Source organism: Salmo trutta, unplaced genomic scaffold, assembly GCF_901001165.1.
Source record: "Salmo trutta unplaced genomic scaffold, fSalTru1.1, whole genome shotgun sequence".
NCBI classification, from domain to species: Eukaryota; Metazoa; Chordata; class Actinopteri; order Salmoniformes; family Salmonidae; genus Salmo; species Salmo trutta.
In genome coordinates, this window is record NW_021822852.1 from 1 (window position 1) to 106,664 (window position 106,664).

General features: G+C 41.9%; 2 protein-coding genes and 1 long non-coding RNA gene across 3 annotated transcripts; all 3 read right to left on the reverse strand.

Annotated features, from left to right (window-relative positions):
* Positions 1-6,961: 6,961 nt before the first annotated feature.
* On the reverse strand, positions 6,962-7,435 carry LOC115185797 (uncharacterized). The gene is made up of 2 exons (XR_003875401.1): positions 7,187-7,435; positions 6,962-7,068 (listed from the first exon to the last, which is right to left on the reverse strand). It is a non-coding gene; the product is annotated as an uncharacterized LOC115185797 (long non-coding RNA).
* Positions 7,436-21,765: 14,330 nt separating this feature from the next.
* On the reverse strand, positions 21,766-25,852 carry LOC115185799 (uncharacterized). Its single transcript, XM_029745808.1, has 7 exons — positions 25,687-25,852; positions 25,264-25,530; positions 24,388-25,021; positions 24,131-24,221; positions 23,955-24,009; positions 23,625-23,860; positions 21,766-21,878 (listed from the first exon to the last, which is right to left on the reverse strand). Exons 3-7 carry the CDS (start codon positions 24,563-24,565, stop codon positions 21,797-21,799), a joined length of 642 nt encoding a protein of 213 aa, XP_029601668.1. The 5' UTR covers positions 24,566-25,021; positions 25,264-25,530; positions 25,687-25,852; the 3' UTR covers positions 21,766-21,796.
* Positions 25,256-88,052, reverse strand: LOC115185798 (titin-like). The gene is made up of 11 exons (XM_029745807.1): positions 88,026-88,052; positions 70,304-70,381; positions 29,568-29,912; positions 27,755-27,973; positions 27,600-27,617; positions 27,271-27,552; positions 26,931-27,161; positions 26,581-26,696; positions 26,335-26,343; positions 25,691-25,801; positions 25,256-25,429 (listed from the first exon to the last, which is right to left on the reverse strand). Exons 2-11 carry the CDS (start codon positions 70,356-70,358, stop codon positions 25,256-25,258), a joined length of 1,560 nt encoding a protein of 519 aa, XP_029601667.1. The 5' UTR covers positions 70,359-70,381; positions 88,026-88,052.
* Positions 88,053-106,664: the final 18,612 nt, after the last annotated feature.

Here is a 106,664-nt window from a genome sequence, read left to right on the forward strand (position 1 = left end):
GCCCTAACAGGTTAAATAATAGATCATCACTCTACACACACACACAGCCCTGTCTTCATAGTTGTTCATAGTTTATTATCATAGTTTGATCATAGTTTTGTCATAGTTGTCACAACGTCCACAGAAGGTGGCGCCTCTCCTCGGTCGGGAGGTGCTCGGCGGTCGTCGTCGCCGGCCTACTACTGCCACCGATCTGTGTTTCAGTGTCTATTAGTTATGTCTGTTTTTTATTGCACCTGTTTCGTGTTTGTCATTAGTGGGGTGTATTTAGTCTGTCTGTTTAGTTAGGATTCGTGCGGGATTGTTCTTTGTTACGTGTGGTGAAAGTGGTGTTATATTGTTTGGTTTACTACTTATTGTATAGGCAGTAGGGTTGCCGCGCGACCCGTCTGCCTTTTGAGCGGAGCTTCTTTTAGTCTTTTTGACTGTTGTGCTCCCAGCCGTATATGGATTTTGCCCTTGGATTTATTAAATCAAGTTTGTTCCAACGGACCTCAGTCTCCTGCGCTTGACTCACCCTAAAACAGTTCTATCCGCTCGTGACAATAGTTTCTAATTATCGTTTCTAATCACAGTTTGAACATAGTTGGCCATGGTTTCTAATCATACTATCTAGTCTGAGAGGTTTGATATAATAAGCAGGTCAAATAGACCCTAAGAGGGCAGAAGCTATTGTTCACAAACAATATGAATAAAAACTATGGTTCAACGGATAAATAGCCTTAATTTTTTTTAAACATACATGTAAATGACAAGACTTAATACCTATCATTCTTAAATAATATATATCTATATACAAACATCATATTGACTATTTAAATCACCTTCAAAAAGTTCCATGAGTAAGGAAGGATTCACCGATTCTTTTAGCTGTTCTGTCTTCACGCTGTTCTGGGCCGATGGCTGGTGTTTGGAGTTAGGGTAAGACCGTTCGTACAGAACGGTAGAATACTGTCTGTTTCATCATCGGTCCATAATGCAGCATGTATCCTTCTTGGGGGGAGTCTGTCCGCTGTAAACACAAAATTAGCTTTTAAAATAGGGTACACACTTTTTGTTTTTAATGTATAAATATTATTATGGATTTTATTTTTGGACTTAAATCGAAAATAGCGTGATGGTGACGGGCTATGTAAAGGACCGGGCGCTGTTTGCTTCTGAGATCCCCATCTAATGATGGCTGATCCAAATCAATTATTCCTGGTAGCAGCCGAGTATCCTATAGATGTTAAATAATATTAACATATATTTATACGAAATATAAATATATACATTTTAACTTATAAAAAGTGCAATTGATATAAATACATACCTGAAAAATCATAAAAACATATATAACACCGGTTTAATATTAGAGATAGTTCCCAACAGGGCATTAATTACGCTATAACCAAACAATTCCCATAAAATACCTAACGCACCCCAAAATCTAATATATTATTTTCACTAACTCACCTTCAAAAAGCTCCATGAGGAAGGAAGGATTCACAGATGATCTTTTAGCTGTTCTGTCTTCACACTGTTCTGGGCTGTTGGCTGGAGTTTGGAGTTACGGTAAAGCCGTTCGTACAGAAGGGTAGAATAGTGTCTGTTTCATTAACCTCGTTCAGAGGTCGAGTCCATAATGCGTCATGTCTTTTTGTTGTGGGGGCTGTCCGCTGTAAATTTACAGACCGGGGTGGGGGAACCGATAGTAACGTATTGTTTAGAGAAGAAAACATGCTTTAAAACACCAGGGGTCGGTTTAGACATATTCTGGCTGGCTGGATTGCCTTTTGCTTCCAAAATTCTCAGGGGAAACAGCTTGGGGGGTGTTTTTAGTGACACCCTGTATGCATACCTAACCGTTATTACCGGTGTTGATTAAAAATAACCTGTTTTTAAATCCAGGGGGCAGTCTAGACATATTATATTCTGGCTGTGGGTTTTGTCTTTTGAGCCCCCACATCCTCTGGGGGGGAAATACATTTGGATTTGAAAGGCTTGTGTGCTAATAACACGAAAGTGACTAGCTTGTTTCAAACAACCTTGAAAAATCCATTGTTTTGGAAACACACACACACTCGCCCTCACGCACACACACATGCACACGCACACACCCGTCTTTCCTGAATGTTTTTTATTCTCAGACACCCATGGAGAGAGGGAGCGTGAAATTACAGGCTTATACGGTGAGATACAATTTTAAACCATTTATTTAATTCCAAATATTTAGTACAGACCATTTAAAACATGCTATAATTAATACAAAACAATTTTACTATTCCTTTCTTACAGATAATGGGGCCGGCTATAGGGTTAGCCCAGACACCCATCCGTTTCCAATTCACCATTATCAAGACAGGCTCTCTTGCTCACTAGATATCCCACCCATTCCACGTTCCATACATTTTCATTCCTTGGATGGATCAAACGTTTTGCATGTAGACCCTGGGTATGTCTTAAGGATAGAAGCGCCCAGCAGCGTAATTGTTCGCGATATTGGAAAAAATTGTCCAGCTTTTTCATCATGGTCAGGAATATATGGTAATCACATCATGTAAAGCTAAAAACAGTCATAAAATAGTTCACTTCCTTCAAGGCTTTGGAAAATACATATGAACTAACAGATTTTGTAGCATTTGTACTATCATATTGTTCACATGCTAAAATTGTCACTTTGGAGTCGGGGCTATACGCCATTGAAGAGATTCTTATGACTTTCAAATCATCGCGCCCGCATACCTCCTCTTCCAACGCGTAGCCGGGCAGGAAGGTACCACTTAGGGCTTGTTCAATCTGACATAGTGCTAGCCGTATCTTAAGCCATTCTCTCATACGCAGCGCAGGAGAAAAACTCCAGAGTTTTGCTTGATAAAGGGGGCTGGGACCGCTGTCTGTGAAAATCTTCACAATTGAATCCTCCGGTTGGAACATGTAAGCCATATGTCCATCACTCATATCCAAAACTCCTTTAAAATTCAGGGGCCGCACACAAAATGTCCTCGATGATTTTGTCATTGGGTTCTTGACACGAGGCACATAGTACACCCAGAATTGGCCTAGGAGACATAATTTTCTGTTTAATGTTCTGGATTTATTTTGAATTTCTTGATTAGTGTTCCGGGGCACTTGTGCTATTCTGGGGCTTATTTGTAATGCAGCAAACTGAAGCATATCAACATATCAACTTTTTCCACAGTAAGGTTTATGAAATGCTGTGCCATTATGCAGAATTTAAAGTGTACAGCCTTTTAACTTACAGGGATGAGCATGTCTCTGGGATGTCTCAAGTATACACAGCAAAAAGTCCAGTGTTGAATTAACTCCCACAGAGTTGATTTCAACACTTTTTGAGGGTTTATATAGGTCCACACTCTCCAGAGTTAAATTAACACTTTCAAAATAGTTAAACATTTAACACTCTGCCAGAGTTCCTTCTTTAACTCGCAAAACAGAGTTAAAGTAACACTAAGAGATTAGACAACTAACACTGCTCCGAGTTAATTTTTATTAACTATTTGGGTAGTGTTAATTTTTATTAACTATTTGGGTAGTGTTAATTTTTATAACTATTTGGATAGTGTTAATTTCACTCCCTAAAGTGTCAATTATCTACACTGAAAAAATGTTAAAATGAATTGTAATTATTTTCAATTTTAATTAAATATATACTTATAATAATAATGAATCACAATAAACAATCATTGTCAAAAACATTTATTTGTGCCTTCTCCTTGCAGTCAGTTGAATTAAAACATTGTGAGTGAAGGTATAATGTAAACTTTCATCTGAAACATTGTATGAGCTTTGAATATCAAACGGTTTATGAAATTTAAGCTCAGACATTTTTAGTAGACATCTTTCCACACTTCTTAATAATCTGAATGCATGATGATGGTCATCAAAATTCTCTGTAAATAGCTTGTTTGTCAAAAAAAAAAAAGTGATCTTCAACCAAAAGTAAATCACTTATTGACAAAAGACTGGCATGTCTTCTTCCATTGCACTGCAAATAACTAGTCCAGCTTTATATTCTACACCATCAACTTTAACCCAACTAGTTGAGAAAACGTCTTTTGACAAGATCGTTTCAAGCATTTCATTGTTGACGACATTCTCATCTCTGAAGAGAAAATATTTAATTGGCCCATACTCATTTTGTTTGAGGGTAAAGGTTTCCCAGTGATAAGCAATGGCCATCTGATGCTTTTTAGCAAGCGATTTGGTTATGTTTTTGACATTTTTAAAACAATCTTTAAACAGCTTGTGTTTGGCCTCAAACCTCATACACCACGTATATAATAAGGGGCCAATTTTCCTTATAGAAGATGGGTAATGGATCATAAATGATGCTTAGGTATCAAGTTTCTATGTGGATACAAGTGCTTAAGTAGTTTGTGGTGGTCAACAATCAAATGCTTTAAATATGTTGTCATGAGAGAAGGTGAAAAAAACTGTTCATTATTTGAAGTAACAACAGTAACAAATTCCAGTTTTTGTTTCCTGCAGGAATAATGTCAAACAGTGGGATGTTTTTCACAAGACACATTGTCTGAATAGAATTCAAACCAATGCCATTGCCAACACTCTCCAAAATAATCTTTGTAGGACGATTTTTTCATTCTAAAAATCCATAATCAAAACAATAAATCCTGGAAAGCAAGTCCTGTTCTGACATAGTGTTGCGTGAGATATCCAAAAAGCAATTTGATCTCATACTGAACCACACCCTCAAGAAAATCATGCATGATATCAAATGAATAGTTATTACAAACATGGAAATACTTCAATGAATTAAACGGTTTGCCTTGCATGGGATGAGACGCTTATCCATTGTGATGTAGAAGCTCTCAATCTTGCTCTTCTGACGCCCAACAGCGAGGAGGTACGGCTGCCGATTTTGCTGGTTGCGGAGATGCTCCTCCAAACTGCAGCATGACTAGGGTTGAGATCAGAAAACTGAAAATTAGACACAAGAATAATGTGCAGCCAGAGAAAACTACATTATAGAAGTGATTATTCAAACAGCTTTTCATTGGCTAGTGCAAGATGGGAATGAAGACTTAATTACAATTCCATCCACTTTTTAACAACCCTCATTTACATATGTGACTAAGAAGGTGACGTGACAAATTATTATAATCACGTTAATAATATAATTACCTTATGAAAGACAACAAGTCTCTCAACTGCATCACATGCACTAATTTTTGGAGACTTCAGTCCCCCTGGAGGTGGTGGAAGGAGATGTAACAGCAACAACAGGGAAGCCATTTCTTGGTCGTAGGCTGAGGACAAAGAGTCACAAGATTTAACTGAAAACTCTTCAAATGTAATACTTTTAAAGTTTGAATGAGAACAGGGAGGCATTATGAGAACGTTTTAAAAAGTCATCCATCTATTAGTCACATTTATCCCAAAAATCAGATCAACGTTCAGAGATACACAGAATAAACAAATGAAATATTATTGCAGTTATAATTTAATTGCAATTATAGCAAATTTATTAAAATAAAAAAAAACAACTCACTTGTTGGCTCATCAAGATCACTTCCTGGGGGACTTTCTGCTGACTGCACCAAGCGACACAACTCTGGTGTTGAGGTGAGCCGCTTAGCTTCTTTTATGACATTTGGCTTGAAGAACAAATCCCATTTCTGAAGAAGCCTGGAGGATGTGTCGCCATCAAATAGGAGAGTGAAGTCTTGGTCCACCTTTAAGAAAGAAGATATTAAACTACTACTACTTCAGGAAATACTTTCAAATTTCAAGCCATTCTAAACATCTCATCCCAAACGTACCAATCCTTTTGTATCCAGGAATCTTGGGAAGCTGGAGAGGATATGAACACTTCTGCCTGGGTCATTAACGAGCTTCTGACGGTGCTGAAAGGTCTCTCTCATCTTCTGGAAAAATCAGGGAATTGTCTGTGGTATGGTTGCGCAAAGACATGGCCTCTTGGCAAGCATCACCATCAAGCTGCCTTTCAACATTAACAGTCCTTTGGAAATTTGGGCCCCCTGGAGAAAAGTCAATTGGGCTATTTGGTGGCAGTGCAGATCCTCGACGAATCTTCCTCTGGACTGTTTTCAGACGGCAAGAAATGTATCCTGTGCTGCTTGCAGCATCATAGAAGTGTTCCTGAAATGGAAAAAAGAAAATAAATGCGTTGTCATACCAGGCTCATGAGAAATCTCACGGAATTCAAATATCAATGTCATCCACACAGTTTTGTGTCACAACATGACATGAAAGAGTTAACAATAATAATGCCTATTACATAGCCCTTCTTGGAGTATGGATCCTTGAGGGAAGGGAACAACATCACTATCCCACGCGCATAATCTTCTCTGATTGCTTTAGTGGGGCGGTGCCTGAGAGGAGATATTAAATTAGTACATTTATGCAATGGCCATGCAGTTATCTGGTACAAATAAAAACAATGTGAAACAAACATACCCATGATTGTCAATCATGTGAGCCACCAGGATGTTAACCATTTTTCTTCTTGCAGCATCTGTTAGGGTTTCTGTTGTTTGGTACTCCTGTAGTACTTCTTCACCCCCAGACTTGCCTCTTAGCACAGCTTCAATCAACTAATAAAAAACATTACAATACAAAACATGGTGATAAATAGCTTTTCTAGAGACTCAGAGTGAAAAAATGTGATTTTCTGCTAATTTTGTACTTTAGCTTTAACTTAGTAATTTCAGTACAATTAACTGGTAATACTTATATACTTTAATTAAGTAAATGATCTGAGTACTTTTTCCAACACTGCAGGTCATAGAATCTGATGGGTCACCAAATACAGTGTACGCTGGTCACACAGACAACACGTGAAACACCGTCTGCATGTTGGGACGTGTTGTTTGCGGCCCCTTTGATGTTCAAAGTGAAGGGGGGAAAAAGACGTTAGCTCCAGCCTCAAACAAGATTTTATACAGTAAAAAAACATAACGCTTTGTTTTTCCTCTCAATAAATCATCATTGATAAAGTTGGAGACGGTTTAAGTAACAAACTGTTAGCTAGCTTACCATACACTTCTAGCTAGCTAATCACCAGGACAAATTTGCTGCTCAGACCTGGCAACAAACACGGTTTTGTTAGGCATATATTCTCTGTAGATGTTTCATTGTTCATACTGAAATTCTCCGCATCAATTTATAATTGTTTCAGTAAGTTTGAGTTAATTGCACTTACCGTGTAGTACTGCATGGGAGGGAGAAAATGGCGCCGACTTGTCTCCTCTGTCTCCAACCGACGAAGTGAAATGCATGGGCGGAGCTTAATTACATCTCTGCGGAGTTGGGTTAACACTGACCGGATCAACTCTGTCAAATAACTCCAACACTGAACACCATTTAAATCAGAATGTGTTAAAATTACACTCTGGGAGTGAAAATCAACTCGGAAATGTTTAACCCTGAAATTTCAACACTCCAATTTTTGCTGTGTAGGCTACCCCGACATGCTCTGTCTCCTATATCTTTCCTGTTAAATATTAGCCACTATCAGTATCAACCGTCAGTAGGCCTAATAACCAAACATATTACACTGCCAATGTACTGTTAGTTCCCTTCAGATGGTATAGACTACATTATCATTCCATTTAATTGCATTGTTTCTTTTACCTTCATTTTGTTCCTCTGTAAATGTCATCCCGGCCGTGTGGTTGTTGCTGAGGATCGTTAGTAACAGGTGATCATATGTGGTGGTTAATTTCTTTACTATCAAATGCGGAGAGACAAACTTATCACACAAGTCAGAGTTATACTTGAACTAAATCTTTATTCACTTATTAATAACCTCTTATGGATAGGGGGCAGTACTTTCACGGCTGGATAAAAACATACCCGATTTAATCTGATTATTAGTCCTGCCCAGAAACTAGAATATGCATATAATTATTAGCTTTGGATAGAAAACACTCCAAAGTTTCTAAAACTGTTTGAATGGTGTCTGTGAGTATAACAGAACTCATTTGGCAGGCCAAAACATGAGAATATTCTGTTCAGGAAGTACCCTGTCTGACCATTTCTTCCCCTTGTTGATTCTCTCTATCTATTACAAGGGATCTCTGCTGTTACGTGACACTTCCCACGTCTCCAATGGGCTCTCAGAGCCCGGAAAAACCTGAATGACGTAATTCAAAGCCCTGGCTGAAACACACGAGTGCTTTTGTTAAGTGGTCTATCAGCAGACAAAAGGCTTAGGCGCGGGACCTGCCCGCCCCCGCCTTTCTGTTTTTCCCTCTGTTTACAGACACGCAGATTCCCGGTCGGAATATTATCGCTTTTCTACGAGATAAATTGCATAAAAATTGATTTTAAACAGCCGTTGACATGCTTCGAAGTACAGTAATGGAATATTTAGAATTTTTTTGTCACGTTATGCGCCATGCGCACAACCGTGATTTACCATTCTGATAGTGTCTAGAACTCACGAACAAAACGTCGCTGATGGAACATAACGATGGATTATTTGGGACCAAACCTACATTTGTTATTGAAGTAGAAGTCCTGGGAGTGCATTCTGACGAAGAACAGGAAAGGTAAGACCATTTTTCTTATAGGAAATATGATTTTGGTGAAGGCTGAACTGGGTGGGTGTCTAAATAGCTAGCCCGTGATGGCTGGGCTATGTACTTAGAATATTGCAAAATGTGCTTCATCCGAAAAGCTATTTTAAAATCGGACATATCGAGTGCATAGAGGAGTTCTGTATCTATAATTCTTAAAATAATTGTTATGCTTTTTGTGAACGTTTATCGTGAGTAATTTAGTAAATTGTTAGTAAACTCCCCGGAAGTTTGCGTGGGGTATGCTAGTTCTGAACGTCACATGCTAATGTTAAAAGCTGTTTTTTGATATAAATATGAACTTGATTGAACAGACATGCATGTATTGTATAACATAATGTCCTAGGTGTGTCATCTGATGAAGATAATCAAAAGGTTAGTGCTGCATTTAGCTGTCTTCTGGGTTTTTGTGACATTATATGTTAGCTTGAAAAATGGGTGTCTGATTATTTCTGTCTGGGTACTCTGCTGACATAATCTAATGTTTTGCTTTCGCTGTAAAGCCTTTTTGAAATCGGACAGTGTGGTTAGATTAACCTGTCTGGGCTAGGGGGCAGTATTGAGAATTTTGGAAAAATATGTTCCCATTTTTAACTGCCTCCTACACCAACTCAGAAGCTAGAATATGCATATTATTGTTCAGGTTTGGATAGAAAACACTCTGAATTTTCTAAAACTGTTTGAATGGTGTCTGTGAGTATAACAGAACTCCTATGGCAGGCAAAAACCTGACAAGGTTTCAAGCAGGAAGTACCCTGTCTGACAAGGAGTCGTGCGTCTTGCATCTTTTTATTGAAAAGTAAGGATCTTAGCTGTAACGTGACAATTCCCAGGGCTCCGATAGGCTCTCAGAGCCCGGGAAATAACTGAAGGTTTACGAGGGAGCCTCAGGCTGAAACACATTATCACCTTTTGTAAGTGGCTGCTCCGAGGACCTTTGAATGAGGCGCGTGCATGAGTCGCTTCTAAGGAGAAATTTTATTCGGCTGTTTAGGCTCAATGCATACTCCCGGTCGGAATATTATCACTTATCTACGAGTTGAATGGCATAAAAATTGGTTTTAAACAGCGGTTGACATGCTTCGAAGTACGGTAATGGAATATTTAGACATTTTTGACACGCCAATGCGCCATGCGCGGGACCGTGAAGAAGCATTCTGATAGTGTCTAGAACTCACGAACAAAACGTCGCTGTTTGGATATAACGATGGATTATTTGGGACCAAACCAACATTTGTTATTGAAATAGAAGTCCTGGCAGTGTATTCTGATGAAGAACAAGCAAGGTAAGAACATTTTTCTTATAGGAAATGTGATTTTGGTGGAGGCTGACCTGGGTGGGTATCTAAATAGCTAGCCCTGTAATGCCGGGCTATGTACTTAGATTATTGCAAAATGTGCTTCATCCGAAAAGCTATTTTAAAATCGGACATATCGAGTGCATAGAGGAGTAATGTATCTATAATTCTTAAAATAATTGTTATGCTTTTTGTGAACGTTTATCGTGAGTAATTTAGCAAACTGTTAGTAAATTCCCCGGAAGTTTGCGGGGGTTATGCTTTTCTGAACGTCACATGCTAATGCAAAAAGCTGTTTTTTGATATAAATATGAACTTGATTGAACAGACATGCATGTATTGTATAACACAATGTCCTAGGTGTGTCATCTGATGAAGATCATCAAAGGTTAGTGCTGCATTTAGCTGTGGTTTGGGTTTATGTGACATGATATGCTAGCTTGAAAAATGGCTGTCTGATTTTTTCTGGCTGGGCACTCTGCTGACAGTCTAATGTTTGCTTTCGTTGTAAAGCCTTTTTGAAATCGGACAGTGGGGTTAGATTAACGAGATTCTTGTCTTTAAATAGCTGTAAAATAGTCATATGTTTGAGAAATTGAAGTAATAGTATTTCTAACGATTCAAAAATCGCGCCACTGGAATTTCAGTAGCTGTTACGTAGGTGGGACGAAATCGTCCCACATACCCGAGAGAGGTTAACGAGAGTCTTGTCTTTAAATAGCTGTAAAATAGTCATATGTTTGAAAAATGGAAGTTTTCGGATTTTAGAGGAATTTGTATTTCGCGCCACGCCCATCATTGGATATTGGAGCAGACGTTCCGCTAGCGGTTAATAAGGGAGCAGGTCATTACAACGCACACACATAAAGTGAATCGATTGAGTGCTCTACAATAATGATGGCTGGTCGACCAATCACCCTCGGATGATTCGTTGAGAGCCCCGTGACAAAAGAACAAAGTTATTGTTTAGCCAAGATACACCCCGTTCAACCTACATGACGAACAATAAATGAATAGAATGGGTCTCGACGTTAAGATTTGTATGAATGATACTTATAATTCACAGCAGACAGTATCTGCTGTAAAAACAGTTCTCTTTGTGTAGAGACCAGGGTCCGGCCCTGGGGTCATCTCTCCCTGGTACCATATACAGTTGGAGTCAGAAGTTTACATACACTTAGGTTGGAGTCATTAAAACTAGTTTTTCAACCACTCCACAAATGTATTGTTTACAAACTGTAGTTTTGGCAAGTCGGTTAGCACATCTAGTTTGTGCATGACACAAGTAATTTTTCCAACAATTGTTTACATACATATTATTTCACTTAGAACCCATTGTATCACAATTCCAGTGGGTCAGAAGTTTACATATACTAAGCCGACTGTGCCTTTAAACAGCTTGGAAAATTCCAGAAAATGATGCCATGGCTATAGAAGCTTCGGATAGGCTAATTAAAGTCATTTGAGTCAATAGGAGGTGTACCTGTGGATGTATTTCAAGGCCTACCTTAAAACTCAGTGCCTCTTTGCTTGACATCATGGGAAAATCAAAAGAAATCAACCAAGACCTCAGAAAAAAATTGTAGACTTCCACAAGTCTGGCTCATCCTTGGGAGTAATTTCCAAACGCCTGAAGGTAACATGTTCATCTGTACAAACAATAGTACGCAAGTATAAACACCATGGGACCAAGCAGCCGTCATACCGCTCAGGAAGGAGACGTGTTCTGTCTCCTAGAGATGAATGTCCTTTGGTGCGAAATGTGCAAATGAATCCCAGAACAACAGCAAAGGACCTTGTGAAGATGCTGGAGGAAACAGGTACAAAAGTATCTATATCCACAGTAAAACAAGTCCAATATCGACATAACCTGAAAGGCCACTCAGCAAGGAAGAAGCCACTGCTCCAAAACCGCCATAATAAAGCCAGACTACGGTTTGCAACTGCACATGGGGACAAAGATCGTACTTCTTGGAGAAATGTCCTCTGGTCTGATTACACAAAAATAGAACTGTTTGGCCATAATGACCATCGTTATGTTTTGAGGAAAAAGGGGGAGGCTTGCAAGCCAAAGAACACCATCCCAACCGTGAAGCACGGGGGTGGCAGCATCATGTTGTGGGGGTGTTTTTTGCAGGACGGACTGGTGCACTTCACAAAATAGATGGCATCATTAGGAGGAAAATTAAGTGGACATATTGAAGCAACATCTCAAGACATCTGTCAGGAAGTTAAAGCTTGGTCGCAAATGAGTCTTCTAAATGGACCATGACCACAAGCACACTTCCAAAGTTGTGGCAAAATGGCTTAAGGACAACAAAGTCAAGGTATTGGAGTGGCCATCACAAAGCCCTGCCCTCAATCCTGTAGAACATTTGTGGGCAGAACTGAAAAAGTGAGTGAGAGCAAGGAGGCTTACAAACCTGACTCAGTTACACCAGCTCTGTCAGGAGGAATGGGCCAAAATTCACCAAACCTATTGTGGGAAGCTTGTGGAAGGCTGCAGGCAGCCTGGTGGTTAGAGCATTGGAATAGTAACCGAAAGGTTGCAAGATCGAATCCCTGAGCTGACAAGGTAAAAATCTGCCATTATGCCCCTGAACAAGGCAGTTAACCCACTGTCCATAAGCCGTCATTGAAAATAAGAATTTGTTCTTAACTCACTTGTCTAGTAAAATACTAAGTGAGTGTATGTAAACTTCTGACCCACTGGGATTGTGATGAAAGAGATAAAAGCTAAAATAAATAATGTCTCTACTATTCTTCTGACATTTCGCATTCTTAAAATAAAGTGGTGATATTAACTGATGTAAGACAGGGAATATTTACGAGGATTAAATGTCAGAAATTGTGAAAAACTGAGTTTAAATGTATTTGGCTAAGGTGTATGTAGACTTCCGACTTCAACTGTAGAACCGAAACATTAACACATGCTCTGGAATGCTGTGTCTTTAGCTTTTATCATCCAAAAGACATCATAAATATCCTGTCAGTGTTATCTTCCAGAGGTCCATCCTCGGTAGAACACACACAATAGTTAAAAGAATCCTCTATTATGTTGCATAAAACAACCATTTGATGCAATAAAAGTATTATAACATAATCTTGCAATTTTGCTCTCACACCTCGCTATCACAGGCCGCGTTTGAGAGCATCAAAACACTGATGTATAATGGGTAAATTGTGACTGACTGATCTGCAATTAATATTGAGTAGTTATTTATCATACAAGGTGATTTGTAGATTACTCAATCTCGACTCGCCTTCAAAGCTTGAAAACCAATGATGTCTTCCAATATTATAATAACTGTCTACTGTACTGTGGAAAACATGTATAAATTCATCTTTAAGATTTTCGACATAACAGACAATAAAGACCGCTGTAATAATTCACACAATATTTTCTATTTATTGTGAGCTAATTTACAACATGATGCATACATTACACTGAATCACACTTTATCTAAAGTAGGTAATAATGAATAATTTGACAAGAAAACAATTGTGATTATGTTATTAATAACCCTTTTCATGAATGCTGTTGCACAATAATGTCTGACAACAATACAAAGTAGATCATTTGTACATATCAAGAGCACCTTGGTCCAAGAGCAATACACATTAAAAAGCTGTTATCAAGATTATCCATTATCCATATTAGACACAGAGAAATGTGTATTAGGTAATCAAAAAAATCAGGAAAAGGCTAAATCCCATTCAAAAAAATCTGGAGCATTATGTTAAACTATAGATAGTCAACAAATACATACACAAGACGGCTATTTATGTTATAAAAAATCTGGAAATGGCAAAATCCCATAGAAAAGAGCAGAATCATAATCTATCTAATTTATTATCAATCTACATCATTATAACGTCACGGAAGGAGAATTGAACTCCCCCTCCCTGGTTCTCGAGGGCGCCAGGCTGCCCATCATTACGCACAGCTGTCACCATCGTTATGCGCATCAGCACTTCATTGGACTCACCTGGACTCAATCATTTTATTGATTGCCTCACTTATATCTGTCTATTCCTCAGTTTGATCCCCATGTCAGCATTGATGTTGTTTCGTTTCCCTTGTCCAGACGCTGTCCGTGTTTTGTTTCATGTCTGTTATTTATTAAATGTTCACTCCCTGTACTTTCTTCTCGTCTCCCGGCGTCTGTCCTCACACTTCTAGATATGACAGCAGGATAATAGAGATGTACGGCCTATCTTGGTTTGGTGCCGAATCTACAGTCCAGGTTCTGTGGTGGCTCTCTTCAAATCAAAATTTATTGGACACATACACGTGCTTAGCAGATGTTATTGCGAGTCTAGTGAAATGCTTGTAGAGAACTACCAGTCTACTTCAGTCCAGGTTCTGTGGTGGCACTCTTCAGTCCAGGTGCTGTGGTGGCTCTCTTCAGTCCAGGTTCTGCGGTGGCTCTCTTCAGTCTAGGTTCTGTGGTGGCTCTCTTCAGTCCAGGTTCTGCAGTGGCTCTCTTCAGTCTAGGTTCTGTGGTGGCTCTCTTCAGTCCAGGTTCTGTTGTGCTTCAATGGGCCAAAATTCACCCAACTTCACCCAAGCTTGTGGAAGGCTACCCAAAACGTTTGACCCAAGTTAAACAATTTAAAGGCAATGCTACCAAATACTAATTGAGTGTATGTAAACTTCTGACCCATTGGGAATGTGATGAAAAAAATAAAAGCTGAAATAAATCATTCTCTCTACTATTATTCTGACATTTCTGTGACGTTCGTCATTAGGAGGAGACCAAGGCGCAGCGTGAGTTGGGTTCATCATACTTTATTTTAAATGTGAACCAGCTAAAACAATAAACAATACAACGAACGACAAGCTATGCATGCAAACACATGCAACACAAAGACAAGATCCCACAACTGACTGTGGGAGAAAGGGCTGCCTAAGTATGATTCCCAATCAGAGACAACGAATGACAGCTGCCTCTGATTGGAAACCATACTCGGCCAATAAAAGAAAAAACAACATAGACATACAACACATAGAATGCCCACTCCATGTCACACCCTGACCTAACCAAACAGTGAAAAACGGCTCTCTCAGGTCAGGGCGTGACAATTTCACATTCTTAAAATAAAGTGGTGATACTAACTGACCTAAGACAGGGAATTTTTACTCGGATTAAATGTCAGGAATTGTGAAAAACTGAGTTTAAATGTATTTGGCTAAGGTGTATGTAAACTTCCGATCATCAACAACACCATCATCATCACCATTATCATCACTATCATCATCAACAATCACTTATTGAACAGATCTGTTGAACTGTAAACACATATTTCCACATTCATTATTCTGAAGCTGTTTTTTTCAGAACCCCAATCTTCAGTGACCACAGAGAGTCAGAACACCCATTTAATGTCCCATCCGAAAGACAGCACCCTACATAGAGCAATGTCCCCAATCACTGCCCTGGGGCATATCATATTTTTGATCTGAGGAAAGAGTGCCTCCTACTGACCCTTCAACACCACTTCCAGTAGCATCTGCTCTCCCATTCAGGGACTGACCAGGGTGAACCTTGCTTAGCTTCAGAGGCAAGCCAGCAGTGGGATGCAGGGTGGTATGCTGCTGACAGGTGGTATGCTGCTGACAGCTGGTAAGTTCCATGGGCTTGTAAGTAAGCATTTCACGGTAACCTTTTGATTAGATTTTCATTCTATTGTACAAACCCATTCAATTTACACTCCTCATCAGCTGCATCAAAGTGCTGCTAAAGGTTCCAGTGTTCTAGACTAGAGCTCTCCCTACTGGCATCTCAACATTACTGCACCATCCTAATAATAATGTCCTCAATAATGTTGGACTAATAACATTACAAACTGGAAATGAATCAGATAGAATGCTGAAACACAACACTGGCTACTTGACAAAGTCACATTTAACCACACAAACACACATGTTTGTAGTAATACAACATGCCACCATCATTCTGTTACATGGGCTGCATCCCAAATTACACCCTAATCCCTATATTGTGCACTACCTTTGACCAGAGCCCTATGGGCATGGTATGACTGTGTGACCTCTACTAATCCCTATGTACTGACTCAGGAATGTGTGAAGGACCACAGGGACGTCTGACAAAGGGTTTTATTGTGACCACAACAAGGCCCTCCGGTTCACTTTGGGTTCTTATACAACAGGGTTTCTAGGAGGAAAGAGATACATGGAAATAGAATGAAAACTTCTCTCCATCTACTTCTTATCCGTTGCGCTTTTTGTCCCTTCCTGCGTCCCGTCCAGGATGAGAACATCATGCAATCCATGCATCTATTCGACAAAGTCATATGGTGACACTTCCTGTGGGTGTGGCCTATCAGAAGGGACGCCCATATTTACCCCCACTGCCCCCCCCCATGCTCTCTCCCAAAAACAGACTCAATGGGGCTGTCGGGGGTAAACGATGCCTCTCCATTGGATCTCCACTCTCCCATCCACCCCTAACCCCTCTCTTCCTACTTGGGAAAGTTTGACACTAGTTAGGGGGTCAAGAAACATATGACATCACATTCTCACTAAACAATGATGAATTCTATTCTCTAACTACTAGTTGGACAAAATGGTGGATATTCATCTAAGGACAAAGGCTTTAATCTGAACTTGTTAACTGTGAGATGTAATATTATCAATCATTGAACATTCCGGTATGTTCCATCTTTCTGTGTTGTGGAATGCTCTTGTTGATGGAACTACCTTCAACACTCCAAACATCCATGATGTCATATTGTGTCTGCATCATGTGTTTTAAAATGGTAATAAATAATATTTCATGTAACAGGACATTGCTCCTTCTGAAAGTGTCTGTCTATATTTTGTACTGATGATGATGAAGGTGAATAAACCACTGTTGCTCAACAAACCAATGTAAATGTATTATTTGTAGTTACTGTATGTACTGCACAGTACAAGAGGTGGGATGTTGAAAGCTTTTCATTTTCTCTCCACTAAATACACTGTTAATTGTCACTGTTTTCACATTGTTTTAAGTGTAATCTTATACGTTTATTACAATAAATATCCCTCTTCACACATATTTTTTTTAAGTGATAAGAAACGTTGCATCAAGCAAAACTCTTTCCTGGACGTTGAGGCAAATATGTGCCATAACTTTGTCATAAAAATATATATTTTTAATTCTTGCAAATTGACAATACCATATGAAGTAATACAATAAATAGAACAGATAGAATAACTATTGTTGTTAGACTTCATATATAGTCTCTGTCACTCCCTGATCTGTTTCACCTGTCCTTGTGCTTGTCTCCACCCCACCCCGGTGTCGCTCATCTTCCCCACTATCCCCTGGGTACTTATACCTGTGTTCTCTGTTTGTCTGTTGCCTGTTTGTCTTGTTTGGCAAGTCAACCAACGTTTTGTCTCAGCTCCTGCTTTTACCCAGTCTCTCTTTTTCTCGCTCTTCTGGTTTTGACCCTTGCCTGTCCTGACTCTGAGCCCACCTGACCTGACCCTGCCTGCCGTCCTGTACCCTTGCCCCACTACTCTGGATTATCGACCTCTGCATGTCTTGACCTGTCGTTTGCCTGCCCCTGTTGCTGTAGTAAACATTGTTACGTCAACACAGTCTGCATTTGAGTCTTAACTGAAACGCGATAGTCTCATAAGTTTGATGATTCTTTCTGACAGATAACATATAGCAAAATATAGTTATATAAAATAGAACTGGACATCGAGGCTGCCTAATTCAGATGTATACAGGTTTTGTCAAAAGTTCTTGAAGTCAGATTCTGAGTTTACTGTAACTTAAGAAATATTTTTAAAAATTACATATATACTTTTACAAATATTTACAATGCCCCTTTCTTATTCATCATAGTTTAAAAGTCAAACTGACCCTAGATCAGCACTCCTACTCTGAGTGTGAATAGAGTAGTCCTGTGTGACTCAGTTGGTAGAGTGTGGCTTGGGGGTTCGATTCCTGCTGGGACTTCCCATATGAATGATTTATGCACCATGACTGTAATGACTGAGTGAATGACTTTAGATAAACGGCTAGATGCCGTATATTATTATAAACCGGGAAGTATACTTGTTTACTTTTCTACTTATGTTGGTAACCAGTTTATAATAGCATTGAGGGACCTCGGGGGTTTGTGGTATATGACCAATATACCACGGCTAAGGGCTGTATCCAGGCACTCCACTTCATGTCACGTTGCCTAAGAGGAGTCATTAGCCTTGGTACAGTGAATTGGCCAATATACCCCACCGCCTCTGGCCTTATTGCTTAATAACATATGTCTGTATACACTGAGTGTACAAATCATAGACTAACCACGTGAATCCAGGTGAAAGCAATGATCCCTTATTGATGTCACTTGTAGATGAAGGGGAGGAAACAGGTTAAAGAAGGATTTTCTGCCTTGAGACAATTGAGACACGGATTGTGTATGTGTGCATTCAGAGGGTGAATGGGCAAGACAACATATTTATTTGAACAGGGTATGGTAGTAGGCGCCAGGCGCACCGGTTTGAGTGTGTCAAGAACTACTGGGTTTGATGAATCCTGGCTCCTGCTGTTTCACACTGATGGGAGGACTAGGGTATGGAGAGAACCAAATGAGTACATGAAGCCATCATGCCGCGTGTCAACATTACAGGCTGGTGGTGGTGTGGGATGTGTTTTCATGGTACACATTGGGCCCCTTGATAAAAGTGGAGCAATGTTTGAATACCACAGGATATCTGAACATCATCAGGTGCATTCCTTCATGGCACCAGTGTATCCATCTGCAGATAGATGTTTTCAGCAGGATAATGCCCCATGCCACAAGGCTAGGATTGTCCAGTGACAGTGAATTGACAATGAATTCAGCTTACTGCAGTAGCCTGGCCAGTCACCAGATCTCAATTCAATTGAGCATCTGTAGGATGAGATGGAACGAGCTATTCGGAGTAAAGATCCACTACCAGCCAACTTGACACAACTGTGGGAAGCACTGGAGTCAACATGGACCAGCATCCTTTTGACAACTTGTAGAGTCCATGTCCTGACAAATTGAGACTGTTCTGAGGGCAAAAGGGGGTGCAACTCAATATTTTGTAAGGTCAGTGTATATCACTTAGTTTGAATATACGGGTCCAGATACGCAATACATCACCAAAAGAATGTGGACACCTGCTCGTCAAACATCTCATTCCAAAATCATGGGTATTAATGTGGAGTTTGTCACCCCTTTGCTGCTATTACAGCCTCCACTTTTCTGGGAAGATTTCACTAGATGTTGGAACATTGCTGCGGGGACTTGCTGCCATTCAGCCACAAGAGCATTAGCGAGGTTGGACACTGATGTTGGGCGATTAGGCCTGTCTCGCAGTCGCCGTTCGATTGGGTTGAGGTCAGGGCTCTGTGCAGGCCAGTCAAGTTCTTCCACATCGATCTCGACAAACTATTTCTGTACGGACCTCGCTTTGTGCACAGGGGCATTGTCATGCTGAAACAGGAAAGGGCCTTCCCCAAGATGTTGCCTCCACCAAGTTGGCACTATGCATTGGGGTAGGAAGCGTTCTCCTTGAATCCGCCAAACACAGATTCGTCCATCAGACTGTCAGAAGGTGAAGAAGGATTCATCACTCCAGAGAATGTGTTTCCACTGCTCAAATCAAATCCAATTTTATTTGTCACATGTGCCAAATACAGTGAAATGCTTACTTACAAGCCCTTAAAACCTCTTGAGGCTACCTGGGACGTTAGCGTGCCCCCCGTGGCGCACCCTATCAACAGCAGGTGCATTTCAAGAGCGGCAAATTTGAAACCAAATAAATGTACAAATTCAAATTTCTCAAACATACAACTAACTTACAGCCTTTGAAAGATAAACATCTTCTTAATCTAACCACGTTTACCGATTTCAAAAAGGTTTTACGGGGAAAGCATAAAGTTAGGTTATGTTAGGAGAGTACAGTGACAATAGCGGTGTGCAATGCATTGTCGATTCAAAGACAGGCTTCACCAAAACCATACAATCAGCTAAAATTATGCACTAACCTTTTACAATCTCCATCAGATGACACTCCTAGGACATTATGTTAGACAATGCATGCATTTTTAGTTCTATCAAGTTCATATTTATATCTAAAAACAGTGTTTTACTATGGCGTTGATGTTCAGGAAATCGTTTCCCTCCAATACCGGCAGTCAAGTCATGACAACAAAATAATTAATTAATATTAGAAAACATTGCTAAAATATTATATTGTCATTCAAAGAATTATAGATTTACATCTCTTGAACGCAATGGACTTGTCAGATTTTAAATTAACCTTACTGGGAAATCACACTTTGCAATAATCTGAGCACTGCGCCAGAAAAATACGCATCGCGATACAGACTAACCGCCATGTTGGAGGAATCTAAAATCTAAAATACTATATAAATAATCCATTACCTTTGATTCTCTTCATCAGATGTCACTTCCAAAGAGTCCCAGGTCCATAACGAATGTAGTTTTGTTCAAAAAAGCTCATCATTTATGTCGAAAAACCTCCGTGTTGTAGCGCATGATCTAAGCCAGCCGGACTTCACTTCACTTCAAGAACGGAAAAAATATTTCCGTTCGTTCAAACATGTCAAACGTTGTATCGCATAAATCATTAGGGCCTTTTTTAACCAGAACATGAATAAAATTCAAGGCGGACCATTGGGTTTTCTTTTAAAACGTTTCGGAATGAGAGTACCCACCATCAAATCGCGCGCCAGGGGTCTAATGGACCATCACGTTCCATGGCTCTTATTCGGTCAGATCTCACTGTAGAACACTCAAAACACTTTGTAAAGGCTGGGGACATCTTGTGGAAGCAATAGGAAGTGCCAGAATATACCTCACCCCTTTGTTTTTCAATGGCATAGGCTCAAAGTCAATTCAACACATCAGGTATCCACTTCCTGTCAGAATCTGTCTCAGGGTTTTGCCTGCCAAATGAGTTCTGTTATACTCACAGACACCATTCAAACAGTTTTTGAAACTTTAGGGTGTTTTCTATCCATATATAATAAGTATATGCATATTGTAGTTACTGGGTAGGTGTAGGAGGCAGTTAAAAATGGGCACATATTTTTTTCAAAAAATTCTCAATACTGCCCCCTAGCCCCAACAGGAATTATTAACCAACAATGCAGTTTTAAGAAACCTAAAAAAATACAAATAAAAAGTAAGAGATAAGAAAAACAAATAATTAAAGAGCAGCAGTAAATAACAATAGCGGGGGCTATATACAGGGGTACCGGTCCAGAGTCAATGTGTCAATATGCAATGGTGTGTGTGCAACAGAGTCAATGTCTCCAGAGTCCAATGGTGGCGAGGTTTACACCACTCCAGCCGACGCTTGGCATTGCACATGGTAATCTTAGGCTTGCGTGCGGCTGCTCGGCCATGGAAACCCATTTCATGAAGCTCCCGACGAACAGTTGTTGTGCTAGCGTTGCTGCCAGAGGCAGTTTGGAACTTGGTAGGGAGTGTTGCAACAGAGGACAGGCGATTTTTATGCGCTCTGCACTACCACTTCACCGCTGTGTGGCCTACCGCTTTGCGGCTGAGCAGTTGTTGCTCCTAGACATTTCCACTTCACAATAACAGCACTTACAGTTGACCGGGGCAGCTTTAGCAGGGAAGAAATTTGACAAACTGACTTGTTGGAAAGGTGGCATCCTATGACAGTGCCACGTTGAAAGTCACTGAGCTCTTCAGTAAGGCCATTCTACTGCCAATGTTTGTTTATGGAGATTGAATGGTTGTGTGCTCGATTTTATACACCTATCAGCAATGGGTGAGGCTGAGATAGCTGAATCCACTAATTTGAAGGGGTGTCCACTTTTGTATATATAGTGTACAAGGTTTTTGTTAAACTTTTTGTGTCAGGTCTTCTTGGTTCTGGGTTTGTTGTGTTCAGGTCTTCTTGGTTCTGGGTTTGTTGATTCTACTGTAGATCTCAGAGCGGTCCTCCTCAGCTGCTTGTGCCGCCACAGGTCTGAAGAGAGAGAAACAGAAATTAAACAGAATCCGCATCCCAACTCAGGTCAAAAGGAGTGCACTAAATAGGGAACAGTGTGCCATTTGGAACACAGAGAGAGAAAACTTCCTAAAAATCACTCCCTCATTATTGTCATAGTAATTGGCTTGAGATTTCCATTGTTGGGTTCATAGTTTAAGGATATAACATCAATAGTGGCCACTAGGGGTCAACTGTTTTGCTTATTGATGACATCTCCTACAAAAAGCAGCAGCATATGAATGACATTAGTGCAGAATATGGTCACCGGGTGGCAGCTATGAGGCGGTTACATTCACAGCAGCTTATTGCACATCCTCATCCTGTTTCTGTTGTTGAGGCATGAATGACCTTAATGCAGAATATGCATTACTGATGACATCATCATTGTTTACTCCTCCAATGAGCATATGGCCGTAACTACATATGAGAACACAGAGGTTTGGAGCTCGTAATTGTTTTCTAATTTAAAACTAATAATAATAGCCCAATACAAATATTGTACACAATAAAGAAAATGAACTACGGATCAACATCTAAATATCGCTCCCAGCGTTGGTCAAAGCTCAGAACGCTTATATTCTTGATCTGACTATTAACGCCTGCCTCTTTGTGAACGAATGGAATCATGAACTGTGGTTTGTTTGTTATGTTCTCCTGCATCCCCTGGATTTGCCTCCCTGATTTGTCTTTTTAACGGCACATTCACCATTTTCTCAGAAGGATAATAATCCCCTTCTCGCGGCACAGGCCGAGGGCGACGTGAAACGAACTACCCCAGGCTGCAGGTTGCTCTGCTAACAGTGTGTTTGCCAGATGCGGGACAAAAGGCAATTTTTAAAACAGTCCTGTATTGTCTAAAGAAATCCCCCAATAAAAAATCCCTCTCAGAGAATGAGTGCACAGCTGGTAATAGTTAGTCTCTTATAGATACATACTGTATGTCAGTCAGTCAGGTTGGAGGGATAGCTGCAGCAGAGACTTCTATTCTATTGCAGTAACATTGAAGGGTTCTGGTTAGTATTACTTAGCCAGCTAGAAGGATGAAGTAAGAAGCTAACGTTAAACGAAGCCTACCTCAGCAGGAGCAACAAATACGCTACTAAGTCCTTTACAGAGAGTAGGCTACCGAGACATACAGTGATGTGGTACTTAGTGGAGAGGCTGAGGCAGGCTGCAATGCAGGTGGAAGTAGAGGAGACAGAGAGAGAGAGGAAGCAACAGAGGGAGAGGTTTTTACAGTGGTTCAGAAACTTGGGGTCGCGGACCCATATGGGGTCCCCTGAGAAAATATGTACTAATCTAATCAAACAATTTAGGAACATAAAAAAATCTGTTTCAATAGGAACATCTCCACAGGACCTATCCTGCCTGTCGTCCTACATTAAAACGCTATCAACATGCAAACAATACAGTTCTAAAAATGTCACACGTATTTTTCTTCTTCTGTGATTAGTGTGTCAGTGTGAATAATTTCCCATATTTCCTCCCTTTCAGGTGTATAACATTACAGCTGTATAGCTAATAGGCTATGTGTTTGTAGAGGGACTGAGGTGAATTAACCTACAGCAGCCAAGGTGATAATGCCCCCCCCCCACCACCACCAGCAGCAGCGTACTGGACATCCAGATTTGGTTGAAAACAAGCAAACTTCTCCTTTAATGCTGTGTATTCACAATGTTCTAGTATTGACTCTATGTTGTTGTAATGGCAGAATATGCTCACTTGGGGGCAGCACTGGGGAGGTTGAATTTCACAGCAGCGTATTGGAAGTCTTCGTCTTGTTTCTGTGCTTGAGGCAGCTGGACGGTGGAGTACAGAGGCACTTCCTCGTATTTGGCGCGAGAGAAGTGGACGCTGGCGTAGTGAACATCATCCTGGTCGTCTGTGGCTGCTGTCTGTGCTGCAGTAGGGGTCATGGCCATGCTTGAGATGTTGTCATACACTGGACTAGAGTCTCCCTGATGGGGTGAGAGGACAGATACCATGAGGAGTGTAAAGTCCCACTAAGAATACACAGTCATCACAGTCATCTTCTGATTCCAACAGGCTCACCTGTCTGTTGTCTGCTGTGTGTCTTGTGTCAGAGGTGGATTTGGAGGCCTTCTTCCTGTTTTATAAATGAATGAATGAATTTATTATTGAAAGAATGAATGAATCAATGAACAAATTAAGTTATAAAAAAAGTCATAAAAATGTTACAGTGAAATAATATTTAAAAGATCACTCACCTGAACCACATGAGTCCAGAGAGACAGAGGATGAGAACCAGAACAACCACTATGATTCCTACAGCTGCATTCATAACTGAGGTCTGTTTCCCTATAATAAAATATGGATGATATGAGTACAATAGTACAATATTTGTTAACTGATCTAATCTCAAAGTATATATAATTCTAAAATAAAGTATGATAAGCCAAAGTATAATTATTAATATCAGATTTAAATGTAATTTTGTATTGAAGTATTGAAGATGAAAGTTCACCTGGTAAACTGATCATCAGAGCTGTAGAGTTCATAGATCCTCTTCCATTCCAGGCCTCACAGTGGTAATGTCCATTGTCCTTAGACTTGAACTTACTTATGTTGTACATCTGTCCAAATCCATTTTGAAAAGTCTTATTTTGAAAGTACCAGGTGTATTTGTCCAGGTGGGTTGGCATCACTGCTGCAGGTCAGAGTCACTGAACTGCCCTCCACTATGTCACCAGAGGGACTGACTGACACTGAGGTGTTCTTTGGGTCGTCTGGTGGACAATATGTTACAACAGTGTTTTAAATAGTGTTTTACTTGTTATTGAAATATGAATTTAAATGTGATCCTCTGATCAAAAGATGAGGTTAGATGTACTAACACTGAACGTCCACAGACACAGAAGAAGAGTTGAGACGTCCATATTTATTCTCAGCCCCACAGTAGTATTCTCCTCTGTCCTCAGAGCTGATGGTTGTGAAATTGTATGTCTTTTCAGATCCTGTCAGTGAAGCTCCATTCTTCTTGTACCAGGTGTATTTATCCACAGGTGGGTTGGCATCACTGCTGCAGGTCAGAGTCACTGAACTGCCCTCCACTATTTCACCAGAGGGTCTGACTGACACTGAGGTGCTCTTTGGGTCATCTGGTAAAGGAGCATTTGTCAGAGGGGTAGGACAGTAGTATATTTACGACAGTAGTATATTTACAAATTATATGTCATGTCAAAATAAATGATCTGTTAATATCAGAGAACTATCTAAAACTCTAACTTACACAAAACGTTAATAAATACACATTTGGAGATGTTATGCTTTAGGACTTATGCATTTAATTACAATTGTTTTGCAACCTTATCATTCAAACACTGGGCTGTACTTTACTCACATTTCACATCCATGTTTATGGTCCTAGACCAGTCTGTCCCCATCTCATTCTGGGCCTCACAGTAGTACTCTCCACTGTCAGATGACTGGATTTGATTGAAGACATGCTGTGGTCCTGTCATACTCTGATAGTCACCTCCATTCTTCTTGTACCACCAGGTGTAACTCTGCACAGGAGGGTTGGCATCACTGCTGCAGGTCAGAGTCACTGAACTGCCCTCCACTATTTCACCAGAGGGACTGACTGACACTGTGGTCTTTGGGCCATCTGATGTAAAAGACCAAACATTTTATCAAATTAATATTAACAATAGTAAAAATATATATTTTTGTTCTGTAATGATTGATAAAGTAAGACCTTTCTCTTTTGCCTGAATGCATGATACTTGCTGAGTAGAATACGGTACTATTGTACTGTACTCACACACTGCAGGAGAGCTGAGACCATTGTGGCCTTTTACAGCACAGTAGTAGCTGTCTGCATCCTCACTGATGATGGAGTACATGGGGGAGGAGTTATCTTGTACATTCTGTCCATTCTTGTACCAGATGTAGGTGGGGTTGTCAGTCAGAGTACAGGTGGTGCTACAGGTCAGTTCTTCTGTCCCTCTGCAGCAGGAGTCACCTTCACCTGCAGACCTGAAACAATATGTATAAAACCACATACACCTCTGTGTTAACAGGATGGTTCATTTATTTTCTCCTGTAATTCAATATGATTTACAGTTGTATCATACAGTGTAGTATTACCTGTGACAGACAGAGTTGTTCCTGGAAACTATGACCCCATTCAAAGTTGTATGTTTTAAAAGTGAAGCGATACTCAGCTGAGTCCTCCTCTCTCAGATCTGAGATTCTCAGGGTGAAGGGACCTTTATATGTTCCAGTGTGCTTCACACGACCTGCATACCCTGGGTCTCTGGTTAGGTCTTCAGGTGTCGACTTATCACTTCTAAACCAGAATGTTGATGTGGTGGAATAATAACCAACATAAGTACAGGATATGTCCACTGTTGACCCCTTCAAGACACAGATTCTCCTCTTGGTGTAAGTACTCTGTAGCAGCTCTGACCCTGAACACCTGAAACACAGTGACATAACAAGAGATCAACTGGATTGTATTCTCAGTTCTATCTAGAAATACTAGAAATTCTCATAGTGAAACCAACACACACAGGTTAAACAGTATTTTCAATGATTAATTAAATAAACACTCACACACTGCAGGAGAGTGGAGATACTCTTGGCCTTTTACAGCACAGGAGTAGCTGTCTAGAGCATTAGGGAGGACTGAATAGGGGGAAGTGTTGTCAGTTACTATCTGTCCATTCTTGTACCAGATGTAGGTGGGGTTACCAGTCAGAGTACAGGTGGTGCTACAGGTCAGTGTCTTATACGCTGAAAACTGTTGAGGAGTCACCTTCACCTGAAAACCTGAATTAAAGGGGAGTAAAAACAGAGAACATCATTTAGAATGAATGATTCATTTCATGACTCTTCAAAACTGTATAATGTGCTGTGCAGTGTTACCTGTGACAGTCAGAGTACATACATCTATGACATTGTCTGTAATTTCTATGTAATGATGAATATTGAAGTATTACCCTTCTCATTGACTTTAAATGATTGGTACTTCCTAAGTAGAATACTAGTTTCATTCATACTCACAAACTACAGGAGAGTGGAGACCCTCTTGACCTTCAACTGCACAGGAGTAAATGTTCACAGTAGAATCCCAGACCACCAGCATATTACTAGAGTACTGCTGGGAAGTGGGCTCATCTAGACGTTGTCCGTTCTTGTACCAGATGTAGGTGGGGTTGTCAGTCAGAGTACAGGTGGTGCTACAGGTCAGTGTCTTCTGTCCCTCTGCAGCAGGAGTCACCTTCACCTGCAGACCTGAAACAATATGTATAAAACCACATACACCTCTGTGTTAACAGGATGGTTCATTTATTTTCTCCTGTAATTCAATGATATACAGTTGTATCATACAGTGTAGTATTACCTGTGACAGTCAGAGTTGTTCCTGGGAAACTATGACCCCATTCAAAGTTGTTTGTTTTAAAAGTGAAGCGATACTCAGCTGAGTCCTCCTCTATCAGATCTGTGATTCTCAGGATGGAGGAACCTTCATTTCTCCATGTCTTTTTGTCAGTGTATTTCACACGACCTGCATACCCTGGGTCTCTGGTTAGGCCTTCAGGGGTCGACTTAACACTTCTAAACCAGAATGTTGATGTGGTGGATTTATAACCAAGATAAGTACAGGATATGTCCACTGTTGACCCTTCAAGACACAGATTCTCCTCTTGGTGTAAGTAACTACTCTGTAGCAGCTCTGACCCTGAACACCTGAAACACAGTGACATAACAAGAGAACAACTGGATTATTCTCAGTTCTTTCTAGAAATACTAAAAGTTCTCATAGTGAAACCAACACACACACAGGTTAAACAGTATTTTCAATGATTAATTAAATAAACACTCACACACTGCCGGAGAGTGGAGATCCTCATGGCCTTTAACAGCACAGGAGTAACTCTCTGTTTCAGAAGTCCAGAAAGTGTATTGTTGGGAAGTGGGCCAATAAAGAGACTGTCCATTCTTGTACCAGATGTAGGTGGGGCTACCAGTCAGAGTACAGGTGGTGCTACAGGTCAGTGTCTTCGACGTTGCCGACCGTGTTGGAGTCACCTTCACCTGCAGAGCTGGAGTAGATAAACACATTAAAACCCTGAATCACCTGTTCTATAGTTTAGTCACATGTGTCATGACGTTGGCCTGTGGGTAAGGTTTATGACCCCCCCATTAATACCTTTCTCCCTTCCCCTCTCTTCTGACCCTACTGAAGGACTGTTGAATAGCTTTGTTAAATATAGAGAGTCTGGGAACATCAAACAAATGGGGGAAAGGAACCATATTTTGGTAATAAATCCAGTTGAAAATATGCTTTGGAACTTAATGAGTATGGATGTCAGTTCGGTTGTCATCTGAGACATTATGACTGATGACAGGACGACATAAACTGTACCTGGGAAAGTATACACCCTCTAGTTATCAGAGTCACATGGAATTGTTAAGCAATTGAAATGTTTGATATTGAAATTGTTTGTTAGGAGATTACATTTAATTTTAGCTTCCAAATGAGAGAATTGGGTTTTCATAAGAAAGTGCCCTGCTTAATCAGTGGCCCGCCCCTGTGAAGAGAAAGGGGTTATAAACGATGAAACACACCCTCCTCCCCTCGCCACTATATAAGACAATGACACAATGTAACCAGGGTTCCACTACGTGAGGTCTGCAGCCTCTGCGTTATAAGGACACGCATGTCAAGTACAGAACTAAGCAAACCTCGGCATGAGCTTTGGTGGCGAATGGTATGAACTTTGAGGTTATTCACTACAGAAGTGATACTTCCTAGCCGTTGAGTTAGCAGCGGCCGCTGTAGACGTGGGCTAGGAAAGGACGAACGACGGATCCAGTCTAACAACCACAGACGAAGATACCACCACGTATCCACTTTACCAACATTGACATTCTTCCGAGGACAGGAAGATCTGTTGGCCAACCCGGCCAGCATCTACGACCAATCTACCGAAGCGCAGCTCAGAGTAAATATTTATTGCATTTTCCTTTTCCAAATGGGCGGTAATTTAGAATGCATAAGATAATGTATTTACGATAGCATAGCTGCTGTTTCTTTGTTCCTAAGTCTTCCCGCTCTTTCATTTAAGCCAACCCCCTTCCTTTGTGTAACAAACGTCGGCTCCGTCCACCAGGGACGTTTTCTGTATGACATCATTTGTATTCTGTGTATATGTAATTCTGTGTGATTAGTTTAGGTATTTAGTAAATAAATAATTAAACCCAATTTGTATTGCTGATTCAACTTGTTAGCCAGGGTTCGTGAAGATAACCAAGAATTTACAACTTTCATTATGAGACTGAAAATAAGATGATTAAGATGACGGCTATCGATGTAAAATATTACTAAGTATTTTAAGAGTTTATTCGGAAGATAACAGCTCTATAAACGTTCTTCCGTGGTGCCCCGACTTTCTAGTTAATTACATTTACATGATTAGCTTAATCAGGTAATATTAATTACAGAGAAAGGATTTTATAGAATAGCATGTCATATCAATTAATCCGGCATAGCCAAAGACACGACACATGATGCAAGACATTCTCAAACACATTTAATTCTTAAATCTGTTTCATATATACAAATCCAATTTCTAGACCTAAATGGACAGTAGATATTAATTGAACAGACTAGCAGTATAAAGCATGTTACTGTACCTGTTACAGACAGAGTGACTCCAGGATCGCCATAATATCTCCCTCCAGTCTGATCTGTTATAAATCTGAACTTGTACGTAGCTGAGTCTTTCTCTCTCAGGTCTGTGATCCTCAGGTTGTGACCATTCTTCTTATCCCCATGATACTCCAGACGACCTGCATACTCTGGGTCCTGACCTAGATCTTCAGGTTCTACACCAGTCTCCATTTTAGTGAACCAGAAGGTTGATGTGACTGTACCTCTGGGATATATGTAAGAGCAGGTCAGCTCCACTGTTGACCCCTCCAAGGTACAGATACTCTGAGTGGTGTAGGTCACACTCCAGCCATTCTGCCCCAGTACCACTGAAACACAGTCACACACAGAATGGTATCAGAATGAAGACAAGGTCTGTTGGCTCACACTGAAGGTAGGGTTTGACCACACTTTGTTGCTGTAGTTGCTGAGTGTGAATGGAAACCACAGAAAATCATCACTCAGTGAGGTGTGAAAGATAACTATTTAAGTGAAGTGGAGACTCCAAACAGAACACACCAGAATAACATTATGATTCTTAACCTTTTATAAATGTCTGTAGATTGATAAACAGAGCAACTAAAAGATAAGAATGAGACCATACCTGCTACAGACCAGAGAAAGACCACCAACACACTTCCTGCTGTTCTCAAGGCCATTGTTGCATCTCCCACCCTGCAGTCTCAGAAACATAAACAACAACTCACTCTATAGCTGGTGAATAACTACATACAAACCATCAGGGGCAGCAGGTTGGGCTCTAGTCAAAAGTAGTGCACTCTATAGGGAATATGGTGTCATTTGAGATGCAGTATAACAACACATCATCATCACAGCCTTGAGTGGATGGCGTGTAAATAACATCATCATAATAGTTTGGTAATATGGAGTGTGTCAGCGGTATCGGCAGGTAGCATAGTGGGTAAGAACGTTGGGCCAGGAACTGAAACATTACTGGTTCAAATCCCCAACCTGGCAAGCTGAAAAAATCTGCAAATTTGAGCAAGGCAGTTACCACCAGCTTGAATGATAGCTTCTGTTCCCATGCTGTGAGGATAAACAGCAAGTCACACTTAGCTTTTATATCATCATTATATGATAGTGTCTGTATTCACAAAGTGTCTCAGAGTAGGATCTAGGATTAGTTTCCCATTTAGATCATAATTATATGGACCAGGAGGACCTGATCCTAGATCAGCACTCCAAGTCTGAGACCCTTGAGTACATGACTTGTGGCTAAAAACAAACAACTATATTTCAAGATATCAAGAGTACTTACAGATTGAAGGGGAGAGGTCTTGTACAGTGAGTCAACTGACTGGTAGTGAGTGGGAACTGCTAGTAAGTGTCAGTTCTGTGGTTGATACATATTTATGTAGTCAGAACACAAGTAGCTGATACAGAACTGTCCTTTCCTTCCTCTTTAAGACATTAACATGCATGACTACCAGAACAGCACGTCAGAATAGTGTTGACTATAGCCTGCTATTTGGAATGTTTATAATATCTTAGAATGTGTTTACTATAGTCTACTATTTGGAATGTTTATAATATCTTAGAATGTGTTTACTATAGTCTACTATTTGGAATGTTTATTATATCTTAGAATGTGTTTACTATAGTCTACTATTTAGAATGTTTAATATCTTAGAATGTGTTGACTATAGCCTACTATATGGAATGTTTATAATATCTTAGAATGTGTTTACTATAGTCTACTATTTGGAATGTTTATATCTTAGAATGTGTTTACTACTATAGCCTACTATGGAATGTTTATAATATCTTAGAATGTGTTGACTATAGCCTACTATTTAGAATGTTTATAATATCTTAGAATGTGTTTACTATAGCCTACTATATGGAATGTTTATAATATCTTAGAATGTGTTGACTATAGCCTACTATTTAATGTTTATTATCTTAGAATGTGTTTACTATAGCCTACTATATGGAATGTTTATAATATCTTAGAATGTGTTGACTATAGCCTACTATTTAGAATGTTTATAATGTCTTAGAATGTTTGACTATAGCCTACTATTTAGAATGTTTATCATATCTTAGAATGTGTTGCCTTGCCCCTCTCAGTTCTACATGGACCAGGTCAAAGGTCTATATATATTTTTATTTTATTTATCTAAGCCTTATTTTACCAGGTAAGTTGCCTGAGAACACATTCTCATTTACAGCAACAATCTGGGGAATATTTAAAAGAGGGATGAATGAGCCAATTCAAATCTGGGGATGATTAGGTGGCATGAGGGCCAGATTGTGAAGTTTAGCAGTGGACACCAGGGTTAACACCCCTACTCTTACAATAATTGCCATGGGATCTTTAGGACACCCGTTTAACATCCCATCCAAAAGACAGCACCCTACACAGGACAACGTCCCCAATCACTACCATGGGGAATTGGGATGTATATTTTTTAAACCACACAAACACTGATGTTTGTAGCAATACAAAATGCCACTGTCATTCTGTAACACTGACCTTGTCCCAAATGACACCCTAATCCCTTTATAGTGCACTATCTTTGACCAGAGCCCTATGGGCATGGAATGACTGTGTGTGTTTGCGTGCCCTCTCAACTTGATTGGCCTGCAGCCCTGTCAATAACCCTTAGCACCGCTGCTCATCCAACCAATCAGGGTACTTGGATGCGCTGCAGGACACCGCCTCCCCTCACCTTTAGTTAGTGCACGGCATTGTCAGTCTTGAGAAGAAGTGTATGTGTTGCTGACAGACTTTTGACATGCAGTTCCTTACTGAAGTGTGAGACCAGAGAATATAACCACACAATAATATAAAACATCTTCAAATGGTAACAGCTGTGTCTGCATGTATGTGGTGGTGGTGACCATCAAGAATAGAGTGACGGGCCTCAACACCATGTTCTGACCAGACAGCACTATAGTGGACAGAACCAAAACCACTCAGCATTAAGTACGTAGCGGGTCTCGGCATTGTCAGCTAACCGCTCAGACGAGATCCAGCTGGCTGTTAGTACATGTAAAAAAACGGTCTGGATGACCTCTACTAATCACTAGGTACTGACTCAGGAATGTGTGAAGGACCACAGGGACGTCAGAGCAAAGGGTTTTATTGTTGTCACGAAGTTGGTCCCTCTCCTTGTTCGGGCGGCGTTCGGCGGTCGAAGTCACCGACCTTCTAGCCATCGCTGATCTACATTTCATTTTCATTTTCATACAAGTTTTATACACCATTTTAAAGATTAACGTCTTGTTAATCCAGCCACAGTGTCCGATTTCAAAAAGGCTTCACGGCGAAAGCACACCATGCGATAATGTTAGGTCAGCGCCTAGCCACAGAAAACCACACAGCCATTTTCCAAAGAAGGAGAGGTGTCACAAAAGTCAGAAATAGCGTTACAATTAATCACTAACCTTTGATGATCTTCATCTGATGGCACTCCTAGGTCTCCATGTTAGACAATAAATGTTTTTTTGTTCGATAAAGATCATCTTTATGTCCAAATACCTCCTTTTTGTTTGCGTTTAGTCCAGTAATCCAAATGCACAAAGCACGGGCACAAAGTCCAGACGAAAAGTAAAAAAAGTTCCATTAAAGTTCGTAGAAACATGTCAAACGATGTATATAATCAATTTTTAGGATGTTTTTCTCATAAATCTTCAATAATATTCCAACTGGACAATTCCGTTGTCATTAGAAAGGAAAGAGAACGAGCGTCACGCTCACGGCCACGCACGAGACTAAACTAATGTCTTTCAGCTTGACCACTTGAAACAGCTCTTATTCGATCCCCTTTCACAATACAAGCCTGTAACAACTTCTAAAGACTGTTGACATCTACTGGAAGCCTTAGGAAGTGCAATCTGACCGCACAGACACAGGATATTGGATAGGCAATCACTTAAAAAACTACAAACCTCAGATCTCCCACTTCCTGGTTGGATTTTTCTCAAGTTTTTGCCTGCCATATGAGTTCTGTTATACTCACAGACATTATTTTAACAGTTTTGGAAACTTTAGAGTGTTTCTATCCAAATCTACCAATTGTATGCATATCCTATGGGCCTGAGTAACAGGCAATTTACTTTGGGCACGCTTTTCATCCAAACTTCCCAATGCTGCGCCCTATCCCAAAGACGTTTTAACTTTGTCATAAAAACGATTTAAAAAATCACACAAATGTATATTATGTGTATCATGTTACAGTACCATATGAAGTAATACAGTAATTCATATTTAGTCTCACAAGTCTGATTCTTTCAGACAGATAACATATAACAATGCACAAAGTGTGTGGTCCCGTGTGCCTCAGTTGGTAGAGCATGGTGTTTGCAACGCCAGGGTTGTGGGTTCGATTCCCACAGGGGACCAGTGCGGAAAAAAATGTTATGATGTATGCTCTGTATAAGAGTGTCTGCTAAATGACTAAGATGTAAATAAATAGTTATGTAAAATACAACTGAACCTTGAGGCTTCCTACTTCAGATATACAACATTGTTGTCATCAGATTCTGAGTTTGTTTATACAGCATGGCTCAAGGGTTTGATTCCTGCTGGGACTACCCATATGAAGGATCTATGCACGCATGACTGAAAAAGTGTCTGCAAGATGGTATATATTTGGTCCATGGAGTATGAATCAAATTCTAGAGAGCTGGTTGTTATGGATGTAGAAAAGTTAAAGCTCACATCCTACACAGTATTGTCAACACTAACAGGAAGGTGATGCTGACTCAGCATCTAAACCAACAACACTTACTGGCAGTGCAGAGAAGTAAGTGTGAGTTCTGTGGTTGATACATTTTAAAGTAGTCTAGTCAGGATGTTAAGACATTAAAATGCAGAAATAACATGTCAGAAAATAGTTGCATTTGTTATTTGAGGAGTGGGCCTACATGTTATAAAGAGGCTACATATGCCCTTCACATCACTCCTCCTCATCATCAAAGTGCTGCTGAAGGTTCCAGTGTTCTAGACTAGAGCTCTCCCTACGGCATCTCAAACATTACTGCAGCCCCCAGTACTGATGTCCTCATTCATTTGGGAAGTAATATGAATAAAATTAGTGTTCCATTCATTCCAGCCATTACAATGAGTCCAATCCTCCTATATAGCTGCCCACAGCCTCCTCTTTTTGTACAATACTGGTAGTAGCTTTATCTATCAGAGGCATCAATTGAACATCACCACAACCTGCTGTATTGACTGTGTAGTCTATTGTAGTCTGCTGTCCATAAATTATTGCAGTTTAGTAGACTCAACTATCCAAATCAATATACAGTCCTGTGTGGCATTATATGTAACATATGGGTGGTCCTGGTAACCAAAACCCATAACGTTTGCAGGTGCCATGTTCTACCACTGAGGCTACAGAGGACCATATTCTGTATAGTCTACTGTTTCTCACTTTGTCTCATGTTAATACATACTCTAAACACAAACCCACCATTACTGTGTCTCAGGTTTATACTACTCCTAAACACAACACACCATCACTGGTGTGTCCATGTTAATACTATTCCTAAACACAACCCACAATCACTGTGTCTCAGATTTATACTACCCCTAAAACTCTTACGAAGCATCCACTCAATCACTCTTACTTTAGGCCATTTTCAAAATGTCTCCACAAAAATCAATTTCTCTCCGAGCTCTTAAAATTGCTGCACAAATATTTATGTGAAACACACTTTTACAATGTACATCCCATCTTTTTGTAGCATAGCAATATAGCTCAGTATTTGTCAAGGGTGCCAATAACTTTGGTTGTGACTGTTGTCGTGTCTTTGGCTATGCGGATTAAGGGATATGACATGCTATTCTATAACATCCTTTCGCTGTAATTAATATTACCTGATTAAGCTAATCATGTAAATGTAATTAACTAGAAAGTCGGGGCACCACAAAAGAGTGTTTATAGAGCTGTTATCTTCCAAATAATCTCTGAAGACCTAGTAATATTTTACATCAATAGCAGTCAATATTTCACGTCACCTTATTTCAGTCTCATCTGAAAGTTGTAAATTTCTTGGTTATCTTCACGAACCCTGGTAACAAGTTGAATCAGCAATACAAAAATTGGGTTTAATTATTTATTACTAAATACCTAACTAATCACACAGAGTACATATACACAGAATGCAAATTAAGTCATACAGAAACGTCCCTGGGTGGACGGAAGCAGACATGATGGCTGGTTACACAAAGGGAGGGGGTTGGGTTTGAGTGAAACGAGCGGGAAGGCTGATGGACAAAGGGAGAAGCTGTGCTATCGTAAATACAGTATCTTATGCATTCTAAATTAAGGAAATGCAATAAATATTTACTCTGAGCTGCGCTCAGTAGGTGGTTCGTAGATGCTGGTCATGTTGCCCAACAGAGATCTTCCTGTCCTCGGAAGAATGTCTCTGGTGGTAAATTGGATACGTTGTAGTATCTTCGTTGTGTGTTAGACTGGATACAATCGTCCGTCCTTTCCTAGCCCACGTTTACAGCGGCCGCTGCTAAACTCAACGGCCTAGGAGGTATCACTTCTGTAGTGAATATGAGTTCAAACGGACCCTCTTTAAATCTGGGTATTCCTCCAGGGCTCCATTGTCCTGAGTCTGCACAACTCTGCCAGGACCTAGGATCAAGGGAGATACTAAAGTGTTTTAGTACTATATCTCTGACATAATGATGAAAATAATCATGGCCCTCCAAACCCTCAAGCTGCATACTGGACCCTATTCCAACTAAACTACTGAAAGAGCTGCTTCCTGTGCTTGGCCCTCCTATGTTGAACATAATCAACGGCTCTCTATCCACCGGATGTGTACCAAGCTCACTAAAAGTGGCAGTAATAAAGCCTCTCTTGAAAAAGCCGAATCTTGACCCAGAAATATTAAAAAACTATCGGCCTATATCGAATCTTCCATTCCTCTCAAAAATTTTAGAAAAAGTTGTTGCGCAGCAACTCACTGCCTTCCTGAAGACAAACAATGTATACGAAACGCTTCAGTCTGGTTTTAGACCCCATCATAGCACTGAGACTGCACTTGTGAAGGTGGTAAATGACCTTTTAATGACGTCAGACCGAGGCTCTGCATCTGTCCCTCATGCTCTAGATCTTAGTGCCGCTTTTGATACCATCGATCACCACATTCTTTTGGAGAGATTGGAAACCCAAATTGGTCTACATGGACAAGTTTCTGGCCTGGTTAGATCTTATCTGTCGGAAAGATATCAGTTTGTCTCTGTGAATGGTTCGTCCTCTGACAAATCAATTGTAAATTTCGGTGTTCCTCAAGGTTCCGTTCTAGGACCACTATTGTTTTCACTATATATTTTACCTCTTGGGGATGTCATTCGAAAACATAATGTTAAATTTCACTGCTATGCGGACGACACACAGCTGTACATTTCAATGAAACATGGTGAAGCCCCAAAATTGCCCTCGCTAGAAGCCTGTGTTTCAGACATATGGAAGTGGATGGCTGCAAATTTTCTACTTTTAAACTCGGACAAAACAGAGATGCTTGCCGTAGGTCCCAAGAAACAAAGAGATCTTCTGTTGAATCTGACAATTAATCTGGATGGTTGTACAGTCGTCTCAAATAAAACTGTGAAGGACCTCGGCGTTACTCTGGACCCTGATTCTCTCTTTTGAAGAACATATCAAAGACTGCTTCAAGGGACAGCTTTTTTTCTATCTAGGTAACATTGCAAAAATCAGAAACTTTCTGTCCAAAAATTACGCAGAAAAATTAATCCAGGCTTTTGTTACTTCTAGGCTCGACTACTGCAATGCTCTACTTTCCGGCTACCCGGATAAAGCACTAAACAAACTTCAGTTAGTGCTAAATACGGCTGCTAGAATCCTGACTAGAACCAAAAAAATTTGATCATATTACTCCAGTGCTAGCCTCCCTACACTGGCTTCCTGTTAAGGCGAAGGGCTGATTTCAAGGTTTTACTGCTAACCTACAAAGCATTACATGGGCTTGCTCCTACCTATCTTTCCGATTTGGTCCTGCCGTACATACCTACACGTACGCTACGGTCCACAAGACGCAGGCCTCCTAATTGTCCCTAGAATTTCTAAGCAACGGCTGGAGGTAGGGCTTTCTCCTATAGAGCTTCCATTTTTATGGAATGGTCTGCCTACCCATGTGAGAGACGCAGACTCAGTCTCAACCTTTAAGTCTTTACTGAAGACTTATCTCTTCAGTAGGTCCTATGATTAAGTATAGTCTGGCCCAGGAGTGTGAAGGTGAACGGAAAGGCTGGAGCAAACGAACCGCCCTTGCTGTCTCTGCCTTGTCGGTTCCCCTCTTCCCACTGGATTCTCTGCCTCTAACCCTTTTACAGGGGCTGAGTCACTGACTTACTGGTGTTCTTCCATGCCGTCCATGGGAGGGGTGCGTCACTTGAGTAGGTTGAGCCACTGACGTGGTCTTCCTGTCTGGGTTGGCGCCCCCCCCTTGGGTTGTGCCGTGGCGGAGATCTTTGTGGGCTATACTCGGCCTTGTCTTCGGACGGTAAGTGGTGGTTGTAGATATCCCTCTAGTGGTTGTGGGGGCTGTGCTTTGGCAAAGTGGGTGGGGTTATATCCTGCCTGTTTGGCCCTGTCCGGGGGTATCATCGGATGGGGCCACAGTGTCTTCTGATCCCTCCTGTCTCAGCCTCCAGTATTTATGCTGCAGTAGTTTTGTTGCGGGGGGCTATGGTCAGTCTGTTACATCTGGAGAATTCTCTTGTCTTATCCGGTGTCCTGTGGTGAATGTAAATATGCTCTCTCTAATTCTCTCTTTCTCTCTTTCTTTCTTTCTCTCGGAGGACCTGAGCCCTAGGACCATGCCTCAGGACTACCTGGCATGATGACTCCTTGCTGTCCCCAGTCCACCTGGCCATGCTGCTGCTCCAGTTTCAACTGTTCTGCCTGCGGCTACGGAACCCTGACCTGTTCACCGGACGTGCTTGTTGCACCCTCGACAATTACTATGATTATTATTATTTGACCATGCTGGTCATTTACGAACATTTTAACATCTTGACCATGTTCTGTTATAATATCCACCCGGCACAGCCAGAAGAGGACTGGCCACCCCTCATAGCCTGGTTCCTCTCTAGGTTTCTTCCTAGGTTTTTGGCCTTTCTCAGGAGTTTTTCCTAGGGAGTTTTTCCCAGCCACCGTGCTTCTTTCACATGCATTGCTTGCTGTTTGGGGTTTTAGGCTGGGTTTCTGTACAGCACTTTGAGATTTCAGCTGATGTACGAAGGGCTATATAAATAAATTTGATTTGATTTGATTTGATTTGATTTGAAAGTTCATACCAAGTTGCCATACTTTTAGCTCATGCTATATTCTGGCTGGTATAGTCGAAATTCATCCTTTCGGCGTGTATAGGTCGTCACCTTCACATTGAAATTCGATGCTAATTTTGTTAGGTCCTTGTCGTTCAACCAGAGCTCATGCTGAGGTTGGCTTAGTTCTTTAGGTGGTCTTTGTCCTTTCAACATGGGGACCTCAAGTCCACACGTTCTTGGAACAGCTTATTCTCTGAACTCTTCTAACATAGGGCTTTCGCCCTAATGTACTCGGAACAGGAGGTTACATTTTCGTCAAGGGCTTATATAGTGGAGGGAGAGGGTGTGTTTGATTGTTTATAACCCATGTCTCTTCACAGGGGCGGGCCACTGATTGAGCAGAGCTCTAACCTTATGAAAACCAATTCTCTCATTTGGAAGCTAAAATTACATTTAATCTTTTCACAAATAGTTTCATATTCAAACATTTAAATTGCACAACAATTCCATGTGAATCTGATAACTAGAATGTGTAGACTTTCCCAGATACAGTTTATATACAGTTTATTTCCTGTCATCAGTCATAATGTCTCAGATGACAACCGAACTGACATCATATTCATTAAGTACCAACGCATATTTTCCACTGTTTGGATTACAGAAATATGGTTCCTTTCCCCCCACCGTTTGATGTTCCCAGACTCTCTATGTTTAACAAAGGCTATTCAAGGGTTCTTCAGTAGAGTCAGAGAGAGAGGGAAGGTAGAAAGTATTTATGGGGGGGTCATAAACCTTACCCACAGGCCAACGTCATGACAGTCCCCCCATGTTGGGTTCAATCTTGCGATTACCCTGCATGTTGCAAACCAACATAAAAATGACCGTGGGTTGTCCTGGTTGTGGACCATCGTTGTGGTCCCAATCTGGTGGTTGACCCGGGTAGGGTTTAATTGCGAATGAAGAAGTCCGCCCCAAGGCTGGGCAGCAGATGTCCAGTTGGTGATCGCTGTTTGCAGTCCTCCCCTCTGGTGGTCGACCCGGTTAGGGTGTCTGCAAATGAAGAAGTCCGCCCCAAGGCTGGGCAGTGGATGTCCGGAGTGGGACGCAGTTCCGGACCCGTCGTCTGGTCATCCAGACTGGAAGATCTGGGCAGTAACTTAGGCAGAATGTTAACAACGACACACTCATGAAATATATCATTACATTTCCTCCCAAATGAGCGGCATTGTGGCACTAACTGATGGTTGTATGGGGGAGTTGTTTATGGCTCTAAATCATTTCTACGTGCCCGAAGAAAAATGAAACAAAATGAATGAAAGCAATAAACAAAACAAAGATATAGTTATGCCACCTTAATCATCTAATTGGACTGTATTCTATCTACGTCCATGGTCTTGGCAAAATGACCCTATCATGGCATTGTCTAATGTCATATCTAGGCTTTCCTAATTTGTGGGGGTGGCGCGTAGGGTACATATCCTAAGTTGACAACTATATGATAAGTCCTACAGCTGTAACGGCACTAGTTTTGGGGCAGTCTACAGGGATGACCTATGGACTTCTGGTTAGAAAACTGGTGAGTGCTGTAGAGTCAAAGGCCTAGAAGTAATGTTCAACTTTACATAAGGCTGGTATTTTGCTCGCAGACCCTTAAGTGATCCTAGCATAAAGTCCTAATTGGATGTTCCGTTGTGCATGTGCGTTTATGCTTACGCCAGCGCACATGTCAAGGGAAGGAAACAAAGTATCCTGGCAGATTACAACTTGTTCAGAATGAGTCTGACGTAGTCAGGTAATTTTCCGGTCAATGCCTGGAGGTCAGTCAGAATTGGTGTCGAGGGAGTCTGTAGTGGTTTTACTACCGGTCACTGTCTTCCACTATTGTAGTGGTGGTAGGTATGAAGAAGTCTACTTCATAGCTATGTTATCCACGGAGGAGCTAACCTCATGACGGAAGTACTCTTTAAGTATTGGACCAGTCATACGTGGTGTGATCATGGTTCATGACTTCTAATAACTTTTCTCCTGAACATAGGGTTCTATTTATTAGTGGCGTGTGTCAACCATTGGAAGAGTGCAATGGAGATTCCCTTCCCTGTGTTGCACTCTGAGTGACTCCTATATCGCTATTATTAATTGCAATATAACTTGTGAGGTTACTAATCCTCATACTGAGTGTTGCTGGACTGACTGTGTATTGGTACTGGTACTCAAGGGTCCGTTGTCCTACGATTTATTCTGAATGTTATCCTTCGGAATACATATTAGAGCATTTTACTAGTTGTCTTAGGTGGCTACTAACACATGGCAAGGAATGATTATTGTAGCCATTTGTTGTTGGAGGTGGACAAGTCCACTTGGCCTTCCTTTACGACCAGTGGTGGTACACCTAAGTAACTATCTTAGATGTGTTCTAAGATAATCCCCGTCTAGGGGCCTGTCTGCTTCCTCACTGAGCTCGTAAGGCTCATCAGTGGGTCTACTATTCCCCCCCTTTGTGTCTCAGGACCCCCCACCAGTGGGTGGTGTTGGTATCCGAGGCGCAAACGAAAGGTTCGGACCCTATGTACGAGTTGTCAGCGGTCGCGTTATTATGAGAATGGCTGTAACCTTTCAACCTAATCTCCTGGTGTTTGTGGCCTCAACACCCTCAGTGGCTGTCGAGGCCTGTCAGTCACCACCGCGTTCGCGTGTGGCAACCTCTTCAGTACCTGCGAACTGAGATGAGGATATCGGTCTGTGATATCGCAAGTGTTTCACCAGTGGGAGTCATCAGGTCAGTTGCTGGACTGATGCCATTAGTGTAATTGTAAGGGTTGACAGTCCCCCACAAAGCGGAAGGTGTATCATCGGAAGCAGAGTATACTCTGCTCATCGATGTTTTTCTTGCTGAGACGGGCCGCAGTGCTTGCGGAGTGGTCCGAAGGGCAAGAGAAGTTCATCTCAACTACCGTATTGCACGACTGCAAGGAGGAGGGAAGTTGCTCATTCACAGAGACAGCTGGCTCGAATCATGAAAAGAATGGTCAATCAGAATGTGTCGAGATATCGTAATATCACCTTGTATCGGATTTTGCACCAAGAGGTTTCTAAACGTCTTTTTCCCAAGGGGTGCTTTTGACAGATACCCCTCGTGAATGATTGTGTTGCAGCTAGCGTTAGGGGAAGACAGTGTGGTCAGTGGAGAAGGCACTGTAGCCTGTGACCATACCTGGTTGGTTTTCCAACCATCAATGGGAGTAACCGATCCATCAAGTCTGCTCCCAGTAGCAGGGGTACAGTTTCGAGGCTGGTAACATACACAGGTGAACGAGCGAGACGTCCTGGAAGTGTAATTTCAGCATGACTCTCAATGTGAGAGGCACGTAGTCTGAGTGACCCCTCGCAGTGTAGTGTCGCATCGTGTCCACTTTAAATCCAACCTTTTAGTTGGCTTCAAAGCCCTTTTGAGATCATCGAACAATGTTTGAGAGATGAGTGATATGTGCGCAGCCGAATCAATTAGCGCAATGACAAGCTAAGGCAGTCCTCCAGGATTGTTTCCAGGTTGGGCGTTTCGATTCGTCTTTAGTGGACATATTCCCCACAAGTGGAGTGGTCGTTAGCAACGACGTGATGTGTCATTTCTGTTCAAGGTGAAAGCAGATCGACATTTCAGATTTGACTGGGCTAGGGTTTTAACGAAAGCGTTTGACCTTTTTCTTTGCAACCTTTGTATCAGGGTCTATAGACAAAGCCCGTGGCTTGTTTCTTGATCAAGCGGGCCCTGGATAGGGTCTCGAGTGAGAGCAGGGAGAGATTTGAATTTTAACGTCCTTGCTGTGGGTGTTAATTCCTGCGGACCTGGTGTCCAGTAATTCCCCGGCTAGTCCTTGTGACTTATCTTTTACCCCTTTCTCAAATGTTTCTCGCTTTAATTCTTCACGTAGTGGAACTTCTGGAGAACATTGGTCTATGTTTTGATCATCCTTCAACCCTTTGTTACACTTGTGTGTTACCCTTGTGCTCCTGACACTTTGTGTGGGTTGGGTGCAGGAAAGTAGCCGAACAGGTCGATTATAGCGGTAGTCGTTTGATGGCGACGTACTTTACAGTTACTTTGACCGCGGTGGTTATTGGATTCGTGGTAGAAACCGTTGTTGTGCGTCATCTCTCAACGCTCCAATACCTGATATGCACCCTCTAACTGGAGTGAGTGCTTCTGATCAAACTTCAAAACCGAGTGGTCAGGGCTCTTAGCGTTGCGAGCTTTTGATGCTCAAAAGCTGTGCTTGCAAGCTCTCTGAGTTGTAAGATAGGCAAGCCAACGTGGGCTGCAGGGCCCAAGTAGGTAATGAAGGTGGGATACAGGTTCGACAGAAACATTTGTTTGAATGGTAACAGCTCTTACATTCCTGTTTCAGTGAGTAGGCCAAAGTAAGCTGAACGAAGCCTATGATAGAAAGCTTGTGGGTGTTCGTTCCGAGCTTGTTTGACCATGTTAGCCAGTGAGCTATCGCGTTTGCGGAGTCCCCAGAAACACTGAATTCGAAATTCAAAGCTGTGGCAAGTTTAGCGTAGTCATTTAGCACGTGTTGCTGTTGTAGACGAATGAACCTCATCACATGTCTATTCGACGTTCGCTTCAACAGGTAAACCCTGTCAGAACCCGTAGCATTCGGGTAGCCATCCAACGCGTCTCTATGTCAGCTAGGAAGGTCTCAGTATCGTTTGGCTGACCTGGAACGGGGTCAAAGGTGGGGAAATTCTTGACGAGTTTGTCAAGGTATTCTGCGGTCAAGCGGACGGAGAGGGTTGGCTTCATCCTGTGGGGAAATTGGGGCCGAAAGGCCAAGAGGAGAAGCCAAGCGTTGGCTTTGTTGGTCAAAGAGGTCGCCATATTACCAGTGCTGAATGGCCAAGAGGAGAAGACTGAGGGACACATGGTGGAAGCAATGTCTGAAACCTATCGTCTTTACTCCTTGGAGTACCGGGCTCCGGTTGCTTGGACGGATAGTCCATGCTGTAGAGCGTGACCATCTGGATTTCTCCAGATGGTACCTAAGGGTGGTATTCTGCTGCATTGCAGAGTCCACTTGAGCGCTTAGAGTACTGATTTTTGGACACGTGAGTGTCGCACTTGCTCCTTTCGGTCTCAAAACTTATCTGTCATGGTTTGCAGATAGAGGTCTGAGTATGGAGCGAGAGATTCAGTGATGAGATTTCTTCCACTTGCTTGGAAATCAATATTCCATCTTCATCACCCGAGTTCTCTCACATTCATTTGGTCATTGACTTCAATGAGTTTCTGCTGATTTGTCATCCAACTTAGTCATTGTGTTCATCACGATCATATTTGGTCTGCCGAATTTGGAGTAGAACATTGTTACCTTGTGTAACTTTCAACAAAACTGCCTGTCATGTTATCAAATTGTGTGCTCCTGTTTGTAGATAACTCGACGAGTTTATCTAGTTTGGAGTGGACTACATCGTATTTAGTTTTGGCTAAATCGAGTTGTTCCTGAGACAACGATTTGTTGAAAAGTTTGTGTTCGTGTCATCATCATAAGTATTTGCAATTACTTTAATTGTCCCGATTTCAAACGCAGTTCCTCGACTAGCAGAATGTTTCATTTCCTGCTTTTGCCAATAGTTTGCTCAGTTCTCCACCTGTGCCCTCATGTTAGCCATGGTCTTGCACGTGCTTCAGCTGTGCACTGTGTTATTCGACCGATCCAAACCTTTGATGGCGATACATAAGTGCTAAAGTGGAGAGAACCGTCACAAGCCTGTGTTTGATGGTTGATTTGGAGAGCGCTAATGGCATACTGGTTGATTACCGAAATATGGTTCCTTTCCCCCCACTGTTTGATGTCCCCAGACTCTCTAGGTTAACAAAGGCTATTCAGAGTTCTTCAGTAGAGTCAGAGAGAGAGGGAAGGGAGAAAGGTATTTATGGGGGGGTCATAAACCTTACCCACAGCCAACGTCATGACACTGTACATCCCACAATCAGATTAATATGTAAAAATACATTTTTACACACACACACACACACAACACACAGAAACAGACACATCACACACACACACACACACACACACACACACACACACACACACACACACACACACACACACACACACACACACACACACACACACACACACACACACACACACAGTTATACTTGACCCTGTTATACTTTGACAGTGAACATGAACCCTATTGAATTGAGATCTGGGTATTACTGGCATACTCTACTGATCATATTTAAACATGCAATTGAATAAACTGAACTAAACTAAACACATGAAACCACAGTCCAGGGTCAGTATTCACAAAGTGTATCAGAGTAGGAGAGCTGATCTGGGATCAGTTTAGGCCTTTTAGATCATAATTATATGGACCGTCTGAGACACTTTCTGAATACAGGCTCTGATGTAACAACCAAAACACAGTTCAATATAAACAAACAAGTACAAAGATACAGTAAGTCATGTGATGTATGGCTAAAAACATCAAAACTAAAACTATATTCCAAGATATCGTCAAGTGTACTTACAGAGTGAAGTGAAGGAGAGAGGTCTTGAACAGTTATCACTTACTGTCACTGCGTGGAAACAAGAAGTAGTCTACTGTAAGTATTAGTAGAAGCAGGCGTAGCCTAAGTGTGAGTTCTGTGGTTGACCACATTTTAAAAGTAGCCTAGTCAGGTCATTAACATGCAGCAACAGCATGTCACATAAGGGATGTTACTGTATCTAAATAGAAAATGGTCTAAAGTCAGCATAATGTAGTTGCATTTCTTATTTGAGGAGTGGGCCTACATGTTTACAAGAGACAAAATGTGACCCATTCCCATCACTCCACATCAGCTGGTACTGAAGGTTCCAGAACAGATGAAAGGGGAGTATCTTTGGTTCCAGTGTTCTAGACTAGAGCTCTCCCTACTGACATCTCAACATTACTGCAGCTTCCAGGCTTCATATGTCCCTACTAGTCTGATGAAAATATACAAAATAGAAGGTCAAATAACATTTGGAAATGTTAAAAATATATATAGAATAAACCAGGCACACACGTGAAAGTACTGTTATTGGGACTAATGTTGAACTAGTGTTTGAATTGAGTGAATTAGTGATCTCAGCTAGCTTGTTAGCTATATGAAGCTGCTGTTATTCTGTGATAAACAAGTATTTTTGTGCATCACACAGCTACTCTGAATGGACTGGATTGTGAACAATACGATGTGCTGCCGCTGAATTACAGCAGGACTCCATAGTTAACTTGTAAGCTAGCTAGTTAGCTAACTTTTATTTACCAACGTTAGCTAGCTAGATACAACAGACGACAGTGAGCTGTCATTTTGCCAAGGCCAGGCAGCTGCTCTGAATTCCAGTGTGTTTTTGTGTGAAAGCGATGTCTTCAGCTCACTAATCTTCAGAGCAATGGACCCAAAGTGAACCCTGACATGCATATAACTAAGTCTGTCTGTCTGTCTAGGATTTTGTGTCCTATTGTGTCTGAGTGATGCGTGTTTCTTGGGAAATGACAATGATTCCATCTTTCACGTAATTGTTGATTGCTTGCTTCGTTATTGTTATTTTATTGTGTGATTTTTTTTTTTTTTAGCATTTTATAATTTAAAAAATCGAATATTTTTGAACATAAAAACAACTGGATTGTTGCTTAAGGGCTTGTCATTAATAATTATACAGTAAGGTCTACACCTGTTGTATTCGGCGCATGTGACTAATACAATTTGATTTGATTTGTATGTTTAGGTGCTGGACATTGCTCCCTCTGACACTGGGATTCTGACCCTCTAAAAGTCTAAGCTGTTAGACTTGGGGGGTTCTACTAGCTGACATATGGAATTGTTTTAATGGTGGTTGTACCATGGATCATTTAGCTATTTGATTTTGAATTATAGTACCCCTTTAGGTAAAAAGTAAAGGACTAATGTTTGTGAGAGCAGGCAGGTGACTGCAATATAGTCTGCATGGAACATGCCCCATATTCAATTGTAATTCAATTCAAAAATAGCATTTATTTATCACCTGTAGGGGCAATTACTAGGCACCCTATGGCATCAGGCTGGCAGTCTCACATTGACATCACAAGGGGTCACACATTCAGGTCACATGTCCAGTCACATGACCATACATACCATACACAGTAAAACACATGATACAACAGATGTCAGCCCCCTTAGTGTCTACAACATGGTCATCAGAGGAGGTTCACTGGGCAAAGATCCCTTCAAGTTCTAAAGATGATGTCAATTCCATGTTTTCACAGCTCAGCCGAGGGAGAGGGGGAAGGAAATCAGAGGTGCACTCCTCTTCACTTTGATTGACAATTGCACTCACTCATTATATATGTCTAGTGTTCTGTCTGGGATCTGTGGTCTGTGCCAGAGACTACAAACGGGGTGACACCCCCCCATCCCCCATCCCCCCAAACCTCCTTGTTCCCTTTTAAAGTAGGGACACCGCGTCCCTCATTCTCTTCCTTCATCTTCATCATTCTCCTCCCTCTCTACTATCCAGTCACTGCGTGAGGGTCAGGTTGTCATGGTGGTCGGAGTTGCCATGGTTTCCTTTCTCTTCCTCTCTGGTCAGGCTTGTGGTTGTGAAGGCAACACTTGTCACCAAGAAACAGCCGGTGGTCCCTCCAGTAGAACACTGGTCACCATTGATGGGAGCCATCCTCCTGGTCCTGGGAGAGAAGAGAGACAAACACCTGCACCTGTGCTCCTGCTTCCTCCTTCCATCATTTTGTACATTTCAAAAGTTGATATGAGTTGATTTGTAATACTTTAGAATAACTCATAATGATGTTTTGAATGACAGACGGATGTCTTTACCCTGTGGAGGTGTACTGGGAGGCTGAGGAGTTGTTGAGGCCTGTAGGGTTGGTCCCCCTATAGGGTTGTTCCCTGAGGAAAAGGGAAGGGTTCTCTGCATCCAGCGGTCTGGGTACCTGATCACCAGCCTGGTGCTCTCCAATTTGTAAAACCAGAGAGTCATTCTAATATACTATCTTTGGTGAAATGTATCTAAACCTCACAATAAATCAATATTAGATGTACAGTATGTATTTCTATATTGTTGTAATACTGGCTGTCTGGGTACCTGATCACCAGCCTGGTGCTCTCCAGCTCCACCCACTGGACAGGAACACATACTGCAGGCGCAGTCCAAATACAACAATTGAACCAGTAGCATGGTCCCAAAAGTACAATGGAACTAATAGCATTGTCCCAAAAGTACAATGAAACCAATAACATTGCCATTGGTATTTATTACCGGCCTGTTTTCAATTTCCGCAGAAAGGAGTTGAATCGTTGTTCTTTTCGCTCTGTGTTGGACATGGTGATACTATTTATGTGCAAGACTCAAGCTCTACACTGAAGGCTCTTGACTCTGTGTAATCATGCAGAGACGTCTAACTCACCATTGTGATCTCTACAGTGCTGTCAGGTGGACATCAGTAGAAACATGCAGGCTCAAACACTGGTACATTCTTATTCAGAAGACCATTTAAGGAAAACTGCCATGTTATATATCCTCCTCTTCTAGCAGGAAATGAGAACACATACAAACTCAGCTCTCAATCTTGTTTTATGCTAACAGTACCGAACATTAGAACCAACATGGAAAAAAGTCCTTTCATTATTCAGCCCCTTGATCTTGGAATGTCCTCCATTGGAGGAGTTCAAAGGACAAATAGATGAACAGGTTATTGAGACATGTAGATGTTTTTAGTTGTCAGCCCATGTCACTAGTTTGCATTGCCTTTTTTTAAGCCCCGTTCCCACAGGAGACCTTTTGCCTCTTGCCAGGCCGCCATTGTAAATAAGAATTTGTTCTTAATTGACTTGCCTGGTTAAATAAAGGTTAAATAAAGATTATCCTAAAAGTGCAATGGAACCAATAGCATAGTCCCAAAAGTACAGTAGAACCAATCACATAGTCCTAAGCGTACAATGGAACCAATTGTGCAGTCCCAAAGTACAGTGGAACCAATGGCATAGTCCCAAAAGTACAATTGAACCAATTGCATGGTCCCAAAAGTACACACTCCTTACTCCTTAAGTTCAAGCTAAAAAATTGAAAGCACATCTCACATAGTTAAATGCATATGACAGCATGTTTCATCCCATCGCTCACCTTTAGCCTCTCCAAGGTGCAAGTGGATATGTTGGGATTCTTGAAGGTGACAAAGGCACATAATCTCTCTTGTAGAACTCTGATACTCTCTCCCCACACTTACAGTACATAACCTAGATTTAGAATGTAGAACTCTGATAAACTCTATCTCCCCTGTGGTGGATGAATCAGAATTAGTTGGGTAACATAGATCATTTTGATGTCTTATCTGCATAATATGCTTATGTGATATACTTGTTATTAGAATGTATCCCTTTGGACTCTGGTGTTGGCAGTTGCACCTCTTCCCTCAGCTGGTTCTCAGTCACTTGGGGCCCAGAGAGGGGAGAGGTCAGGCTGTTTTTCACATATCCCTAATATGCTTATGTGATATACTTGTTATTAGAATGTATCCCTATGGACGCTGGTGTTGGCAGTTGCACCTCTTCCCTCAGCTGGTTCTCAGTCACTTGGGGCCCAGAGAGGGGAGAGGTCGGGCTGTTTTTCACATATCCCTGGTGCTATGCAGAATATCAGAAAGGGAAGAGGACAGGATGGAACATTGTCTTCATATGTGAATGTGTCTACCTATTCTTAAACCATGTGAAGGGATGGCGTGATTAATGGGGAACCAATTACTTGTCTCCACAATGTCTGTGCGCAAGTCACTCCCTCCTTTGGCATTGGGGGGAGTGTATGGCAGTGTCTGGAACCATTGTATGTCCTCTCTGATGTTGCACTTATCCTGGGATTGTGTATGACCTAGTGTCACGTCCTGACCAGTATAGAGGATATTTTGTTATTGTAGGTCAGGACGTGGCAGAGGGTAGTTTATTTATGTATTACGGGGTTTTTTGGTCACTGGTCTATGTTTGTATTTCTATGTGTATGGTCTAGGGTAGTTTTTCTATGTGTAGGTTGGGTGCTGGACTCTCAATTAGAGGCAGGTGTTTCTAGTTGCCTCTGATTGAGAGTCCTATAAATAGGTGTGTGTTTTGTTTGTCACTTGTGGGTAGTTGTTTGAGAGCACTGCTTTTGTTGAGCCTGCGTCTCTGTTCCTGTCGTTAGTTTGTTTAATGTTTTTCCGTGGTGTTCGCATTTGTTATATATAATATGTTGAGCACGTAACCCGCTGTGCCTTGGTCCCATTCTCTCTTCCACGACAGATGTGACACCTAGATGCTCACTCCCCTCAGTGAGCTTGTCCAGGAGTGGGGTCAAGAAGGGGTTTTACTTGAGATGGGAGTATCTAGAGTTGACAATTGAGTTATGCCATTGGATGAGTTGGAGTTTGTGTGCTATGAAGTACCAAGAACGAGATTAGAACCTCGTCTTAGGGGCCAAACTGAACGATAATTTATAGTGAATGCTATCTGGCTACGGGATACTCCTTTCTCATTTATAAAGTCTCACTTTGTGAACTGTTCCTAATATCTGTGGTTTTTATGTCGAATAGGGGGGGATCTTTGCTATAAAGGATCTCAGTAGCCATTGTATTGTCACTCTCAACGGTTCATTAGAAAATGGCGAATCGTTGAAAGTCATTGCTATTGCAAAGCTCTTATTATTAAAGATTTAGTTTAAGTATAACTACAACTCGTGTGTTAAGTTTGTCTCTCCTCATTTGATAAGACAGAAATTAACCACCACACCCCTCATGTATTGTACAGAATTAAGAATTAAAATGCAGAACTCTGATACTCTCTATCTACCCACATCTATAGTAGAGAACATAGAGAGTCAAAGTTCTACATTCTAATTCTATGTTCTCTACTATAGATGTGGGTAGATAGAATTAGAATGTAGAACTTTGATACTCTCCATCTACCCACACCTACAGTACAGAACATAGACTTAGAATGTAGAACTCGGATACTCTCTATCTCCCCTCACCTACAGCACAGAATGTAGAAGGAGGAGAGGAAGGGAGGGAGATGACCACAGTCAAAATACAAGGAATATAGGAACAGGGTGCTATTTGAGACAGCCTATAGAACCTAGAACTGTAGAAATATATACTGTGGAATAACCAGAATTAAACATAACTCACCAAAGGAGTCCTGAGGGGAGGAGATAGGCCTACCACGGAGTCATGAGGGGAGGAGAGGACCACCACTGGAGTCCTGAGGGGGAGGAGAGGACCACCACTGGAGTCCTGAGGGGAGGAGAGGACCACCACCTGGAGTCCTGAGGGGAGGAGAGGAGCAGCCACGGAGTCATGAGGGATGAGAGGTCCACCACTGGAGTCATGAGGGGAGGAGAGGTCCACCCTGGAGTCATGAGGGGAGGAGAGGTCCACCACTGAGTCATGAGGGGGAGGAGAGGACCACCACTGGAGTCCTGGAGGGAGGAGAGGACCACCACTGGAGTCCTGAGGGGGAGGAGAGGACCACCACTGGAGTCATGAGGGGAGGAGAGGTCCACCACTAGAGTCATGAGGGGAGGAGAGGAAAACCACTGGAGTCATGAGGGGAGGAGAGAGGCCTACCACTGGAGTCATGAGGGTAGGAGAAGGAACCACCACTGGGAGTCCTGAGGGAGGAGAGGTCCACCACTGGAGTCCTGAGGGGAGGAGAGGACCACCACTGGAGTCCTGAAGGGAGGAGAGGTCCACCACTGGAGTCATGAGGGGAGGAGAGGTCCACCACTGGAGTCCTGAGGGGAGGAGAGGACCACCACTGTAGTCATGAAGGGAGAAGAGGGTCCACCACTGAAGTCATGAGGGGGATGTGAGGTCCACCACTGAGTCATGAGGTGAGGTGAGGTCCACCACTGGAGTCTGAGGGGGAGGATAGGTCCACCACTGGAAATCCTTAGGGGAGGCAAAGGTCCTCCCCTCAGGAATAATTGTAGCTAAACCTCACAATAATCAATGTTAGATGTAAAACATGTATTTCTTTATTGTTGTAGTGTTTTGGTTAAATCGGAAATCAAACTCCTGTAATATGGCTATGCTCCCTGTGGTGGGGGTCTGGTAGTGCAGTCTGTATATACTATCCCCCCTGTGGTGGGGTCTGGTAGTGCAGCCTGTCTATACTTTGTCCCCTTGGTGGGGTCTGGTGCTAGTGCAGTCTGTAGTATTACTACGCTGCCTGTGGTGGGTCTGGTAGTGAAGCCTGTCTATACTACTATGGCGGGAGATGGCGAGACAGACAGACAGACACACAGACACATTAAGATGAGGGAGGACGCACATTTTAATGAGCATGGCCTTATTTCTATCACAGCATTTTGGATTACTGTCATTCATATTCCATTCACCCAAGCTCAATGTAACATGGACATATTTAACTACTACATGTCATGATACTCTAGTGTTCCCTATAGCCATCATGAGGTTGTTACAACCTAGCCTATGAATGGAAGGTTACAACGTAGGTGCGCGAGTCGAGAGAAACATTCAGTAATCAAGGTGACACATTCATACTGCCTTGCACACTCTGGCTTGCATCAAGCTGACTAGGATGTAATCTTTAGTCCAACAGTTGAAAAAAAGAGTTTCTCTTGGACAAATCAGGTATGTTTATCCTCATTTCGTTCTGTTAGCTTTTTGTTTAAAAACGTTTTTTCAACAGTATCGGTGGAATGAATACACCTCTGATCACATTCAAACACAGTTCACTTTCAAAGCAGACACATACAAACAGCATGATCACATTGCCCCATTGTAGAATTCCTTCTTACATCTCTGCACTATACTCCTATCACCTTTTCCCTTCACTTGTGGACTCAGTGCACAACACATCAGCTGTCTGTGATGCAGAGCGAAAAAACCTTTCCCAAAGCCAAACCTCATATCATGACTGCTCACGCTACACACAGCCAACATCATTGTTATCATATTAGCTAACGTCATAGTCAACATAGCTACTAGAACTAATGCTAATAGTAGACACGCTACAATCGTGGCAGTACAGTGTACAAGTCAGCAAGCAGTTTAGCAGTTACACTGGTGAGCCCAGGTGGCAATAAAATAATAAAACCAAAAGCTTACCTTGACTTGGAAGAGGTCCAGTGTTGGATAGCCATAGCCAGCTAGCTAACATACCATCCCTCTCTGTTTGAGACGGTTATTTGAGTAACTAAACTAGCTAGCTGCATTAGATGCTGGCTCAGTAAAGTGAAAGTGAAAGCAAAAAGCAAAGTAGAGTTTGCTAGCTCTCTCCCACTCTCTCTTGCTTCTCCTTCATTTTTAAAGAAATTAATTTTTTCAAAACTGTTCAGCTATTGTCTTTCTCTTTGAGTCAACTACTCACCACATGTTTAAGCACTATAGTGCTAGCTGGCTGTATCTTATGCTTTCAGAACTAGATTAAATATCTGATACTTTGATTGGTCGGACAACATGTCAGTTCATGCTGCAAGAGCTCTGATAGGTTGGAGGACATCGTCCGGAAGCTGTCATAATTACTGTGTAAGTCTATGGAAGGGGCTGAGAACCACGAGCCTCCTAGGTTCTGTATTGAAGTCATTATACCCAGAGGAGGACAAAAACTAGCTGTCCTCCAGTTACACCATGGTGCTAACCTACAGAGCGCTGTTGAGGCTACTGTAGACCTTCATTGCAAAACAGCTGTTTTTGTGAAAAGAAATACTGGCCGTGCTTATACAGCTGAATATCCTTAACTGGGGGAGACAACAAAGGGTTAAACTAGGGTCATTTCAGTGAATAGAAATAATATGTCTGAGGTTAATACAACTAAGCAACACTTCCTCTGTTTGAGTAATCAACTCGACAGTAAGATTTGATTATTTGAATCAGCTGTGTAGTGCTTGGGCAAAAACCAAAACGTTTACGCCTTGGGGTCCCCAAGACCGAGTTTAGGAAACGCTGGCCTAGCCACTCATGGTTCAATGATTCAATGGCGCCATCATGTGGCTAATTGCAAGAATTACAAGAAACAAGAGCAGAGTGGAAATAGTTATGAATTGATGCATTGATCATTTTGAGCTTTTTTATAACATGATGCTAATACTGTATTGACACGTCAAACCATACTGTAAAACTGAAAAGATAAACATGTAGCTAACTAGGTAATAATGAAAATGTGATGTTAAAACATAGTGATATCATGACACTGAACAATATAGTATTACGTAATATACAATTCTAATTAATATACAAATGTATAAAAACTGCAATGTTTAAATGTATGTAATGTACTGATGACATTTAAAAAATAACAATATAGTATTACATAATATAAAAACATAAAATATGCGGAATTATGTCTGACAGCAATACAAATAAATCATTAACCACATCAGGAGAAACTTGGCCCAAGAACAAACATATTAAAAGCTGTTATCAATATTATCCAGATTAGTTGCTGAGGAAGAGTAGGACTATTAATGTTATAAATCCCTAAATGGCAAAATCCCATAGAAAAGATCAGACATATAAGTTAATTATAGATAGTAAACAGATTGGTACACAGAAAAGTATTCTATTTATATCATCAAACAATGGAAATAGAAACATCCCATTGAAAAAAAGCAGAAGCATAACCCATCCTATTTATCACCTATATAAGTATCATTATAAGAAAATAAAAATATATTCCAGCATTTACTCAAAAGTTAAAGATCATGGTCTGGAAAACATCTAGATATGGTTGCAAGAGAATAGAGGTGTGATGCCTGGCTTTGGATTGGAACCGTAGCTCTTCAGTCCAGCTTCTGTGGTGATTCTCTTCAGTCCAGATTCGGTGGTGCTCTCTTCAGTCCAGATTCGGTGGTGCTTCTCTTCAGTCCAGATTCGGTGGTGGTTCTCTTCATTCCAGGTTCTGTGGTGGTTCTCTTCAGTTGATGTTCTGAGTTACTTTTCTTCAGTCCAGGTTCTGTGGTGGTTCTCTTCAGTGCAGGTTCTGTGGTGGTTCTCTTCAGTCCAGGTTCTGTGGTGGTTCTCTTCTGTCCAGGTTCTGTAGTGGTTCTCTTCAGTCCAGGTTCTGTAGTGGTTCTCTTCAGTGGGAGGGTCCCCTCGCATTCTGAAAGAAGACACAGAATTAGTAATTTACACTCCCACTAAAATGTTTATGGACACACACAAACAAACACACTTACTGCCAGGGTGTCATACTCTGGTGACTTGGTCTTCATGTTCAGAGGTATTTACATGTCACTGTTGGGGTCACTGGTAGGGTCAGGATGGACATTCTGTGGACAGAAAGAGAAAGAGAGAGAGAGAGAAATTAAAATAGTATGAAAGAGACCGTCGTGACATAGTAAATGAATGAAAATGGAGTTGTAACTCAGAGCCCCTCCCTTGGGTGCACGTTTAGTTTTTTGCCCTAGCACTACACGGGGGGGGGGGGGGGGGGGGTGATTGATAACTGATAGAATCACCTGTGTGTCTGTTGTAGCATCACTTCCTCCTGTGGATCTCCTGTAATGAGGGACAGAGTGAGTTCTGTTCTCTAGTGACCTCTAGTGGATATTGATATGTTACTAATACAGTTTAACAGTTAAGGGCGTTGGGCCAATAAATAAATTTATGAATGAATAAAGTTAATAACAAATCAGAGTGCTAAGTGAAAGAATACTACAAATATCAGTTTTCCCTTCTTCACTCACCTGAACCACATGAGTCCAGAGAGACAGAGATGAGAACCAGAACAACAACTATGATTCCTACAGCTGCATTCATAACTGAGGTTTGTTTCCCTAAAATATCAAATGAATTATATGAGTACATGTTATTATAAACTGAAAATGAATATACAGCAATACAGAACATTAATGCAATACTTGTTAATAACTTCTTCCAGCTACTTAGGGATAGGGGGCAGTATTGTCAATTTCGAAAAAAATATATGCCCATAATAAACTGCCTCCTACTCAAACTCAGAAGCTAGGATATGCATATTATTAGTAGATTTGGATAGAAAACACTCTGACGTTTCTAAAAACTGTTTTGAACTGATGTCTGTGAGCGTATAACAGAACTCATATGGCAAAGCAAAAACCTGAGAGAAATCCTACCAGGAAGTGGAAATCTGGATGTGTGGGCTCTATTCAAGTCATTGCTTATTGAACACACAGTGACGTGGTAATCATTGTGCACTTCCTAAGGCTTCCACTAGATGTCGACAGTCTTTATAAAGTTGTTTGAGGCATCTACGATGAACAGAGACCTAATGAGAAGGCCGGGAAGTTGGTCACCCAGGGAAGGCCATCGCCTCATTGGCGCGCGTTCCTGCGAGAGGTAGCTCCGTTCCAAAACTTTTTTCAAGACACTGGTTGCGTCCGGTTGAAATATTACTGATTCTTCACGTTCTAAAGGCCCTAAAGATTGATGCTTTACAACGTTTGAACGAACGCAAATAGATATTTTTTTGACTTTTCGTCCTGAGATTTTTCGCGCGCTTCCTACTTTTGGAGTAGCTGAACGTAACGCGCGAACAACAAAGAGCTATTTGGACATAAATTATGGATTTTATCGAACAAAACAACATTTGTTGTGGACCTGGGATGCCTGGAAGTGCCTTCTATGAAGATTATTAAAGGTAAGTGAATATTTATAATGCTATTTAATATTTTAGATGACTCCAAAATGGCACCTATCTGTATTACGTAGTGAATTTTTCTGAGCTCAGTACTCAGATTATTGCAAAGTGGCCTTCCAGTAAAGTTATTTTGAATCTGTCAAAGCGGTTGGCATAAAGGAGATGTTCATCTATAATTCTTGAATGACAGTTTAATATTTTATAAACGTTTTTGACAAGTCATTTTGTAAATTGTAGTGCTGATTCACCGAGGGAAAATATTTTCTGAACGTCACGCCCCAATGTAAAAATGCTGTTTTTATATATAAATATGACACTTTATAGAACAAAAAAATTTATGTATTGTATAACATGATATCCTAGAACTGTCAATCTGATGAAGATTGTCAAAGGATAGTGCTAGCATTTAGCTGTGGTTTGGTTTTTTTGTGATGCATGTAGTTGCTTTGAAAATGGCTGTGTGGTTACTTTTGTCGATGTACTCTCCTAACATAATCTAATGTTTTGCTTTCGCTGTAAGCCTTATTTGGAAAATAGGACAACGTGGTTCGATTCAGGGAGATGTTTATCTATAAAATGGTGGTAACATAGTCCTATGTTTGAGAAATGAAATGATTAGATTTGTAGTTTTGAGTATGGCGCTCCTGAGTTTTTCACTAAAACTCGGTCCCGCTCACGGATTGTCTTCGCAAAGAGTTAAGGATCTTATAACCCAATGTATAGTTATAAACTAAGGTGTATAAGCCAAAGTATAATGGATTAAGATTAGCTTGAAACATGTAGTTTTGTATTGAAGTATTGAAGATTAAACTTTACCTGCTACAATGATCATCAGAGCTGTAGAGTTCATAGATCCTCTTCCATTCTGGACCTCACAGTAATATTCTCCTCTGTCCTCAGAGCTAGATGTTAGTGATGCTGGTAACTCTGTCCTGATGCTTTGAAGGAGGTTAAGTTCTTCTTGTACCAGGTGTATTTGTCCAACAGGTGGTTGGCATCACTGCGCAGGTCAGAGTCACGAACTACCCTCCACTATTTTCACCAGAGAGACTGACTGACACTGAGGTGTTCTTTGGACCATCTGGTGTATGAAATGACAGAACATGTAGACACTCATATAACATGTAATGCACCAGAGATTATGTAAATTAGTAAGATTAGTATATTACACTGACATGTAGAACCATGTATTAGAGAGATGATGTAAATTAGTATAGATTAGTATATTACACTGACATGTAGAACCATGTATTAGAGAGATGATGTAAATTAGTATAGATTAGTATATTACACTGACAATGTAGAACCATGTATTAGAGAGATGATGTAGAATTAGTATAGATTAGTATATTACACTGACATGTAGAACCAATGTATTAGAGATATGATGTAAATTAGTATAGATTAGTATATTACACTGACATGTAGAACCATGTATTAGAGAGATGATGTAAATTAGTATAGATTAGTATATTACACTGACATGTAGAACCATGTATTAGAGAGATGATGTAAATTAGTATAGATTAGTATATTACACTGACATGTAGAACCATAGTAATAGAGATGATGTAAATTAGTATAGATTATATTACACTGACATGCAGAACCATGTATTAGAGAGATGATGTAAATTAGTATAGATTAGTATATTACACTGACATGTAGAACCATAGAGAGATGATGTAAATTAGTATAGATTAGTATATTACACTGACATGTAGAACCATGTATTAGAGAGATCATGTAAATTAGTATAGATTAGTATATTACACTGACATGTAGAACCATGTATTAGAGAGATGATATCATGACTTTCACTGTAGATATATCAACACCCCATGTACTCACATCTGACAGTGAGAGTCTCTTCTGGAGAGAGGATTCTCTCAAAGCCTTCTACAGCACAGAGTAGTTCCCTGCATCCTCACTGCTGACTGGGTCTAGGATCAGACTGTTATAACTGCTGACTGGGTCTAGGATCAGCTGTTATAACTGTGACTGGGTCTAGGATCAGCTGTTAAACTTGTGACTGGGTCTAGGATCAGGCTGTTATAAGTGCTGACTGGGTCTAGGATCAGGCTGTTATAACTGGTGACTGGGTCTAGGATCAGCTGTTATAAGTGCTGACTGGGTCTAGGGTCAGGCTGTTTAAACTGGTGACTGGGTCTAGGATCAGACTGTTATAACTGCTGACTGGGTCTAGGATCAGGCTGTTAACTGTGACTGGTCTAGGATCAGGCTGTTATAACTGGTGATTGGGTCTAGGATCAGGCTGTTATAACTGGTGATTGGGTTGGTCAGACGTTGTCCGTTCTTGTACCAGATGTATGTGGGGTTGAGACAGACTGTACATTTGGTTCTACATCTCAGTGTGACTCTCTCCCCCTCTGACACAGAATCCATCTCCAACAGGATATCTAAGAGGAAACATAGTCACATTTGACTCCAGACAGGCTTGTCATGTGATTAGACTTGTCATATTACAGTACTAACTGTAGGTGGAGTATTACCTGTGACAGTCAACATCACACCAGGAAGACCAGAAAATCTCCCCTCATCTGTTGTTAGTAATGTGAATTTGTATTCAGCTGAGTCCTTCTCTGTCAGGTCTGTTATTGTCATGGTGGGTGGTTCTCTGTGTTCCTATTGTACTCCACACGACCTGCATACTCTGGATATGAACTGAGATCTACAGGGTGTTTCTGTGTAAACCAGAATGAACCTTGTTCTATATAACTAGTGGGATGAGTGTAAGAGCAGGATATGTTCACTGTGGAGGCCTTCAAGACACAGATTCTCCTCTTGGTGTAAGTCACCCTCCAGCAGTTGTGACCCTGAGCACCTGAAAATACATTAAATCGTTTTTTTTCACACATACCTTGAATGTAGCAAGTTGCCTTACTTTGTTAAAAGAAAGGTTTGCTACAAGTGATCCCAATAGAATCCAGACTCGCACACTGCAGGAGAGTGGAGATCCTCATGGCCTTTTACAGCACAGGAGGAACTCTCTGTTTTAGGACTCCAGACAGTGTTGTTGGGAAGTGGACAGAGGAAGAGGCTGTCCATTCCTGTACCAGATGTAGGTGGGGTTGTCAGTCAGAGTACAGGTGGTGCTACACGTCAGTGTGACATTATGTCCTTCTGCTACTCTGTCAGGAGTCACCTTCACCTGCAGGCCTGAATGAGAGTTTATGAGAACGTTATAATCTGTCATGACAGACTGTTCTGGGATCTGTAATTAAAAGTAGGAAATTCATCAAATTCATCATTTAACCCCTTTTATTGTTACTGGTATGTGTTTATTGTACTTTACTGTGTTCACCATATTACAGTACCTGTAACAGAGAGACTGAATCTATCTGAGTCAGACTTCCATCCTGAGTTGTCTGTTTTATATCTGAAGTCATATGTTGCTATGTCACTCTGTCTCAGGTCTGTGATTCTCAGGATGCAGTCCTTCTCTGTAGTTCCACTGTACTCCACACGACCATCATACTTAGGGTCCCATCTCAGATCATACGACTTACCATTCAACCATTGGTTAAACCAGACTATCTCTGTGACTTGGGTCCAACTGGGAACAGGACAGGTCAGGACCACTGATGACCCCTTTAAGGCACAGATCATCACAGTATTTTGTCCCAGAACACCTGAAACACAGTGTCACAGGACTCAACCATGAGAGAACTTCATCTGTGACATCAAGACTATAAAAAACAGACATTACAATATTACATCCAAATGCATGTAAACATGTACAGGATACTGTAGGACCCATCTTCTCAAATGTACATTCCCTTATATCATTCTAGTATTCATTTCAATATACATCATGGAAGTAAAAAGCACTGGTGGCCAGGGTTGGGGTCAATCCCATTTAAATTCCAGTCAATTCTGAAAGTAAACCAAATTCCAATTATACATTTTCAAAATGTTTCTAACTGAAAAGCATTGGAAATAATTGGAATTGGAATTTCAGTCTACTTCCTGAATTGAGTGAAATTGTAATGGAATTGACCCAACCCTGCTGGTGGTTGACAACATTATACTGCTGCTGCTGCTGATGTGCAGAAGTGTGAATGGAAACCAGAGATAAGCATCACTCAGTGGTGTGAAGATAACTTTATAGTGAAGTGGAGACACCTAACAGAACACACCAGAATAACATTACGATTCTTATCCTTTTAGAAATGTCTGTAGATTGATAAACAGGGCAACTAAAAGAAGAATGAGACCATACCTGCTACAGACCAGAGAAAGACCACCAACACACTTCCTGCTGTTCTCAAGGCCATTGTTGCATCTCCCACCCTGCAGTCTTAGAAACATAAACAACAAGTCACTCTATAGCTGGTGAATAACTCCACCTGATACATTGAAGTAGAAACTGTAAATGGGGTACAGGGCCTCATTACTGAAAATGAACCAGGCTCATATTGTGTTGTGTTGTATTGTGCTATATGGTTGTCTATGTGAATACTGTCTGTCTGTAAGTCTATTGCACTATGTATGTAATGTGTGTGACGTGTTGCATGTCTGTCTACGTCTGTCTATTTAGGCTGACATGATGTATGACGCAAAAATAATATCCTAATGTATACAACAGTCATCATCATCATTATAAACAACAACAACAACAATCACTTATTGAACAGATGTGTAGAACTGTAAACACATTTCTACATTGTTCTGAAGCTGTTTATTCTCAGAACCCCAAACATAGGAGGATAAATGTTCAATCCTCTACGGTCCGTCAAACTGAACAGCAGCCTAAAGACTGACCACCAGGTTCAATGATAACTCCTATCCCCAAGCTGTGAGGCTAAACAGCAAGTGACTCAAACACACACACACACAAACACACACACACAGAGAGAGAGACCATCTGTAGTGAAGGCCCATAAGGCCCATAGAGTCTGTATCAAAGTCTAGAGAGCTGGTTGTTATGGATGTAGAAAAGTTAAAACACACATCCTACATAGTATAGATGTTCACACTACTCCCTATCAGTCTGGTCCTAAAGGGCCCTCAGATAAATCCACTATGTCATTCACACACACACACGGGTCCACACACTGAGCAGGGATTCAAATGTTTGTCTGCATGTCTTTTTTACCCAGGTTAATCATCTCATCCCTATGTAGATCAACACTCCTACTCTGAGACACTTTATGAATACTGACCCTGATGTAACAACCAAAACACAGCTCAAAACATAACAGGAAGTAAAATGATACATTACCCTCAAGAATATGACTAATGACTAAAAAAATAACCCAAAACTATATTTCAAGATATTGTCAAGAGTACTTACAGAGTGAAGTGAAGGAGAAAGGTCCTGTACAAAGAGTCAACTTACTGTCAATGCGTGGAAACAAAAGGTGGTCTACTGAAAGTGTTAGCAGGCATTTTTTTCATTTTTTTACATTTTAGTCATTTAGCAGACGCTCTTATCCAGAGCGACTTACAGTAGTGATTGCATACATTTCATACATTTTTCTCCGTACTGGTCCCCCGTGGGAATCAAACCCACAACCCTGGCGTTGCAAACACCATGCTCTACCAACTGAGCCACACGGGACAGGCGTAGCCTAAGTGTGAGTTCTGTGGCTGATACATTTTAAAGTACCTAGTCAGGTCATTAACATGCATGAACAGCATGTCACATAAGGGATGTATCTAAATAGAAAATGGTCTAAAGTCAGAATACTGTAGTTACATTTCTTTATTTGAGGAGTGGCCTACATGTTTTACAAGAGACAAAATGTGACCCATTCCATCACTCCCATCATGCATCAGTGTACTGAAGGTTCCAGAACAGATGAAAGGGGTAGTATGTTTGGTTCCAGTGTTCCATACTAGAGCGCTCCCTACTGGCAACTCAACATTATTACAGCCTCCAGTCTATATGTCTCTACTTGTCTAGGAAATCCCAGACGTAGTGAAACAGCTACAACCTTGTTAACATTGTGGGAGGCAACCTGTCTGCCTAGGGAGACTAATATGTCCCAATCATATCCTCGTCCACTTGGTTCAATAACAAAATAACAAACTGGCAATAAGGCCGAGGGAGGGAAGGAAATCACTTTGATTGACACTTCAAACACTCATACATTATGTCCAGTGTTCTGTCTGTGGGGGTTGACACCCCCCAACCCAACACCCCCATTCTATCCAAGACTCCTGTTCTCTTTTAAAGTAGGGACAATGTTTCCCTTCCTCTTTATTATTCTGTTCTTCCTCCCTCTGTCATATCCGGACATTGTGTGGTGTTCAGGGTGGCCATGTTTTCTTGTATCTTCCTCTCTGGTCAGGCTTAGAGAGAGAGAGAGAGAGCGAGAGAGCGAGAGAGCGAGACATTGTTACAGAACTGTATATTAACATAATATGACATTTGAAATGTCAATACTCCTTTGGAGCTGTTGTGAGTGTAATGTTTACAGTTACATTTTTATTGTTTATTTCGCTTTTGTTTATTATCTTAAAGTGAAAGTCCTCAATGGTGCTGCCCATGCTAAAACTGGCTTTTGGGCACTAGAGTCCTCTGTCTATCTCCATGGAGGTATGATATGTGAGTTGATTGCTTAAATATGTTTATAAATTATAGTTGATGTTTTGACAAAGACAGATGTCCTTACCCTGTGGAGGCATACTGGAAGGCTGAGGAGGTGTTGAGGCCTATAGAGTTGGTCCTCTGAGGAGAGGGAGGGGTTCTCTGCATCCAGCGGTCTGGGTACCTGATCACCAACCTGGTGCTCTTCAGCTCCACCCCCTGGACAGGAGGACAAACAGCAGGCACCAATGTGTCGGAGGAAACACTGTTTAACTGACGACCGACGTCAGCTTGCAGGCGCCAGGCAACAAGGAGTCGCTAGAGCACGATGAGACAAGGACATCCCGGCCGGCTAAACCCTCCTCTATCCCATGACGACCCTGGGCCAATTGTGCTCCGCCTCATAGGTCTCCTGGTCACAGCCGGCTGTAACAGTCCGGGATCGAACCCGGGCCTGAAGTGCTGCCTTAGCACTCATTGTTGAATTTGTGATTTCCAACTTGTTGTGTAATGTTTATGTCCAATGGCCAATGAGCACCGATACGTTTTATCTATAATTTCATATGACAAAGACTGATAAGGATTTGCCAGTAGATTGTCGACTTGATGCATGATGATGACTGCTTGTCTAGCTTGCTAGCTAAGATTGAAAGTTTGATGTTGACATGATCAGTCCAGTCAAAGTTACGGTAGATTTAATGCGACTTGATGTAATTTTGTCTAAGCCAATGACCTTGAGCCTTTTTGGATGGGCATTTCTAATGTAATTCTATGGCAACACCCAAGGGGCTTGAAATTTCGAGCTCTACCCATAGATTTTGTGGTGACATAGTGTCCCCATGAGTGACAGAACACTGAGCCAATCACGGCACAACTAGAGAACATTACCAACCCCTACGCTCCGTATGTTATGCTGGCTGCCCCACCACCACAGAAAGCACTAAGCTAGGCTGAAACACCTGCATTTTGGAGCTGCCTTACTCAAGAAAACAAAAACGAGACCATGTTTGTATTCAACTTTATTAATGCAATGCTTTATTTTTTTAAACTTTGTTTGCAAACTGATATGTGACACGTATTAATGCCAAAATACCATTCAAAACAAGCAACAACAAAAAGCTAACCAGGTGGGGCTCAAAACAGATTTATCTCTGCATCAGCTGCCTTGAATGACGTGTCGCCACTGCATGTTTTTAGAAATATAGACAAGTTGACTAACAAATAGCCAACCAAATATCGGAAATTACAAGTAGAAATATGTCTAAATTATTCAAAAATAATTCTGCAGTCTTTGACTGTAGCCTATAGAACATTTCTATATTTGTAGGCTAGTGTTGGGTGTGGACCTCAGATCTTCACTTTATATAGTGGGGTGGTTGGAGATGGGTTATTAGGTTAACAAACAGCTGACCAGTGAATGTAACTGGTGAGGATCAGTGCTGGGTGTTGATCTGTTCAATGGTGACATCATGTGTCCAATAGGCAGAAATACAAGAAACAGCAGAGTGGAAATAGTTATGAATCAATGTATTAATAGTTAATCAAACTAATGAATGTATTTATTGTCTTAAACTTTTAGCTTATTTACAACATGAAGCTTATATGATGTTTATCCTGTATAAACTGAAAAGTAAACATGTAATGTAAAATGAACAATATGGTAAAACCTAAAATAAAATAATAATTCATTTAAAATATGCAATAATGTCTGACAGCAATACAAAGTAAAAACTTGCAAATGTTTAAATGTATGTAATGTACTGATTACATGTATTTTTATTAAAAAAATATCATGACACTGAACAACATGGTATTACGTATTATAAAATTAGTAATAATATCTGACAGCAATACAAAGTAAATCATCATCAACCACTCAGAAGAAACTTGACCCTAATAGCCTAAAAATATTAAAAGCTGTTATCAATATTATCCATATTAGTTGCTGAGGAAAGTAGGACTATTGATGTTATAAAACATCTGTATATGGCAATATCCCATTTATCATCAATATACATAATTATCATTATAAGAAAATAAAATATATATTCCAGCATTTACTCAAAGTTAAAGTTCATGGTCTGGAAAACTTGTAGATATGGCAGCAATAGAATAGAGGTGTAAGGCCTAGTTTTGTTTTCGAACCTTCAGTCCAGATTGTGTGGTGCTTCTCTTCAGTCCAGGTTCTGTGGTGCTTCTCTTCAGTCCAGGTTCTGTGGTGCTTCTCTTCAGTCCAGGTTCTGTGGTGCTTCTCTTCAGTCCAGGTTATGTGGTGCTTCTCTTCAGTCCAGGTTCGTGGTGCTCTCTTCAGTCCAGGTTCTGTGGTGCTTCTCTTCAGTCCAGGTTCTGTGGTGCTTCTCTTCAGTCCAGGTTCTGTGGTGCTTCTCTTCAGTCCAGGTTCTGTGGTGCTTCTCTTCAGTCCAGGTTCTGTGGTGCTTCTCTTCAGTCCAGGTTATGTGGTGCTTCTCTTCAGTCCAGGTTCTGTGGTGCTTCTCTTCAGTGGGAGATTCCCCTCACATTCTGAAAGAAGACATACTGAAGTAGCACTCCCACTAAACATTTTATATACACACATTTACTGCCAGGGTGGTCATACTCTGGTGACCTGGTCCTCATGTTCAGAGGGTGTGTACGTGTCACTGTCAGGACGGACTCTCTACACACAGACAGACAGAGAGAGAGAGGAGAGAGAGAGAGAGGACAGAGAGACAGAGAGACAGAGAGAGAGACAGAGGAGAGAGACAGAGGAGAGAGACAGAGAGAGAGACAGACAGAGAGAGGAGAGAGACAGAGAGACAGAGAGACAGAGAGACAGAGAGACAGAGAGACAGAGAGACAGAGAGAGAGAGAGAGACAGAGAGACAGAGAGACAGAGAGACAGAGAGAGACGAGTATGAAAGAGAATGTCGTGACACAGTAAATGAATGAAAATGGAGTTGTAACTCAGGGCTTCCCAAGTCAGAGCTGGGGACCCCTGGTTGCACGTTTAGTTTTTTGCCCTAGCACTACACAGCTGATTCATATAATCAAAGCCTGATGAGTTGGTTATTTGAATAAGGGGGGGTCCTGGTGTAACTGATTGGGGATCACCTGTTTGTCTGATGTGGCATCACCCACTCCAGTGGATCTCCTGTAAAGAGGGACAGTGCGTTCTGCTCTCTACTGACCTCTAGTGGACGTTGATTCGTTACAAATACAGTTTAGCAGTTAATGGCGTTTGGCCAATAAATTAATGAATGAATTAAGTTAATAACAAATCAAAGAGCTTAGGTGAAAGAATAATATAAATACCATTTTCCAAAGATGCATTTCAACTCACCTGAACCACATGAAGCCAGAGAGGATGAGAACCAGAACAACAACTTTGATTCCTACAGCTGCAGTCAAATTGAGGTTTGTTTCCCTAAAAGATAATATTGATGATATGGAGTACATGTTATTATGAACTGAAAATGAATATATGGCAATACAGGACATTAATGCAATACTGTGTATATATAAGCCTATTTAAATACAAAGTGTAATAAGGCAAACTAGAAGAAGATTACCTTGAAACATAATTTCTTATTGAACATCATTTTTGTATTGAAGTATTGAAGATGTAACTTTACCTGCTACAATGATCATCAGAGCTGTAGAGTTCATAGATCCTCTTCCATTCTGGGCCTCACAGTAATATTCTCCTCTGTCCTCAGAGCTGATGTTAGTGATGCTGTAACTCTGTCCTGATGCTTTTGGTGAGGTTACATTCTTCTTGTACCAGGTGTATTGTCCACAGGTGGGTTGGCATCACTGCTGCAGGTCAGAGTCACTGAACTGCCCTCCACTATTTCACCAGAGGGACTGGCTGACACTGAGGTGTTCCTTGGGCTATCTGGTGTAAAAAAAACAGTTGATTTAAATATGCGTTTACATTTTAGAGCTAATATCTTTCACTACAATGTTAATATAGCAAACTAAAGGTTTTAAACCCATGTTCTTACATGTGACAGTGAGAGTCTCTTCAGCAGAGGGGAGATCCTCATGGCCTTCTACAGCACAGGAGTATCTGCCTGTATCCTCACTGCTGACTGAGAATAGTCTATAGACAGGAGAGTAGGTGTTGCTGTTTGGTTATAGGATGTCCATTCTTATACCAACTGTAGACTGTGATTGGGTCGAGTGTACATTTGGTTCTACATGTCAGTGTGACATTCTCCCTCTCTGACACAGATGTAGGATCCATCTCCAACACAACATCTAGAGTAAAGGAAACAAATCATTATTCTCCTCTATATATGTCCTCATATGTGAAGTACTACACTTGTTTTTTTATGTACATACCACTACATGTCTGTATAACTGCCCTTAATTGCAGTCATTTAATACATTTATTTCGATTTATTTAGCCAGGATAGTCAACTCTGTAATAAATCCACTGTTTTCCAGGAAGTCCTGGCTTCCATAGAATAAATAATAACACAAAATTCTCCTTAGCATACAAAAGCATAGTTAAAATCACATTATACACTGAAGTACACATATCATATGCATTAGCATACATACAAAACCACACTCACATTACAGCTATCTACAGTTGAAGTCGGAAGTTTACATACACCTTAGCCAAATACATTTAAACTCAGTTTTTCACAATTCCTGACATTTAATCCTAGTAAAACTCTCTGTCTTAGGTCAGTTAGGATCACCACTTAATTTTAAGAATGTGAAATGTCAGAATAATAGTAGAGAGTGTTATATTTTCGCTTTTATTTCTTTCATCACATTCCCAGTGGGTCAGAAGTTTACATACGCTCAATTAGTATTTGGTAGCATTACTGTTACATTGTTTAACTTTTGTCAAACGTTTCGTGTAGCCTTCCACAAGCTTCCCACAATAAGTTGGGTGAATTTTGGACCCTTCCTCCTGACAGAGCTGGTGTAACTGAGTCAGGTTTGTAGGCCCTCCTTGCTTTTTCAGTTCTGCCCACACATTTTCTAGAGGAATTGAGGTCAGGGCTTTGTGATGGCCACTCCAATACCTTGAATTTGTTGTCCTTAAGCTATTTTGCCACGACTTTGGAAGTATGCTTGGGGTCATTGTCCATTTGGAAGACCCATTGCGACCAAATTTAACTTCCTGACTGATGTCTTGACATGTTGCACAAAGTAGATGTCCTAACCGACTTGTCAAAACTATAGTTTGTTAACAAGTAATTTGGGAGTGGTTGAAAAACTAGTTTTAATGACTCCAGCCTAAGTGTATGTAAACTTTCGACTTAAATTGTATGTGTCATAGATGTGAGATGTGTGACTGATTACCTGTGACAGTCAGGGAGACAGGTGAGCCAGCAAACCTTTCTCCAGATGTTATGAATCTGAACCTGTACCCAGCAGAGTCACTCAATCTCAGGTCTGGGATTCTCAGGGTACAGTCACTCTTCTTATCCCCAAGGTACTCTATATGACCCTCATACCCTGGCACTGAGCTCAGATCTTCAGGATCCTTACCAGACTCCCATTTAGTAAACCAGAAAGCTTTTTTGATCTCATGATAACTGGGATATGTGTAAGAGCAGGATATGTTCACTGTTGACCCCTTCAAGGCACAGATACTCTGGCGGGTGTAAATCACACTCCAACACTTCTGACCTGAAATGCAAGAAGACAACAGAACACCTTATATAAATCTTAAATTACAATATCTACCAGCATACACTGATGTTGTTTATAAAGTAGAAGAAAACTAGTTAAATAGTTGACAGTAGTGAAAACCATAATTATGAAATAATGATCAATATTCATGATTAATTGACATAATGTCACAGGCATCGTAAGGGACAGACCAAAATGCAGCGGGTATAGTGCTCATCTTCTTCTTTATTTGAAAGAACACTCAAAACAAAATAAACAGATGATGAAACAGTTCCATAAGGCACACAGGCTATACAGAAAATAACCACCCACAAAGACACAGGAAAAACAGGCTGCCTAAGTATGGCTTCCAATCAGAGACAATGAAAGACACCTGCCTCTGATTGGAAGCCATACTTGGCCACACATAGAAAAAGAAACATAGAAATAGAAAACTAGAACCAAAAACCCCTAGAACCAAAAATAAAACACACAAAACAAACAACCCCCTGCCACGCCCTGACCAACTATAATTACAAATGACCCCTTTTACTGGTCAGGACGTGACACATAAGTCTCACAACCTGAAGAAAATTGCATTTATATGAAAAAGTCCAGACTCACACACTGCAGGAGAGTGGAGATCCTCACGGCCTTTTACAGCACAGGAGTAACTGTCTGCATCACTAAAGTAGACTGAGTACAGGCTGGAAGTGTCCTCCTTTACTTTGTGTCCGTTCTTGTACCAGATGTAGGTGGGGTTACCAGTCAGAGTACAGGTGGTGATACAGGTCAGTGTCTTATCCTGATGTCCACCAGTCACCTTCACCTGAAGACCTGGAGAAAAAACAATATCACTGTAAATCTCTTTATCACTGACTTATCACTCTAATACAAAGATGGAAGAAATCCTATGTTATACAGACATAAACACAAACCAAGACAATTTTCCCAATCTAAATGGAATTCAACAGTTTAGCTTTATTGAATGTAACTGTACCTGTGACAGACAGAGTGACTCCAGGACTGCCAATATATTTCCCGTTCTGATCTGTTTTAAATCTGAACTTATACTCAGCTGAGTCTCTCTCTCTCAGGTCTGTGATTATCAGGTTGTGACCATTCTTCTTATCCCCATGATACTCCAGACGACCTGCATACTCTGGGTCCTGACCCAGATCTTCAGGTTCTACACCAGTCCCCCATTTAGTGAACCAGAAGGTTGATGTGACTTTATGACCAATGCGATATGTGTAAGAACAGGTCAGCTTCACTGTTGACCCCTTCAAGGCACAAATACTCTGTGTGGTGTATGTCACACTCCAGCCATTCAGCCACAGAAACACTAAACAGTCACAGAAAACAAGGGAATTACATTAAGTCAAGGTCTATTGGCTCACACTGACAGCATGGTTTGTCCACACTTTGTTGCCATAGTTGCTGATTTGAGTGTGATTGGAAACCAGAGATATCTTTCACACCTCACTGAGTGATGCTTAACTATTTAAAGTGAAGTGGAGACGCCTAACAGAGCACACCAGAATAATAAAATGCAAATGTAATTTTCACATTTTACAAATGTCTGTACATTGACAAACATATCAAGTTATCAATGAGACCATACCTGCTACAGACCAGAGAAAGACCATCAACACACTTCCTGTTGTTCTCAAGGCCATTGTTGCATCTCCCACCCTGCAGTCTTAGAAACATAAACAACAAGTCACTCTATAGCTGGTGAATAACTCCACCTGATACATTGAAGTAGAAACTGTAAATGGGGTACAGGGCCTCATTACTGAAATGAACCAGGCTCATATTGTGTTGTGTTGTGCTTTATCGTTGTCTATGTGAATACTGTATGTCGGTATTTCTATTGCGTTATGTATGTGTACGTATGTATGTATTGTATGTACAGTACAAGTCAAAAGTTTGGACAGACCTACTCATTCAAGGGTTTTTCTTTATTTTTACTATTTCCTTTTCTTTATTTTTACATTTCAGAATAGTAGTGAAGACATCAAAACTATGAAATAACACAAAGGAATCATGTATTAAGCAAAAAAGTGTTAAACAAATCAAAATATATTTTATATTTGAGATTCTTCAAAGGAGCCACCCTTTCACTTAATGACAGCTTTGCACACTCTTGGCCTTCTCTCAACCAACATCATGAACCCTCTCCCCACAGGTGTGATTACTACCTCTGAGGGTTTAGAGCTGGAGGTAGTCACCTCATACAAGTACTTGGGAGTTTGGCTAGACGGTACACTGTCCTTCTCTCAGTACATTTAAAAGCTGCAGGCTAAAGTTAAATCTCGACATGATTTCCTCTATCGTAATCACTCCTCTTTCACCCAAGCTGCCAAACTAACCCTGATTCAGATGACCATCCTACCCATGCTAGATTACAGAGACGTAATTTATAGATCGGCAGGTAAGGGTGCTCTTGAGCGGCTAGATGTTCTTTACCTTTTGGCCATCAGATTTGCTACCAATGCTCCTTATAGGACACATCACTGCGCTCTATACTCTTCTGTAAACTGGTCATCTCTGTATGCCCGTCGCAAGACCCACTGGTTGATGCTTATTTATAAAACCCTCTTAGGCCCCACCCCCTATCTGAGATATCTACTGCAGCCCTCATCTTCCACATACAACATCCGTTCTGTCAGTCGCATTCTGTTAAAGGTCTCCAAAGCACACACATCCCTGGGTCGCTCGTCTTTTCAGTTCGCTGCAGCTAGCGACTGGAACAAGCTGCCAGAAACACTCAAACTGGACAGTTTTAGCTCAATCACTTCATTCAAAGACTCAATCATGGACACTCATACTGACAGTTTTGTCTGCTTTGCGTGATGTATTGTTGTCTCTACCTTCTTGCCCTTTGTACTGTTGTCTGTGCCCAACAATGTTTGTACCCTGTTTTGTGCTGCTACCATGTTGTGTTGCTACCATGTTTTTGTCATGTTGTGTTGCTACCATGCTGTGTTGTAATGTGTTGCTGCCATGCTATGTTGTCGTCTTAGGTCTCTCTTTATGTAGTGTTGTCTCTCTTGTCGTGATGTGTGTTTTGTCCTATATTTTAATTTAATTTATTTGAATTTTAAATCCGAAACCCCCATCCCCGCAGGACGCCTTTTGCCTTTTGGTAGGCCGTCATTGTAAATAAAATACAAATCTTAAATAAACCTCTTAAGGATCCACCCCTTTTTTTCTATTTTAGCCTAAAGTGACATACCTAAATCTAACTGCCTGTAGCTCAGGCCCTGAAGTAAAGATATGCATATTCCTGGTACCATGAGAAAGGAAACACTTTGACGTTTGTGGAAATGTGAAAGGAATGTAGAAGAATATAACACATTAGATCTGGTAAAAACTAATACAAAGAAAAAACCAACTGTTTTTTGTATTTTTTGTACCATCATCTTTGAAATGCAAGAGAAAGGCCAAGACTGCCCAAATGTGCCTACTTTGTTTATTAAAAGTGAATTTGTGGAATTTCTTTCCTTCTTAATGCGTTTGAGCCAATTAGTTGTTTTGTGACAAGGTAGGGGCGGTATACAGAAGATAGCCCTATTTGGTAAAAGACCAAGTCCATATTATGGCAAGAAGAGCTATTTAAGAATGTGTTACATAAAGGTTAGTTTACATTAAAAAAATATATAAAAAAAAAATGAATAAGCAAAAAGAAACCACAGTCCATCAGTACTTTAAGACATGAAGGTCAGTAAAATGCAAAAACCATCAAGCACTATGATGAAACTGGCTCTCAACGCAGTTTCTCTGGGTCCTCCTGCAAGGTAAGCATTTTGTTTATATTGTTGCAAGTTTACTTTTAATTTGGAATTACCTATCGTGTGGCTGAAATAGCTGAATCCACACATTTGAGGGGGTGTCTACATACTTCTGTATATATAGTGTTTACCAGAGATAAGAGACTGCTGATATTGCAACCACACAACTCAAACGCCGGTTCACCAGTATGAATAGAAATCACAAACTGCTTTTTTTGTTGAATCTGTCGAGAACTGTTGTTTGCTAAATATAATTATCGTTTGTATCTGCCAATTCATTGGCTGTCCAGTATCTAGATGACCTGTCCCCAGAACTTCCTCTGCAGTTCATATTTTTTCCTTTATATGGTTTCCCTGATGTTGCTACTGCAATCAAGCTGTTTTTACCATCCCTGTAACTATCGCTTCTGCAGAGAGATCGTTTTCTAAACTAAAACTCATAAAGAACTACATAAGAAGCATTAGGCTCTCAGTCTGATATGAGCTTTTGAACCCCTGAGTAAGATACACTCATTGCGCTGGCGCCATCGTACCCTTGATCATGTCATTTGTTCACTAATATCCCCCTTGCAGGGGTGTCTGGTACACCAGTGTCACGAACGAGATGATGTTTTCCGTTTTGCTCTATGACCCCCACAAACATCACGGGACTCGTCTGAAGTCCGTGCCGATCTACAAATTTCAGTCTGTAGCGTCAGAACAGTTTGGGCTACACACTAATATGTGAGCGTAATAAGGTGAGACTCTCACAAACACACATATGTCGTTTGTTTTGTTCTAGGACGCCCACAAGCCTCACAAGACTCGTCTGATGGTAGCCCGGTACCAGTTAAAAATAATCATGGAAGTACTGTATAGAAGTAGTTTAGTGCCAAAAAAAGGGTGCTAAATATGGGTCAGACACTTTAAAACAATCTTTCTTCAGATACATTTTTTGACTATCAGTTTTTCAATGTATGAATCTGTAATTCAATGGGTTTCTATGTGCTAAAAACATTAAGCTCAAAGCCCTGGGTCTGAACCCTGCAATGTGCAACTGGGTCATGGACTTCCTGATGGGTGGCCCTGGTGAAGGTAGGAAACATCACCTCCAATTCACTGATGCTCCACACTGGAGCCCCACAAGGGTGCGTGCTCAGCCCCCTCCTGTACTCCCTGTTCACCCATGACTGCGTGGCCAAGCACGCCTCCAACTCAATCATCAAGTTTGTAGATGACACAACAGTAATAGGCTTGATTACCAACGATGACGAGACAGCCTACAGAGATAAGGTGAGGGCTCTGGGAGCGTGGTGCCTGGAAAAGAACCTCTCACTCAACATCAACAAACAAAGGACTTCAGGAAACAGGAAATCGTGGACTTCAGGAAACAGCAGAGGGCATACCCCCTTTTCTACATCGACGAGACCGCAGTGGAGAAGGTGGAAAGCTTCAAGTTCCTTGGCGTACACATCACTGATAAACTGAAATGGACCACCCACACAGACAGTGTGGTGAAGAATATGCAACAGAGCCTCTTCAACCTCAGGTGGCTAAAGAAATTTGGCTTGTCACCTAAAACCCTCACAACATTTTACAGATGCCTGGTACTGCACCACCCGCAACCACAAGGCTCTCCGGAGGGTGCTGCGGTCTGCCCAACGCATTGCCAGGGTCAAGCTACCCACCCTCCAGGACACCTATAGCACCCGATGTCACAGGAAGGCCAAAAGGATCATCAAGGACATCAACCACCCAAGCCACTGCCTGTTCACCCCGCTATCATCCAGAAGGCGAGGTCAGTACATGTGCATCAAAGCTGGGACGGAGAGACTGAAAAACATCTTCTATCTTAAAGCCATCAGACTGTTAACCTGTTAGGGCTAGGGGGCAGTATTTACACGGCCGGATAAAAAACGTACCCAATTTAATCTGGTTATTACTACTGTCCAGAAACTAGAATATGCATATAATTATTGGCTTTGGATAGAAAACACCCTAAAGTTTCTAAAACTGTTTGAATGGTGTCTGTGAGTATAACAGAACTCATATGGCAGGCAAAAACCTGAGAAGATTCTGTACAGGAAGTGCCCTCTCTGACCATTCCTTGGGCTTCTTGACTCTTTTTATTGAAAACTTAGGATCTTTGCTGTAACGTGACACTTCCTACGGCTCCCATAGGCTCTCAGAACCCGGGAAAAAGCTGAATGATGTCGAAGCAGACCCTGGCTGAAAAACATTAGCGCCTTTGGTAAGTGGTCTAACAAAGGACAATGAGACTGAGGCGCGTGCACGAGGCGACCCCATGTTTTTATTTTCTCTCTCTTTGTACTAAAACACAGATTCCCGGTCGGAATATTATCGCTTTTTTACGAGAAAAATGGCATAAAAATTGATTTTAAACAGCGGTTGACATGCTTCGAAGTACGGTAATGGAATATTTAGAATTTTTTTGTCACGAAACGCATCGGGCGCGTCACCCTTCTTTACACTTCGGATAGTGTCTTGAACGCACGAACAAAACAGAGGATATTTGAACATAACTATGGATTATTTTGAACCAAACGAAAATGTGTTATTGAAGTAGAAGTCCTGGGAGTGCATTCTGACGAAGAACAGCAAAGGTAATAACATTTTTCTTATAGTAAATCTGACTTTGGTGAGGGCTAAACTTGGTGGGTGTCTAAATAGCTAGCCCTGTGATGCCGGGCTATCTACTTAGAATATTGCAAAATGTTCTTTCACCGAAAAGCTATTTTAAAATCGGACATAGCGAGTGCATAGAGGAGTTCTGTATCTATAATTCTTAAAATAATTGTTATGTTTTTTGTGAACGTTTATCGTGAGTAAACTCACCGGAAGTTTGCGTGTGGTATGCTAGTTCTGAACGTCACATGCTAATGTAAAAAGCAGATTTTTGATATAAATATGAACTTGATTGAACAAAACATGCATGTATTGTATAACATAATGTCCTAGGTGTGTCATCTGATGAAGATCATCAAAGGTTAGTGCTGCATTTAGCTGTGGTTTGGGTTTATGTGACATTATATGCTAGCTTGAAAAATGGGTGTCTGATTATTTCTGGCTGGGTACTCTGCTGACATAATCTAATGTTTTGCTTTCGTTGTAAAGCCTTTTTGAAATCGGACAGTGGGGTTAGATTAACGAGAGTCTTGTCTTTAAAATGGTGTAAAATAGTCATATGTTTGAGAAATTGAAGTAATAGCATTTCTAATGTATTTGAATAACGCGCCACAGGATTCCACTGGCTGTTACGTAGGTGGGACGATTTCGTCCCACCGAGCCCAGAGAGGTTAAACAGCCATCACTAGCACATTAGAGGCTGCTGCCTATAGGCATAGACTAGGAATCAGTGGTCATTTTAAGAAATGGAACACTACTCACTTTAATAATGTTTACATATCTGGTGTTACTCATCTCATACTTATATACTGTATTCTATACTATGGTATCTTAGTCACTGAATAATCTTTACATATCTGGCATTACTCATCTCATGTGTATATACTGCTTTCTATACTATTCTACGGTATCTCATTCACTTAATAATGCTTACATATCTTGCATTAGTTCTCATATGTATAGACTGTTGTACTAAACTATTCACTGTATCTTAGTCCATTCCACTCTGACATCGCTCATCCATATGTATATAGTCTTAATTAATTCATTCCTTCTTAGATGTGTGTGTATTGGGTATATGCTGTGTAATTTGTTAGATATTACTTGTTAGATATTACTGCACTGTCGGAGCTAAAGCACTAGCATTTCGCTACACCCGCAATAACATCTGCTAATCACATGCATGTGACCAATAACATTTGATTTGACAGGAAACCGAAACAATAATGCCTGGGGAAGGAACCAAAAGGAGTGACAGATATAGTGAAGGTAATCAGGGAGGTGATGGAGTCCAGGTGAGTCTGATGAGGCGCGTAATGATGGTGACAGGTGTGCGTAATAATGAGCAGCCTGGTGACCTAGAGCGCCGGAGAGGGAGTATACGTGACAGTACCCCCTCCGTGACACACGGCCCCAGCCGCAGGACAACGGCCAAAGGGACAATCCCGGGGATCAGGAGTGGACCGGTCGCCTCTGCTGAGGTGCGGGAACCTGACGAACCGGCTGGAGTGCGGGAACCTGGTGACCTAGAACGGCGGAGAGGGAGTATACTTGATGGTACCACCTCCTCGACACGCGGCTCCAGCCACAGGACGCCGACCAAAGGGATGATTCCGGGGACCAGGAGTGGACCGGTCGCCTCTGCTGAGGCGCAGATACCTGACAAACCAGGTGAAGCTGGCTGTGGCGTGGGAGCCTGCCAAGCTTTTCTTATTATTATTTTTATTTTTTTACCTTTATTTAAAAAGGCAAGTCAGTTAAGAACAAATTCTTATTTACCATAACGGCCTAGGAACAGTGGGTTAACTGCCTTGTTCAGTGGCAGATTTTTACCATGTCAACTCAGGGATTTGATCTAGCAACCTTGTGATGACTGGCCCAATGCTCTAACCATTAGGCTACCTGCCGCCCCAAGTCTTGTTAAGAAGCCTACCGAGTCTTGTTAACCTGGTGAGCTAGCTAAGGCATGAAAGCCTGACGAGCTAACTGAGGCATCCTCGGTAGCCTCGGCAACAGACATTTGTCCAGCCAAACAAGTACTGTGACCCTGACGAGCCGGCTGAGGCATCCTCAGTTGCTCCGGCAGCGGCACCCGGACCCGACCTCACCTTCCAACACCAAAAACACTCCCTCATGCTTCCCTTAGTTGAGGCGTTATTCTGTAACGGGAGTCGGGAAGCAAGTACAGGGAGTGAATATTTAATAAATAAACAAAACATTATACAAAACATTATACAAAACAAGAAACATGAACAAGACATGAAACTGAAACAGAAACAATAACGCCTGAGGAAGGAATCAAAGGGAGTGACAGATATAGGGAAGGTAATCAGGGAGGTGATTGAGTCCAGGTGAGTCTGATGAGGCGCTGGTGCGCATAACGACGGTGACAGGTGTGCGTAATAATGAGCAGCCTGGTGACCTAGAGCGCCGGAGAGGGAGTATACGTGACAATTTTTCTAAAGCTGTTTTATCTCAGAACCCCAAATATAGGATGATAAATGTTCCATCCTCTATGGTCCGTCAAGCTGTACAGCAGCCTAAAGACCACCAGGTTCAATGATAGTTTCCATCCCCAAGCTGTGAGGCAAAACCGCAAGTGACTCACACACATACGCACACGGCTAGACTTTGACTGTAGCTTCAGCCTGCAATACTGTATGAATGGTGAGGTCATTTGTCAGTCAGCATTTCAATGTATTTTTATACACAGATAAACTGAACCTTGGCTTGAACCTTGACCCTATTGAATTAAGGGACCGGGACCTTTTGGCAGAAACGCATCTTTGTATTACTGGCATACTCTACTATACTGATACATTTTTTATCATACAATTGAATAAACTGAACTAAACTAAACACATGAAACCACAGTCCAGGGTCAATATTCACAAAGTGTCTCAGAGTAGGAGAGCTGATCTGGGATCAGTTTAGCCTTTTAGATTATATGGAGGGGGGAGTTTTTTTTGTGTGTGTGTGTGGTGTTCATGTTTTCTGGTGTGTGGTGTTCATCTCTGATGGACCCACAACATTATAGGGTTTTTAAAATCAATACAGCCATAACAATTTACATACAAATATTTAATACTTAGATGTTGACTTATATCAATTACAAGCAATTTAGACAGCGTACATGGTTAATATTTGTCATTTACCTCTGCTAGACAGCATTTATCAATAAAGCGCTATTCTTTTTTTCTCATAAAATTTGATTTTTGTCAACAAAAATCTATTATAATCAAGACATGGGTGGAATAAATTATGTTAATCTTGAACAAATATAAATGAAACAAGGTTTTCATCACTATTGATGTTTATTGCTTTGAACTGAACAACTTGGAAGGACAAACGATAAATGAGCCCCATTGAACACAAATTAAGGCCAGTCTACACACCACATGAGGTACAGAGTTTCACTGTGTGTATATTGCAAATGTATTTCATGCATATGTACTGTGTCTTCCTGTCTTTCTTTGGTCCACACACATCGCAGCGCTTCTTCTGTTTTCTTTTTATTTAACCTAGAATGATGAAAACACTTAGTTCAGGAATTTTACTAACATCTCACTCACTCACTCACTCACTCACTCACTCACTCACTCACTCACTCACTCACTCACTCACTCACTCACTCACTCACATATATAGTTAGCACAGGGCAATGTAGGAGAGTCAGACACACAAATGCAACATCACTCACACTTACTTCCAGTATTGGAGTTGTTGGTTCTGTGGGTCGGCCGGATGGGGCACCAGCATCCTCCTCCTGAATCCTCCCCACGATGGCTGCAAAAGCTGGGGTCTTTGGGATATGTTGCATCCTTTGGTTTAGAGGTTTTTCCAATGCCTTGCCCTGCTCCTCGAGAAAGAGCCGTCACCTCTGGAGCTTCCCTCTGTTCCAATCTGGGTTCAACGCCATCCAGATGACAAACGCATTGTACGCCAAGATGTCCAAGACATTGAAAAATATCACAAGTAACCAGTGTAGGGCTTTTCTTTTGCAGCTGTCACCAGCTTGTCTAAATTGTCTACCCCTCCTTTTGTGGCATTGTAATCCAATATAATGTCTGTTTTTCGATGTTCCTGGCCACAGATTCTACCATCCATATGTATCGTACTCATGAGTACAACATTTTTGTCTTTCTTCGGGACGCAGAACACTAGGGACATGTCGGCCATGAACACAAACTTAGAGGAATTTATAGGCCTGTTCCATGTATTCAACAGCTGAGGTGGGAGCTCTGGCTTGTTTATTTATACTGTTCCTACCATCGTCAGCTTCCCCTTGAGGAGCTCCTGTCCCAGCTTGTGTCAAGTAAAAAAGTTATTGCATGTGATGTTGTGGCCACGAAGTCCCTGTGTCACATCCAGGACAACCCGCATCTCTTGGTTCTTCTCAGGGGATCCTTCATCTGGCTTCCCCATATACACTTGCAAGTTCCACACATATGCAGAAGCAGCATCACAGACAGCCCAGATCTTGATTCCATATTTTATGGGTTTAAACGGTATGTACTGCCTGAAGGGGCAGCGGCACCTAAATGGCATAAGCTGCTCATCAACAGTAACATTGGGCCGTGGGTTGTAAAACAGGGGAAGGCGGTCCACCCACTTGTCCCACACTGACCTGATTGCAGCTAGCTTGTCTCTTTGCCGCCGAGCTGGTCTGGTGTCTCGGTTATCGAAGCAGATAATCCTGGCAACAATGTGGAAGTTTTCCAGAGACATTGTTGGACTGAAAATGTATCTCTCAGTTTTTGCATCCCACAGGGATTCTGTGGATTCCCCAATGGATGTGAAAAAACCAGCAAGGATAAGAACCCCAAAGTATGTATGTAAATGAGTTTGGTCCATCTCCTTCCATCTCTCTCCAAAAACACACCTTCCCTCCAAATTAGTGCAGTCCAGAATGATTTTCTGCATGGTGTCTGGGATGAACAGTTCAAAAGAAGACTTTATGTCCTACACATGAGTAACTGCCATCCACCTCGGCCCTGGTTGCATCCTTATCACATTGGCAGCCATGTGGGGTGGCTCATTCCTTGTGCAAGAAGACCATTCAATTTCACAATTGTTTGACATCCATATTTCTTCTACTGCAGGCTGCTGATGAGCTGGTTGCTGACGGGCTGGGGCTGGTTGCTGACGGGCTGGTCCTGTGGCTGGCTGCTGACGGGCTGGTCCTGTGGCTGGCTGCTGACGGGCTGGTCCTGGGGCTGGCTGCTGACGGGCTGGGGCTGGCTGCTGACGGGCTGGTCCTGTGGCTGGCTGCTGACGGGCTGGTCCTGTGGCTGGCTGCTGACGGGCTGGTCCTGGGGCTGGTTGCTGACGGGCTGGTCCTGGGGCTGGCTGCTGACGGGCTGGTCCTGTGGCTGGCTGCTGACGGGCTGGTCCTGTGGCTGGCTGATGGTCAATCTCAACCTCTTCTTCCAACTCACTATCAGACTCTGAATTGACAGAGACATGATCCTCATATTCTGAAAATTCTTCATCTTCCAAAGTGGAAGACGCTCCTTCCACACTAGCTTCTCTCTCTGCAAAAAAAATGTCTATGGCCCTCTGAGCAGAGATTATTTTGCTATACTGATTGATTGTAAGCAGCCACACATGCAAAGCTATTTATTTATTGTGGCCCTCCCCCAATTTGCACCTGGCTGGGGTAGAGTGAGGGAAAATACTATATATTTTTTTTACAATTTATCATAATAATGTATTGAAATAATGTGTTGTTATAACATTGTGCAGGTTCCTGCAAGACACTGTAGTTTCACACACTACAAAGGGTAAAGAGTGCAACAAAAGTGGGAGACATGCAGACAGGCAGGGAGACAGACAGGTTCTTGGTGCTATGTTGAAACAGCAGGCCCGGAGATGAGGAAGACAGAGTGCAGGCACACAGAAAACCTTTTTGTTTCATTTTTACTTGTTTTCACCTACAGTGGACCTGAACACCACATATGTAATATAAATATGTAGGGGGGTACAGTGGACCTGAACACCACATATGTAATATAAATATGTAGGGGGGTCCAGTGGACCTGAACACCACATATGTAATATAAATGTGTAGGGGGTGCACAGTGGACCTGAACACCACATATGTAATATACATGTGTAGGGGGGTCCAGTGGACCTGAACACCACATATGTAATATACATGTGTAGGGGGTGCACAGTGTGCACTCAATGAAAATGTGTTATTTTACATGTTCTTCACAGAAAATCATCACACAAGCTTTAAAGGGTAGAGGAGTTTAATATTGCACATAGATTGTGGCTTCTATCAATGTAATTGTCTGCATTATTTCCAATCCCCCATATATATATATATATATATATATATATATATATATATATATATATATTTAAAAAAAATGTAAATATATATATATATTCATATTATATACTGCTCCAAAAAATTAAGGGAACACTTAAACAACACAATGTAACTCCAAGTCAATCACACTTCTGTGAAATCAAACTGTCCACTTAGGAAGCCACACTGATTGACTATAAATTTCACATGCTGTTGTGCAAATGAAATAGACAACCGGTGGAAATTATAGGCAATTAGCAAGACACACCCAATAAAGGAGTGGTTCGGCAGGTGGTGACCACAGACCACTTCTCAGTTCCTATGCTTCCTGGCTGATGTTTTGGTCACTTTTGAATGCTGGCGGTGCTTTCACTCTAGTGGTAGCATGAGACGGAGTCTACAACCCACACAAGTGGCTCAGGTAGTGCAGCTCATCAGGATGGCACATCAATGCGAGCTGTGGCAAGAAGGTTTGCTGTGTCTGTCAGCGTAGTGTCCAGAGCATGGAGGCGCTACCAGGAGACAGGCCAGTACATCAGGAGACGTGGAGGAGGCCGTAGGAGGGCAACAACCCAGCAGCAGGACCGCTACCTCCGCCTTTGTGCAAGGAGGAGCAGGAGGAGCACTGCCAGAGCCCTGCAAAATGACATCCAGCAGGCCACAAATGTGCATGTGTCTGCTCAAACGGTCAGAAAACGACTCCATGAGGGTGGTATGAGGGCCCGACGTCCACAGGTGGGGTTGTGCTTACAGCCCAACACCGTGCAGGACGTTTGGCATTTGCCAGAGAACACCAAGATTGGCAAATTCGCCACTGGCGCCCTGTGCTCTTCACAAATGAAAGCAGGTTCACACTGAGCACATGTGACAGACGTGACAGAGTCTGGAGACGCCGTGGAGAACGTTCTGCTGCCTCCAACATCCTCCAGCATGACCGGTTTGGCGGTGGGTCAGTCATGGTGTGGGGTGGCATTTCTTTGAGGGGCCGCACAGCCCTCCATGTGCTTGCCAGAGGTAGCCTGACTGCCATTAGGTACCGAGATGAGATCCTCAGACCCCTTGTGAGTTCATATGCTGGTGCGGTTGGCCCTGGGTTCCTCCTAATGCAAGACAATGCTAGACCTCATGTGGCTGGAGTGTGTCAGCAGTTCCTGCAAGAGGAAGGCATTGATGCTATGGACTGGCCCACCCGTTCCCCAGACCTGAATCCAATTGAGCACATCTGGGACATCATGTCTCGCTCCATCCACCAACGCCACGTTGCACCACAGACTGTCCAGGAGTTGACGGATGCTTTAGTCCAGGTCTGGGAGGAGATCCCTCAGGAGACCATCCTCCACCTCATCAGGAGCATGCCAAGGCATTGTAGGGAGGTCATACAGGCACGTGGAGGCCACACACACTACTGAGCCTCAATTTGACTTGTTTTAAGGACATTACATCAAAGTTGGATCAGCCTGTAGTGTGGTTTTCCACTTTAATTTTGAGTGTGACTCCAAATCCAGACCTCCATGGGTTGATAAATTGGATTTCCATTGATTATTTTTGTGTGATTTTGTTGTCAGCACATTCAACTATGTAAAGAAAAAATAATTTAATAAGATTATTTCATTCATTCAGATCTAGGATGTGTTATTTTAGTGTTCCCTTTATTTTTTTGAGCAGTGTATATTTAAACATTTAAATATATTTTTATTCTTTATCATTTTCTCCTAACGCTTCCACCCCTCCCCTAATTGAAGTAAGCCAATGGACAACAATTCTTAGTTCAGCACTCCTACTGTGAGACTCTTTATGAATACTGGCCCTGATGTAACAACCAAAACACAGGTCAAAACATAACAAAAAGTAAAGGATACAGTAAGTCTTACCCTCAAATATACGATAAGTTACAACAACAAAAAACACAACCAAAAAACTATATTTCAAGATATCGCCAAGCGTACTTATAGAGTGAAGTGAAGGGGAGGGGTCTTGTACTGTGAGCCAAGTTACTGTCAGTTAGTGTGAATTCTGTGGTTGACACATATTTTAGTCATTAAGATGCATGATGACCAGACCAGCATGTCTGAAAAGGGATATCACTGTATTTCAATAGAAATTGTGCAACAGACTGCATATCTATTGGCCTTTCTTTTTGAGGAGTGGGACTACATTTCTTTTATTAGCTAAATGTGTCATATTTTCAATGTGATATTTTGACTACACAAAGAACCATTTAAACAATGTGTCGACTACAGAAGGCTTGGTGCGGTTACAAGGTGATTTGTGACACACGCTCACACACACATACACACACAGGCCCATTAGTTCCAGTTAAAGAAAATCTTAACCCTACAGCATACAATGACATTCTATATGATTCTGTGGTTCCAACTTTGTGGCAACAGTTTGGGGAAGGCCCTTTCCTGTTTCAGCATGACAATCCCCCTGTGCACAAAGCAAGGTCCATACATAAATGGTTTGTCGAGATTGGTGTGGGAGAAGTGTACTTTGCTGTACAGAGCGCTGACATCACCCCATCGAACACCTTTGGGATGAATTGAAATGCTGACTGCAAGCCAGGCCTAATCGCCCAACCTCGGTCCTCGACCTCACTAATCGTCTTGTGGCTGAATGTAAGCAAGTCACACAGCAATGTTCCAAAATCTACTGGAAAGCCTTCTCAAAAGAGTGTAGGCTGTTATAGCAGGGACCTACTTCATATTAATGCTCATGATTTTGGAATGAGATATTCGACGAGCAGATGTCCACATACTTTTGGTCATGTAGTGTAGGTACCCTGTACACACACAGAGCATCTGTAGTGAAGGCCCATAAAGCCCATAGAGTCTGCATCAAAGTCTAGAGAGCTGGTTGTTATGGATGTAGAAACGTTAAAACACACATCCTACACAGTATAGATGTCAACCCTACTCCCTATCAGTCTGGTCCTGCAGGGCCCTCAGATAAATCCACTATGTCATTCACACACATGGGCGCGAACACAAACACACACACTGCAGTGTTACAATGTTTGTTTGCATGTCTTTTTTACCCTGGTTATTCATTTCATCCCTAAGTAGATCAACACTCCTACACTGAGACACTTTATGAATACTGACCCTGATGTAACAACCAAAACACAGGTCAAAACATAACAAGAAGTAAATGATACATTACCCTCAAGAATATGTCTAATGAATAAATACAAATAACCAGAAACTATATTTCCAGATATTATCAAGAGTACTTACAGAGTGAAGTGAAGGGGAGAGGTCTTGTACAGTGAGTCAACTGACTGGTAGTGAGTGGGAGCTGTCATTTATGTGGTTTTATGTGATTGAGACATATTTAAAGTAGTCAGGGCAAAAGTAGCTGATACAGAACTGTCCTTTCTTCCTCTTTAATACATTAACATGCATGACGTAGAGACCAGTGTGTCAGAGAAGGAAGTTTACTGTATTAGAGTGGGCCCTACATTTCCACTTTCTATTCAATACAGAACCATGTTAACAATATGTTGACTATTCTATTTGGAATGTTTATAATATCTTAGAATGTGTTGCCTTGTCCCTCTGAGTTCTACATGGAACAGGTCAAAGTTTCATTTACATTTGGTCAGTTCCATGATGTCATTCATTCTATTCTACAAACACATTCAATTTACACTCCTCATCAGCTGCATCAAAGTGGTACTGAAGGTTCCAGTGTTCTAGACTAGAGTTCTCCCTACTGGCATCTCAACATTACTGCACCATCCTAATAATAATGTCCTCAATAATGTTGGACTAATAACAACATTACAAACTGACAATACATCAGATAGAATGGTGAAACACAACACTGGCTACTTGACAAAGTCACATTTAATCACAAACACTGATGTCTGTAGTAGTACAACATGCCACTATCATATTACGTCCATATGCTGTATAGACTAATGTAGCCTGTTATCCATATATAGTCGAATGTAGCCTGTTATCCATATATAGTCTAATGTAGCCTGTTATCCATATATAGTCTAATGTAGCCTGTTATCCATATATAGTCTAATGTAGCCTGTTATCCATATATAGTCTAATGTAGCCTGTTATCCATATATAGTCTAATGTAGCCTGTTATCCATATATAGTCTAATGTAGCCTGTTATCCATATAGTCTAATGTAGCCTGTTATCTATATATAGTCTAATGTAGCCTGTTATCCATATATAGTCTAATGTAGCCTGTTATCCATATATAGTCTAATGTAGCCTGTTATCCATATATAGTCTAATGTAGCCTGTTATCCATATATAGTCTAATGTAGCCTGTTATCCATATATAGTCTAATGTAGCCTGTTATCCATATATAGTCTAATGTAGCCTGTTGTCCATATATAGTCTAATGTAGCCTGTTGTCCATATATAGTCTAATGTAGCCTGTTGTACATATAGTCTAATGTAGCTGTTGTACATATATTCTGTGAATATAAGTGCTAATGAAGGACATTCAGTATAATGTCCATATAAATAACTATGATATGGTTCAGGCTGTAGAGGTCTATGGATGACAGGAAGGTGATGCTGAGTCAGTTCATCTAATCCAACAAAACTTACTTGCAGTGCAGAGAAATAAGAAGTATCCTACTGAAAGTGAATTCTGGTGTTGACACATTTTAAAAGTAGCCTAAATGGGCGTTAAGACATTAACATGCATAAACAGCATGTCAGAAAAGGGTAACATTTCTTTTGAGGAGTGGTCCTACATTTTTTAAAGAGGCAAAATGTGACCCATTCCCATCACTCCTCATCAGCTGCATCAAAGTGGTACAGAAGGTTCCAGTGTTCTAGAGTAGAGCTCTCCCTACTGGCATCTCAACATTACTGCAGCCTCCATTCCTCATATGATGTACTCATTCATTTGGGGAAGTAATAAGAATACATTGAATGGAGGGTGTTCCTTCATTCCAGCCAATACAATGTCTCTATCCTCCTGTATCTCTGCCCACCAGCCTCCTCTGTTGTACAGTACTGGTAGTAGCTTTATCAAGCAGAGGCATTAATGAACATCACCACAGCCTGCTGTATTGACTGTGTGGACTATTGTAGTCTGCTGTCCATAAATAATGCCATTATCAGACTCAACAATCCGAAGCAATTTACAGTCATCTGCATACATTTTACATATGGGTGGTCCTGGTAACCAAACCCATTACGTTGCAGATGCCATGTTCTACCAACTGAGCTACAGAGAACAATATTCTGTATAGTCTAATGTTTCACATGTTTCTCACTGTGTCTCATGTTAATACTACTCCTAAACACAACCCACCATCACTGTGTCTCATGTTAATACTACTCCTAAACACAACCCACCATCACTGTGTGTCATGTTTATACTACTCCTAAACACAACCCACCTTCACTGTGTGTCATGTTAATACTACTCCTAACACAACCCACCATCACTGTGTGTCATGTTTATACTACTCCTAAACACAACCCACCATCACTGTGTCTCATGTTAATACTACTCCTAAACACAACCCACCATCACTGTGTCTCATGTTAATACTACTCCTAAACACAACCCACCATCACTGTGTCTCATGTTAATACTACTCCTAAACACAACCCACCATCACTGTGTCTCATGTTAATACTACTCCTAAACACAACCCACCATCACTGTGTCTCATGTTAATACTACTCCTAAACACAACCCACCATCACTGTGTCTCATGTTAATACTACTCCTAAACACAACCCACCATCACTGTGTCTCATGTTAATACTACTCCTAAACACAACCCACCATCACTGTGTCTCATGTTAATACTACTCCTAAACACAACCCACCTTCACTGTGTCTCATGTTAATACTACTCCTAAACACAACCCACCGTCACTGTCTCATGTTAATACTACTCCTAAAACAACCCACCATCACTGTGTATCATGTTAATACTACTCCTAAAGCTCATACGAAGCATCCATTCAATCACTCTTACTTTATGCCATTTTCAAAATGTCTCCACAACAATCTATTGCTCTCAGAGCTCTAAAAAAGCATGCACAAGTCTTCATGTAAAACCACATGTACAACGTACATCCCATCTTTTGTAGCATAAGATATAGTTCAGTATTTGTCAAGGGTGCCAATAATTTTGGTCGTGACTGTATGTGCCACAATCCGATTAATATGTAAAAATACATTTACACTCACACACACAGAAACAGACACATAACCCACACACACACACAGTTATACTTGACCCTGTTTTACTTTGACAGTGAACTTGACCCTATTGAATGGAGATCTGGGTATTACTGGCATACTCTACTGATCATGTTTTGAACATGTAATTGAATAAACTGAACTAAACTAAACACATGAAACCACAGTCCAGGATCAGTATTCACAAAGTGTATCAGAGTAGGAGAGCTGATCTGGGATCAGTTTAGCCTTTTAGATCATAATGAAATGGACCGTCTGAGACACTTTATGAATACAGGCCCTGATGTAACAACCAAAACACAGTTCAAAATAAACCAACACGTACAAAGATACAGGAAGTCATGTGATGTATGGCTAAAAACATCAAAACTAAAACTATATTCCAAGATATCGTCAAGTGTACTTACAGAGTGAAGTGAAGGGGAGAGGTCTTGTACAGTTAGTCAACTTACTGTCACTGCGTGGGAACAAGAAGTAGTCTACTGTAAGTATTAGTAGAAACAGGCGTAGCCTAAGTGTGAGTTCTGTGGTTGACACATTTAAAAGTAGCCTAGTCAGGTCATTAACATGCAGCAACAGCATGTCACATAAGGGATGTTACTGTATCTAAATAGAAAATGGTCTAAAGTCAGCATACTGTAGTTGCATTTCTTTATTTGAGGAGTGGGCCTACATGTTTTACAAGAGATAAAATGTGACCCATTCCCATCCCTCCACATCAGCTGGTACTGAAGGTTCCAGAACAGATGAAAGGGGAGTATCTTTGGTTCCAGTGTTCTAGACTAGAGCTCTCCCTACTGACATCTCAACATTACTGCAGCTTCCAGGCTTCATATGTCCCTAGAGTCTGATGAAAATATACAAAATAGAAGGTAGAAAATGTCAAAAATATATATAGAATAAAACAGTCACGCACGTAAAAATACTGTGTTATTGGGACTTAATGTTGAACTGGCGTTTGAATTGAGCGAATTAGTGAGCTCAGCTAGCTAGTTAGCTTCATGAAGCTGCTGTTATTCAGCGATAAGAAAGCATTTTTGTGCATCACACAGCTACTCTGAATGGACTGGATTGTGAACAATACGATGCGCTGCCACTGAATTACAGCAAGACCCCATAGTTAGCTAGTGAGCTAGCTAGTTAGCTCACGTTTAGCTATCAACATTAGCTAGCTAAATACAACAGACAACAGTGAGCTGTCATTATGCCAAGGCCAAGGCAAGCTGCTCTGAATTTCCAGTGTGTGCTTGTGTGAAAGAGATCTCTTCAGCTCACTGATCTTCAGAACAATGGACCCAAAGTGAACCCTGACATGCATATAGCTAAGTCTGTCTGTCTGTCTGGGATTATTGTGTCCCATTGTGTCTGCATGATGCGTTTTTTTTAATGACAATGATTAATCGTTCATGTAATTGGTTATTGCTGCTTCGTTATCTTTTTTTGGGGGGATTTTTAAAATATAATTTTTTACTATTTTCTTATTTAAAAACAACTGCATTGTTAGTTAAGAGCTAATAAGGGCTTGTCATTAACCTTTTTACAGTAAGGTCTACAGCTGTTGTATTTGGAGCATGTGATTTGATTTGGACAATTTGATTTGATTTGTGTGTTTAGGTACTGGACATTGCTCCCTCTGACACCGGGTTTCTGAACCTCTAAAAGTCTGAGCCGTTTGGTGGGGGGGGGGGGTTCTACTAGCTGACAAATGGAATTGTTTTAAGGTGGTCATACCATGGATTATTTAGCTATTTGATTTTGAATTGTAGTACCCCTTTAGGTAAAAAAATAAAATACTTAAAAATGATTTGATAAAATATAGAATTTGTCCTTTACTGCTATAGCCCATATAAACATTGAATAACACATTCATAAATGGCAAAAAAAGACAGTGACAAAATGTCTAATAAGAACTAAAGTGTCCTATATCTAGGAGATATAACAAAGATCAGGACACTATATATTGAAAAGGATGTGAACACCCCTTCAAATTAGTGGATTAGGCTATAACACCCGTTGCTGACAGATGTATAAAATCGAGCAATCGCCATAAACAAACATTGGCAGTAGAATGGCCGTACTGAAGAGCTCAGTACTTTCAACATGGCACCTTCATAGGATGCCACCTTTACAACAAGTCAGTTTGTAAAATGTCTGCCCTGCTAGAGCTGCCCTGGTCAACTGTGCTGTTATTATGAAGTGGTAACGTCTAGGAGCAACAACGGCTCAGCCGCGAAGTGGTAGGCCACACAAGACGGACCACCGAGTGCTGAAGTACCTAGCATGTAAAAAAAAATGTGTGTCCCTCGGCTGCAACACTCACTACCGAATTCCGAACTGCTGCTGGAAGCAAAATGAGCTTCATGAAATGGAATTCCATGGTCGAGCAGCCGCACACAAGCTTAACATCACCATGTGCAATGCCAAGCGTCGGCTGGAGTAGTGTAAAGCTTGGAAACGCGTTCTCTGGAGTGATGAATCACTCTTCACCATCTGGCAGTCAGACGGATTAATCTGGGTTGGCAGGGATCTTTTTCATGGTTCAGGCTAGATCCCTTAGTTCCAGTGAAGAGAGATCTTAACTTTAATGATATTCTATACGATCTGTGCTTCCAACTTTGTGGCAATAGTTTGGGGAAGACACTTTCCTGTTTCAGCATGACAATGCCCCCGTGTACAAAGCAAGGTCAATACAGAAATGGTTTGTCAAGATCAGTGTGGAAGATCTTGAATGGCCTGCACAGAGCCCAGACCTCAACCCCATCAAAAACCTTTGGGATGAATTGGAACACCGACTGCAAGCCAGGCCTAATCGCCCAACATCAGTGCCCAACCTCACTAATACTCTTGTGGCTGAATGAAAACAATTCCCCTCAGAAATGTTCCAACATCTAGTGGAAAGCCTTCCCAGAAGAGAGGAGGTTGTTAAAGTAGCAATGCACAACACATCAGCTGTATGTGACCAGGCAAAAAAATATTTCCAAGCCAAACCACTACACACACCCTATATCATTGTCACCATATTAGCTAAAGTAACGTCATAGTCAGAATAGCTAATAGAACTAAAGCGTTAGTAAACCCGCTATAATCATGAGGTAGCGTTACAGTTTACAGTCAGTAGTAAGCAGTTACACCGGCGAGCCCCGGTGGCAATAAATTAGTAAAACCAAAGCTTACCTTGACTTGGAAGACTTCCAGTGTTGTGTTAGATAGTCATAGCCAGCTAGCTAACATAGCATCCCTCTGTTTGAGCAGGGTGTTTGAGTAGGCTAAACTAGATAGCTGCATTTGCTAGCTAAGTAAGTGAAAGTGAAAACCAAATACAAAATCTCTATCTCGCTCTTGCTTCTTCTTCATTTTGGAAGTACTGTGTTTGTTCAAAACTGTTCAACTATTGTCTTTCTCTCTCTTTGAGTCAACTACTCACCACATTGTGTGCACTGCAGTGATATTTATCTGTAGCTTATGCTTTCAGTACTAGATTCATTCTCTGATTCTCGGATTGGGTGTACAACATGTGTCACGTTCACTGTCCTCAAACTCCCTGTCATAAATAAACCAAGGCGCAGCGTGCCGGTAATTCCACATGCTTTATTTTACGTGAAACTGAACAAAACGATAAACAGAAATGACAGTGACGCAACTGAGGCGCACACAAAACACTCACAGAAAGAATAATTACCCACAACTACAGGTGGGGAAAAGGCTGCCTAAGTATGATTCCTAATCAGAGACAACGATAGACAGCTGCCTCTGATTAGGAACCATAACTCGGCCAAACACAAAGAATACATGACATAGATTGCCCACCCCACATCACACCCTGACCTAACCAAAATAGAGGAAATAAAACACCTCTCTCAGGTCAGGGCGTGACAGTATCCGCACCGTTCATCCGTTCATCCGCACCGTTTCACCCACCCTGAGCTCAGGTAAGTATTTTGCTGATTTGTCATAGATAAACTTGGAGACCTGTCTTCTGTGACGGAGCTTCACCTGTCACCACACACGTCTGTCACCACACATGGCTCCAGGAAAGTGCTGGCTACTGGCAGAGCTGCTTTAAGCGCCGTGCCATGAGGCGCTTGTCCGGGCTGCTATCCATGCCTTCTGTCGGGGTATTGCGCCACTGCAGGATTGCTTTCCAGGCATCTTTGCCCTCTCGCAGAGCTTTTTGCAGAGGTTCTTTGCGATTTTGACTGCGGACTCCGCCTTCCCATTAGCTTTTGGGTGTCGTGGTGATGAAGTGACGTGCTCGAATTCCCATTCTGCAGCAAATTTTCGGAACTCAACTCCGGAGAATTGGGGTCCATTGTCTGAAATTACCCTATCTGGCTGGCCATAGCGGCAAACTGAGCCTTGCAGCGTTTGATCGTTGTCTCTGCTGAGAGGTCGGGAGGAGGTCAATCTCCCAGAAGTCTGAGTAATGATCGATACCAGCAGAAAGTCTTTGCCACTGTGCTGGAAGAGATCTAGACTTACTATCTGCCAGGGGCGCATCGGTAGCACGTGGGACATCATCGTCTCTCTCTGTTGCTCAATGGCATATTCATTGCAGATTGTGCATTTACTGACATAGTCTTTGATTTCAGTGTGTCACGTGCTTGTCTGTAACAGGCCTCACCTCCTATGTGACTTGAGTGCACGTGCGCCAACATCTCAAGGCGCAGAGACCGGGGAATAACGACTCTCTGACCCTTGAATATTACTCCGTTTTGAACACTGAGCTCCTCTTTGACTGGCCAATAATCTCTGACGGCTAAAGCAGTTTCTTCCTTGCAGTCGGGCCAGCCCATCAGAATCACAGACCTCAATGCCTGGAGTTGCTCATCCCTGTCTGTGTGCTGTCTGATTTGTATAAGGCGCTGGTCCGTGACATTGAGGTAGTCAGCCTGGTTGATGTGTTCAACATCCACTTGCTCTGTTTGTAAGCTGCACACTGCGTGTCGTTCATGCATGGAGCGTGTGTGAGTGGCCTGATGCAGTAGCCCTGCTGAGCGTGTCACTCACATACATCTCTGGCCCTGGCTATACACCACCTTGAGGTGTAGTTTTGTAGGGCCAGTAGCATGCTCTGCAGTCGTTTCGGGGCATTCAGGAGAGGCTGCTGAATATAGCAATAAGGGGCTTGTGATCTGTCTCTGTGGTAATATTGTCGCGCCCGTACAGGTAGTGCTGGAAGCATTGGCATGCAAACACAATGCTGAGGCACTCCTTCTCTATCTGGGCATAGTTCTGCTCTGTTGGGGTGAGTGCCCTAGAGGCAAATGCCACAGGCTGGCCCTCCTGCATGAGGCAACAGCCAAGTCCATACTGGCTTGAGTCACTCTGAATCGTGACAGGTTTTGACACATCGTAGTATCGCAGTACAGGTGTCTGGGTGACCAGTTGTTTTATTTCCCTCACCGCTGCGTCATGTTTTGGGAGCCAATGCCAGATGGTGTCCTTGTCCATGAGCCTCCTTAGTGGCTCACACACTTCAGAGAACGCGGGTAGCAACTTGGCCAGGTAGGTGACGGATCCGACGAAGTGCTGCACTCCCTTCACGTCAGATGGGTGGGGCATTTCCAAGACAGCCTTCACTTTTTCAGGATCAGCCTTCAATCCGGTGGAGGACAAGATGTGCCCATGAAAGCGGACCTCTGGCACTTTAAACTGAAGCTTTTTTATGCTTAGCCTTAGCTTGACCTGTCTACATCTGACCATCAGGGCAGCAGCTTGGCGTCATGGTCACATTCTGCCTCCTCATCACTGTCCCCACAGGCCGACTACGAGGGATGTCATCTGCTATGGGTTCACACGCCACTGAGTCCCATCAACAGCTCATGCTGTTTCCGCTGATACACCTCTGGAGCCACGGAGACACCAAACGGGAGCTTCAACCACCTCTTCCTGCCCCAGGGTGTCCAAAAGGTGGGCATGTAGCTGCTGGGCTCGTCGAGCTTGCCACTGCAGGAAAGCATCTCTGGCGTCCACGAGCGTGAAGACTCTGGCCTTTGGGAGCTTGTAAAGAACATCCTCCAACGTGGGCATAATGTAATGTGAGCGTCGCAGAGCCCGGATGAGGTGTTTAGGATCAATGCATATCCGTAGCTTGTCTGGTTCTTGATGATGACCATATTACTTATCCAGTCTGTAGGCTCGGGTGACGGATATCATGTGGCCATCTGCTTCGTATTTGTCAAGCTGAGCCTTTGTAGCTGCTTTCATGGCCACTGGTACATTGCGGGTGTTGCACACTGGACACGCGGGATTGCTGCGTCCAACTCAAGTGGACTTCGTCGGGAACTGACTCGACCGGTGCGTTGAAGACATCATGGTACTTGCTTAGGAGTGTCCCTCCTTGCTCAGGGGCCCAGCCTGGACTTTGTCTATAATGTTAAGATCAGCTGGGATGGTGAAGTTAATAAGCCCAAGGCGCTCGCATGTAGAACCTGACAGTAATGGCTGTTGACTAGCCTCAACTATTTCAAACTCAAGGTTGTGTTTCTGGCCACGTAAAACAACACTCTGTCACAAACAGGCCTAAAGAGGTCATGAACTGGCCTGAATACAGTTTCAGCTTGGTGCTACTCTGTGTGAGTTTGTCTCTGGGCGCGAGCCTCCTTTTTATCTTTAAGGCTCATAACGTTACATGTGGCCCCTGAATCTAGCTGGCATTGCTGTGGTTTATTATTAAGTAGCAAGAGTGACAAAACCACTTTTGTCCTTTGCCCTCACTGCCCCTATGCACTCACTAGCATATACATCCTCTGTGCTGTTGTTCCCATCATCTGTGTTTGTTTCAATGGAGTGCACTTTACCCTCCTTTCTCTTGCTTTTCATGCAGACCTTGCGAAGTGATTAGCTGTACCACAGATTTGCATATTTTTCCATAGGCTGGGCAGTGTTCTTTTCCTCGTCCATGAGAAATGCCACCAATATCGGCATGTATTGGGGTTGTCTACTGCAGAGTTGGCTGTAGTATTAGCATTAGCTGTGGCAAAGGGGAATTTCTTTACTGGCTGCCTGAATGTAGCATTGACATTGTCCATATGTTGCCTTTCAAGCTCCATGGACCTTATCTGTATATCAGTAAGCTCTGCTGCACGGCATTGTCTCCACTGCCAAGACCAGCGTCAGGTCACGTTCTCTCAGCAAACATCTGCGGGTGCCCTCATCAGTTATGCCAAGCACTATCTTATCTCTGATCAGTTCATCTCTTAAAGTACCATAGTTACATTGTAGCTGCCTTTTCACTTAGCCTAGTGACAAAGCTGTCAATGGACTCCCCGTCCTCCTGTTTGCAACAACCGAAAACATAACGCTCGTAGATAACATTCTTTGCTGGCTTAAAGTAATGTTCAAGAGCATCAAGAATAGCTGTAGCGTTACCTTGCTGAGCTGCTGTTAGGTTCAGGTTGTGTTTGTATACGTGTCGGCATTCAGTTCCCATTATAGTCCTCAAAGTGGCAGCCATACCTCATCGTCCTTTTCCTGAAGTCCAGTTGCTAGTGCATAGTCCTCCCATTCACCTCTAAACGTATCCCAGTTTGTGCTCCAATCTCCGCTGAGCTTCATAACGGCAAGAGGGGGAATGTTCGCTACCATGTCTAACCGGTGCTAACAACACTGAAGCTAACTAGCAAACTCACTCAAGCTAAGGACAATTCCGGCGTCCGGCGAAGTTTTACTCAAATAAGCATCTTTTGGGGGTTAACCAGAACAGGTGACTCTAATTTGCGGAAGGAAAGCATGGTTAGTTATCCGACTCTGACACCATGTTTGAATGTTAAATGACGAGACAGAGGCATTGATGCGAGTAACCAGTCTTGTCAGTATATTGCAATACATCCGGGTATTTCAAGCACACCGGTAAAAACACTGGAGATGCAGTAATTAACATTTACCAACAGATGGCATCACTGTGCCAGGACATCGTCCAAAAGTTGTCATGATTATTGTGTAAGTCTATGGAAGGGGGTGAAAACCATGAGCCTCTTAGGTTTTTGTATTGAAATCAATGTACCCAGAGGAAGACAGAAGCTAGCTGTCCTCCAGCTACTCATGGTGCTACCCTACAGAGTGCCGTTGAGGCTACTGTAGACCTTCATTGCAAAATAGTATGTTTTAATAATTTATTTGATGACATAGTTTTATCTTAAAAGGATAACTTTTTTAAATGTTTAAAACATTTTCTTTTATTAAAGTCACAAAGGAGGATGTTCCTCCCCTTCCTCCTCTGAGAAGCCTTCACTGTGTTACATGGCCCTGTCTGCCTCACCATACCGCTGGAGAGAGAAGAGGGGAGGAGGGAGGGAGAGGAGGGGGGAGATGGAGAGAGAGTCAGATTTCTGACAGACAGACAAACACACACACACAGATCAATGTCCGTGTTTACAGTAGAAAGTTCAGATAGTGACCTTCAAACCTATTACTACACTCCTTGTGGAAGTATCCCTTTGGCCAATCAGGAGCAAGTCAGAGGAGTAGAGCTCCAAACACCCGTAGCTGTATCAATTATTCCCAAAGAGCGAGAGAGAGAGAGAGCGAGAGAGAGAGCGAGAGCGAAAAGGAAGAGAGAGTGAGAGTGGGGAGAGATGGAAGAGAGTGAGCGAGAGAGTGACAAAGAGCAATAGAGAGAGAGTTTGATGAGTGTATAGTGGAATTTTGTGTTGAGTATCTGTGGTGTTTGGGGTCATAGGTTAGATGGCTAGATGCCCTCAATCTCACACAAATTATTAATGAACCTACCAGTTACAACCCCAATCCGTAAAACGGGCACCCTCATAGATATCGTCTTAATAAGCAGTCCTCCGGACTGTTTCTAGGTATGGTCATTAGATTGATGGTTAGTGGACATTTCCCCACAAAGTGGAGTGGTCGTTCGCAACGACGTGATGTGCCATTTCTGTTCAAGGTGGATTTTGAGTGGGTTTGGCTTAACGAAGCCATATATGTATACATAAATGCATATATATATATATACCATATATATATATACATATATATATACATATATGCACATTCTAGCTTTTGGGCCTGAAGTAGCAGGCAGTTACTCTGGGCACCTTATTCATCCAAGCTACTCAATACTGCCCCCAGGTCCCAAAGAAGTTAACGTTCTGGGAGCCTGGTCTGTAGGAAAGGGTAAACACAAAACGGGTGAAAAACATGGCCCACCTTGCCTGGCGAGGGTTTCAGTCTCCTCGCTGCCCAGATGTACTCCAGATTGTGGTGGTCAGTCCAGATGAGAAAAGGGTGTCTAGCCCCCTCAAGCCAATGTCTCCATGCCTTCAAGGCCTTACGACAGCCAACAACTCCCGGTCCCCCACATCATAGTTTCGCTCTGCCAGGCTGAGATTCCTTCGAGAGGAAGGCACAGGGGCGGAGCTTCGGTGGCGTAACCGAGCCCTGAGAGAGCACAGCTCCTATCCCAGCCTCGGACGCGTCCACCTCCACTACGAACGCCAAAGAGGCATTCGGAGGGGCCAGCATGGGAGCCGAGGTTAACACGAGCCCTCAGGTGACTAAAAGCCCTGTCCGCCTCAGCTGACCACTGCAAGAGCACCGGGCCCCCCTTCAGCAGTGAGGTAATGGGAGCCGCTACCTGACCAAAACCCTGGATACAACCTCCGGTAGTAGTTGGCAAACCCTAGAACCGCTGCCCCTCCTTTACCGACGTGGGAGTCTGCCAATTACGCATGGCTGAAATGCGGTCACTCTCCATTTCCACCCTTGAGGTGGAAATGCGATACCCTAGGAAGGAGATGGACTGTTGGAAGAATAGGCACTTCTCAGCCTTGATGTACACACTTTCTCAGCCTTGACATACAGGTCATGCTCCAACAGGCGACCAAGCACCCTGCGCACCAGGGAAAAATGCTCAGCGCGTTGTAGCGGAGTATATCAAAATGTCATGAATATACACACCACACCCTGCCCGTGCAGGTCCCTGAAAATCTCGTCTACAAAGGTTTGGAAGACTGATGGCACATTCATCAACCCGTATGGCATGATGAGGTACTCATAGTGCCCTGAGGTGTACTGAAAGTCGTCTTCCACTCGTCTCCATCCGGATACTCACCAGGTTGTAAGCGCTCCTGAGATCTAGTTTGGTGAAGAAGCGCGCACAGTGTATTGACTCAATCGCGGTGGCTATGAGCGGTAGCGGGTAACTATACCTCACAGTGATCTAATCAGACCCCGATAGTCAATACACGGGCGCAGACCTCCCTCCTCCTTCTTCACAAAAAAGAAACTCGAGGAGGCAGGTGAAGTGGAGGACCGAATGTACTCCTGACGCAGGGATCGGAGACATATGTTTACATAGCCTCCGTCTCCGCCTGTGAGAGGGGATAGACGTGACTCCTGGGAAGGGCAGCGTCTACCAGGAGATTTATCGCACAATCGCCCCATCGATGAGGTGGGGGCGCTTCTCTTTTTTAGAGAAGGCGAGAGCCAAATCTGCATATTCAGGGGGAATGTGCATGGTGGAGACATGGTCTGGACTCTCCACCGTAGTAGCGGAAACCCCTAAACACCTACCTGACCACTCTCATGACCACCCCGTGAGAGCCCTCTGTGGCCATGACACAGTGGGGTTATGACAAGCTAACCAGGGTAGGCCCAGCACCACGGGAAAGCAGGAAAGTCAATCAGGAAGAGACTAATTCTCTCCTTGTGACCCCCTGTGTCACATGCCCAAAGGAACGTAACCTCCCTGAATCAACCATGACCCTAATGGTTGACTATCTAAGGCATGAACGGGGAAACGCACAGCCACAGGAACAATGGGGATGCCTAAACTAACGCTCTGTCATAAAAATCCCAGCCGCACCTTAATCAACGAGCGCCTTATGCTGGGAATGGGGGAAAAATCAGGAAAGTGACATACACAAACATATGGGCAACAGAGGACTCTGGGTGAGAATGGTGCCAGCTCACCTGGGTGACGCCAGAGCGCCCTGCCTGCTGCCTCGATTCCCAGAGGACCCAACCCGGCACCGACCGGCAGTGTGACCTCTGCGGCCACAGATGGTTCACGAGCTGGAACCCCCTCCGGTCTACCTGCGCACCGCCCCTCCCAGCTCCATGGGTATCGGAGAAGGGGTGCGGGAGGATGGAATCACCAGACCCTGATCAGAACATCCGCGGGTAGCCAGCAGGTTGTCCAGCCGGATGAACAGGTCCATCAGCTGGTCGAATGTGAGGGTGGTGTCTCTGCAGCTCCCGCCGGAAGTCCTCGCGCAGACTGCAGCTGTAATGGTCGATCAGCGCCCGGTCGCTACATCCCGCGGCGGCAGCCAGGGTCCTAAATTCCAGGGCAAACTCCTGGGCGCTCCTCGTCTTCTGCCTCAGATGGAAAAGGCGCTCACCCGGTGGTCGAAGACTGCCCGGAAACGGCTGGTGAACTCCTCAAACTGGTCCAACGCCGCATCTCCCTCTCTCCACACAGCGTTGGCCTACTCCAGGGCTTTCCCGGTGAGGCACGAGATGAGGGCGGACACCCTCTCACGGCCCGATGGAGCCGGGTGGACGGTGGTCAGGTATAGGTCCAGTTGAAGAAGGAACCCCTGGCAGTTCGCAGCCTTTCCGTCGTACTCCTGGGGCAGGGAGAGACGAATCCCATTGGAACCAGGAGGAAGAGGGGCGCTCAGAGAGGACCCCGGTTGTGCTGGTGGAGGCGCTGGAAGAACTCCCTGTCTCTCCCAGCGGTCCATAGTCTGGACAACGCGGTCCATGGCAGTGCCAAGCTGGTGGAGCATTGCTGCGTGCTCCTGGACGCCTTCCTCCACCCCTATTCCCTGGGTACCTACTCCTGCTGACTCCATAATCGGGTCAGTGATTCTGTAAGGCGTGTGTACTGGCGGCAGAGCAGTCAAACGCAGGAGAGAAAAAACGGTGTTTCCAAATGGTGCGTTGAACCTCTCTAGGGTAGGTGGCACCAAATCGTCCCACCTATGTAACAGCCAGTGGAATCCTGTGGCGCGTTATTCAAATATCTTAGAAATGCTATTACTTTAATTTCTCAAACATATGACTATTTTACAGCATTTTAAAGACAAGACTCTCGTTAATCTAACCACACTGTCCGATTTCAAAAAGGCTTTACAACGAAAGCAAAACATTAGATTATGTCAGCAGAGTGCCCAGCCAGAAATAATCAGACACCCATTTTTCAAGCTAGCATATAATGTCACATAAACCCAGAAGACAGCTAAATGCAGCACTAACGTTGATGATCTTCATCAGATGACAACCCTAGGACATTATGTTATACAATACATGCATGTTTTTTCAATCAAGTTCATATTTATATCAAAAACCAGCTTTTTACATTAGCATGTGACGTTCAGAACTAGCATACCCCCTGCAAACTTCCGGCGAATTTACTAACAATTTACTAAATTACTCACGATAAACGTTCACAAAAAGCATAACAATTATTTTAAGAATTATAGATAGAGAACTCCTCTATGCACTCGATATGTCCGATTTTAAAATAGCTTTTTGGTGAAAGCACATTTTGCAATATTCTAAGTAGATAGCCCGGCATCACAGGGCTAGCTATTTAGACAACCAGCAAGTTTAGTCTTCACCAAACTCCGATTTACTATTAGAAAAGTTTGATTACCTTTGGTGTTCTTCGTCAGAATGCACTCCCAGGATTTCTACTTCAATAACAAATGTTGGTTTGGTACCAAATAATCCATAGTTATGTTCAAACAGCGGCGTTTTGTTCGTGCGTTCAAGACACTATCCGAATGGTAAATAAGGGTCACGCGCACGGCGCATTTCGTGACAAATATTTCTAAATATTTCATTACCGTACTTAGAAGCATGTCAACCGCTGTTTAAAATCAATTTTTATGCCATTTTTCTCGTAAAAAAGCGATAATATTCCGACCGGGAATCTGCAATTAGGTAAACAGACGAAAGAAAATAAAGCATTGGGGTCGACTCGGGCACGCGCCTAAGCCCTTTGTCCTCTGATCGGCCACTTGTCAAAGGCGATAATGTGTTTCAGCCAGAGGCTGCCTCGATATCGTTCAGCTTTTTCCCGGGCTCTGAGAGCCTATGGGAGCCGTAGGAAGTGTCACGTTATAGCAAAGATCCTCTGTCTTCAATAAACAGAGGCAAGAAGAACGACACCTTGTCAGACAGGCCACTTCCTGCATGAAATCTTCTCAGGTTTTTGCCTGCCATATGAGTTCTGTTATACTCACAGACACCATTCAAACAGTTTTAGAAACTTTAGGGTGTTTTCTATCCAAAGCCAATAATTATATGCATATTCTAGTTACTGGGCAGGAGTAGTAACCAGATTAAATCGGGTACGTTTTTTATCCGGCTGTGTAAATACTGCCCCCTAGCCCTAACAGGTTAATAACAAAAACCCACCGGAAAACAGAACAATACAAATAATGTGTACATAACCCGACGCACACCAGGACAGCTGTGCACAAGCACTTACAATAAACAATCACCGACAAGGACATGAGGGGGAACAAAGGGTTAAATACACAACATGTAATTGATGGGATTGGAACCAGGTGTGATGGAAGACAAGACAAAACCAAAGGAACATGAAAAGAGGTTCAGCGATGGTTAGAAGGTTGGTGACTTCGACCACCGAAAGCCGCCCAACCAAGGAGAGGGACCAACTTCAGCAGAAGTCGTGACAACTATATATGGATGACATGCTACATTAGACTGTATATGGATAACATGGTACATTAGACTATATGGATAACGAGCTACATTAGACTATGTATGAATAACAGGCTACATTAGACTATATATGGATAACAGGCTACATTAGACTATATATGGATAACAGCCTACATTAGACTATGTATGGATAACAGGCTAAATTAGACTATGTATGGATAACAAGCTACATTAGACTATGTATGGATACCAGGCTACATTGGACTATATATGGATTGCAGGCTACATTAGACTATGTATGGATAACGAGCTACATTAGACTATGTATGAATAACAGGCTACATTAGACTATATATGGATAACAGGCTACATTAGACTATATATGGATAACAGCCTACATTAGACTATGTATGGATAACAGGCTAAATTAGACTATGTATGGATAACAAGCTACATTAGACTATGTATGGATAACAGGCTACATTGGACTATATATGGATTGCAGGCTACATTAGACTATGTATGGATAACAGGCTATTTTAATGTGTGTATACGTGCAGTATATAGTTTTGTCACGTCCTGACCAGTAAGGGGTCATTTTGTTATGATAGTTTGTTCAGGGCGTGGCAGGGGGTGATTGTTTTGTGTTTTTGGGTTGATCTATGTTATTCTATTTCTATGTTTAAATATCTAGTTTTTCTGTTTCTATGTTGGAATTGTTTGGGGTTGGTCTCTAATTGGAGGCAGCTGAATCTCATTCCCTCTTATTAGAGACCATGTTTATGTAGGGGTTTTCTCATTGTGTTTTGTGGGTGGTTAATTTCAGTTTTGCATTACTTACCTGACAGAACTGTTTGGCTGTCGTCTTTTGTTTATTTGTAAAGTGTTCATTTTTCCATTAAATTACAAAGATGAGCACTAACCACGCTGCACCTTGGTCTATTCCATTGGCCAGCCATTACAGAACCACCCACCACAAGAAGACCAAGCAGCATGGAAAAGAGGACTGGACATGGGAGGACATCCTGGACGGCAAGGGATCCTACACGTGGGAAGAGATCCTGGCCGGAAGGGATCACCTCCCATGGGAACAGGTGGAGGCAGCCAGGAGAGTGGAGGCAGCAGGAAGGAAGGCCCACCGGCAATGTTTTGAGGAACACGGCTGGCAAGGAAGCCTGAGAGGCAGCCCCCCAAATTAATAGACCTGAGCCAACTCCTCGTGCTTATTATGGGGAGCGTTTGGCGTGGAGAGCACCGTGCTATGCGGAAGTGTGCACGGTCTCGCCCATTCGCACGCACAGTCCGGTGCGGTCGATACCAGCCCCCCGCAAGTGCCGTGCTAGAGTGGGCATCCAGCCAGGGATGCATTACATTCTCAATAAACAGTGACGTAATCTGTTCTCTAACTACTAGTTGGTCAAAATGGTGGACTGTTAATCTTATATCAGGCAATAATCTCACTGCCTGGTCTGAGCTTGTTAACTGTAAGATGTATTATTATCAATCATCGACATTCCAGAATGTTCCATCTCTCAGTGTTCTGGAATGGAATGCCATCACTGACTGAATTACCCTCCACACTCCAAACATCCATGGTATGTCATATTGTGTCTGTGAGTCTTAAAAATGACAATGAATAATTTTTCATGTTACTGGTTGTGTGTGTACTGTAGGTGCTGGACATTGCCTCTTCTGAAAGTGTGTACATTTTGTACAGACATGATGATGATGATGACGATGATGAAGATGAATAAACCACTATTGCTCTCCAAACCAATGTAAATGTATTATTTGTAGTTACTGTATGTACTGTACAGTAGAAGAGGTGAGATGTTGAAAGATTTCCATTTTCTCTCAACTGAAGATACTGTTATAACAAGTTAAAAACAATGACAATGAAGTTTATTGTTAAAAGTATATTTTAAAAAATGGCACAACACAGTTTACAAAAACAAATATTTGATAAGAGCGTTAAGAAACGTTGCATCAAGCAGAACACTTTCCTGGACATTGAGGCAAAAGTCTCACAAGTTTGATGATTGTTTCAGAAACATAAATATATATATATAAATATATTCTGACCACCTGACTTTTTTCAAATTTTGTTACGTTACAGCCCTCTTCTAAAATAGATTAAATAAAAATGTATCCTCAATCTACCACACTATCCACATAATGACAAAACAAATAAAGGGTTTTTAGAAAGGTATGCACATTTATTATAAATAAAAACAGAAATATCTTTAGATAAGTATTCTGATATTTTTCTTTGAGACCCGAAATTGAACTCAGCTGCATCCTGTTTCTATGAATCATCCTTGAGATGTTTCTACAATTTGATTGGAGTCCACCTGTGGTAAATTCAATTGACTGGACATGATTTGGAAAGGCACACACCTATCTAATATAGTCCCACAGTTGACAGTGCACGTCAGAGCAAAAATCATGAGGTCGATGGAATTGTCTCTAGAACTCAGAGACAGGATTGTACTGGGCACAGATCTGGGGAAGGGTACCAAAACATTTCTGCATTTTTGAAGGTCCATGAACACAGTGGCCTCTATCATTCTTAAATAGAAGATGTTTGGAACCACCAAGACTCTTCCTAGAGCTGGCCGCCCGGCAAAACTGATCAATCGGGGGAGAAGGGCCATGGTCAGCGTGGTGACCAAGAACCCGATGGTGACTCTGACAGAGCTCCAGAGGTCCTCTGTAGAGATGGGAGAGACTTCCAGAAGGACAGCCAACTCTGCAGCACTCCACCAATCAGGCCTTTATGGTAGAGTGGCCAGACGGAAGCTACTCCTCAGTGAATGGCACATGAAAGCTTGCTTGGAGTTTGCCAAAAGGCACCTAAAGACTCTCAGACCATGAGAAACAAGATTATCTGGTTGATGAAACCAAGATTAAACTCTTTGGCCTGAATGCCAAGCGTCACGTCTGAAGGAAACCTAGCACCATCCCTACGGTGAAGCACGGTGGTGGCAGCATCATGTTGTGGGGATGTTTTTCAGTGGCAGGGACTGGGAGACTAGTCAGGATAGAGGGAAAGATGAACGGAGAAAAGTACAGAGAGATCCTTGATGAAAACCAGCTCCAGAGGGCTCAGGACCTTAGACTGGGGCGAAGGTTCAACCTTCCAATAGGACAAGGACCCTAAGCACACAGCCAAGACAACGCAGGAGTGGCTTTCGTGAGAAATCTCTGAATGTCCTTGAGAAGCCCAGCCAGAGCCCAGACTTGAACCTGATCAAATATCTCTGGAGAGACCTGAAAATATCTGTGCAGCGACACTCCCCATCCAACATGACCGAGCTTGAGGGGATCTGCAGATAAGAATGGGAGAAACTCCCTAAATACAGGTGTGCCAAGCTTGTAGCATCATATCCAAGAAGACTCAAGGCTGTAATCGCTGCCAAAGGTGCTTCGAGAAAGTACTGATTAATAAAGGGTCTGAATACTTATGTAAATGTGATATTGCAGTTTGTTGTATTTATGGATTTGCAAAATTTTCTAAAAACCTTTTTTGCTTCATCATTATTGGGTTTTGTGTGGAGATTGATGAGGAAAGAAAACAACTTCATCAATTTGAGAATAAGCTTGTCACATCACAAAACGTGGAAAAAGTCAAGGGGTCTGAATACTTTACGAATGCACTGTAAAATTTTACTGGAACTCAAGGTTGCCGACGTCAGAAATACAACATTTTTCAAATGAAAAATATTTAAAAAATGTTAAGGTCCCATTCTTATTCATCATTGTTTCAAAGTCATAACTGACCCTAGATCAGAACTCCTACTCTAAGTTTGAATAGAGTAGTCCTGTGGCTCAGTTGGTACAGCATGATGCATTGGTTCCATTCCTGCTGGGACTTCCCATATGGAAAGTGTATTCAAACATGACTTTAATGACAGTGAATTTGGATAAAAGTGTTTACTAGATGGCATATATTATTATACACTATTATAAACTGGGTAGTTTGGTTCCTGGATGCTAATTGGCTGAAACAGCATTTCAGAAGTCTATACTGTATCAGACAATATACCATGGGTATGACGTAAAAATACTTGTTTACTGTTCTATTTATGTTGTTAACCAGTTTAAAATAAGCCGTGGAACAGTATGTTGGTCATATACCACAAGCACCAGAAGTGCCTTATTGCTATTATAAACTTAACTTCTTGGGGACCCCTTTGAGATAGGATCCCGTTAACGAGATTGTTTGACAAGATAGCATGGCGCGAAATTCAAAACAGCAAAAATCGAATAATTTCAATTTCTCAAACATACGACTATTTTACACCATTTTAAAGATACACTTCTCCTTAATGTAACCACATTGTCCAATTTCAAAAAGGCTTTACAGCGAAAGCAAAACATTCGATTATGTTAGGAGAGTACCCTGCCAAAAATAATCACACAGCCATTTTCCAAGTAAGGAGATATGTCACAAAACTGAAAACACAGCTAAATGAAGCACTAACCTTTGACGATCTTCATCAGATGACACTCCTAGGACATCATGTTACACAATAAATGTATGTTTTGTTCGATAAAGTTCATATTTATATCCAAAAACAGCATTTTACATTGGCGCGTGATGTTCAGAAAATGTTTAGCCTCCAGAACTTCCGGTGAATGAGCACAAATATTACTGAAATACTCATCATAAACGTTGACAAAATACATGACAATTATTTTCAGAATTATAGATACAGTAGTCTTTTATGCAACCGCTGTGGCAGATTTTAAAATAACTTTTCGGCAAAAGCACATTTTTCAATATTCTGAGTACATAGCTCAGCCATCACGGCGAGCTATTCAGACACCCGCCAAGTTCGGGGCAACCTAAACTCAGAATTAGTATTAGAAATATTGTATTACCTTTGCTGATCTTCGTCAGAATGCACTCGCAGGACTGCTACTTCCACAAGAAATGTTGTTTTTGTTCAAAATAATACATATTTATGTCCAAATACCTCTGTTTTGTTCCTGCGTTCAGGTCTCTATCCAAATGCATAACGCGCAAGCGTAATTTGAGACGCAAAAAGTCAAAATGTTCCATTACCATACTTAGAAGCATGTCAAACGCTGTTTAAAATCAATCTTTATGGTATTTTTAATGTAGAATTGCGATAATATTCCAACCGGACAATAGCGTATTCATTTCAGAAGAAAAAAAGGAAAGGCGCGCTCGCGTGACTGCGCATTTCCAATCCCTTTGTTGCCAGGCAGGCCACTCAGTAACTGAGCTCCTATTTTCTGCCCGGTTACTGGATACGGATGAAACAACTTTCGGAGGGCTTTTGACAGCCAATGGAAGCCTTAGGAAGTGCAACGTGACCCCTAAGTATTTTGTAGTTTCTCTAGGGATTCAAAAGTAGAACTAAATTGTC

Excerpts from the sequence above, each read along its gene's own strand:
- LOC115185799 (XM_029745808.1), bottom strand. The coding sequence starts at position 24,565 with ATGCCAACCCACCTGGACAAATACACCTGGTACTTTCAAAATAAGACT. Across the intron at positions 24,222-24,387 it reads TCTGATGATCAGTTTACCAG|GGAAACAGACCTCAGTTATG; the intron begins GTGAACTTTCAT and ends ATTTTATTATAG. Across the intron at positions 21,879-23,624 it reads CTCCCCAGTGCTGCCCCCAA|ACCTGTGGCGGCACAAGCAG; the intron begins GTGAGCATATTC and ends CTCTCTCTTCAG.
- LOC115185798 (XM_029745807.1), bottom strand. The coding sequence starts at position 70,358 with ATGGCCTTGAGAACAACAGGAAGTGTGTTGATGGTCTTTCTCTGGTCT. Across the intron at positions 26,697-26,930 it reads TCTCCACTCTCCTGTAGTTT|GTTTTCAGGTGAAGGTGACT; the intron begins GTGAGTATGAAT and ends CCTTTAATTCAG. Across the intron at positions 25,430-25,690 it reads ATGGTCTCAGCTCTCCTGCA|AGTTACACCTGGTGGTACAA; the intron begins GTGTGTGAGTAC and ends CCTCCTGTGCAG.